The following is a 144,179-nucleotide window of genomic DNA, read 5'->3' on the forward strand; positions in this document are numbered from 1 at the left end:
AGCACCCCCATCAATTTATGATGTGTTTATTGGCATGTAATCCTGTTTTAAGATGAGGAAGACCTATATTTCAGTATCTTGATGATCACAGACACAATTAAATAGATGAATTCTTATTCAGTGAAAATGAGATGTTTTTTTCTTGATCGTAATAGGAATAAAAGGTCATTGTTGACAAAAAGAGTATCAAAAAATGTAACAACAAAATGAAAGTTTTCTGTAATCCAGACAATAATATCTTCATGTTTTTCTTTTCCGATATTTTTTATGCATATATGCAGAAAGTTTTCTACAGGTATCTGAAGCATTTCACCCTCCTTGTTATATAGCCTGCTTTCACTTGGCAGTAGATCATAGATATCTTTCCATATCACTCTATATATTTATATATCATATGGATGTGTTTATGTGTATATTAAATTTATATAACATTTCAAGTTAAAGTATAATTGCAGCTATATAAATATATCTTTCAGTTGTTTTATGGACATTTAGATTGGTTGAGAGTTTTTGCTATTATAAACAATGCTGTGATATATATCCTTATTTGTATCTGTTGGTTCAGCTAGATCCTGTAGATCTATTTCTGGAGGAAAAATGGCTGGATCACTATGAGTTTTGGTATATGATTCTGGAGTACTGCCTTATCTACACTCTATGATATCATCAAGTTTGTTCTCTTTTTCAATCTGAAAAAAATTTAAAAATTCAAGTTGGATTTGTATTTCATAAGTGACTTATGTGCTCTAAGAATTTGGGTTGAATTCTCCTTAAGTCTTCTTCCATTTACTGGGCCTCACTTGATCATTGACATAGAACTTAAGTTTAAGGGATTGACAGAATGTAAGGTTTTATTACCTATTCAAATGTTTAGTTGCCTGAAGAGAAGAGAGTGAGAGGAGCTACACTCTCAGGTCACCAAAACCAAAGAATTTTTATTTTTAATTTTTTTATGTTTATTTATTTTTTGAGAGGGTGAGAGAGAGAGAGAGAGAGAGAGAGACAAAGGTGAGTTGGGGAACAACCGAGAGAGAAGGAAACACAGAATTTGAAGTAGGCTCCAGGCTCTGAGCTGTCAACACAGAGCCTGACACGGGGCTCGATCTCACGAACCTTGAGATCATGACCCGAGCCCAAGTTGGACACTTAACCAACTGAGCCACCCAGGTGCCCCAAAGAATTTTTATTTCTAAAATTCATCTATCATGTACTATATCCATCACCTTTTGCAAGACTGTGTTTTATAGATTGTTCTGCTTCGTTGTGAACTTGCCACATTGATAAGAATTTTGAAGAGATTAAAAAGAATTCTCCAATGGCTTTGTCTTTGATGCATGGATGCATATTTTCTCGACATTTGTACCTCTTCACCTATAGGCCTCCATTTATGATATTTGGTCTAAGCAACTTGTGTGTACCTCACATCCAGGCTTTATACATCCATCATCTAGTGAACACTTTGCTATTAGCCAAATTCCAGTAAGAAAAGCATAACAAAAAGTGTCCCTCAGGGTACTTTTCTTTCTAGCTGCCTTTAACTATCTGAGGTCAATAGTCTCATAATTAACACATGGCAGGGAATGAGGCCTCAATTACGGCACACATCTTCAGTCCAAATTCCTGGAAACTAAGTGATAGTAATGGTTGTTACAAGATTCAAACTTAGTATTCTGATTATCATTTCATCTTATGTTTTTTGCTTCAGGAGTTTGTGTGAAAAGAATAAGATTTTATGTTAATTCTGTTGATTGAATAGACACTTTTATTTTTTTAATCTCATTTGACCAATTAATAAGATGTTGTTTTAGTAACTTTCTAAATATCAAAATATAATTCCACTGTAGAGATGAATTAAATATGTTGTGGTGTATTATTTTTTGATGTACTACTAATTTCTTTTTGTGAATTTATGTATTTATTTATTTTAAGGTATAATTGACATATAACATTATATTAGCTTCAGGTGTACAACATAATTTGATATTTGTATATATTGCAAAATGATCGCCACAAAAAGTCCAATTAACATTTCTCATCATAAATAGTTACACATATTTTATTGTGATAAGAACTTTGAAGGTCCATTTTCCTGGTTACTTTAAAATATGCAATACAGTTTTATTAACTATAGTCACCATGCTGTACATCATATCTCTATGACTTATTCATTTTATAACCTAAATCTGTGCCTTTTGACCTCCTGCACCCTTTTTCCCCACCCACCTCAGGCAACCACCAATCTGTATTCTATATCCCTCAGCAAAAATTTTGGTTTTGCTTTTTTGGTTTTTTTTTGTCTTTAGATTGCACATATAAGTGAGATCATGCAGTAGATATCTTTTTATGAGACACACACGTTAAAACAAATTTTGTTTTTCAGGGAAGGTGTCTTTTTCAAGAATAATTTTTAGTGTTGGATTCTACTCCTTTTATTAAAACAAACAATTTTAATTTTCTTCATTCTGTTTTCTTATTCTTTAATGTAGAGAGATCGTTTATGACCCAGTATTTGTCTAAGCAGCACATGGAAGGATACATTTTGGTGTCTTTAATTGTACACTTCATGTATTTTTCAGAATATTTTTCTAATTTTTAAACTAGAAAGGCAGTTAACATAAATTTAGTAATCCACCATTCTAAAAAGAATTGGAAGGATGCTAAGACATAGATAGGCCTAGTGGGATAAATTAATTTGTGCATAATTTCCTTTCTATAATTTATGAGGCTAGTATTCCAGGGACTAGCTTTCCCTGTCTCATTTTCCATTTACCCCAGTCTTAAATTTACAGTTATTATGCATCTTGTTGTCTCTCCTGTATTACCACCACCCAAATCATTGGGAAGAATCAGAGTGGATCAGAGAGAAAACCATCATCTGCTGGCTTCCTTCTTGAGTAGCTTATATTCTTATAAGTCTCCCAGTGCAGGTAATTCAGAATGCTGTTGATCAGAGCAAGTAAAGGGATCTTAGAGAGGTTCTCTCTGCTTATTTTATGCTGTGCCCTTGCTTTTATCCCTCTCTGATGGAAATTGTGAATGCCAGAATCTCATACATTTGTTTCCTATAATGTTACACTACACTCTCAGGATGAAGAAGCAATGAGTTCTTGATTTGTTTCCAGAAAATTAACTCAGTTTGAGCTCTATTGATTAGTCATGTTTCCTAATACTACACAGGCTTTTTACTGTTTTTCTATTTCTTCGGGGATTTTGTTATTAATTACTAGGTAGATGAGAATATTAGGTTGGCAAAGATGCTACGTTTACCAATACTTAGGCATTTAGTTATCTGGAATTAAGCACCAATATCTTCTCATTCACAAATTTAAATCCTCATCAAATTGTATTTGTTTGGAGTCCTTAATGGAGCTTTTATACACCTGACTTCAGGTGCATTGTGCTTTCATCTAAAAATAAATATAGATATTCATTAATGTTTTATCTTCAGTCCTTCTCTCTTTTTTCTGTATTTTCTATATACAGTTTCATCTAGTTTTGTGGCTTCTGTTATCTCTACTTTGTGGATCACCCTCAGATCCTACTACTTACATTTGTATTTTCCACGAACTCTGGTTTAACCGTCCAAATGAACTCCTGCTCCTGCCTTAGATGTTATGATGTCACTTTAAGTTTTTAAAGCGACATGTCCAAAACTGAGTTCATCATTTTCTACCTTCCCAAATCTATTTCTTTACTTGTTCATTCATCTGTTCATTTACAGATTTATTTATAGATTTATAGATTTATAGATTCATTCATTGTGTATTTACTGAATGCTTTCTTTGTGTCAGTTTCTGTTGCTGAATGTATATTGGTGAAAAGAGTAGACGAGGACTCTTCTCTACGGGAGTTTACACAGAATTAAGGGACATGCATGTGCACAGGTTAGAAGAAAAATATGAGGTGGCATGATAAGTGCCAAATTGTGATGAGCTTGTGGTAAGATGAAAGAACAAAGGGGGTACCCTATCCTGACTTGGTGTCAGAGAAAGCTTTTTAAAGGAAGTAACATCTAAGCTGAATGTTAAAACTTGAGTAGTAATTTAGCCATGTAAAGTGGAGAAGGAGAGAGTATTACAGGTAGAAAGAATTTTAAGTATGAAAGTAAGAAAGAACATGGCATACATCAAGCCTAGGAATAGAAAATAGTTTATTACAGCTAGACTACAGGTGGTATAAAGTATTGAGTTTTCAGACTGGAAAGGTAATCAATAGCCAAATTCTTTAGGGCTCTTTAAGTTGTGTGACAGAGTCTACTTTATTTCCTGAGAGACAGAGAAAGTATTGGAAATTCATAACGAAGGAAGTTACATGATCAAATTTGAATTTTAGAAAGATCATTTTGACTGTGGTGTGGAGGTTGCATTGAAAGGCCAAAGGCAGGGGAAAGATCAATTAGAATCAAATGAGAAGTGATGAAATTTTTGATTAAGGTAGTGACATTAGAGATGGAGAAAGCTAAGAGTTTTAAAATATACTTTGAGAGATTTAGTGACTTATTTGATTGGGGCCCTAGAAGAAAAAAGAGATAAAGATTTCCAGCTTGAGTAACGGGGTGAATAAAGATACCTTTGTGTGTGTGTTTTTTTTTAATTCTTGACACTAACCAATTCTGACACTAACAGGTGTCCTACAATTCAGTTAAATTCTGACAGTAACTACCCTGCAGGTAGCAACAGACTCCACAGTTTTAAGGGCTCAGTCTATAAGACTTCTCTCACTTCAGATGCCAGTTGCAGGTTTTGAGTCACAAGATTGTCTGCAGTTCTGTTCCACTAAGCTAGAAAGTTCCGCTAAGCTGGTAAGGGTTCCCACACCCCCTACCCCCTCCAGTTTTCAGGTTTGAGAATCTGTTACGGTGACTCACAAGGCTCAGGAGAATATTTTATGTACATTACTGCTTTATTATAATGGATATAACTCAGGAATAGCCAAATGGAAGAGAGACATAGGTTAAGGTACAGGGGAGAAACAGGGAGCTTCCATGCCCTCTTTGAGTGCACCTCCCTCCCAGCCTTGGTGTGTTCATCAACCCAGTATCTCCCTGACATTCTCGATTAGGGGTTTTTATGGGGGTTTCATCCAAGTCACCTCAAAGAACAAAAGATGCTCCTATAGCCCTTATCACAGAGAACATGTCAAGGTTTTTAGGAGCTGTGTGCTGGAGACTGGGAACAAATACCATGTATTTATCTTTTATTATACTGCCACCTTCCACTGAGAAAGGGAGCAGAAGAAGAGGAGCAGGTTAAAGAGGAAAACTTTGTTCCATCTTGGACAGGTTGCATTTGAGTTTTCTAAAGTATTTATAAGCATAAATAGTCAAAAAGAAGTCAATGTGTCTGCAGTTTAGTAGAAAAATCTGAACTAGAAAATTTGCTTTGGCGATTCTTAGGATACTAAGGATTATGAAAGCCAGAAGACTGGAGATTGCCGACAGTGAGTACATGACATGAGAAGAGAGAGGACCCAGAAAGAGAAGAGAAAGAGAAGAAAGAGAAGCCTACAAGGGAGACTGTGGGGTCATCAAGAAGGTAATAGGAATAATCACAGGACTAAGATAAAATATTTTGAGCATGTGTGTGCACTAACCATTGAGACCAGTAAGCACTTTGCATGAATTGCCTTATGTAAAACTGGAGAGTGTGGAGTCAAGAAAGTCAAGAAAAAGAAAATGTTCAAGACAGACGGAGCTGACTATAGAGCTGAACGCAGCCAATAAATTAAATACGGTATAGACTAAAATCTGTTGTTATATTTAAAGAAGAAAATCACTGGAGACCTTGAAAAAAGCAATTCCTGAGGAGTATTGGAAGCGGTAGCCATTGTACAACAGGTTCAGGAAGGAATGAAAGGTGAGGAAAGGCTTCTGTAGAGTCCTCTTTGATTCTATTCGCTCATTTGTCTTCCGATGTTAATTCTAATTGCACGATGACTCTTGCTTCTCTCTTGCTTCTCCTGGTCATTGCTTTTAGTAGGACCACTCTTTTTCAATCATGGGCTTATACTTCAGTTCCTGTTTTGGGAAAATCATACTATATGTATTATTTAAGGCCTAATCCAAATACTGCCTGTTTGATTGAATTTCCCTAATGATCTCATACTCAAGCAATCTGCTTGTCCTAAAGTCTTATAACACTTCATTGGTACTCTTTTGATAATATTTATGACTTTCTGCCTTGAGTAGGCATGTGTGTCTTACCACTCTTTCTAGACTGCTAATTTCATTAGGGAAGAAATTATATTTATTTTTACCTTATACATAGTTCCCAAAATGGAACATCTAAGTACTTATTTTGTACTGTAATTTTGAATTATTAGAACTTTACTAAGTTTTACCTAGGCCTTTTGAATATTTTCCCTTCCAAAAAGTGATGATAATATTATCTGTTCTGCCCAATTAACATTATAGAATAGTTTTCAGAATTAAAAAAAAAAAGGCATTTGAAAATGTAGCATATAGGGGCACCTGAGTGGCTCAGTTGGTTAAGCATTCAACTCTTGATTTCAGCTCAGGTCATGACCTCACGATTTATGAGTTCAAGCCCCACATTTGGCTCTGCACTGACAGTGTGGAGCTTGCTTGGTATTCTCTCTCTCCCTTTCTCTCTGCCCTACCTCTGCTTTCTCTCTCTCTCTCTCTCTCTCTCTCACTCTCTCAAAATAAATAAACTTAAAAAAAAAGATGTAGCATATAAATCACTGAAATATGGAACAAGTTATTCTTTGCCTTATTATTACCATTACAGGAGTAGTTAGTGTTGTTAGTAGTAATACTAAGAATATTTAGATATGCAGCAAATCAGCCAATTACTAGTTTAAAGCTAATCTCTTCAATTCAGAGCATATAACACCTATGGTGAAGTGTCTGCCAATTTATTTTGATGAATAATTCAAGAAGCATAGATTTTACTTAGAGACTGTTTCTTTCCCTAAGGGTTCATATTAGGAGATGTAGCAAGTGATTTAGATCAAGTGTCTCAAGGCCAATTGATCAATTTCTTTATTATTTTTTTAGTTTTTTTCAGTGCAAAATTAATGTGTGCTTATTATATAAATGCAAACCACTCATAAATATAAATATAGAAACCGAAACCCCAATTCCCAGAAATAATCAATTAAAAGTGTTTGGTATATTTATTTCTAAAAATTTGTTCTACATGAATACATATTTATCTTTTGTTGTTGTCCATATTGTCCTCCCTCTGTCTCTCTCTCTTTCCTCACCTCTGGAGAATGTATATAAATATATGCATAGATATGCACACTAAAGAATTTATATATGTACATGCATTCACACACATATATAATGCACATATAGATATAGTGGTAGGTAGACTAATGAGCCTACAAAATGTGGACTAAAGATGTTACATCCTATTCCCCAGAACCTGTGACTATGTTAGCTTACGCGACAAAAGTGCACATGAAATTAAGGTTAAGGATCTTGAGATGGGGAGATTATCCTGAGTTATTTACTTGGGCCAACTACGATCTCATGAGTCCTTAAAAGTGGGAAGGGAAAGCAGAAAAATGGGTCAGATGAATGTGACATGAGAAGGACTTGACGTGCCTTTGCTGGCTTTGACAATGGACGAAGAGTGTCATGAGCCATAAAATGCCATGGTGTCTAGAAGCTGGCACCTGACCTAAGTTTACAGCCAGCAGAAAAATGCTTACCTCAAGTCATTCAACAATGAGACACTTAATTCTGCCAACAATTGAATAAGGAAGAAAACTTAATCTCCCCTAAAGCCTCCAGTAAGGAAGGCAGTCCTGCTGACACCTTGACTTTACCCTAAGGAGACCCAAGTCTGACTTCCAACATACAGAACCATGCAATAATAAAATTGTGTTGTTTAAACCACTAAATTTGTGGTAATTTGATAAGATAGTGACAGAAAACTATACAGATATAAATGCATTTCTATAGTCATCTACATAGCCTGGCAGCTTCATTTTTCTTAAAAAAATATACATGGACGTCTTTTCATACCATTTGCTATGTGTATATCTCACACATTATGGGTGTAATTTTGTAGGAGAAACTTCTAAAAATAGAATGGCTTACACAAAGAATAAACTTTACCAGATGTACCCAAATTAGCCTTTGGGAATGTTCTCTCAACAAATATTTCCACCAATAATATATAGAGTGTCCATATTCTATGTCCTTGCCTGAACTGGATATTATCAATCATTTTAATGCCATGGCCTTTGACTTTTACAGGAATGAAAATTGCTTTTGTGATTATTGACTTCCATTATTTATTCTTTGTCTGAATCTCACATGGATTCCAAAGTGACACATTATGATTTTATAAGAATAGCCTATTGACCTAGTAGATTTTCTTAGTGTCTATGATGAATTGGCAGTATAAAATTAGTTATTAACTCAGAAAATATTTAGACAATTTTGAATAAAAGACCCATACTCCTGAGTCCCAAAGATTTGTGTTTGGACTTATCTGACTGGGTAGCTAACAATTCACATTCAATCAGGTACTTCATATATCTCAGTTGATGATGTTAGTAACACTTACCCAAATTCCAATGCCACTCTCCAGTCTCTTCCTACCACCACGAGTTCTCTTCCCACTCCAAGTTCTGAGAGTATTAGTTCCTAAGTAACTTAATTAAAAACATAGGAAGTGTCTTAGGATATTTTCTGAATGAATAACAGCTTATATGCAGCGAGTTAAGGTAAATCTTTGATCAATGGGGGACTCACAAGAAAATAGAATACCTCAGACAAAGAGTAGATACACTTTATCACAGAAGACTTTTGCGAAGACTTTATTTCAAATTACACTTGCTTAGGGAGGCAGGGAAGATGGCAAAGTCCTAAAATGGTCCTAAGTTCACCTTGTCCCATGGATACAACTAGATAACAGTCACATAACCTAGAAATATGACCTGAAGACTGGCAGAACAAACTACCCAACCAAAGGTAGAGAAGATGAGATATCAAAGAAGATAAGAAGTGTGAAGACACTGGGAGCGAAGAGTACCATGACCATCCATGGTGGGGAGGGAGCTGGTGGTGTGCAGAAGGGTAGAAAAAAAACTATCCCACCAGGGACCCCACATGGGGGAAACAAATCCCCCTAACATTTGGCTTTGAAAGCAAGGAGGCCAAATCTTCTGAATTCTTAACCACTAGCTGGACTTAAAACCTGGATATTTAAAGATTAGTAGGACTGGCTCTGAGAGAGCCTGGAGGGCATTAGGAAGTGCTTAAGATACAGCATAACAAAAGGTCTGCAGGGATAAAGCCTGGAAGCAGCAGTCTGGAAAATGCCAAGGGCAAATGGGAGGGAAGTTATTTACTCATCTCCAGCTTGGCCCAGAGAGGCAGAGATCATGAGGAGACCTTCCAGGAACAAAGGAGTTGTAGGTGCCCTTTCCCTCCCTTGTCTCCTAGCATAAACACATAGCCACCTGTGAGAACCAGTGCAGATTCCACACTACCACCCCCTCCAACCTTGCTTTGGCAGGTCCATCCTTCCCAGTCATGCCTACCTCAGTCCAGGCGGTGTGGGGCACATTCCCAGAAAACTGCTGAAATGTCACCAACACCTCATTTCTCAAACTGCATGCTTTGTGGGACCTCGGTTCCAGTAGTGGTGGCAGTGGCACGGCAGGTCTCATTTTGCAAGCAGACCAATGCACACCTTGTTAAAAAGCATCCCACCTGGCCAGGGACCAAACACTGCCACAACAGGCAAAGAGAGCCTCTGCAGGCACTGGACTGAAGAAAAAAATGGCCAGGACTCAACAGCATGGCACATGTAACATACAGAAGAGACACTGCTGGAAGCCACAGGTTCTGGTGAGCAGGGGACACTGCACTGCAGGGCACTATAGGACCTCTTCTTCATAAAATCATTATCTTCAAGAGCAGAAGATGTCAGCAGGCTGACTTTCCTACCACATATTAAAAAACACATAAAGTTACACAAAATGAGGAGACAGAGGACTATCTTGCAACTGAAAGAACAGGAACAAACCACAGCAAGAGATCTATGTGAAATGGAAATAAGTAATATGCCAGAGAATTTAAAGTAATTTTAGTATTTAAAGTAATTAAATCATTTGAAGTAATGATCATAAAGATACTCACTGGGCTTGAGAAAAGAGTGGAGGACATCCATGAGACCCTTAACCATGAGATAACTGGCCTCTGGGTGGCTCAGTCGGTTAAGTGCCTGACTTTGACTCAGTTCATGATCTCACAGTTTGTGAGTTTGAGCCCTACATCAGGCCCTGTGCTGACAGTTTGGAGCCTGGAGCCTACTTTGGATTCTGTGTGTCCCTCTCTCTGGCCCTCCCCCATTCTGCTCTGTCTCCCTCTCAAAATAAATATTAAAATTTTTTTTGGAAAAACCAATGAGATAAGAAAGAGCCATTAAGAGATTAAAAAAAAAACAATAAATGCAATTAAAAATACCTTTGATAAGGGGCACCTGGTTGGCTCAGTCAGTTAAGCATTCGACTCTTGACTTTAGCTCAGATCATGATCTCACAGGCGTGATGTCAAGCCCTGTGTGATGCTCTGCACTAGGTGTGGAGCTTGCTTGAGATCCCCTCTCTCTCTCTCCCTCTGCTCCTCTCCTCAACTCACACACACTCTCTCTCTCTCAAAAAAAAAAAAAAAAATTGGTAGAATAAATAGTATGCTTGAGGAAGCAGAAGAATGAATTAATGACCTGGAAGACAGAAATGGAAAGCAATCAAGCTGCATATATGAGAGAAAAAAGAATTATCCAAAATAAGAATAGACTTACAGAACTCGGTGACTCCATCAAGCATAATGACATAATGACATTTGCATTATAGGGATTCCAGAAGATGAAGAGAGAAAAAAGGGGGCAGAAAATTTATCTGAAGAAATAATAGCTGAAAAATTCCCTAATCTGGAAAAGGAAACATATATCAATTTCCAGGAGGCACAGAGATCAAACAACAAAATCAAATGAAGGATGTCCACAGAAACCATACCATAATTAAAAAGTCAAAAAAATGATAAAGAAAAAAAAACCTTAAAGGAGCAAGAGAAAAGAAAAGAAGACAGTTGTATACAAGGAAACCCAATAAGGCTATCAGTAGAATTTCAACAGAAATTTTTTAGGCCAAAAGGGAGTGACACGATATATTCAAACTGCTAAAAGGAAAAAATCTGCAGCCAAGAATACTCTATTCAGCAAGGCTATCACTTAGAATAAAAAGAGAACTAAAGAGTTTCTCAAACATAAAGTAAAGGAGTTCATGACCACTAATGGAGTCCTACAAGAAATGTTAAAGGGGACTCTGAGAGGAAAGGGAAGACCATAAGTGAGAGTATAAAAAAGTTGGAAGCACAAAACCAGTAAAAATAAGTATTTCTGTAAAAATCAGTAAAGGGATTCACAAAATAAAAGAATGTAAAATATGACACCATATGCCTAAAATATGGGGGTGGGGCTAGTAAAGCATGTGTTCAAACTTAAGTGATCATCAGCTTCATATAGACTATTATATGCAGAAGATGTTATATACAAACCTAAAGGTAACCACAAAGCAAAAACATATTTTTACATATGTAATACATATGCAAATAATAAGGAAAAAGAAATTAGAGTATACCAGTAAAGAAAGCCACCAAAGTATGAAAGAGAGAAAAGAGAGAAAGAATCTGAGAAAACTACAAAAACAACCACAAGTAGCAAAATAGCAATAAATACATGTCTATCAATAACTACTTTGAATGTAAATGGATCAAATGCTCAGATCAAAAGACATAGGGTGACAGAGTGGATAAAAAAATAAGACTCGCCTACACACTGCCAACAACAGATTCATTACAGACCTAAAACACCTGCAGGTTGAAAGTGAAGGTATGGAGAAACATTTATCATGCATATAGGATGTCAAAAGAAAGCTGGAGTAGCTATACTCACATTGGACAAAATAGACTTTAAAACAAAGACTGTAACAAGAGACAAAGGACGCTATATAACTATTCAGGGGACAATGCAACAAAAGGATATAACAATTGTAAATATTTATCCACCCAGCATGGGAACACCCAAATACATAAAATGGTTGATAACAAACAAAAAAGAAGTAATTTATAGTAATACAATAGTAGGAGGCTTTAACACCCAACTTACATCAATGATGAGACCTTCCAAACAGAAAATCAGCAAGGAAACAGTGGCTTTCAATGACATACTGGACCAGATGGATATATTCAGAACATTCCATCTTAAAACACCAGACTGCACATTCTTTTAGAGTACACATGGAACATTCTTCAGAATTGGCTATGTATTAGGCCACAAAACAAGTCTCAATAAATTCAAAAATATAGATGTCATATGATGCATCTTTTATGGCCACAATGCCATGTAACTAGAAATCAATGCCCAGAAAAAAATCTAAAAAGAGCACAAATACATGGAGGTTAAATAATGTTCTACTAAACAATGAATGGGCCAAACAAGAAATCAAAGAAGGAATAAAAAAAATACATGGAAACAAATAAAAAAGAAAATACAACAATCTAAAAATCTTTGGATGTAGCAAAAGCAGGTCTAAGAGGGAAGTTTACAGCAATATAGGACTACCTCAAGAAGCAAGAAAAATCTGAAATAAACAACCTAACCTTACAAATAAAGGAGCTACAAAAAGAACAAACAGAAGCCAAACCCAGCAAAAGGGAAGAAATAATAAAGATTAGAGCAGAAATAAATGACAAAGAAACTAAAACAGAACAAAACAAAACAAAACATGAACAGATCAATGAAACTAGGAACTGTTTCTTTGAAAATATCAACAAAATCGAAAAACCTCTAGTGAGACCTCTGAAAAGGAGAAAACTCAAACAAAATCACAAATGAAAGAGGAGAAATAACAACCAACACCACAGAAATAGAAACAATTATAAGATAAAATTATGAACAACTATATGCCAACAAATTAGACAACTTAGAAGAAATGGATAAATTCCTAGAAACATATAACTTACCAAAATGGAAGCAGGAAGAAATACAATATTTGAATAGACTGGTTACTAGCAATGAAATTGAATCAGTAATCAAAAAATTCCCAACAAATCAAAGTCCAGGACCAGATAGCTTCACAGGAAAATTCTACCAAACATTTAAAGAAGAGTAAATACTCATTCTTCTCAAACTATTCCAAAAAAATAGAAGAAAAACTTCCAAATTCATTCTATGAGGCCAGTATTACCCTGATACCAAAGCAGATAAAGACACCACAAAAAAAAAAAAAAAGAGAAATATAAGCCAATATTTCTGATGAATATAAATGCAAAAATCCTCAAAAAAATACTAGGAAACTGAATCCAATAATAAAAGAAACTCAATCACCATGATCAAGAGGGATTTATTCCTGTGATATAAGTGTGAGTAATATTCATAAGTCAATCAATGTAATATATCACATCACTAGGAAAAAGGATTAAAAACCTTATAATCATTTTGATAGATGCAGAAAAAGCATTTGACAAAGTACCTCTATTCATGATAAAAATCTTCAACAAAGTGAATTTAGAGGAAATATACCTTAGCATTACAAAGCCCATATATGAAAACCTCACAGCTAACATCATGTTTAGTGGTGAAAAACTAACAGCTTTTCCCCTTAGATTGGGAATAAGGTAAGGATGTCCACTTTCACCACCTTTATTTAATATAATCCTGGAAGTCCAAGGCATGGCGATCAAACAACAAAAAAATACAAAGGCATCCAAACTGATAAGAAGGTAGTAAAACTTTCACTATTTGCACATGACATGATACTCTATATACAAAACCCAAACACTCTACTACAATACTACTATGGCTCATAAATGAATTCAGTAATGTTGCAGAATATAAAAACAATGTACAGAAATCTGTTGAATTCCTGTACACTAATAATGAAGCAGCAGAAAGATAAATTAGGAAAGCAATCCCATGTACAATTCCACCAAAGATAATAAAATACTTAGGAATAAACTTAAGCAAAGAAGTGAAAGACCTATACTCTGAGATCTATAGAACGTTAATGAAACAAAATTGAAGACAACACAAAGAAATGGAAAGACATTCCATGTTCATGAGTTGGGAGAACAAATATTGTTAAAATGTCTATACTACCCAAAGCAATCTACAGATTTAATATAACCACTATCAAAATACCAAAAGCATTTTTCACAGAACTAGAAAAAACAATCCTAAAATTTGTATGGAACCACAAAAAAACCCTGAATAGCTAAAGCAATTTTGAAAAAGAAAAACAAAATTGGAAGTATCATAATTCCAGACTTCAACTTATATTACAAAGCTGTAGTAATCAAAACAGTATGGTAACTGGCACTAAAATAGACACATAGATCAATGTAATAGAATAGATAGCCCAGAAATAAATCACAAATACATGGCCAATTAATCTTTGATGAAAGAGGTGATAATATGCAATGGGAAAAAGACAGTGTCTTAAACAAATGGTGTTGGGAAAACTGGACAGCTACCTGCAAAAGAATGAAACTAAACCACTTTCTTAAGCCATGCAGAAAAATAAACTCAAAATGGATTAAAGACAAAAATGTGAGATCCTAAACCATAAAAACCCTAGAAGAAAGTACAGGCAACAATTTCTCTGACATCAGCCTTAACAACATCTTTCTAGATATGTCTCCTGAGGCAAAGGAAATAAAAGCAAAAATAAAGTATTGGGACTGCATCAAAATAAATAGCTTCTGTATAGCAAAGGAAACTATCAACAAAACTAAAAGACAACCTATGAATGGGAGAAGATATTTGCAAATGACATATTCCATAAAGAGTTAGTACTAAAAATATATAAAGAACTTATATAATTGAACACCCAAAAAACAAATAATCCAATTAAAACAAAGTGGACAGAAGACATGAACAGATGTTTCTCTTTTAAAAAAAAATTTTTTTTAACGTTTTATTTATTTTTGAGACAGAGAGAAACAGAGCATGAACGGGGGAGGGGCAGAGAGAGAGAGGGAGACACAGAATCGGAAGCAGGCTCCAGGCTCTGAGCCATCAGCCCAGAGCCTGATGGGGGGCTCGAACTCATGGACCGCGAGATCGTGACCTGAGCTGAACTCGGACGCTTAACCGACTGAGCCACCCAGGCGCCCCCAGATGTTTCTCTTAAGAAGACATATCAATGGTCAACAGACACATGAAAAGATGCTCAACATCACTCATCATCAAGGAAATACAAATCAAAACCACACACCTTATGTATCACTTCACACCTGTCATAATCCCTAAAATCAACAACACAAGAAACAAGTGTTGGTGAGGATGTGGAGAAATAGGAACCCTAGTGAACTGCTGGTGGGAATGCAAACTGGTGCAGCCGCTCTGGGAAACTGGATGGAGTTTCCTCAAAAAGTTAAAAATAGAACCACCCTATGATCCAGTAATTGCAATACTATTTAACCCCAAGATACAAAAACACTAATTCAAAGTGATTTATGCACCCCTATGTTTATTGCAACATTATTTACAATTGCAAATTATGGAAACAACCCAAATTTTCATCAATAAATGAAGGGATAAACAAAGTGTGGTGTACACATATATATATTTATATTTATATATGCACATATATATACACAATGGAATATTATTCAGCCATAAAAAATGAAGTCTTGCCATTTGTAACAACATGGATGGAGCTAGAGAGTATAATGTTAAGTGAAATAAGTCAATCAGAAAAAGACGAATAGCATGTGATCTCATTCATAATGTGGAATTTAAGAAACAAAACAGAGTGAAGGAGAAAAAAGAGAGAGAGGAACCAGCAAACAGACTCTGAAAACAGATACTTACCAGAGGGGAGGTGGGTGGGGGGATGGGTAAACTAGGTGAAGGGGATTAAGAGTATACTTATCATCCTAAACACCTAGTAATGTATAGAATTGTTGACTTACTATATTATACACTTGAAACTATTATAACACTGTTAACTCTACTGGAATTAGAATTAAAAACTTAAAAAATAAAAAGTAAATTAAATAAAACTACACTTGCTTACCAAGTGTCCCCAGATTCCTCTGAGGTTTTCCTTAGTTGTTTTCGTTTTCTTTTGAAGTGTTTCAAGTATATTTAACATTTTAAATGACTGTACAAACTCATTTTCATATAAAGCACAGTACGAAAAAAGTGCAAAATGTTTACCATAAGCATATGGTTTTGAAACTGAATACCCACAGTGGTTGCATCATCAATCCAAGTAGGCCCTTTTGCTCATTTTAAGAAACCACAGCTTTTTTCTGAAAATTTCTTGGACATTAACAGTTGCTACATCTTTGTTCACCTACTCTCTTCTGATCTGGTTCAGATTGCTTGGCACACATTCACACAGTGTCAAGAAAGTTGTAAAAATCAGCATGAGTGCAACAGTCCTATCCACAGACAATTTGAGGACTGGGAGGTGGCAGACTGTGGGTGCATGCATTTCATATTATTAAGTACAGTAAACATATATCCTTAATGTTTTATGTTATAAAATATTTCCATATGCTCAAAACTATGAAATGCATGTAACCACCATCCATTAAAAATTCAGTCATATTTGCCTGAGTCTTAAGTCTTTTTTCCTTGTTTCTTTGAACAGTTTTCAGTAGCTCTTCTAAAATAGTCTGTGCCTACTGGGTGGTTGCTGTTACTCATTATATTGTTGCCTTTGTTGTTTGGGTTCAAATTCTCTTTGTTTTTGACCCTTAAAAGTATTCTCTCTCTCTCTCTCTCTCTCTCTCTCTGCTCTGATATATATTAAAACCAAACAGTTCGGAATTCCATTTCTATGTTGTGTGGGAAGGGGACTATCTACATTGGTTAGTTCACCCAGCATTGTGTTCACCAGAAACTTGATATTTAAAGAAGGTGATGTGAAGAATTAGAGATTTTTTTCTTTCCTCTAGATACTGACAACTCAGGATAAATGAGAAAAGGATACTTTCCAAAAAAAAAGTATATTCTTTACTGGCAACTTAATTCTTTATTCTGCTACAAAGTCACAGAGGATTTTTAAAGGGGTCAAATGCTCCTGTCTAAAAATTTGGAAAGAAAATTAGAAACATATTCATTTATTTTTAGGGCTTTCTTCTAGAAGAGGGATTATAGTATTTTCTGCAGCTCCATAAAAAGAGCTAGGATTAGGGCATCTGGGTGCCTGACTCTTGATTTTCACTTAGGTCATGATCTCACAGTTCATGAGTTTGAGCCCTACATTGGGCTCTGCACTGGCAGTGTGGAGTTTGTTTGGGATTCTCTCTCTCTCTCTCTCTCTCTCTCTCTCTCTCTCTCCATCTCTCTCTTTCTTTCCCTCTCTCAAAATAAATAAACTTTAAAAAAAAAAAGGCCTAGGATCAATGTACAGAAGGGATAGACTTCGTTTAGACTTTGTTTGAGGGAAAATTTGCAGCAAGTTGTCCTGACTTTGTGGGAGTCTGTTGCCTTCCAAGCAAAGTATAGTTACCATGTGTTTGGAGTGTTGTAGAAGAGATTGTTTTACTAAAAACCTGCTGTCCAGCTGACTTCTGGTATCCTCTCACACTCTAAAATTCTATGAGTTGCCATAACTCCAACAAAGCACCAGGAGATGCAAGTCTGGTGTAATGAAAGGGAGAGCTAATGAGCCTAAGCCAGGTACCCCCAGTCAGAATGTTCAGAACTGCAGATTAGTTTAGGTGGGAAATATCACAGGGCTTCCCACAGCAAGAACTGGAGGGAATAGAAATCTCAGGCCTGGAGGCAAAAATACCACAGGGAGAACTAGGAAGATAAGAATCATCCAGGGAGTTTGAACACATAAGAGAAAATCAAAATCGAAAGGGAAATTTTGGAGAAAAATATTGGGGAAGCCAACGTATTATGTTCCTTGGTAAACCCAATTAAAAATTTCTTTATCTTGTTTTTTTAAATGCGCTAAATATCATTGGTACTCAGTTGAAAATAGTTTTTGAAGTCTGTACTTTCTAATTCGTTTGATATTTTCTTCTATACTTTTCGTGAACAAGTTGTACAAAATAGAAAAGTTAATGTTGCAAAATAAAGATATTTTATACTTTGAAATGAATTTTAAACATATAAAAGCAGTTAAAATATATGTGTAAAACTATGTTTCTAATCTTTCTGGGAGCATATTATATTTTTCTAATGAATCATGAAATATTAAGAGAGTGTTTAGAGAATACATGTTTATTTGTTTTATTTGCTGTGGGATCATAAATGGTAATTTGGTAAGTTCGGCCTTTGTTTTTGCACTTTTTTAATTCTAAAAGATGATTAAACATCATACTCAAATAACTTACTTCGAAAGAAGCAGGAACATAAAAATGTTACTACCAAGTTTTTATCATACACATGAATAAATAAATGTGTGTGCTGCGTGCACACACACACACACACACACACGCACACACAGTGCTTTGTTTTTTACTGAGTCAATAGAGAATGAATTTCTGGCCATTAATTTCTTTTCAATTAAAAAAACATGTTTTAAGACTTGCTATCTGAAAGGCATTGAGTTAGGTGCTATAAAAATAGACAGATGAATGAAGGAAAGCCCTCCTTATAGGAACACAAACTCTTGAAAGTATAGATATTGGGGTGCCTGGGTGGCTAATCAGTTAAGTGTCCGATTTCAGCTCAGGTCACGATGTCATGGTTCGTGGGTTCAAGCCCCATGTCCAGCTCTGCACTGACAGCTAGGAGCCTGGAGCCTGCTTCAGATTCTCTGTCTCCTTCTCTCTCTCTGCCCCTTCCCTTCTTGCACTTTCTCTCTCAAAAATAAATGAATAAGTGATTTAAAAAAAGAAAATATAGACATCTACAAATATAATTGAAGTAGCCCATAGAGTGGTAAGAGGATAATTAATATAAACCACATGCTATGTGTCTCTGTATCTTCTAGACAGAAAGTTCCTAGAAGGCAGATGTTTCTTCTGAACTGATGAATTCTGACAGTAGGCACCACCATCCCCAAAACTGTGAATAATTGCATATTCAAATAAAATCAATTATTATAAAACTAACATACTGAGGAATCTCAACAAAATAAAACAGCCAAAACAACCGGAATAAGATTCGATGAATAAAAACCCCAAGTTAGATCAGTGTGATTAACTTTAACTCTGTACATACATTTGACAGATAATTCTCTCACATCCAAAACAGCATTTTAACGTCCACAATAAAAAGAAGAGTAAACAGTACATCTACTGTTTTTCTTCTCACACACCATTTTTATACCAACCGGGGTATCTTATAATTAATATAATATTTACTGAATCCTCACTGTTCATTGTTTTATTTATTCAACACATTTACTGAGCACTGTATTAGTTTCCTTTGCTTGCTGGAACCATTTAGTACAAACTTGGTAGCTTAAAAAAAACATTCATTTTATTTTCTTGCAGTTCTGGAATTCAGAATCCTGAAGTCAGTTCCACTGAGCTGAAATCAAGGTGTTGGCTTGGTCACTTTCCCTTTGAAGGCTCAGGGAAGTATCTGTTTTTTTGTTTTTTGTTTTTGTGTTTTGTTTGCTTGCTTGTTTTTGTTTTGTTTGTTTTGTTTGTTTTTGCCTTTTCCAGCTTCTAGAGCTGCCTTCCTTTCCTTCCTTACCTTGCAGCTCCTTCCCCAATCTTTAAAGCTGCCAGCATGGCATTTTGCTCAGGAGCCACATTGCCTTCTCGGTCAAATTTTCCTTTCCCTGGCTCTGAAAAGGACACTTGTGGTGATAGTTAGGGCCCACACAGACAGTCTTCATCTAAAGCTACTTAATCACATCTGCAAAATCTCTTTTGCCATATAAAGTAACATTCATAGGTTCAGAGGATTTGGACCTAGATCTCTTTGGGGACCATTACTCATCCTACCACATGCACCTGCTACATGCTGGATATTGGAGACCCAGCAGTGAATTAGACATCTTTGCATCTGTGCTCAAGGAGCTTGACATTGTGGGAGGCAGAAAAGATGTACAAGGCACAGACCTGCTTTTTAATTGCGTTCTCTAATAGAGGAATATTTTATCAGAGAATAAATGCATGTTCTTTCTTTTACTCTTTTAGCAAGAGAAATTGCCAGCTACTTCTTAGAATAAGCAGGCACAGAAAATCACCTTGCAGCAGACACTGCTGAGAAAAATTACTTGTGTTCTCTCTTATATAAATAGAGGATGAGTGGGCTCATCTATCTTAAGAAATAACAAGCCTTTTTTTTCCCTTTAGTGACTTTGCAGACTGCTTTTTTTTTTTTTTTTTTTTTTTTTAAATCAGGAGATTGTGGTTTTCTGGCAGAAGAAAGGTTAGGTCGATGTGGTTTAGGAGTCTATGGTATCCTGGAAAGGTAAAGAAAAACCCAAACCCTAATGCCTTAGAAAAGAACTCTGAAAAATCTGGACTATAAGTAGTACGACATTTGGGGATTTGCTAGTTAGGGTATATAACTAATGCTCAATCACAACACATGAAACTCCTTCCCTTAAAACACTGAGGCTCTGTACCAAGCTATATGGAGTAGTTTCCCCACTCAGGAAGTGCTGTTACCCCTTTGTCGACCCAGCTTTCAACTAAAGACATGCGTCTATCTCAACTGCCATTTGGAATAGCGTCTTGCCAGCAGAGATGGCCCATACCCAGTCAGTATTGCATTCAATTCAGCAGCATCAATCGACCAGAAGTGAATGTTCTACTACCTCTGTATGGAAGGTAATGACACGGGAACTCTCCCATCTCCATCATTTGGAGTGCTATGACCTGGTCAAGTGCTGAAATCAGAAATGAAAAGAGCTTTTGTCAAAAGGACTTAGCCTATTTAATTGGTTTCTTAGTCTGTTTAGGGATGTTATAACAAAATATGATAACCTGATGATTTATAAACATCAAGCATTTATTTTTCACAGTTCTGGAGGCTGGAAGTTCAAGATTAGGGTGTATGGTCAGGTGAAAGCCCTCTTCTGGGTCATATACTTCTTATTTTATCCTCATATGGCAGAAAGGGGCAAGGGGTCTCTCTGGATCCTCTTTTATAAGGGCACTATAGCCATTCATTAGGGCTCTTCTTTCATGACCTAAGCACCTCCAAAGTCTTCACTTCCACAAGTCCTCACCTCCTGGTAGCATCACCTGAGGAATTTGGTTTCAACATATTTTGAAAGGATATAAGCATTGAGACCACAGCAGTTGAGTTTAATACTGGGGTGTGAATCAATCCTAGAAGAACCTCTACTAATGAGTAAAGAAGGCACCTTAGCCCCTGTGGCCGCTACAAGGCCAGGGAATTGACACAGCTCTGAGTTACAGACATGACCTTTCAAGGCCAGTTTCTTCTTTGACCTGTGTCACAATTCAGGAATTTATGTGAGATAGAGTTAGACTGGATTCTTTGTTGTGAAGACCGGTAGGTACTCAAGATCTCAGGATGCACTTGGTGAAATATTAGAGCACTAGGGTGATGGATAAGAGTTTAGATCTCTGAATTGCCTGCTGCCATCAGCTGGTGGAGGCTTTGGTCTTCTATTCAGGAGACTTCTTGGGAGTTATATCCTTTGCATCCCAAATAGTGTCAAGATCCTAGTTAAACCTTTATAAAGCAAAATGTGATGTAAATAATGGCATGACAATTTAATTAATAAATTATTGGTGTGTTTCATAGTACTGCCTATAAATGCAATAGAGATTAAAAATGTACCATTCAGTGTGACACAATAGTCATGGAGAAGGTAGACTTTACATGAACATTGAAGCATAGCATAATAAATAATTGAACTTTTTGTTTTGGGATTAATTGCATTTGTTTGTTTATTAGGATCCAAAAATCCTTCTGGTTTTGGAGGAATACTATAGTGTGTGTCTTGTGCCCCACTTCCCATTAAGGAAGTCAAAAGAACTGCCTTCCATTCAAGGAAGCTAAGAAGATACAGACATATAGCCTAGGCTTAGCTAATCAGATTTTTCCAAACAAAGACCTGAATCTTGAATAAATAAGGCAAATAATGCAGGCAGAATTGAGAAATTCTTCATGGTGGTGTCAATGATACTGAGAGGTCAGTGCGCACTTGAAAACATCAGTGCCTTAATCTGTACTGTTTTGTGAGGCTGTGCTCCCAATAGTCCAGTGCTTCTGGGTTCCCACCCATTGCCCAATTTCCTGTCTTTACCTTCCTGCTGTACTCTATTTGTGCTTTAGTTTGCCAGATTCAGTTTCTCTTGCTTGCAAAAAAGAAATCTAACATTGAGAAGAGAGGATGTGGACAAGAACTGAGAAGAGATGTCAGGTAAGTGGAGTGATGAACAAAGGGATAAAATGACATAATACATCTAGCAGATTCTAATGAAACTTCAAGGACTGGAGGGGAAAAAAGACATCAAGTATTCAGGTGACACACAGTAAAGACAGTTCTAGGACTAGAGCAAACAGTATATCTCAGAAAGTAGGATTAAATAATAATGAGTAAGTAACCTCTTAGTCTTTTATTCTTTTATCCCCCAAATAAATTATTTGTTGTATTCTTGTTATATGTCAATAACTATTGTGGCTCTGGACATATAAAAAGGGCAAAATCCATGCTGTCAAGGAGACAGTAGTCTTTTATAGTGCAGTAAGGGATTCAAATTCCCTTTTCCCAAATTTCAGGATACAAATTCCTTTCTTGTTTCAATTTAAACACTTAGATAACTCTCTCTCTCTCTCTCTTGCTAATTATTGCCACCAATTTATCAATTTTAAAAATTGATACAAGTAGAAATTCTAAAGCAATTTAGAATCCTAGTAAATCAAAGTAAGAGAGTGTCAGTCCTGAGGGCAGCATTCTCTGTTTTAAGGCCACATACCTATTTGCTAGTTATGGTTAATGATAAATTTATGAGTTTACCATGAAATACCATAGTACAGAAAAGAGGGGAGTGGAAAATCTACATATGAAAGCAGAAAGACCGGTGAGAAATTCTGCCCCACTAGTTACAACTTGACCCAGCTGCCGTTATGCACTTAATCAACTTGCACTCTCAGAAAGCCCTTCTTCCTGGAATATACAGATCTGGATTTAAATTCTATTACTACAATTCTGATAGTCCTCTTGTGACTGTAATAAAACAGAATATAGAGTTTAAAGCATGAAGTGGTGTGCATTCACTAGCCAAACATAAAAGAGACATGTCAAAACTTCTTTCTCATGGTCAAAAGGACATTGATGTCTCACCTTTTTCCATATCCCCCATTACTTCAACAGAAAAAAAACAACTAGAAAGACATGCACTAGGCTATAAGATAAAATTACAAGATGCAGAACTGAGTAATAATCCTAGTCTATGGAAGACTTATACAGCACTGATAAGGAGATTGTCCAAACTTAGTCCTCTCCCTTAATGGATGACTTCTCACGCTATCCACAAGCCACAGGAGCATGCATTGTGTCTTCTATCATCCCATCAGCATACTTGCTGGAGCCCCAGGTCCCTGAAGACTCCTAATGTGGTGATGTGTTGTGGTGAAGTGAATTTAATTAGCTAGGGAAGAGCTTCTCATTCAGGGAGCCAGTAATGTGTTACATGTATGCAGGATATTGACCTCCTTAACACCTTAGAAATTACCACATAGGGTCTTGGATAGTCAGAACCACAGTGCCCACAATGTACACTCCAAGCAGGCTATTTAGTTCAGTTTTATGAAATATTTTCTCTGTTTTACAAATGTGAACTGTTATTTTAGTATTCTGTTTTATGCAACTAAAGCGTGTCTTAACTGGTATACCTCCTCACACACTGTATATTTTGTGTATTTCTGAGGCTCACTGAAATTGAGACAGGGAAAAGGATGACTGTAGGTATACAAGTGTGCACAAGCCTGGGAAATAAGGAGAAGGATCTTTGCTGCTAATGCCAAAAGAGAAATGGATGCTGTTTCACTAGTAGCAAGATAAGATCAACCCCCAGGATCTTGTCAGGTAGAGACTATTATAATAATAATAGTAATTCAGAGAAGCCAAAAGCTACTATTAGTTTAATGTGTTAGAATAGTTCTCAACAAGAATTTGATAAGGAAAATTTGGATTATTTTCTCCCCATTTTTCCCGACCACCCTGATGCAATACATTTAAAATGTCTCTTTACTACACAAAATCAATTTACATGCAGCTCTCATGTTTTTCCTTCTGGGAATCCATCTTTAAATGAATGGCATATTTTCCAGTGCTACTTTTTTTAGTTAAAGTATATATGAAAAATAGACAATTGAACTTGGCAGGAATTATAGCCATCCTATATTTGAGAAATTCAAGATTTATCACGTAAAAATATATATGTGATCATTACGACAAAATATTGTTACCATACCTCCCAATAAGTAAGTAATCTACACAAAAATATTTTGAAAAAAAAAGTGATGTGAAAAAAAAGGATAACATTGTCTCTATAAGTGATATTTCAACATTTCTTGCCATTAGCAAGGGATAAGGGGCCAATAGAACAGTAAGACTTATAGGATGGGCATTAGCTGTGATCCCAATCCAATTTATAAATATTGTTATACATTGAAACTGATGGGTAGAAAAAGTGATGCAATGAGAATCTATTTACCCTAATTTATTTATGGTGGCAGGCATAATCAAACCATTTTTAAGTAGGTATGCATTGGATATATTTATAAAATAACCTTTCTTTTATTCAACATCAGAATATTTATTAATATAATAACTCCCATAAAAATATTAGAGGAGGGAATAATTATTTCAAAACATGAAGAAAAAATCAATAAAATAACCATTCTTGATTTAAAAAATTAGTAACTATAAATAGAAACCTTAATAAACCTGATAAAGTATCTACCAAAAGCCCATAGCAAGCATTATTTCATGATAAAATTTTAGAAACACTTCAGTAAAGTCAGGGACAAGATAAAGACGCTATCATTATTTCCACTAACGTTGTATGGGACATCTGGGTGGCTCAGTTGGTTAAGCATCTGACTCTTGATTTCGGCTCAGGTCATGATCTCACGGTTGGGTTCGTGAGTTTGAGACCCACATCAGGCTCTGTACTAACAATGAGGAGCCTGCTTGGGATAGTTTCTTTCTCTTCTTCTGTCTCTCCCCTAAAAAAAAAAAAAAAAAAGTTTAAAATATTGTACTGAAGGTCCTGTTAATACAAAAGAAAAGAAAAATGAATAAGTGGTTTAAGAAATGAAAAAGAAGGAAAAGAATTACCCTTATTTATACATGACATGGTTATTTACATAAAATATCCAGAGAGGTAACAAAGTAACAAAGCAAACACAAAAAATTCAGCAAAATTTTATGGATATGAGACCAATGTACAAAAATTGGTGCCCTTTTTATAAACTATTAATAGCCAATTAGAAAATGTAATTTAAAGAAGGATAGCTCCAATTTTAGGAAGAAAATCTAAGACCCTGTGTAATGAAAGTTGTTTAAAACTTTAATAAAATACAAAGCATTACAGGCTATAAAAGACCTGAATAAATGGATAATTGTCCCATGTTCACTGATAAGACATTTTTTGCTAAGTTACTCTATAAAGTCAATTCCATTCCAATCAAAATCCAAATAGGGTTTTTTATGGATCTTAATGGACTCATCCTAAAGTTTATATGAGAGAGCAAAGAGCCAAGAGTAGCTAAGGCAATTTTAAAGAAGAATCATAAGAAAGAGGGGCTTGAAAAAATTTTCATTATGTAGAGTGCATGGGTGTTCACTATGTTATTATCTGTATTTTTCTGTGTCTGAAAATATTTCATAATTGAACTTCAAAAATGTAGAAAACAAAAGAGTATATCTCATGGTCTAAGGTTGGGAAGCCTCTTGTAAACAAGAAAGCAAAAAGCATGAAATTATAATGTACAAATTTGTTATCAGCTAGCAGTACCTTAAAATATATAGCTTTTGTTCATCAAAAGAGACCACAGAAAGTTAAAATACAATCCACAAACTGAGAGAAGCTATTTGAAACACATATAACTAACAACAGAGAAGTATTTAAGCTTTAAAAATATATAAAGATTATCTACAAATTAATTTTTTTAACAAATTAATTTTCAAAAGCAACAAGCCTATAAAAAGTGAGTCAAAATTGAGAACAGGCATTCCACAGAAACCCAAATAGCCACTAAGCATTTATAAACTGCACAACTTCATTGGCAAGGGGTTAATGTAAACTGAAAGAGCAAATTAAAAGAGGATATTACCAGGCAAAAAGTTTTAAACTCTAAAAATAACAGGTGTTATGGATAATCATGTGCCAGTCTAGTCCATGTGAAATGTATCTGTGTATAGATGAATCTCAAAACCCAAATGTGTAGTGAAAAAAGAAGTTAGAGGGGGAAAATGCTGTATGATTCATTATAAAATCTACATCACCAGGATAACTATATTTTTAGGGAATTATACATATAAAACTATATTCAAAAATGCAAGGAAATAAGTAATACAATATTTAGCATAATGTTTATTTCTGTCTGGGAGGGAGATGGAAAGGGACTTCCGAGGTCTCAGAAATACTGGTATTCTGCATCTTCAGCTCTGTAGTGAGTAGCAGGGTATTCTTTTTATTATTCTTTAAAATGTGCACATACGGGATACATTCATATATGCATATTTCACAATGAACATTCCTTTTAAAAAATCTAGTCTGACTTTAAAGGCAGCCCTTACAAAATTGTTCACATCAGCAAGTTCTAGACTGTGAGTCAGGATTTCCTTGTTACCATGTCACCAAACAAAATACGGAATTCTCTTGGCTTCTGAGGCTGATGTAAGATGGAAACCTTCAGCTGTAACCAGTCTCCAAAGTACTTGTTCTTCACACCTGCCTCATTGTTTTCAATCATTTCTCTACTTCAGAACAAATGTGACTTTATACAATATATTTGCAAATTAAATGTCATCTTTGATTCTCTACTTAGGGCCTTAAAGAAAAGTTCTAGTTTTTTAAAAAAAGACAAAAAACGGTTCCTTAATTTAAAGAGCATGAAAACAACCGGTGTACGTCAGTTAATGCAACTTTGGAAGGCCACATCAAGACCAGCTGCCCTCGATCAGCGGATCAGTGAGACTTTCGCAGAGAAACCTCAGAAGACCTGTTTTTAAGAGAGGGGTGGGTCATCTCTAGTTGGAGGGGGGGGTTGGGAGTTCGGCTAGAACCCGCTCCACCCCTTTTCTCCACCCGCACCGAACGCCCAGAAAAGCTCTCCCCTCATTCGTCCACGCCCCTCAGGCCCTGACGGATAAGAGGAGCCCCTGTGGGGGAAGCCTGCACCCCGCTGGCTCGCGGAGCCCGGCGTCAAAGCCCCGCCCCCCGGGGTTGCAGGAACGCTCAGCGCGCGTCTTTGGGGAGGCGGGGCTGGTTGTGCGCGCTGACTGGAGGCCGCGGGCTCTCTGCACCCGCTCTCCCTCTTCTCTCTACCCTCACGGCTCTGGCTGGATCGTCTGCTGGTGGCCGGATTCCCTGGTGAGTAGCTGGAAGATTCAGGGCCCCGCAGATGCGGCTGCAGCGGGTACGGGACCTACACTGGGCGCCTGCGCGCTCTTCCGCCAGCCAATGTGCTCGCAGCTTCTGCGGGTGGCCTTTGACCCAGCGCCCCTCCGGCGAGCGAGAGGTGTCGCGCTGCGTGGTTCGGGACCCCCCCGGGGCAACTCACTCTTGTCACTCTTAGCCCTTCTTTGTGTCTTGGTTAGTTTTATTGCCTTTTTTTATTGCCTGCTGTTTCCCGATCCTGCCGGCCTTGTGTCCGCCACTTCTTCGGAGAGGATCCTCCCGTCGCCTCTGTTTTCCCTTCTCTCCCCCAGCAAGTTGGGAATTCCGGGAGTGACGGAAGCTGTTCTAGGCCCGGTCCTTTTGTATGCAAACTTCAGCTAAGCCTTGAGCCTGCGGGGAGAGTGGGGGGATCGAGGCCTACCGGGCTCCGGGTGTTGGCGGAAGGTCGCGGCCACCAACCTCCTGGAGCCTTTGGGCCACCGCAGCGGTGGTTTTTCCATTTGCTTGTTAAAACACTTTTGGCTCTGTCTTCGTAGACTGTTATCTTTTGTTAAGTTTCAGGATGCAGCTATGCCGGACTATGTCTTGTTACATTTTCTAAAGGAGCAAATTGAAATTCAGGCGTTTACGACAGTTTTAGTTGTATTATTGTTAGACCCTCTGAGTAAGTGTTAAGGGAAAACCTCGAAGTGTTTAAAGACCAATAAGGGAGGATAATAGGATATGATGTTAAAAAAGACGAATAGGACTGGAATGGGTTTATGTTCAAGTATTTTAGACAGTTTAGGAGAAAAAAATAAAGTAAAATCTAGGTATTGGTAATACTGCCACATTGCTTACTGGTCACTTTCACGACAATACGTTATTTCCTCCTTCTTGAGCTATATGTAAACTCCTAAAACCGGTGTAGTGTTGTGAATTTTGTGTATTTTCAGGCTCTATCTGTGCATAAAACATTACCAGAGATGCTGCTGTTAGTCACGTGGTGAACAGTAAGTGTATGATCAGAAAGTAAACGGTCTTCAGATTAAATTTGAGCTGCAATTTATGAATAGGTAGCAGATAATCTTGTTTTCTAAGACCATACTACTTATTTATTTATTTATTTATTTTTAAAGTTTATTAGAGAGTGAGTGAGCCAGGAAGGTGCAGAGAGGGGGGGGGGGGGGGGGGAGAATCCCAAGCAGGCTTTGCTATGACCACGGGACTCTGGCTGGAACCTTCAGAAACATGACCTCATGACCTGAGCTGAAACCAAGAGTGGGAGCTTAGCCCACTTAGCCACCCAGGCACCCCTAAGACCGTACTATTTAAATGAAAACTTGACCACATGTTGGCAGTTTTCATCTGTGTCACAAAAAATTTTTAAACTTAATTTGTCTAGTATGTTGTAGGATGGTGGAATAGAAGGCTAGAGCTTGAATTCTAGAGCTAAATTTGTCCTGTTTCTTGCTAGTTGCTTCACCTCGGACATGTTACTTAGCTTTTCACTAGCCCACAGACTGAAAAGTTACCAATTGGTTTGTACCTCTACTGTGTCATCTGTAAAATGGCGTTAAAAAAGTTTTACTTCCTAGGTCATTGTGAAGGTTAAAGTGGAGGGATGAAATTATGCTTAACTGAATTTCTGTTAACCAGCAGGTGTGTTTCATTAAAACTGGGGTAAGGAAGCGTTGGTATAGAAACTTGTTTTGAAAGTTCCAGGTGTGTTTTCTAGTATTATTTTTTATTTACAATAGCTTCTTAGAAAATGAAATTAGAAAACAATACTAAAAAGAAAAAAGCACTAGAAGTCTGTATAATTTAGTAATAGGGTAATTAAAAGGTGTTTCTAACTGGATTGACAGCACTTTTTGAAATAATAGTTGATATCACATTGTTCTGTGTCTATTAGGCCTCACTAGACCTCTAAGTCAAAACCTAGAATTTCCAGAAGATGAAAGGCATAAGACACAAAAGTACAAATGATAGAGTTTCTAAAAGATATTATTAGGTATAACTTCTGTGTATTATGTAATGTAAACTGTCCTTTTCAGTCTTCAATAGCCAATACCTTGAGTAGATTCCTGGTTTGGGTGTCCATACATCTTCAGTTGTGATTTTATTATTTTCTCAGGAGACTTGTGAAATTTCTTGCCTTTGTTGAAGCAATATAAGTAGTTCTCCACTCTTTCCTTGCTAGATAATTAGACCCTGGGCATCTCAAGGGTCATTGTGGTTTTGCTGTCTTGAACTTGGCAATTTATTAAAATGGATTTTTAAAATTATTGGATCTAGGTTTCTTCCTATGTAATATGTTCAGTATAGACTATAAAAAAGTCAAATATCTGTATAGTCAGTAGAATCTATTTATACACATACTGCCCAAATATATATCAATGTCAAAAACAGAAGGGCCTGACATTAAGTTGTTTAAGCTAAACACTTAATGGTCACTGGCTGTGTATAAGATATATGGGGCTCTACTGCAGTGTAAAGAGAAGGATTCCATTTTTGGAACTTAAAAGCAATCTAGTGGATACAATATATGTAAATAGCATAATACAACACATAAATGCCACTTTAAAAAGTAGGTAATGCTGTAACAATAGAATATTTGAGAAAATGAGTACTTTTCACTGTGGAATCATTAGGGAAGGTGTCAAGAAGAGGCAACATTTCAGTGTTGTCTTGAAGGAGGAGTAGCATTTTAAAAGTTAGTCCTGTAGAGAATGGACCTTTGAGAGAATTAACTATGTGTTAGTTATTGCTTGCTAGATGCCCGTCTTTGATCATCATCATCCTCATCACCATCACTCTAAACAGGAAATTATTCTAGAAGTTTTATAATACCAACTTATTTCATGCCTACAAATCTGTGAATGAGGTAATAACATTGTATAGATAAGAAAAGAAGCACAGAAAGATCAGGTCATTTGATGAGTGAAATAGCTGAAAAACAAAAACAAAAAACAAAACAGCTGGGGGATACTTGCTTTTAATCACAGTGATCTGCCTTTTGTTTGAGGTGACTTACTGTTAATTGTGATGTGGAGGTTGGGAAGAACCATCTATAATGATGTAATAAATGAACATTTAAATGAGTGAAATAAGTAATGTGAAAAGAGAGGGACCAACTTAAAATTACATTTACAGGCAAAGGTGGGGAATCAACCAGGCAACTTCCATAAATGGACGTTTTATGTTTTGTGTTCTTCTGTAGATCTGAGAAACGAATCTGAGAAATGAATCTAACGAATGTACAAAAGTTTCAGAGTTGTTCAGAACTGTGTTTTTTTTTTATATTCATTTTGTACTTATTTTTTTTTTTTAAATGTTTATTTTTGAGAGAGAGAGACAGCGTGAGTGGGGGATGGGCAGAGAGAGAGGGACACACAGAATCCCAAGCAGGCTCCAGGCTCTGAGCTGTCAGTACAGAGCCCCACATGGGACTCCAACTCATGAACTGTGGGATCATGACCTGAGCCGAAGTTGGACGCTTAACCGACTGAGCCACCCAGGCGCCCCAATTTTGCACTTATTCTTAAATCCAATTGGTAAAATATTACCCTCTTCCACTTCTTTTGCAAACATCATCTTGCATAAGACAGAACTACTTTGTCAGAAAACACACCTAATGTGTTCTTTCTTTAAAAAGAGATTAAATGATTTAGTGAGGGTCCCACAAGGGGATCAACCTAGCTGATTTGGACTTTGGTTTTAGATGGCAAGATCAGTTTCCTGTTACATATCCTGACTCTTCTACCTACTTCACCACTCAACTGGTCAGTCTCTGAAAAACCAATGTCTTACTAATTAATGCTGTAGTTATTGCTCCCATTCTCTGTGACTTAGCAATATTCATTACCATTATTTCCTAAAATTTTCTTTCTTAGGAAGTATTAAGTTCTAATTTTAGAAGGTAGAGTAAGAAAATATCACTATTATCTTATCACCCAGAGGTAATCATTATTTTCTCCTTGGTATATCTTTAGTATTGAGATACTATGTTCATAATTGTTTTTTCTACTTCATTGCTTGTCAGATTTCTCACTATCTTTAAGGGAAGGATTTTTTATTATCAGTTATCTTGATAATTTGTAAATTTCAGTACAACAAATCCCTATATACTTCTCCTGCATTTCACCAAATGGTAATATCTTAACTGTATTTGCTTTATCATTATACGCATGTACACACTTCTGTATTATGTTGTACATAATTATATACATTACGTGTAACATGTATGTGTGTACATAGGTGTATATATGTATGTAATGTATGTATGTATGGATATGTGTGTGTCTAATGTCTGATGTTTCCTCATGATTAGATCCAAATTAAATTTTGACAGGAATACCATAGCAGTGATTGTTTCCTTCTTAGGGCATCCTCTCAGGAAACTTATATCTACCTAACCAAAATTAACTGATGAAGTTCATTTTGATCACTCATTTAAGGTGGTGTCTGCTAGGTTTTGCACTGAGTTACTGTTGTTCCCTTTGTAGTTAATTAGGTATCTTTTGGAGAGATACTTTGCCAATATATGGATATCCTGTTTCTCATCAAACTTTTATTTCCTCATTTAAAATCTGTTGATGATTTTGCCTAATAATAGTTGTTATTATGGTGGTTGCCAAATAGTGGTATTCCATTATTCTATCTAAATTTATTAGTTGCGGGGGCGCCTGGGTGGCTCAGTCAGTTAAGTGTCCAACTTCTGCTCAGGTCATGATCTCACGGTTCATGAGTTGGAGCCCCGCGTGGGGCTCTGTACTGACACCTCGGAGCTTGGAACCTACTTTGGATTCTGTGTCTCCTTCTCTCTCTCTGCCCCTTCCCAACTTGTACTCTGTCTATGTCTCTCAAAAAAATAAATGTAAAACAAATTTTTTAATTTATTAGTTGGCATTCTAATATGAGTCTTCTCTAATCCTTTTATTTATTTTTGCATTTTAAACATCAGTATGAAAATAAAAAAAAACTAAAAATATCAGCATGGATTCATGAATTCTTATTTTAATACCTATCATTTATTATTCCTTATTTTGGTGCTGAAATTGTCCTGGATTTAGGCAGTGATTGCCCCTCAGTCTGGCTTTTGTGTCGAATGGACATATCCCCAACACTTCTTGAGTACTTTACTTTCTGGTAAGATGATCAAGGCTCATTTTGTACTTTCTCAGCCACAGTCTGGGAATCCACATTTCTCCAAGGTAACTACTGCTGCTTCTAAGTAGAGAAGGAATATTTAAAAACCAAAAATCTTAGCATCAGATGTGTTCATTGCCGCTGGGGTTTCTTTGGTCCTAGACTGCCAGTGGACAGAACTAGGAAATAATGTGGTTATGTTAATGTGTATATACACACTTCCCCCATTTACTGATAAAAAACACACATCCATACTAATACTGCTAATTACTGTCTGGTAACACAAGTTTCTTTCTAGCCTTCACTTTATACATAACTCAACTTTTTTGTCAGTGAAAAACCTGGGCCCCAGGTTCCAGCATATATTGTTTGTTGGCTTACGTGTAGAATACACATTAAGTGTTAAGAATTGCTAACCTGTACCAATGCAAAAACAGCTTACTAACTGGAGTTTAACATTTTATATTTGTTAGAGTATGGGAAATATAACATGGCTCAAAAAAAGAACTATACAAAAAGAGAAGTCACTTCCATCCTCCAATCCTTCTACCCATTCTCATCCCCCTTTATTCTGCCCTGTTTCTCCTTACCCCCATACATAATCCACATCATTATCTAATGTTTATTCTGTTTCTTTGCTCACTTGAAAAATGTATATTTCCTTATTTGCATTTTCCTTTTTTCACTTAAGAATATATCCAGAAAATCAGTTTATGTCATTTCCAAGATCTCTTCCTCATTCAGCTGAACACCCCAGCATTTTACAGTTACAAATGGTGCTGTATATGGATTTATGTACTGTTCATGTGGTTTTGTATTTTTTGTGTATGTTGTATATTTTTAAGGTAATTTCCATGAAGTAGGACTGAGTCCAAAGGTAAATGTATATGTATTTTTGTTAGTGCCAAATTCACAAAAAGGCTGTACCAATTTGCATTCACTAGCAGTGTTTGGAAGTGCTTGTTTTCCCACAGTTTTACCAACAGCATATATTTGTGTGTTTGTTTTGCCAGTCTCCTAGATAAGAAACGATTTTTTTTGTGTGTAGTTTTAATTTGCATTTTTTAAATTTTATTTTGAGAGAGCAAGATTGGGAGTGTGTAAGCGCACATGGGGCAGGGGCAGAGAGAGAAAGAGAGAGAATCCCAAGCAGGCTCTACACCATCAGCGCAGAGCCTGATGCAGGGCTTGATCTAACAACCATGAGAGTTCATGACTTGAGCGAAAATCGAGTCGGATGCTTAACCACTGAACCACCCAGGCGCCCTTAATTTGCATTTTTAAAAATTTTGAATGAGGTAGAATATCTTGGTATTTTCAGTTTGTCAGTTGTCCTTTGTTGACCGTATTTTCTGATATGCATATTTTAAAAGCTATAGTTAATGAAAAGACAAATTAACTATGACTTCTATTGAATCTGAATTTTGAGTCCCTTCTAAAGCGTTTCATTACGCTCAGGTTATAAGGAAATTCAGGTGGAATTACTTATTTCAATGGCTCTGAGCCCTACATCATGCATTATTCTTTGGGAGATTGTGGGGGAGATAGGAAGCGTTATTCAAAATCCCTCATTTGAAAGTAGCAGAGAAGCTAAACATAAGTAGAAAATAGAAAGTTGAAGGATCTTGATAAAACCCATGCCTTTAATTTCAGTACCCATATGTGTAAAGGAATAAGGATTAATTACAAATAGTCCAAATATTTACAAGGACTTAAACCCAGTTTTGAAGATTTTGCTCTTAGTAGATTCAGATAATCTTCCTCTTCACATTTCATACACAAGGGCTGGCATTCAATAATAAATTAACCCGCCTTACAGAAAGACTGTGACTGTCCAGGTACTAAGCAAGAACAAAACAAAACAACAAAAGACGGGCAATAGAAACAGAATCCCTAAGGTCCAATTCAGGTTATTAGAGGTGTACTTTAATAAATGGGATTAACATGTTCAAGGAATTAGAGAAGGAAAATTTTAGCAGAAAACTGATACCTTTGAAAAGAGTCAAATGGAAATTCTAAGAGTAAAATTATAACTGAAATTAAGAAATGACAGCTGAAGAGAAATAGGAAACTAGAAGATATTTCAGAAGTACAGAGACATGGAGAGATATGGAGGGAAAGTTTAAAAAAATGTTATAAACACATAGGATATAGAATTCTAACGTGTAATCTATTCCAAAATGAGCAAGAAGGCAATAATGGAGCAAAAGCAATATTTGAAGAGATTGTGGTCAAGAATTTTACAAGGCTAAGGAATGCTATTAACCCCAGATTGAAGAAGCACTTTGGACCAAAAGCAGGATAAGTATTAAGAAAACCATATTCCATGTGTATTATTCCATAGGGAAACTGCTGAAAACCAAAGAAAAAGAGAAAAGTATTAAAAGAAACCAGAGAAAAAAGAAAATACCTTTAAAAATCCTTAAAATCAAAGAGGAAAAAAAAATAGTGGTTGAGTTTTCAACAGAAACAAAAGCAGAAGATAATAGTTTGTGCTGAAAGAAAATAATTGCCAATATAGAAGTCTATGTATACATGTTAAGTTGAAGGTAACATACATTTTCAAACAAACTAATATGGAGTTTATGAGCAGCAGACTAATACTAAAAGCCCTGTTAAAGGGAATTGTTTTTTCACCATGAGGAAAATTAGTTTGAATGGAAGTAGGCGAATGCAAGAGGAACTAAAGAGGAAAGAAAAGGGTAAATGCAATAATGTTGACTGTATAAAATGATATCCTAGGGGTGCCTGGGTGGCTCAGTCAGTTAAGCCCTGGACTCTTGATTTCAACTCTGGTCACAATCTTGAAGTTTGTGAGATTGGGCCCCCCCAGCTGGCTCTGTGCTGACAGCATGGTGCCTATTTGGGATTCTCTCTCTCCCTCTGTCTCTACCCCTCCCCCCTCTCAAAATAAATATTAAAAAAAAATGATATCTGGTGGGGTTTAAGATATGTGTAAAAAAAATAATCTACACCAAAATAGGAGCTCAAATTTGGGGCAGGGATAAAGGAACTAAAGTCTTCTAAGTGTGCTTTTATTGTTTGAGAAATAGTAAAGTTCTAATTCATACCAGTTTTTGAGAAGAATGCATGCTCTTAATTGCGCCGAGAATGCATAACAGAGAAAAATGAAACCATTAAAAAGATAAGGGGGGGGGGGAAAGGAAGAGAGAAAATGGAGCTTGTAAGAAGGCCAAAAGGAAAAACAAGGGCAAGAATTAGATTTAAATATCCATATTTATAGAACTGTAAATGTAGTGTATACTACAACTATTAGACAAAGACTCTCAGGTTAAAAACAGCAATAATAATAAGTGTCTTATTTCAAAAATAACCATTTGAGGTGACAATAAAATGATGAAAATGATACTCTGTTCCAGTGTCAACCAAAAGAAATCTGTTGTAGCTATATTAATATTAGGTTTTGTCTTACACTGTACTCTATCAGAGAAGAAAAGGAACATTTCATATAAAATAAGATTTAATATTTCAGGAAAATCTAGCAGTCTCAAATTTGTCTCTACATAATACCATCAATTAAAATTATATAATATAAACATGTAGATATAAATATAGGGGATTTTTAATACTGATGATATGAACGATATAAACAAGATAGCATATTTGGTACATAGATCTTGTAACCACTAGCTGCAGAATATGCTTTCCTGATGTATATGGGACACTTAATGAGATTGATCATAGGCTGAGCCTTAAAGCAAGTCTCCACATATTTCACAGCACTGAAATCATGCAGGCGATGTTTTCATTGGATTCACACTATAAATCAATAACAACAACAACAACAACAACAAAAAACTAGGAAATCTCCCAAATATAATACATCTATAAATAAGTTCTCATGGGAGAAATAATGGAAATTTGAATATATTTTGAACTCAGTGGTCATAAAAGTACAGAATACAGAACTTCTAAGATACTGCTAAAGATGTAATTAGCAGTAGAGTTATGGTATTAACACATTTTAAGGAAAGTACAAAGAGTTGAGTGATGGCAACAGCTTTGGTATAATGTTTAAATTATCCTGAAATCATAAAAGCAGACCAGTAAATAGTAAAACCAAAACAAATAATCTGTAACAAAACTGAAAGACAAGTTATCCCCCATGGACTCACAGTATGAGTGGAAGGGGACAGCTCTCTAATAACTATAAGACTTGTTTTCTAACTCTGTGCAGGAGGAAACAGAGGAAAGCAGTAGTGCATCTGCTTGAACTGAAGACAGGAACATTTCTAACCATAGATATTAATTGAAAGAGTGACAGACCACTTTGAGAATAGTAGCTGCAACGGGGGAGGGAGACTTTGAAGCCTAACATCTGAAGGGGCTACAACATATTGGTTTTCAGGACAAAACCCCATATTGAAGAGTAACTTCTGGAAATAGCTTTCAAATTGAGCAGGGTAATAATAGCATACAAGCCAAGGAAATAAAAAATGCCAGATAAATGTGGGAATGGAGAAGAACCCAACTGATCTCAGAAAGACATTCAAAGCCATTGTAAGATTTCCCAAAAACAGCTTAAGTTCTATAGAGCATGAATCTGGAAAAACTATCATGATAAAGCATTCACTTCCAAAAATTGAGAGAAAATTATTTCATGTAATATTTGTCAATAGAAAAAGATCAGTCAGGTCCCATACAAAGTCCTTATAAGCAAAGAAGTGAACATACTTGTAGATACTGAAAGCATGCCAGAGAGACCTGTTCATAAAATATATGACAACCATAACCTAATATTTTAATAGAAATAATTAAAATAGCTATATGAGATTTGGATGAATAAGCAAATTATGACTATGAAAAGTGAAAAATGAGCAAATTTTATAAATGAAGACTACAAGACAAACACAATAGATAATGCCCTATGAAAGGTAAAGGGTACAGAAACTTAAAAATTGAAGAGATAATACAGTTGTAAAAGTTGAGCAAAATTCAATAAAAGTAATAGAGCTTTCTATAGAAGAAAATCCAAGGAGTGAAACAACAAATATTAAAATTGGAAACCTTTGCTGACAATAAAAACAAGTTGATATTAAAGTTAATTTCTTAATGGGAAGATAAGGGAGTTTGTGTAAAATTGTTTTTGTTTCCTCTATGAAGTACTGTTGACCCTTGAACACTGGAGGTTAGGGGTGCTGACTCCTATGCAGTTGGAAATCTTCCTGTAACTTTGGACTCTCAAAAACTACTAATTACCTACTGTTGACTGAAACCTTCCTGATAACACACACAGTTCATTAACATGTTATTTATATATGTCCTTTATATTATATTTGTATTCTTACAATAATGTAAGCTAGAGAAAAAAATGGTATTAAAATCACAAGAGAAAATGCATTTTTAGTACTGCACTATATTTATTGAAAAATGCACATATTAATGAACCTGCATAGTTCAAACCCGCATTGTTCAAGGGTCAGCTGGATAAGACATAGATATCTGAAGATAATAAAGGAAGTTGGTGATGTAGCCGTAGGTTTGATGAAAAACAAAAATGAATAAAGTAATTCTGAGGTTAGAAAAGTGAACATACTGGAGTTTAGTGACAGGATTGTTAAGCGTCTTGAGTATGAATTCATAGTGAAAAGTCAACATGCTGTGTGTTTTGTCCAGTATAATTCTGTGGTTCTGGATCAAGGTCAAGGCACACATCATTTATTTGGGGTTTTACCAGTATGTATTAAGAAAGGAGAGAAGTGAGGAATTATAATGTTGGACAATGGACTATAAACTGTCACTAGAGACAAAACATGAAGAAAAGGAAATATAGCAAAAAAGTAGTGGACTCAGTGGACTGGACATCTCAATAAGGTCAAGGAATTGCCAGAATGAGAATACTAAACTAGAGGGGCTCAAGGCACGGAAGGTTATGTTTGGAAATGGGGAAAAAAAAATAAAGATTTTGGAGTAATAAATGTTTGACAATGTCAGGATCAAGAGTAGGAGTATGACACCTGAGAAGTGGAGTGAAAGAAAGAACAGATCTTTAGAAGTGAGGCAAAGAGTTGGGGTGGCTAAACTACGGGACTGGATCATCCATATTGGTGGAGTCACTAAAAATAGTAATAGAAGTAGGAAAGGAGTAAGTTGTTAAAATGATCAGTGAATGGGAGATTATTAGATTCGGAAAATGGTGGAGTTTGATGCCTTGAACATTATTTTTTTATAAGGGCTCCATTCTTCTAATCTGAACTCTTATTATGCCAATACTTTGTTTACAAGCCTTTAGTGGTCCCTTGTTTACCAGAAAAGTTTTCTTTCTTTGGTGTAGCATGGTTCCAACATAGCACTATAGCTTTATTTTTCCTCCTTATCTTTTACTGGCTGCAGCCTACAGAGGCCTTTGTGTTTCACAATGTGTCTTTCATGTCAGGTATATCTTTGGGCACATCCTTTCTCTGACACTAGGGACATTCTTTTTTTTTTTTTTTTTTCCCTTCTCTTTTCCACCAGCCTATGCATATTGTACTCCTTCTTCTAAGATTTTACATTTTTTTATAAAGAGTTTTTTTTCAACTCCTTAATTTATATGGTATGCTTTATACATGCCTTTCACTTCTCTTTTAGCACTTTTCTTCTTTGAGTTATAGTTTATTTGCATATGTGTCTTCTGCCTTCCTTGGGGACTCCAAGCATCTTGAACATAAGAACTGTGTCTTACTAATCAGTCTATTTCATGTGGCACATAGCATACTATTTTTTACACAATTTAGTTGCTCAATTAAACTGAGTCTAGAATTTGTTTTGATATTCCAACCAAATGAAACATATTTTTGTTCCTTGAACAACAGTAAGGATTCACCTGTTTCTCATCTAAAAGTCAACTATTTCTACTTTCATAATGCTTGTTTTAGTTTATGTCTAGTGTTAATTGGTTACATGATCTACGTTAATGAGTCCAGCTTGTTGGTGTGGTCATAGTGTATCCATGTAATAATATTAAAATATTATAACTTGGGGGGGTGTCCCTAAATTAGTCTTAGGAACAATAGAGAAAGTGTTAACTTTTTACTTCCAAAAGTTTAAGAAGGAGAATATTTGACACGAAAGCATTTTCATGAAACCAGTGGATTATTATAGTTGTAAAACAAAATCTCCAGACCTATCTACCTATGCCTTTCCATTTTCATGACTTTTTTATGAGAGGAAGAACTGATGCAAATTAGAACATAGGGATGGAAAAGAGGTAGGATACCACGTAAAGTGTCAGAGAAGGTTTAATAAAGTTTCTCAATATTTTTGTGTAACTTCTGTACATCTAATTATATATGTAATTATACATATTTATAGTATATCTAAGTATATGGAAGGCATACACATATATTTGTGTAAGATTAATATGCATATTCTCTATTTGTGTATATGTACATATGGATATTACCATATCTACTTAAGTAAAATTTTGAAATGGGCAAAACAAAATGAATATTGGTTAGATACGTGTATGTTTTAGAAAACCTACAAAGAAAGGTGAGGGGATGGTAAATACAAAAGGCAAGTGGTTGTTGTTAAGGAGAAGGGGCAGGGCTGGTGATTGGCAAGGGGCACAAAAGGTAGAGATGAATTTTTAAGCTGGCAGCTTCCGTTTTGAATGTTTATATGTTTCAACCTAGATGTATGTCTTTTATATTAATCTTTAGGTGTGTTATATTTCACAATTAAACTTTACTTTGAGAAGACTGATTTTAGCCCTAAAAGAAATATGCTTGCTCATCTTAGTAATTCTTGCATATATGCATAATGGAAGTAACAGTTTATAGAAAGTATTTGTGTATGTGTGAGACAGAATTACTTGCTGATTATGTTTTACTTGTCTGTCTTTTCTATCAGGATTAGTTGTTATGAACTTAATTCTTTGGAATAACAACAGCATGATTTATCATAGAAAGTCGTATTTTAAAAATCAGTGTCAACTTTTCCCCAAGCCAGAAATTTGTACATAAAGATATTTTATTCATATATGTGTGTATATACCTATGTACATATACACACATACCTATACATATATGTATATACATACTTAAACATAAAAACATAAAATGTAATTGTGATATTTCCAAATAAATACTGCTATTTAATCTAGCCATATATAGATTATTTTGTAGATCTCAGTTTTTGATTATACAACTAATATGATGAACTTTTAAAATCTTTCAATGTAATGAACTTTACAGATTTTTGTTTTCATTTTGAATACATTGGGTAATATTGTCAATACTACTTACTAATACCACTTTTCAATAAATTACAGCTAAACACTTACCATTTTGGAGTTTAAAGTATGTCATCATGGCAAAATTTCGAAGAAGGACTTGCATCATTTTGTCACTTTTTATTCTGTTTATTTTCTCCCTGATGATGGGTTTAAAAATGCTGAGACCAAATAAAGCTACTTTTGGAGATCCTTTTGGACTTGAACTTCTTCCAGAACTTCATCAACAAACTCACTTAGGGAAAAACCTTGATTCCCAAAACAATGACAAAATCAACAGTGAAACAAATATCAAGAATTTAAAAAGTGTTGAAATCACTCTGAAACCTTCCAAAGCCTCTGAACCTTACCTGGAAGAGCTGCGACCTCTGAATTATTATTTGCATGTCTTTTATTACAGTTGGTATGGAAATCCGCAATTTGATGGTAAATATATACATTGGAACCATCCAGTCCTGAAGCATTGGGACCCTAGAATAACCAAGAATTATCCACAAGGGAAACATAATCCCCCGGATGACATTGGCTCCAGCTTTTACCCTGAGTTGGGAATTTACAGCTCTCGGGATCCTTCTGTCATTGAAACTCACATGAAACAAATGTACTCAGCTTCAATTGGTAATTACTTTATGTGTGTGTGTTTAGGCATGTGATTGTGTGTATGTATAAATAATTTTTTGTAGAATATTTAAGTTACTGATTAGTCTTCACATTGTTGTTAATTATAATTTTAAACATGGATTCTAAATTAAGCTGTGTATACATACATATGTTCTTAAACATCTGATAAACCACCTTTTAACACTACTCTAAACTGTGTTTAATTTCTAACTTTTGGAACATTTCTGGATATAGTTTTGATTCCTAACTTAACATTCTTAATTTTATTAAATTATGGTTAACATAAGATGGCAATGAATTCTCCCACTTTATGTATATAGCTCAGTGATATTTCTCCAAGGTATACACCTGTTTAAATATTACCCCAACATGAAGTAAAATATTCTATATCCCAGAAACTTTTGTCATGCTTCCCTTATGCACACCCACATTCCTCCCCAGGAAACTAAATCTAATTTCTATCACTGTAGAATAATTGTGAATGTTCTACGTATGACTCCATGAAATAGAATCAGCCAGTGCTCACATGTGCGTGTGTGTGTGTGTGTGTGAGTGTGTGAACTTTTGCCTAGCTAGCACATCATTTTGAAATTTACTCATGCTGTTAACTGTATCAGTAGTTGAGTCATTATTGCTGAGTAGTATTCCATTGTATGATTGTGGCAGTTTGTTTCTGCATTCATCTTGATGGACATTTGTACTGTTTCAAATTTTAGACGTGTAGTATACAATTTGGTCTTGTTTTTCTGTTTTTTAAAACTAGCCTAACAATCTCTTTTTAACTTTCTGTGTTTATTTCTATTTCATGTAATAGTGATATGGTTAATTATGCTTTCTTTGCTGTTTTTTATGTCTATTCCATCTGGTTTGTTCCTTTTTCCTCTTTTTCTGCCTTCTTTGGTATAAAATATGTTTATTCCATTTTATTTTCTCTTCTGACTTACTAGATGTCCCTTCATTTTATTTATTGTATGATTGCTTTAAAATTTACAATATACACTTTAACTTAACTGATAAGAAGTCTGTAGTTATTTGTATTGTTTTTTCCCTGCAGCTTTTTCTTCCCTCTAACTTCTGGCACTCCAGTTGCACACATTTACATAGAGTCAGATTATCTCACAAGTAATTCATAAGAAAAAATTAAAATGGGATGCCTGAGAATTCTTCAATTTGTTAATCTACCCTTAAAAAAAGACAAAAACAAAAAACAAAACTTCTCTGTTATGTTTCCTGTGTCTTCCCAGTCTCCATAGCACTGGGACCACAAGAACAGATTGAGTGTTTTCACATTTTTATAGCTGTACAAAAGGCACAAACTTATTATTGAGCTGAAACGTATATGGAGATGTGCAAGGCTTTTTCATGAGCAAAACAGTGTAGAATTCTGTGAATCTGCATCAACTGTGTGCAAGATGACTTTCTTCTGTAATTGATTTTTTTTCCAACTGGTTTTAAAAAAATCTAGCTTTCTGGCCAGCTCCAGTTTCTGTGTTCTAGGATATAAAATATGACATAAAATAGGATTGGTAAATTCAGACAGCATTGACTGCTGTCTCTATTTACAATTTACTTTTGTGGAGAGGATCTTGCAAATGACTTTTTAACTATTTTGTGCAAAGAATTTATATCACATTTGAGGCTTTTTTGTTATTACAACGTTGATTTGTTTATGACTATACTAGTAGTTCTTGACAAAAAATTGATATCCGTGGAAGTTTCAAGGTTTTTTTCATGCAAACTGAACAGTATGCAATGAGTGTTTTTCCCCCCCAGATACTTCTCATATAAAGAAATAATATATAAATGCCATACTTTGTATGTTATAATTTAATTGTGATTAGGAAGAAAACTTTCAGTTTATATTTAGTTTTATGCCTATCTTAAGTTTATGAAGACCTTTTTTCCCCGTATATTATTTTACTACTACGTAATATGTGTGAACATGAATTGTTTCAAAACAAAAGTCAATACAATTAATCTTAATTATAAATGTTCACAGTTTCACTATTGATGCAAATGCTTTTTTTCTTTGGTAGATTTTCTGGGAAAAAATCATTTGATAGTAATAAAAGTGGCATCATAATCCATCTGTAAATAAATTATTTTCTTATCAGTTAAATTATTTTCTTATCTTGAGTTATAGTCTTTGTTATTGAAATATTATTGACATTTAACATGCCGTAAGTTAAAGATACATAGCACATTGATTTGATATACATATTTTCATACAATTACCATTGAGGCATTAGCAAACCTTTCTATCACATCTCGTAATTATCATTTCTTCTAGTGGTGGAAAAAATTAAGATCTAGTCTGTTAGCAAGTTTAATGTCTTTAATACAGTTTTGCTGTCTGTAATCACTGTATGCGTATGGGATCCCCATGTCTTATTCATGTAATAGTTGCAAGCATGTACCCTGAACAACATCTCTTCCATTCGTCCACTCCTGAGCCCCTGGCAAGTACCATTTTACTGTTTCTTCATTTGTTTTGTTTTGTTTACCTTTCACATATAGGAGGTATCTGGCAGTATTTGTCTTATCTTAACATAATGTCCTCAAGATCCATCCATGTTGCTGCAAATGGCAGGATTTCCCTTTTTCTTGTGGCTGAAGAGTATTGTTTTATTTATATACACACACATATATGTATATATGTATAATTCTGTTTTATGTATATGAATGTGATATGAATGTAAATAAAATGTGATCTATCACACTTTATATATTTGTATGTGTGTGTCACCATGTCTTTGTCCGTTCACTTGTTGATGGACACAGTTTGGCTATTGTGTTAATGCTGCAGTATACAGTGTATATCTTTGATAATTTTAAATTCCTTTTGATTTATACACAGAATTGTGATTACTGGATCATACGGTAGTTCTATTCTTAACTTTTTTGGGGGAAACTATGCAGTTCTCCATCGTGGCTGAACCAATTTCATTCCCACCAACAGTGCCAACACTTGTTATCTCTTGTTTTCTTGATAATAGCTATTGTTACAAGTGTGAAATGATATCTTATTGTGGTTTTGACTTGTATTAGTGATGTTGAGCACCTTTTCATGTATCTATTGGCATGTCATCTTTGGAAAAGTACCTCTTCAGTTCCTTTGCCCATTTTCTAATTGGATTCTTTGTGGGTTTTTTGTTTGTTTGTTTGTTTGTTACTGAGTTCTAGGAATTCTATGTATATTTTGGATATTAACCCATTATCCATTTGCCTTTTATTTACCAATAATTAGTTTGCGTTTTCATTTTCTTAATTTCTTCATTTTCTTAATTTCTTAATTCTTGCTTCTGCAGTGTAGAAGCTTTTAAGTTTGATGTAGTCCCACTTTTGTTTTGTTTTGTTTTGTTTTGTTTTACATTTGTGCTTTGGATATCCTATCCAAATGTTTAAGTCTGATCCATTTCTAGGTGATTTTTGTGGGTGGTGTAAGTAGGGGTTCAATTTTCTTTGCACGTGTTGAGTTTTCCCAGCATCATTTATTGAAAAGCTATCCTTTCCCTATTGACTGTTCTTAGATCCCTTATCATTTATTAGTTGACAGTATATGTGGGAGTTTAATTCTGGGTACTGTATTTTGTTCTGTTGACCTAAGTACCTGTTTTTAGGCCAGGGTTGTATTATTTAATTAGTGTAGCTTCATAGTATACTTTGAAATCAGTAAGTATGATGGTTCCACTTTTGATTTTCTTTATCATCATTGCTTTGGCTATAAAGGGATCTTTTGTAGTTCCATACAAATTTGAGGATTGATTTTTCTATTGTGAGAAATGCTGGGGCACCTGGGTGGCTCAGTCAGTTAAGGGTCTGACTTCAGCTCAGGTCATAAACTCATGTTTCATGAGTTCCGTCCCTGTTTTGGGCTCTGTGCTGACAGCCCAGAGCATGGAGCCTGCTTTGGATTCTGTGTCTCCCTCTGTCCCTCCTCTACTCGCACTCTGTCTCTTAAAAAATAAAAAAAGATTAAAAAAATTTTTTTAATTAAAAATAAAAAACAAATTTAAAAAATGCCATAGGAATTTTGATAGTGATTATGTTGAATCTATAAATGGCTTTGGTAGCATGGACCTTTTAACAATATTAACTCTTCAAATCCTTGACATGGGATATCCTTCCAATTTTTTTATGTCATTTAGAAAAGCCTTGTAGTTTTCATAGATCTTTTACTTGATTAAATTTCTTCCTAGGTATTTTATTATTTGTGTTGCTAGTGTGAATGGGATAGTTTTTTTTTTTTATTTTTTTCAGATGCATTATGGTTAGTGTATGGAAAACAACTAATATCTGTGTTGTGATTTTATATCCTTTAATTTTATTGTATTCATTGATTAGACCCAACCATTTTTTAATTTCAGTATATAATGTCACATCATCTGCAAATAGCAACAATTTTAATTCTTCCTTTCCTATTTGGATGCTTTTTCTTTGTCCTGCCTGACTGTCCTAGGTAAGACTCACAGTATGTTGAATAAGAGTGGTGACAATGGGCACCTTTGTATTGTTCTTGATCTTACAGAAACAGCTTTCCATTTTTTCCATTGAGTATGCTGTTACCTGTGTGTTTGTTGTATATTACTTTTATTATATTGAGGTATGTTCTTTATGTACTCAATCTATTGAGGAATTTTATCATGAAAGAATGTTGTATTTTGTCAAATGTGTTTTTTTGTTACATCTTTTGAGATGATCATATGATTTTTATTTTTCATTCTATTAATCTGGCATATCACATTTATTGATTCATATATTGTTGGACCATCCTTGAATCCTAGGGATAAATCCCACATGGTCATGATACAATCCTTTCAATGAATTCTTGAATTTGGTTTGCTAATATTTTGTTTAGAATTGTTGCATCTGTGTCCATCAGGGACATTGGTCTGTAGTTTTTTATTCTTGTAGTATCCTTATCTGACTTTGTCATCAGAGTATTGTTTACCTCATTAAATAACTTTTTAAGTGTTTCCTTCTCTCCAACTTTATGGAAGAGTTTGAGAATAATTGGCTTTAATTCTTCTTTAAATGTTTGCAAAAATTTACCAGGGAAACCATCTGGTCTGGATATTTCTGTGTTGGGAGGTTTTTGATTACTGATTCATTCTCCTTACATGTTATCATTCTGTTCAGACTCTTTGTCTTCCTGGTTCAGTTTTGGAAGGTTATGGGATTGTAGGAATTTACTCATTTCTTCTGGGTTCTATAATTTGCTGGCATGTACATGTTTATAGTAGTCTCTTATGAGTCTATGTATTTCTGTAGTCAATTGCACTTTCTACTCATCCATTTCTGATTTTATTTATTCGAGTCTTTTCTGTCATAAGTACTCGCTAAAGGGTTGTTAGTTTTGTTTATTTTTCAAAGAAAATAGCTCTTTGTTTTGTTGATTTTTTTTTTTTTCTATTTTTCTGGTCTTTTCCACTTTGAACTTTATTATTTCCTTCCTTCTACTAACTGCGGTCTTGGTTTGTTCTGTTTATTCTACTTCTTTGAGGTATAAGGTTATGATGTTTATTTGCAATCTTTCTTAGTTCTTAATGTATGCATATGTTGCCATAAATTTCTGTCTCAACTGTTTTTGCAGCATCTCAGTGGTTTTGGTATGTTTTGTTTCTGTTTTCATTTGTTTCAAGATATTCTTTGATTCCCTTTTTGATTTATTCTTTCGCTTATTGGTTGTTCAGGAGTTTGTTTAGATTCTACATATTTCCAAATTTTCTAACTGTTTTGATACAAGTATGGCTATCCCTACTTCTGTTTGGTTTCCACTTGTATAGAATATCTTTTTATCGTTTTACTTGGAGTCTTCTGTGCATCCTTAAAGCTGAAGTGGATCTCTTATTGGCACCGCATAACTGGGTCTTATTTTTTATCCATCTAGCCACTTGCATGCCTTTTGATTGGTGAACTCCATTCATTTACATTTAGAGCAATTATTAATATGTAAGGACTTACTAGTGACATCTTGTTAATTGCTTTCTGGTTTTATTTTTCTGTTTCTGCCTACCTTTATAAATTATTTTCCATGGTGGTATGTTAGTTTCCACCTTTTTTTTCTCTTTTGCGAATCTGCTCTAGGTTTTTCTCTTGTGGTTACTCTTGGGCTTACATAAAACATCTTACAAACACATACATTTTAGGCTGAGAGTAACTTATCACTGATTGCCTGTAAATTTCTCTATCCTTTTTCTCCTACTTTTTATATTGGTATTACAGTTTATCTACTTTTTGTTGTGTATTTGTTAATTTATAGTAGCTATAGTTTTCCAGCTTTCTGTTAGCCTTGGTACTATAGTTGAGTATTAATACATCATTCTAATACAGAGTTAGAGTTTTCTACATCTGACTGTATAATTTTCAGCTTTACCAGCATTTTGTGTGCTTTCATATGTTTTTATGAGGCTGATTAGCCTGTTTTCATTTCAGCTTGAAGAACTCCTTTCAGTATTTCTTGCAAGACAGATCTAGTGATGGTGAGCTCCTTCCGATTTTGTTTGAGAAAACCTTTACTTGTCCATCATATCTAAGGGATAACTGTTGGAGATGTTCTTGGCTGGCCATTTTTATCTTTAAGCTCTTTGAATATGTCATTCCATTCTCCACTGCCATGTAGAGTTTCTGCAGACAAATCCACTAATAGCCTAATGGTGTTTCCATTTTAGGTTACATTTTTTCTCCGTGTCTTTCCTTGTGGCCCTTGATTTCTTTTAGCAATATTTTGTGTTTCTCATTGTACAAATCTGTCACCTCCTTAGTTAATTCCTAAATATTTTATTCTTTTTGATGCTATTGGAATTATTTTTGCAATATCCTTTTCAGATTTTTCATTGTTAGTATAGAAATGCAACCAATTTTTGTATGTTGACTTTATGTCCTGCTACTTTGCTGAAATTACTTATTCTTTTTTCTTTTTAGTACAACCTTGAAAGTTTTCTATATATAAGATCACTTCATTTGCAAACAGATAATTTTACTTCTTTCCAACTTGGATGTCTTTTCCTTTCCTTTCTTAATTGCTCTGTCTAGATCTTTCAATGCTATGTTAAATAGAAGTGGTATAAGGGCCATCCTGTCTTGATTTTCTAGGAAAATCTTTAAATCTCACTGTTGGCACTGTGGGGTGTGTGTGTGTGTGTGGGGTGTGTGTGTGTGTAGTTTTTGTTGTGTTGTGGTAATTTCCTTCTAAGTTTTTGAGTATTTTTATCATGAAGAGTCGAATTTTGTCAGATGCTTTTTCTATATCAACTGAGATCATTTTCCCCCCTTCATCTGTTAATGTGCATATGATTTCCACATATTATATCATCGTTGCATTCCAGGAGTAAACTCCACTTAATCATTGTGTGTAATCCTTTTACTGTGCTACTGTATTTGTTCGGTAATAACAGATCTTCCTCATCTTAGGACGGGTTTATTTCCTGATAAACCCATAGTAAGTTGAAAATATCATGAGCTGAAAATGCATTTAATACACCTCACCTACCAAACATTGTAGCTTATTCTAGCCTACCTTAAATGTGCTCAGGACACTTAAATTAGCCAACAGTTGGGCAAAATCATCTTATAGGAAGCCTATTTTATACTAAAGTGTTAGAAGTCTATGTAACTAACTGAATACTGTATTGCAAGTGTACATTGTATATTACATATACATTGTAAATGTATTGGTTTTTTACCTTTATGATTGCCTGTCTGACTAGGAGCTGCAGCTCACTACTGCTGCCCATCATCAAAAGAAAGTATGTTACCACGTATTGCTAGCCTGGGAAAATATCAAAATTCAAAGTATGGTTTCTACTGAATGCCTATCACTTTCACACCATCTTAAAGATGAAATATCTTAACTTGAACCATCCTATGTCTGGTACCATCTGTATTTTGTTGAGCATTTTTACATCAGTGTTCATTTGCAATAGTGCTCTAGTTTTTTTGTGTCTTTGTCTGGTTTGGTATTAAGGTAATGCTGACCTTACAATGAGTTAGAAAGTATTCCCTCTTCCTTAATTTTTTGGAATAGTTTGAGAAGAATTGGTTTAATTCTTTATGTATTTGATAGAATTCACTTACAAAGCCATTGGGTCTAGGGCTTTTCTTTTTTGGGAGGTTCTTGATTACTTATTCATTTTCCTTACTAGTTATAAGTCTATTCTGTTTATTTCTTCATAATTTAGTCTTGGTAGCATTTGGGCGTCTAGATTTTTTTTTTAATTTTTTTTAATATTTATTTTTGAGAGAGAGACACACAGTGTGCGTGGGAGAGAGGGATAAGGAGAGGGATACACAGAATCTGAAGCAGGGTCCTGGATCTGAGCTGTCAGCACAGACCCTGAGGCGGGGCTTGAACTCACAGGCTGCAAGATCATGATCTAATCTGAAGTCAGTCACTTTACTCACTGAGCCACTCCAGGTGCCCCTGGGCTTCTAGAATTTGTACACTTCCAACCTGGGTATCCAGTATTTTGCCATGTATTTGTTCATAGTACTCTCTGATAATCATTATTTTTGTAGAAATTATTAGTAATGTCCCCACTTTCATTTCTGATTTTAGTAATTTGTATCTTCTTTTTTCTTAGTCCATCTTGCTAAAGGTTTATTAGTTTTGTTCATTTCTTCAAAGGGCCAACCTTTATTTTCATTGATTTTTCTCTGTTGTTTTTTAATTGCCTATTTTATTTATCTCTGCTCTAATCTTTATTATTTCCTTCTTTCTGCAAGCCTTAGGATTAGTTTTTTTCTTCTTGTTCTAGTTCCTTAAGTTATAAAGTTAGGTTGATGAGATCATTCTTTTCTTTTTTTTAATGTAAAGCATTTATAGCTGTCAGTTTACTCCCTTAGCACTATTTTATCCATATGCCATAAATTTTGGTATGTCATGTTTTTGTTTTAGTCATTTCTAAATGTTTAGAAACATTTCCCTCATGATTTCTTCTTTTATCTATTGGTTGTTTAATCATTTAGTCTCTAATAGGGTGACTTATGTTGATTTATTTTCAGATACCGACTGTTATTTTTCATTACTGGAATAAACTCCATTTGTTGATGGCTTATTATTTTGTTCATATATTACTAAATTCTATTTGCTAATCTTTTAAGAAAGATTTTGTATCCATGTTCAGCTGGTATACTGATCTGTAGTTTTTCTTTTCTTGAGATGTCTTTTGTCTTTTTGTTATTAAAGTAGTGCTGGCCTCATAAAATGATTTAAGAAAACCTCCCTCTTTTTTTTTTTTTTTTTCTGGAAGAGATTGAGTAGAGTTGGCATTATTTCCTATTATGTATTTGATAGAATTTATCAGTAAAACTATCTTGCCTTGGTGGTTTCATTATTTAATTATAAATTCGGTTTCATTATTAGGACTTTTCAGGTCATCAGTTTTTTTTAGCAGAAAAAAAGCATACATATTTATTTAATATTTTCGATGCTTATATGAAAGTCCTCAGAAGAGAAATGGAGACCTGAAGAAGATGGTAGGCTTAAAAGTTTATGGACCTTTTTACACAGAGAACAATAAATTGTGGGGATGTGACCAGACAAAGGGGTTTGGGCTCAGGGCAGTAGACTGTGGGACAGTGAACAGGAAGTGTAGGAGGGAAACTAATAGAAGTTCAAGGGTTATTTTAGTAGGTTTGTTTTTGCAGGTCCATTGCAGGGTTGACTCCCAGTCTCAGGAGATAAGATACTCTCTTTCTGGTACAGGGACGGCAACTTTCTCATGGGAAATTTATGATCAACCTGCTTTTAGGTAGAAAGGGGAAAGTCAGAGAGCCCTTCTGCATCTGCAGTTTCTCAAGTACCTTCAGCTCAAAATAGTCAATATGCCAGAGCGGCATATTTTGGGATGGCATGTTCTGATCTTTACTACCTTTTTTCTTTCCCTTTTTTTTTTTTTTTTTTTGAAGCTGTGCTAGCAGAACATGGTTCAACCAGTTATGTTTGATTACAAATAAGTAAAACAATGGTCAATTCAGGGTTTCAGCAGAAGAATATTTTAAAAGCCAAGCAAATAAAGCTAGCCTGCTTAGCTTTGCCAGGTGTTCCCCCCCCCCCCCCGCCTTTTTTCTTCCAAGAACATTTTTATTTTTATTGATTGATTTCAGGAATAGAGCTGAGTGATTCAACACTTACATATAATACCCGATGCTCATTTCAACAAGTGCCTTCCTTAATGCCCATCACCCATTTTGCCCATCTCCCCACACATCCCCATTCAGCAACCTTCAGTTCTCTTTATTGAAGAGTCTTAATGGTTTGCCTCCCTCTCTTTTTATCTTATTTTCCTTCACTTCCCCTATGTTCATTTATTTCTTCTTGAGTGAGTTTTGGTCCTTATATTTTGTAAATAACTAGTCAATGTCATCATATTTGTCAGTTTTATGAGCAGAGTTGCTTGTGTTATCCCTTTATTATGATTTTAAAGTGTACGGAGTCTGTATGTTCTGTATGTTTTACCTCTTTCATCCATGCTTTTGCTAATATTTTTCTCCTTTTTTTCTTGGTCAATATATCTAATTAATATTTAATATTATTGATCCTTTCAGTAAATGAACAGTTGGTTTCATTATCTGAAAAAGGTTGTTGTGCTGCTGTTGGATTGTCTTATAAATGTCAGTTAAAGTTCTTGATAGTATTCAAGTCTTCTGTATCCTTGCCAATTATCTACCTGTTCTATCAATTATTGATAAAGCAGTGTTGATGTGTCTTCAGGTATAATTGTAGATTTATTTATTTCCCCTTTCAGGTCTGCCATTTTTTGCTTTCTATATTTTGAAGGTCTTTTGTTAGGTACACAAACATTTAGGACTATTATATCATTTAGACAGAGTCCTTTATTATTATGAAGTATCTCTCTTTAGTGCTGGTTAATATTCTTTGTTCTGAAATCAACTTTGATGTTAATATAAACAATTCCAGCTCTCTTTGATTAGTGTTTGTGTGGTGAATCTTTTTTCATTATTTTACTTTTAACCTATCTGTTGTGTGTGTGCAAGGAAATCATTCTTTTGTCAGGTCTTGATTTTTTTTTTTTAAATCCAATTTGAAAATTTTGTCCTTAAAATAGTGTGCTTAGACTGCACTCAGTGTGATTATTTTTATGATTATATTGATTGAAATCTGCTTTATTAGCCACTTCCTATTTACTCAGTTTCTTTGTTCTCCTGTTTTGTTTTGTTTTTTTCCGTATTCTTTTGGGTTAGTTGAACATTTTTTATGATTCCATGTACTCCACATTTGCTTATTGTTACTTCTCATCTCTTTAGTTGTTGACATAAGATTTACCAAATATACCTTTATATGATCCGGGTACTTGCAAATAATATATACTTCATATGTAGCAGAAGGACCTCTCCACATATATTCCTGGTTTTTTCCTCCCATATCTTTTGCTATTGTTGTCATTCTAGTATGTAAAATGGTGTACATTACTGTTCTTTTTCTTGTAGACCAGATATTAGTTAACATCTTCTGTAAAGGACCAGCAATATTTTTGGTTTTGTGGCCCATATTATCTCTTTACAACCACTCAACTCTGCCATTATCGTGTAAAAGTTGCCATTTGTAGACAAATGTATACAAGACTTACAGAGGGCAAGATTTGGCTCATGGACAATAGCTTGTTGATGACAATTTTAAGCAATCATTCCTCTTATAAAGTAATTAAGGAACCAATATTAATCTTTCAAGTATTGTTTATATCCTTTGTTTTGAATGTCTCCTTTGCTATAGAATTGTCAGCAGGAAGAGTTTTGTAGGTTTATGTTTTCTTTTGGAACTTTAAAAATGCTGCTCCATTGTCTTCTATCATGGTTTCTGATGAGAAGTATACTGTAAGTTTTACAAAACTTTTTCTATCTTTACGTCCTGTATGTTTCCTTTTTGCACTGATTTTAAAATGTTTTTTCTTTGTTTATGAATTTTAGTAGTTTAAACATGTGTGTATCTGTTGGTTTTGGTATTTATTCTGCTTGGTATTCTCTGAGCTTCTTGAATTTGTTGTTTTGTGTCTGTCATCAACTTTGCATAATTAGCAATTATTTTGACATATATATATACCTTCTACCTCTTCTGAGTTTTCAGTTACATGTGTGTTTTACCTTAGTCATATTATATTTTAATGTAATTTTATGTGACTGGAAATTGACCCTTTCCTCAGCTCTGTTCAGTCCTTTCATGAGTTTGTTGAAGATATTCCTCATCTTTTAACATGTTTTTCATTTCCAGTATTTCTATTTGATTCTTCTTTTTATTGAAGTGTAATTAACATCCAGTGGTGTATTAGTTTCATGTGTACAACATACTGGTTCAACAAATCTTATATATTACTCAGTGCTACTATAACTGTAGTCAACCATCTGTCATCTTACAATGTTATTACTATATTATTGATGATTTTCTCCATACTATACCCTTCATCTCTGTGACTTAGTTATTTCTTAACTGTAAATTTGTACTTAATCTCCTTTATCTATTTCACCCATTCCCCCCACATCCCTCCCTTCAGGCAACCACCAGTTCTCTATATTTTGGGGTTTGTTTCTTCTTTGTTCATTTATTTTTTAGGTTCCACATATAAGTGAAATTTTATGGTATTTGTCTGCCTGACTTATTTCACTTAATATAATACCCTCTAGGTCCATCCATGTTGTTGCAAATGGCAATACCTCATTCTTTGTATAGCTGAATAATATTACATTGTGTTTGTATACATATGTATACACCATATATTCTTTAGTGATTCATCTGTTGATGGACATTTGGTGTGCCTCCATATTTTGGCTATTGTAAATAATGCTGCAATAAACGTAGGGTGCATATGTCTTTTTGAATTAGAGTTTTCATTTTCTGTGGGTAAATACCCAGTAGTAGAATTACTGGATCATTAGGTATTTCTTTTTTTAATTTTTTAAGGAACTTCCATACTGTTTTCCACAGTGGCTGCATCAATTTACAGCCCCACCAACAGTGAACAAGAATTCTTTTGTTTCCACATCCATGCCAAGACTTGTACTTCCTGTCTTTGATTCTACCCGTTCTCACAATAGTAAAGTGATATCTCATGGTTTAAACTTGCAATTCCCTGATGATTAGTGGTGTTGAACATCTTTTCATATTTTGGCCATCTGTGTGTCTTCTTTGGAAAAGATATCTACTCAAGTCTTCTTCCCATTTTTTAACTAAATTATTTTTTTGTCAGGTTTTTTTGTTGTTGTTGTTGGTTCTGGTATTGAGATGTAAAAGTTATTTGTAGTTTGAATATTAAACCCTTATATGATGCATGATTTACACATGTCTTCTCCTATCAGTAGGTTGCCTTTTCATTTTGTTCATGGTTTCCTTCACTGTGCAAAAACTTGTTGTTGTTGTTTTGGTATACTCCCAATAGTTTATTTTTGCTTTTGTTTCCCTTGCCAAAGGAGACCTAACTAGAAAAATTTTGGTAAGGCCCATGTCAAAGAGATTATTACTATTTTCTTTTAGGGATTTTTGGCTATTATAAATAATGCTGCAATAAACATATTGTGAGATACAATTTCAGGTCTCACATGTAGGTTTTTAATCCATTTTGAGTTTCTTTTTTTTTGTATACTGTGAGAAAGTGGTACAGTTTCATTTCTTTGCATGTAGCTCTCTAGCTGTACCAGTGCAGTTTATTGAAGAGATTGTCTTTTACCCATTGTATATCCTAGCCTCCTTTGTTATAGACTAATTGACCATATAAGCATGGGTTTAGTTCTGGGTCCTCGATTCTTGTATGCATCTTATTTTTTGGCTAATACCATGCTGTTTTCATTATTACAGCTTTGTGTAGTATACTTTGAAATCTGGGATTGTGATACCTTCAACTTTGTTCTTTTTTAAGATTGCTTGGCTCATTGAGGTCTTGTGGTTCTGTATAAGTTTTAGGATTATATATTGTAGTTCTGTGACAAATTCTGTAGGTATTTTGATAAGAGATTGCATTGAGTCTGTAAATTGCTTTAGGACATTTCAACAATATTAATAGGACATTTCAACAATATTAATTCTTCCAAACCATGAGCATGGAACATTTTTCCATTTATTTATGTTCTTTTTAATTTTTTTCATGAATGTTTTAGAGTTTTCAGAGCGTAAGTCATTTACCTCCTTAGTTAAGTTTATAGATATTTTATTATTTTGGGTGTGATTGCAAATGAAATTGTTAATTTGTCTTTCTGCTACTTTGTAATTCATGCAACAGATTTCTGTATATTAATTTTATATCTTGCAACTTGATTGGATTCATTTATCAGTTCCTAGTAGTTTTTTGGTGTAGTCCTTATGGTTTTCTATATATAGTATCACATCATCTGCAAATAGTGACAGCTTCTTCCTTAACAATTTCAATACCTTTTATTTCTTTTATGATTACTGCAGCTAGGACTTCAGTACTATATTTAATAAAAGTGGTGAGAGTAGACATCTTGTTTTACTCCTGATAGAGGAAAAACTTTGTTTTGCACATATTGAAACATCCTTGCATCCCTAGAGCAAATCCTACTTGATAGTGGTGAATAATCTTTCTAATATATTGTTGAATTCTATTTGCTAGTATTTTGTTGAGGATTTTGCATCTATGTTCATCAGAGATACTAGCCTCCAGTTTTCTTTTTGTGAGATGTCTTTGTCTTATTTTGGTATCAGGGTAATGCTGGACTTATAGAATGAATTTTAGAAGTTTTCCTTCTTCTGTTTTTTTGGGAATAGTTTGAGAAGAATAAGTAATAACTGTTTAAATGTTTGATAGTATTCACCTGTAGATCTCATCTGAACATTTGATGGGTTTTTTTTTCATAACCAGTGCAATTTTATTACTAGTCATTGGCCTGTTCAAATCTTCTATTTTTTCCTGATTCAGTTTTGGCAGATTATATGTTTCTAGAAATTAATCCATTTCTTCTGGGTTATCCCAATTTGTTGATACATAATTTTTCATTCTGTTCTCTATAATGCTTTACTCTTTTTTGGTGTTGGTTGTTCTTTCTCCTTCATTTCTGATTTTTTTTTTTTTGAGGCCTCTTTTTTTTCTTGATGAGTCTAGCTAAAAGTTTATAAGTTTTGTTTATCTTTTCAAGGGACCAGTTTGTTTCTTTGATCTTTTTTTTTCCTGTTTTTTTTTTCTTTTTTATTTATTTCTGCTCTAAACTTTATTATTTCTTCTACTAGCTTTGGGCTTCATTTGTTCTTTTTCTAGCTCTTTTAGGTGTGGTTTTGGTTATTTGAGATTTTTGTTTCTTGAGATAGACCTGTATTGCCATAACCTTCTCTCTTAGAACTACTTTTGCTCTGTCCCAAAGATTTGAAATGGTATTTTCATTTGTCTCAATGTGTTTTTTGATTTCCTCTTTGATTTCAAGGTTGACTCCTTCCCTGTTTAGTAGCCTGTTGTTAGACCTCCATACATTTGTGTTCTTTCCAGATTTTTTTCTTATAACTGACTACTAGTTTCATACTATTATTGAGACTTGTTTGTGGCCTAATGTGTGATCTGTCTTGGAGAATGTTGCATGTACATTTGAAAAGAATGGATATTCTTACGTTTTTGGATAGAATATTCTGTATATATCTGTTAATTCACAACTGGTCTAATGTGTCAATTCAGAGCTACTTTTTCATTGTTGATTTCTGTTTGGATTTTCTATCCATTGATGTAAGTGGGGTGTTAAAGACCTCTACCATTGTAATACTGTCAATTTCTCCATTTCTGTCTGTTAATATTTGATTTATATATTTAGGTGCTTTGGTTGTATAGATATCTACAATTGTTATATCTTCTTGTTGGATTGGTCCCTTTATCATTATGTAATGCCCTTAATTGTCTCTGGCCACAGTCTTTGTTTTAAAGTGTTTTTTGTTTTTTGGTTTTGTTGTTCATGTTGTTTTGTTTTTATTTCATATTAGTATTGCTATCCCAGCTCTTTTTGTTTTGTTTTCTGGATGGTATATGTTTTTTTAGCTCTTCTTCACTTTCAGGGTGTATGTGTCTTTAGGTCTGAAGTGAAGCTCTTGTGGGCAGAATATAGGTGAGTCTTGTTCTAAAGTAATGATATGTATGTACCTATTGCCATTTTGTTAATTTTTTTGGTATAGTTTTTCTCTATCTTCATTTGGTTTGATCGCTTTCTTTAGTGGTAGGCTTGGATTGGATTCTTTGTGTATGTGTTTGTGTGGGGGGGCATTATAGGTTTTTGATTTGTGGTTTCCATTGGATCATATATAACATGTATGCAGTTGTGTTAATCGTTGCTTAAGTTTGAATACATTCTAAAGCACTAAATTATTATTCTCCCTTTGTTTTATATATATGGTGTCATATTTTATCTTTTTATTTTGTGTATGTTTTGAATGATTTTTGTAAATATAATTGATGTAAAATCAATTTTTGTGTCTTAACCACCGTATTGGCTTTATAAGTGATTCATCTCCTACCTTTATTATATATGTGCTTTTGCCTATGAAATTTTTTCTTTATTAATTTTCCTACTTGTTATGGCGTCTTCTTTCCATTTGAAGAATTCCCATTATCATGTAAGGCTGGTTTAGTGGTGATGAACTCCTTTAGTTTTTGTTTAGGAAAGAACTTCTTTTTCTATTCTGAATGATAACTTTGCTGAGTAGATTATTCTTGGTTGCAAGTTTTTTTCTGTTTTTGTTTTTTTGTTTTGTTTTTTTTCCCCTTTCATTCCTTTGAATAGATCATGCCACTTCCTTTTGGCCTGAACAGTTTCTGCTGAGAAATCACCTGTTGGGGTTATGGAGTTTCCTTTGTATGTAATTGTTTTGTTTTGCTTGCTGAATTAAAAATTCTCTATTGTTACTTTTTGCCATTTTACGTATGTGTCTTGGACTCATCTTGTTATGCACTGTGTGTGCTTTCTGAAACTGATGTCTATTTCCCCAGATTAGGGAAATTTTCAGCTTGATTTTTTTCAAGTAAATTTTCTCTTCCTTTCTCTCCTTTCTCTGTTATCTCTATAATGTGGATATTATGACGCTTGATGATGAGTTTCCTTAACCTAGTCTTACTGCTTTTTAGTAATCTTTTTTCTCTTTGCTGTTCAGCTTGGTTGCTTCCCATTACCCTGTCTTCCAGATCACTGATCTGTTTTTCTGTGTCTTTTTAATCTGCTGTTAATTATTTTTTATTTCAGCTATTGAGGTGTTTGTTTTTAATCTCTGACTGGTTCTTTTGATTTATACGTGTATTTTTGTAAAAGTTCTGAATTCATCCACTCTGTTTGTAAGTCCAGTGACTATCTTTAAATTTTTGTAAATATTTATTTATTTTTGAGAGAGAGCGAGAGAGCGAGCGAGCGCATAAGCAGGGGAGGGGCAGAGAGAGGGAGACATAGAATCCAAAGCAGACTCCAGGATCTGAGCTGTCAGCACAGAGCCCGACGTGGGACTTGAACTTATGAACTGTGAGAATCATGACCTGAGATGAGGTCAGACACTTAACTGACTGAGCCACCCAGTTGCCCTTCCAGTGACTATATTTATGACCATTACTTTGAATTTTTTTTATCAGGCATTTTTGCTTATCTCAGTTTCATTGAACACTTTTGCTGTGATTTTTGTCTTTTTCTTTCATTTGGGACATCTTTCTCTGTCATCTCATTTTGCTTGACTCTCTCTGTCCATATATTATGGAGGTCAGCTACATCTCCTGATCTTAAAAACAGTGGCCTTCTATAGAAGAGGTCCTGTGATACCCTGTAGCTCAGTCCCTCCTGGTCACCAGAAACAGGTGCTCCTGTGGTGTTTCTTTTGCAGGCTGTGTGCACCCTACTGTTGTGCCTGAACCTCATTTACCTTTGCCCCAATCAGCTGCAGTGACTGACTTTGCCTGCTGTGGGCACACTAGACAGGGTTTGGTCCCAGTCTGAGGCCTCTGCAGGCTTGTAGGTGGGCAGGGTCAGCAGTCAGGCTGTCTGCTCTTAGCCTGTCTGCCACAGCTATGGGATACCAAACAGCAAAACTTCTTTCTGCTCAGTGAAGAGGCTTTGCTGCTGGAATTGTGGGCATGCTGGTGTGTGAGATTACTTGGCCTCTCCCCAGGGCAGGAGTCACTTTGTAGTTGTGCGGATCCCTGCTGGGGCTGCTTTCAGGTTATGGTGGGGCAGGAACCACTTTGTTGTGATGCCTGCCAAGGCAGGAGGGTTGGATTGGCAGGTCTGCATGGGAATGTGGGGACAAAGCACACAGTGCTAGAAAGATAGGTAGAGCATTAGTACTGGCTCCTTCAAATGTCCAGCTATCTAGGATGGGGGAGGGGAAGAGAAATGGCACCCCCTAGTACTTTTGTTTTTGGAGAAGTCTTCTGATCATTCCCACTCCTTTAGAATGTGTTCCAAGATTAGTAAGTGATTCTCCTTCACGTATACCCCAGGCACTTTTCAAACTGCTACTATTGTGCTGTGTCTTTGGTTGACTCATTTATTATGCTGGCTTTTTAGTATATGTGCTGCTGAAGTGAGCACTATGCTGTCTTTTTAAAGGCGGAACTCAGTTTCCTATTGCTATCTGACTCTCTTGGAGTTAAGCCCAGTTGATTTGTAAAGTATGTGGAGTTAAATCTTGGTGATATGAAAAGCTTCTAAAGTTCAGCCCCATAGGTTTTCAAGGCCAGATGGGGTCTTATTTCCTAGTGCATATCCCAGTACTTCTGGTGCCTAGTGTGGGGTCTAATCCTCTCCTTCCTCTTTGCTTGTGGTGTAAGTCCTTTCTGTGGTTAATCTCACCTGGGTGGTTGGTTCCCAACCATGTGTCCACCTCTCCTGCCCTTTTTGACATAGCCTCCTGTCTATGATTGACTGTGAAAGGTCTTTCTGCCAGTCTTTAGGTCATTTTCAGAGTTAGTTACTTAGAGTTCGCTATAGTCTCAGAGCTGTGTCCATGGGAGGAGGTGAACCTGGGATCATCCTACTCTGCTGTCTCCCCTGTACTTCTATTTGATTCTTAGAATTTTCATTTCTGGCATATTTCCCAGCTGATTCACGTATGGTAGCTGTCTTTCCCATTAGATCTTTTAATGTTTTGATCATAGTAATTTTACATTGCTTATTTAATGATTTCAGTATCTGTTTCATATATAGTTTGGTTCTGTTGACTTCTTTGCCTCTTGACAGTTATTTTTTTTTTCTTTTTTGTATGCCCTATACTTTTTGTTGAACATGGGTCATCCTATATAGTGATAATAGTGTTTATGTCTGAAACTGGGCTTGCCTTTGTTTCTGCTAAATCTTTAGTTTGAAGGAGTGTTTAATATGTTTGAAAGAAACAGTAAGTTCTCTATATCGAAGAGAAGCTATCATAAGTTCTGTGGAGTTAAATGTATCCTAATTTACTTGCCATTGTCTTCTTATTATTGTTTTTATAATCACTTTTGGGGGTCTTATTCTTTGTAAGGCATTTTCTATTTTTAAAAACACTTTTAAGGAATGAACTGAGCTTATCCCCATTTTACAAGTATGGAAACTTAAGTAAAATTAATTAAAGATAAACACCTATCAAATAAGAGAATGAGAACTTGAATCTCCAGGTCTGTCCGATTTCATATCTTCTTAACTATTACCCTGTTTAGATTCATCATTTTACTTCATAAAATAAATGGTTGGGCACCATTTATATTGAAGACCCTGTAATAAGTGCTATGGAGGGACACCATGATCAATATGACATGATCTGCATTTAGTAAAATGCTAGTGTGCTAAGAATAGACCTCAAAGAATATCCCTTTTCACTATACAGTAGAAATACTCAGTAATCTTATTTATAAATGATACTTAGATTATGTGTGTTACAGAAAATTTTCTGGTTGCTGTGAAGGTTCATTACCATTGTCAGCGGCTCAACTCTCCTTGTGAGGAAGACCATGATTGGCTTATTTCCCAGACTATTACTTGTGTTCAGAGCTCATGAGGGATACAGTCCAAAAGATATGCTGCAAAGATAAATTAGACTGTGGAGCACAGTAAGGGTATAGAATTAGACATGTGGAAATGATAATTTGACAGAATAAAAAAGCTGAAGCAGAGTAACGAGGAGGAACAAAGAACATTCTTCTCAAGCCTTAGAGTAGAACTTGAGTGAGAATAGGGAGGAAGAAAACTCAGCAGACAAGAATGAGATGGTCAGGTATTGGGAGGATCAGAAATCTAGGAATGCTGTCCGGTAGAACTTTCTGTAAGAATGAAAATGTTCTTTATCTATGCTATTCAGTACAGTAGAAAATACTAGTCACTTTAAATTTAAAGCTAGAGGACTTCCCAAGCTTGTCAACCTGGTACTTAATCCACTGGTTTTGAGGGTTAGTTTACTTCTGCCAATTATGTTTTGAGCAGACCAAGTTCTTGCTCAGATACTTCTCTTCTTTGTGTTTTTGCCTCAGTTTGGACAGATAATTCCTTATTCTCCAGCTCTTTGGCTTTGAGAAGTTTTTTGTTTTTTTTTTTTTGTAATCCGTATTTTGTTTAATAATTGTTTGTCATTGGAAATGTTGGTCTATGTAACCTAATCTTTATTGCTAGGAACAGGAATCTTTTGATTTGAATTTCATGGGAGAATGCTGTGCTTAAAATTTTCCTAGGCTTCATGGATAATCTTTTATATATTCTTCCTTTATTATTTTGTCTCATGCTTGTTTTCTTATTTTTTGCAGGATTTTTTCATAGGTCCCGTGTTGAAACTTTTTTAATTGTGACTCTTCATTAGTGGTGTTTTTTTTTTTTTCTTTTTATAAACTAGGCTAGTAGGCAACTTAAATGTTTGATCAATTGTCTCCAGACCATTTTCTTACCATCATTTCCCTCTATATAATAGACTCCCTTTGTAACTAGCCATAAGCTTTCCTAAAGCCTATTATAGGTTCTTTTTTCTACCTCTTGTGTTCTATAGCTATTCTTGTTTTCAGAGTGGATAGAGGACATAGACGACGACTTCTTCTTTTTCTTCTTCTTCTTTTGGAAATGTTAATGAAAGTTCTGTTTTGTTTCCCTAGATGGGGCTGCTCTGTACATGGCATGTCTGCTATAAAGTTTAAATCTTATAATTTAGTTCTCTGCCGGTTTCTAACCTTGCAGTTTCTGCATTTCCACATGCTTCTCTTTTGGTACCATTGTATTTCTCTCCATGCCTTAAAGAGTATGTTGATTAATTTAGAAATTAGTAGCATTTTTCTAATGGCCTGTTACAGCTTTATATATTAATGTGGGTTTGAATTACTTGACTTCAAATATTCCATCAAAGTGAGTGATTTTTTTTTTTGCAGGCTTATGTTTCTAAAATTTATTTTGTAACTTATCATTTCAAAAGTAAGTACTACAGGAAGAAACTGTAATTTTTTTTCTTGAATGTTCGTAATTTCCCCAAATAAGCATCCATGGTATCCTCTAGTAGTTGAATGGATAAACTGGCACATTCATACAATGAGATAGTATGTGGCAATAAAAAAGAATGATTTAGGGGCGCCTGGGTGGCTCGGTCGGTTAAGCGTCCGACTTCGGCTCAGGTCATGATCTCGCGGTTTGTGAGTTCAAGCCCCGCGTCGGGCTCTGTGCTGACCGCTCAGAGCCTGGAGCCTGTTTCAGATTCTGTGTTTCCCTCTCTCTGTGACCCTCCCCCATTCATGCTCTGTCTCTCTGTCTCAAAAATAAATAAACGTTAAAAAAAATTTTTTTAAGAAAAAGAATGATTTATAAATCCACAAAAAGACATGAATGAATCTTAGTTATGTATGTATGACTAAATTTCAAAAGCCAGTCTGAAGAAGTTACTGTATGATTCTACCTATGTAACATCCTGGAAAAGACAGCAATAGAGATACTAAAAAGATCAGTTATTGTCCAGGGGATTGAGAGAGGAGGGATGAATAGAGGGATGTCAGAGGATTCTGAGGTCAGTAAAACTATTCTGTATGACACTAACAGTGGGCAAATATGCTTTTGTCAGAAGCCATAGAACTGTACAACACAAAAGGTAGACTTTGATTAATAATGATGTATCAATATTGGTTCATTATGTGTAACAAACATACCACAGTAATGCAAGGTATTAATAACAGGAACTATATGTGGGTTGGAGTGGGGGTGTGGAGGAGAATGTATGAAAACTGTACTTTCAGTGCAATTTTTCTGTAAACCTAAATTCTGTAAAGTAAAACTTATTAAATATATCCATACCTGATAGAGTTCATAAATATGACTATACAAAGTAATTAAATAGCCATAGGTAATATTTAAGTAACAAAATAATAACTTATATGGAAATATGTTTCTTTTTTATTGTTGACAATTTGGTCTTTGTTCTGCCTTTTAAGAAAAATCTGTTTGGAATACCTCCAATCAGTCCTGTTCCTGTATTTATTTTTCTTTTTGGTTTTTTCTATTAGGTGTACTAGCCCTATCTTGGTACCCACCTGGTACAAATGATGAAAATGGAGAAAATACTGATGATTTGGTACCAACTATTTTGGATAAAGCTCATAAATATAATCTGAAGGTATTTAATTTATTTGTTATTGAGATAAAATTGACATATTAATTTCAGGTGTTCAGCATATAATGATTTGATGTGTTTATTTTGTGAAGTGATCATCAAAATAAGTCTAGTTAACATTTATTACCACACAATTAGAAATTATTTTTTCTTGTGATAAGAATTTTTAAGATCTATTCTCTTAGCAGCTTTCAAATATGTAATACAACATTAATTATAGTCACCGTGCTGTACATTATATACCTAGGTCTTTTTTATTTTGTGACTAGAAGTTTGTACCTTTTAACCATCTTCACCCATTTTACCCCTCCTCACAGCCACCTCAGGCCAACCACACATTTGTTCTCTGTATCTATGAGGTTGTTTTGTTTTGTTTTTAAGATTCCACATTTAAGTGTGATCATAGGGTATTTGTCTTTCTCTGATAGACTTAATTCACATAGCATAATGTCCTCAAGGTCCATCCATGTTGTAGCAGATGGCAAGATTCCCTTCTTTTTGTGGCTATTCAGTTGGTTGAAAATATTCAAACCAACTTTTTGGTGCTGAATATCAGCACCATTTTCCAACAGTATTTGCTTACTTCATGTTCTTTGCCACATTTTGGTAATTCTTGCAATATTTCAAACTTTTGCATTATATTTATTAAGGTAATCTGTGATGAGTGGTTATGACTTGCTGGAAGATGAAATGATGGCTAGCACTTTTTAGCAGTAAAGTATTTTTTAATTAAGACACATTGTTTTTTTTAGACATAATGCTGTTCCAAATGTAACAGACTACACTGTATGTAGTGTAAGCATAACTTTTTTATGCACTGGGAAGCCAAAAAATTCATTTGAGTCACTTTTTTGCAATATTCACTTTATTGAACTAGTCTGGAACCAAACCTATAATGTCTCTGATATGCTTGTAATGATGAAATAAGCATAAGTATTTTTTCAAACTTGTTTTTGTTTCCTTTGGATAAATACCAGAAAGGAAATTGCTGGGTCATATGGTAGTTTTATGTTTAATTTTTTTAAAAAACTTCCATAGTGTTTTCCATAGCAGCTGAATCAATTTATATTCCCACCAACAGTGCACAAGGGTTCCCTTTTCTCCACATCCTCTACATTACTTGTTATTTCCTATCTTTTTGATAATAGCCATTCTAACAGGTATAAGATATACCTCTTTGTGGTTTCATTTGCATTTCCCCGTTAAGTGGTGGTGATGAGCACCTTTTCATGTACCTATTGGCTGTCTGGATATCTTAGAAAAAATGTTAAGAACTTTAATTGGATTGTGTGTTTTTAAAATTTATATTGGATATTAACTCCCTATCAGATATATGATATGCAAATATTTTCTCCCAGTTGCTAGGTTGCCTTTCACTTTGCTGTGCAGAACCTTTTTAGTTTGCTGTAGTCCCACTTGTTTGTTTTTGCTTTTGTTGCCTTTGCTTTTGGTGTCAAATCCAAAAAAAAAATCATCGCTAAGCTCTGTGTCAAGGACCTTGCCACCTATGTTATCTTCCAGTTTCTAAATTTATAAGATTTTAATCCATTTTTGGTTAATTTTTTGTATGTTTCAGTTTTTTTGCATGTAGCTGTCCAGTGTTTCCAGCACCATTTATTGAAGAGACTGGCCTTTCTCCATTGTGTGTTCTTGTCTCCTTTGTTGAAGATTAATTGGCCATATCTGTGTGGGTTTGGGGGGAGGAAGCTTTCTGTTCTGTTTGTTCCATTGATTTATATCTCTGGTTTTGATCTTGCCAGTACCAACCACATTGTTTTGATTACTATAGCTTTGTAATACAATTTGAAATTAGGGACCTTGATACTTCGAGGTTTCTTTTTCATTCTCTGTTTTGGTTCTCTTGTGGTTCCATACAAATTTTAGGACTATTTGTTCCATTTCTGTTGAAAATGCCATTGGAATATTCCTAGGGATGGGATTTAATCTATAAATTGCTTTGTATAGTATGCATGTTTTAACAATATTAGTTCTTTCAGTTTATAAACATGGAGTATCTCTCCATTTGTGTCTTCCTCCGTTTCTCTCAATGTCTTCTATTCAGTGTCCAGATCTTTTACCTTCTTGGTTAAATTTATTTTTAGGTATTTTATTATTTTTGATGCAGTTGTAAATGGGATTTTCTTAATTTCTCTTTGTGATAGTTCATTCTGAATTAACTTGTATCATTGAAAAAATCTAAAAGTTTATTGAGCATATCTTTACATAGCATCAGATTTCACCCATTACTTTGAGAAACAGCTGATTCTTATGATACTAAAATACAGTGGAGAGTTTACCCATTATCTATTGCTACATAACAAATTGCCGTAAAATTCTGCAGTTTAAAGGAACAAACATGTATTATCTCACACATTTTCTAAAAGTTGAGAATCTGGAAGTGGCTGAACCTGGTGGGTCTGGTTCAGGGTCTCCCAAGAGGTTGTAGTCAGTTTCTTTGCTGGTGCTGCAGTTATCTGAAGGCTGTAGGATCCACTTCCGAGCTTCTTATGTAAAGGTTGACAGGCCTCAGTTCCTTTCAGCTATTGGAATGGGAGTTTTGGTTCTTCATCATGTAAGCCTTCCCACAGAGTTACCTGAGTCCCCTTAACACATGGCAGCTAGTTTCCCCTTAGTGAATGATCTGAGACAGAGTCCAGTGTTTTCTTGACCTAATCTTAGAAGTGACTATCACTTTGACTTCTTCTATGGATTTATCTACTGGTAGACCAACTAAACAAGTACAGCTTGAGAAAGATTTATAGACTGATCTCGCTAATGAAAATATATGCAAAATTCCTAAAGCAAAAATGCAGATAAGAAGTGTTCATTAGCAAGAAGCTAAAGAATGGTTTCAAGAGTATGAAATCTGAATTCAAATCTCTGCATTCAATCCTGACTCAACCACATAAGAACTATGTAACACTTATGCCTGAGTTCTCTCATCTTTCAAATGGAAAAAGAAAATCTGCAGAGTGGTTGGAAAGATTACATGAAGTAATATATGAAAAGTGCTCAGTGTCTGGCACAGAGTAAGCGCTATATGAATGTTAAGTAAATAAAGTTTACTGGAGATAAAATATGTCATAACAGATACTGAAATTTTGACTACATAAAAACTCAGTAATAAATCTTCTAATGCAAGTTTTTTAATTTGATAAATGAGGTATTCTACTAACCTATATCAAACATTTAATGGAAAAACAATGGTAAAACATGTTCATTAAGCCAAGATCAATCAAGAATGCCTTCTATCGTCAGTATTATTTAATAGTGATTGAATTCTGAACAAATCATTTTAACTAAAAGTGTTCCAAATAAAATTACCATTCTTTACAAGTGGAAAATACCTATAAAACTCATGAAAACTATCTAAAAACTATTATGTGTAAAGAGTCCAATAAGGTGGCCAAACCCAAAGAATATACAAGTCAAGAGGATTCTTGTATTATAGGGAAAAGAATGGAAAAAATGTACATTGAAAATAGCATAGCAGTAAATATACAAAGAAATCTTTGGCATTTTATGAAAGGATATAAAAGACTTGAATAAATGGAGAAACATGAATTAATTTTTTTTTTTTTTTTTTTTTTAGTATTTCATGGGAGACAGAGAGACAGAGTGCAAGCAGGGAAGGGACAGAGAGAGAGGGAGACACAAAATCTGAAGCAGGCTCCAGGCTCTGAGCTATCAGCACAGAACCTGACGCAAGGCTTGAGCCCACGAAGTGTGGGATCATGACCCGGGCCGAAGTCAGACCCCTAACCGACTGAGCCACCCAGGCACCCCTGGAGAACATGAATTTATTGTGAAGAGTCAAAATTGCCAAGTGGCCATTCTTTCAAACATTTGTATTTTATATATTAATATAATTAATTTGTAAATTTAGTGCAATCCAAATGAAAAAATCTGATGAGATTTTATAGAACTTAACCACCTAATCCTAAAGTTTATAACTATGCTAGAAAAAAGTAAGACTTAAACAAATGTTTATTAACGAAGGGGAAAACTTGTTTTTCCAAATAACAAAAAGTACTATAAAATGACAGATACTAGAAGTATGGCATTAGCATTACTATACAGAAAGAGATCAATGAAATGAAACAGTCCAAAAACAAAGCACTTTATGTGGAATTCTAGTATATAACTGAAGAATCATTTAGAATGAAGTATAAAAGGAATGTTTTTAATAATCTTGTCTTCCTGGTACTGGTTATTTTTTTTGCATTATTCACTCCACTGTTGTCCTTAAGCAGTAATTTTCATGTCTAATAATTCTTCTCAGGTTGTTCATTTTTCTTCAGGTTTATTCTTGTTTTTCTAAGGCAGTGTGTTAGCAAATCTTGATGAAAATGTGAATCAGTATCTTTTCACTAGAGACTAGTTACTCTGAATTTTCAGGTTGTTACCACTCTTAAAAATCACTGAGGGTTTTTATTTGCTCTGAAACTTCTTCCAGTTTATATATCCTAATTAAATACAGCTGGTTTGTCTGGTACAGGTAAATTATTTCCAAATAAAAAGAGGAAACTTAGTTTTAATACTTCTTTCACAGCTTAAGGATTTAGTAGTTTATTGTGGAGTAGAACTGGAACTCTAGGGAAACAGGTGGGAGCAACTAGATAGGCAAATTCTTTTTTCTGTCTTTTTTTGTTTGTTTTTAATTCCTGTCCATAAAGCCTTCTCCTACTTTATAACCCTAAAGCTCTTAAGGCAGCATCTCCTAAATTAGGTGACTGGGAAGAGCTGTCATTTGCCATGTCCCCTGTACCATTCAGTTAGCTTTCATTGGCACTTGAAATCTGCGAATATACAGACCTTGCAAATTCTGGCACCAAGTCTGAAACTGGATAAGTGATATGATTTATCTTCTACAAAACAGGTCCAAGGGCCACTGTTCTTTCCCTATAACTATAGATATTATAATCCTGGGACATGAGAGGGAAGGGGCCTTCACAACCCAAGAAAGCTGGCTTTTTAGATTGTACTTTCAGAGTTTAAAGGTACACTGAGGGTGTTCTGATGAATGGGGATAGGTTTGGATTTCTCATGTTTAAAGCTTATTGTTTAGGTGAATGTGGCAAAGATGTCTAATTGCCAACATACTTAGTCTTTCTGCATCAGATTTTTTTAATTATTTTATAGTATTTTTTTAATTTAAATTTTAACATACTGTGCAATATTGGTTTCAGGAGTAGAATTCAGTGATTCATCACTTACACACAACACCCAGTGCTCATCACAACAGGTGCCCTTAGTACCTATCACCCATCTAGCCCAACTACCAACCTTTTCCCTCTGTCAAGCCATAGTTTGTTCTCTATCATTAAGAGTCTCTTGTGGTTTGTTTCCCTCCCTTCTCTTCCCCCCTTTCCCATATGCTCACCTGTTTCATTACTTAAATTCCACATATGAGTGAAATCATATGGTATTTGACTTTCTCTGATTGACATATTTCATTTGGCATAATACATTCTAGCTCGATCTACATTATTGAAAATGGCAAGATTTCATTCTTTTTGATGAATGAGTGATATTCCATTGTGTATGTATACCACATCTTTTTTATCCATTCATAAGTTGATGGACATTTGGGCTTTCTCTGTTGTTGGCTATTGTTGATAATGCTGCTATATAAACATTGGGGTGCATGTACCCCTTTGAATCTGTACTTTTGTATCTTTCGCATAAATACCTATTGTGCCATTGCTGGATTGTAGGGTAGTTCTATTTTTAGTTTCTTGAGGAACCTCCATGCTCTTCCTCAGAGTGGCCTCACCAGTGTGCATTCCTGCCGACAGTGCAAGAGGGTTCTCCTTTTTCTGCATCCTCACCAACACCAGTTGTTTCTTGTGTTGTTAATTTTAGCTATTCTGACATGTGCCAGATGGTATCTTATCATGGTTTTGATATGTGTTTCCCTGATGATAACTGATATTGAGTATCTTTTCATGTGTCTGTTAGCCATCTGGATGTCTTCTTTGGAAAAGTGTCTGTTCATGTCTTCTACGTTATTTTGAGTTTGATAAGTTCTTTATATATTTTGGATACTAACCCTTTATTAGATATGTCATTTGCAAATATCTTCTCCCATTTTTTAATGAATATAATTTATTGTCAAATTGGCTTACATACAGCACCCAGTGCTCATCCCAACAAGTGCCCTCCTCAGTGCCCATCACCCATTTTCCCTCTCCCCCATTCCGCATTCACCCGTAGTTTGTTCTCTGTATTTAATAGTCTCTTGTGGTTTGCCTCCCTCCCTCTCTGTTTGTATCTTTTTTTCCCCCTTCCCTTCCCCCATAGCCTTCTGTTCAGTTTCTCAAGACCCACATATGAGTGAAAATATATCTATCCTCTGACTGACTTATTTCACTCAGATAAAACCTTCCAGTTCCATCCACGTTGCTGCAAATGGCCAGATTTCATTCTTTCTCATTGCCAAATAGTATTCCATTGAATATATAAACCACATCTTCTTTATCCATTCATCAGTTGATGGACATTTAGGCTCTTTCCATAATTTGGCTGTTGTTCAAAGTGCTGCTGTAAACATTGGGGTACACAGGCCCTTATGCATCATCACTCCTGTATCCCTTGGGTAAATTCCTAGTATTGCTATTGCTGGGTTATAGGGTGGCTCTATTTTTAATCTTTTGAGGCACCTCCACACTATTTTCCAGAACGGCTGCACCAGTTTACATTCCCACCAACAGTGCAAGAGGGTTCCTGTTTTTGCACATCCTCGCCAGCATCTATAGTTACCTGATGTGTTCATTTTAGCCACTCTGACTGGTGTGAGGTGGTATATCAGTGTGGCTTTCATTTGTGTTTCCCGATGATGAGTGACATTGAGCATCTTTTCATGTGTCTTTTGGCCATCTGGATGTCTTTAGAATTCTGCCCATTTCTTTGCTGGATTATTTGTTTTTCAGGTGTGGAGTTTGGTTACGTTCTTTATAGATTTTGGATACTAGCCCTTTATCTGTCATTTGAAAATATCATTTCCCATTCTGTTTGTTGCCTTTTAGTTTTGTTGATGATTTCCTTTGCAGTGCAGAAACTTTGATGAGGTCCCAATAGTTCATTTTTTCATTTAATTCTCTTGCCTTTGGAGATATATCGAACAAGAAATTGCTGCGGCTGACATCAAAGAGGTAGCCTGCTTTCTCCTCTAGGGTTTTCATGGTTTCCTAACTCACATTTAGGTCTTTCATCCATTTTGAGTTTATTTTTGTGCATGGTGTAAGAAGGTGGGCTAGTTTCATTTTTCTGAATGTTGCTGTCTAGTTCTCCCAGCACCATTTGCTAAAGACACTGTCTTTTTTCCATTGGATGCTCTTTCCTGCTTTGTCAGAGATTAGTTGGCCGTACATTTGTGGGTCCAATTCTGGGTTCTGTTACATTGGTCTATATGTCTATTTTTGTGCCAATACCATACTGTGTTGATGATTACAGCTTTGTAGTAGAGGCTAAAGTCTGGGATTGTGATGCCTCCTACTTTGGTTTTCTTCTTCAATACTACTTTGGCTATTTGGGGTCTTTTGTGGTTCTATACAAATTTTAGGATTGTTCATTCTAGCTTTGAGAAGAATGCCTGTGCAATTTTGATTGGGATTGCATTGAATGTGTCGATTGCTTTGGGTAGTATTGACAGATATTAACAATATTAACACACATTAATATACAAATATAATAACAAATATTAATATACAAATATATTATTAACAAATACTTACAATATTTATTCTTCCAATCCAGGAGCATGGAATGTTTTTCCATTTCTTTGTGTCTTCTTCAGTTTCCTTCATGTTCATGAACTTCCTATAGTTTTCAGCATACAGGTCTTTTACATCTTTGGTTAGGTTTATTCCTAAGTATTTTATGGTTCTTGGCTCAGTTGTAAATGGGATTGTTTATTTCTCTTTCTGTTGCTTCATTATTGGTGTATAAAAATGCAACCGATTTCTGTACATTGATTTTGTACCCTGCAACTTTACTGAATTCATGTATCAGTTCTAGGAGTCTTTTGGTGGAGTCTTTGGGGTTTTCCATGTAGAGTATTGTGTTGTCTGCAAAAAGTGAAAATTTGACTTCTTTGCCAATTTTGATGCCTTTTATTTCCTTTTGTTGTCTGATTGCTGATGCTAGAACTTCCAACACTATGTTAAACAACAGTGGTGAGAGTGGACATCCCTGTTATGTTCCTGATCTCAGGGAGAAAGCTCTGTTTTTCCCCATTGAGGATGATATTAGCTGTGGGCTTTTCATACATGGCTTTTATGATGTTAAGTATGTTCCTTTCTTGATGGTTTTTATTAAGAAAGGATGTTGTATTTTGTCAAATGCTTTTTCTGCATCTATTGACAGCATCATATGGTTCTTATCCTTTCTTAATCTGATGTATCACATTGATTGATATGCAAATATTGAACCAGCCCTGCAGCTCAGGAAGGAATCCCACTTGGTCATGGTGAATAATTCTTTTTATATACTGTTGAATTTGATTTGCTAGTATCTTGTTGAGAATTTTTGTATCTATATTCATCAGGGATATTGGCCTGGAGTTCTCCTTTTTCGTGGTGTCTCTGTCTGGTTTAGGCATCAAGGTAATGCTGTTTTTCTTCCATTTTTATTTTGTGGAACAATTTGAGATGGATGGGTACTAACTCTGCTTTAAATGTCTGGTAGAATTTTCCAGGGAAGCCATCTGATCCAGGGCCCTTATTTGTTGGGAGATTTTTTTTTTTTTTTTTTTTTTTAATATATGAAATTTACTGTCAAATTGGTTTCCATACAACACCCAGTGCTCATCCCAAAAGGTACCCTCCTCAATACCCATCACCCACCCTGCCCTCCCTCCCACCCCCCATCAACCCTCAGTTTGTTCTCAGTTTTTAACAGTCTCTTATGCTTTGGCTCTCTCCCACTCTAACCTCTTTTTTTTTTTTTTTCCCTTCCCCTCCCCCATGGGTTTCTGTTACGTTTCTCAGGATCCACATAAGAGTGAAACCATATGGTATCTGTCTTTCTCTGTATGGCTTATTTCACTTAGCATCACACTCTCCAGTTCCATCCACGTTGCTACAAAAGGCCATATTTCATTTTTTCTCATTGCCACGTAGTATTCCATTGTGTATATAAACCATAATTTCTTTATCCATTCATCAGTTGATGGACATTTAGGCTCTTTCCATAATTTGGCTATTGTTGAGAGTGCTGCTATAAACATTGGGGTACAAGTGCCCCTATGCATCAGTACTCCTGTATCCCTTGGATAAATTCCTAGCAGTGCTATTGCTGGGTCATAGGGTAGGTCTATTTTTAATTTTCTGAGGAACCTCCACACTGCTTTCCAGAGCGGCTGCACCAATTTGCATTCCCACCAACAGTGCAAGAGGGTTCCTGTTTCTCCACATCGTCTCCAGCATCTATAGTCTCCTGATTTCTTCATTTTGGCCACTCTGACTGGCGTGAGGTGGTATCTGAGTGTGGTTTTGATTTGTATTTCCCTGATAAGGAGCGACGTTGAACATCTTTTCATGTGCCTGTTGGCCATCCGGATGTCTTCTTTAGAGAAGTGTCTATTCATGTTTTCTGCCCATTTCTTCACTGGGTTATTTGTTTTTCGGGTGTGGAGTTTGATGAGCTCTTTATAGGTTTTGGATACTAGCCCTTTGTCCGATGTGTCATTTGCAAATATCTTTTCCCATTCTGTTGGTTGCCTTTTAGTTTTGTTGGTTGTTTCCTTTGCTGTGCAGAAGCTTTTTATCTTCATAAGGTCCCAGTAATTCACTTTTGCTTTTAATTCCCTTGCCTTTGGGGATGTGCCGAGTAAGAGATTGCTACAGCTGAGGTCAGAGAGGTCTTTTCCTGCTTTCTCCTCTAAGGTTTTGATGGTTTCCTGTCTCACATTCAGGTCCTTTATCCATTTTGAGTTTATTTTTGTGAATGGTGTGAGAAAGTGGTCTAGTTTCAACCTTCTGCATGTTGCTGTCCAGTTCTCCCAGCACCATTTGTTAAAGAGACTGTCTTTTTTCCATTGGATGTTCTTTCCTGCTTTGTCAAAGATGAGTTGGCCATACGTTTGTGGGTCTAGTTCTGGGGTTTCTATTCTATTCCATTGGTCTATGTGTCTGTTTTTATGCCAATACCATGCTGTCTTGATGATGACAGCTTTGTAGTAGAGGCTAAAGTCTGGGATTGTGATGCCTCCTGCTTTGGTCTTCTTCTTCAAAATTACTTTGGCTATTCGGGGCCTTTTGTGGTTCCATATGAATTTTAGGATTGCTTGTTCTAGTTTCGAGAAGAATGCTGGTGCCATTTTGATTGGGATTGCATTGAATGTGTAGATAGCTTTGGGTAGTATTGACATTTTGACAATATTTATTCTTCCAATCCATGAGCAGGGAATGTCTTTCCATTTCTTTATATCTTCTTCAATTACCTGCATAAGCTTTCTATAGTTTTCAGCATACAGATCTTTTACATCTTTGGTTAGATTTATTCCTAGGTATTTTATGCTTCTTGGTGCCACTGTGAATGGGATCAGTTTCTTCATTTGTCTTTCTGTTGCTTCATTGTTAGTGTATAAGAATGCAACTGATTTCTGCACATTGATTTTGTATCCTGCAACTTTGCTGAATTCATGTATCAGTTCTAGCAGACTTTTGGTGGAGTCTATCGGATTTTCCATGTATAATATCATGTCATCTGCAAAAAGCGAAAGCTTGACTTCATCTTTGCCAATTTTGATGCCTTTGATTTCCTTTTGTTGTCTGATTGCTGATGCTAGAACTTCCAGCACTATATTAAACAACAGCGGTGAGAGTGGGCATCCCTGTCGTGTTCCTGATCTCAGGGAAAAAGCTCTCAGTTTTTCCCCATTGAGGATGATGTTAGCTGTGGGCTTTTCATAAATGGCCTTTATGATCTTTAAGTATGTTCCTTCTATCCCGACTTTCTCAAGGGTTTTTATTAAGAAAGGGTGCTGGATTTTGTCAAAGGCCTTTTCTGCATCGATTGACAGGATCATATGGTTCTTCTCTTTTTTTTTGTTAATGTGATGTATCACGTTGATCGATTTGCGAATGTTGAACCAGCCCTGCATCCCAGGAATGAATCCCACTTGATCATGGTGAATAATTCTTTTTATATGCTGTTGAATTCGATTTGCTAGTATCTTATTGAGAATTTTTGCATCCATATTCATCACAGATATTGGCCTGTAGTTCTCTTTTTTTACTGGGTCTCTGTCTGGTTTAGGAATCAAAGTAATACTGGCTTCATAGAATGAGTCTGGAAGTTTTCCTTCCCTTTCTATTTCTTGGAATAGCTTGAGAAGGATAGGTATTATCTCTGCTTTAAACGTCTGGTAGAACTCCCCTGGGAAGCCATCTGGTCCTGGACTCTTATTTGTTGGGAGATTTTTGATAACCGATTCAATTTCTTCGCTGGTTGTGGGTCTGTTCAAGCTTTCTATTTCCTCCTGATTGAGTTTTGGAAGAGTGTGGGTGTTTAGGAATTTGTCCATTTCTTCCAGGTTGTCCAATTTGTTGGCATATAATTTTTCATAGTATTCCCTGATAATTGTTTGTATCTCTGAGGGATTGGTTGTAATAATTCCATTTTCATTCATGATTTTATCTATTTGGGTCATCTCCCTTTTCTTTTTGAGAAGCCTGGCTAGAGGTTTGTCAATTTTGTTTATTTTTTCAAAAAACCAACTCTTGGTTTCGTTGATATGCTCTACAGTTTTTTTAGATTCTATATTGTTTATTTCTGCTCTGATCTTTATTATTTCTCTTCTTCTGCTGGGTTTAGGCTGCCTTTGCTGTTGTGCTTCTATTTCCTTTAGGTGTGCTGTTAGATTTTGTATTTGGGATTTTTCTTGTTTCTTGAGATAGGCCTGGATTGCAATGTATTTTCCTCTCAGGACTGCCTTCGCTGCGTCCCAAAGCATTTGGATTGTTGTATTTTCATTTTCATTTGTTTCCATATATTTTTTAATTTCTTCTCTAATTTCCTGGTTGACCCACTCATTCGTTAGTAGGGTGTTCTTTAACCTCCATGCTTTTGGAGGTTTTCCAGACTTTTTCCTGTGGTTGATTTCAAGCTTCATAGCATTGTGGTCTGAAAGTATGCATGGTATAATTTCAATTCTTGTAAACTTATGAAGGGCTGTTTTGTGACCCAGTATATGATCTATCTTGGAGAATGTTCCATGTGCACTCAAGAAGAAAGTATATTCTGTTGCTTTGGGATGCAGAGTTCTAAATATATCTGTCAAGTCCATCTGATCCAATGTATCATTCAGGGCCCTTGTTTCTTTATTGACTGTGTGTCTAGATGATCTATCCATTTCTGTAAGTGGGGTGTTAAAGTCCCCTGCAATGACCACATTCTTATCAATAAGGTTGCTTATGTTTATGAGTAATTGTTTTATATATCTGGGGGCTCCGGTATTTGGCGCATAGACATTTATAATAGTTAGCTCTTCCTGATGGATAGACCCTGTGATTATTATATAATGCCCTTCTTCATCTCTTGTTACAGCCTTTAATTTAAAGTCTAGTTTGTCTGATATAAGTATGGCTACTCCAGCCTTCTTTTGGCTTCCAGTAGCATGATAAATGGTTCTCCATCCCCTCACTCTCAATCTAAAGGTGTCCTCAGATCTAAAATGAGTCTCTTGTAGACAGCAAATAGATGGGTCTTGTTTTTTTATCCATTCTGATACCCTATGTCTTTTAGTTGGCGCATTTAATCCATTTACATTCAGTGTTATTATAGAAAGATACGGGTTTAGAGTCATTGTGATGTCTGTATGTTTTATGCTTGTAGTGATGTCTCTGGTACTTTGTCTCACAGGATCCCCCTTAGGATCTCTTGTAGGGCTGGTTTCATGGTGACAAATTCCTTCATTTTTTGTTTGTTTGGGAAGACCTTTATCTCTCCTTCTATTCTAAATGACAGACTTGCTGGATAAAGGATTCTCGGCTGCATATTTTTTCTGTTTAGCACACTGTAGATATCGTGCCAAGCCTTTCTGGCCTGCCAAGTTTCAAAGGAGAGATCAGTCACGAGTCTTATAGGTCTCCCTTTATATGTGAGGGCACGTTTATCCCTTGCTGCTTTCAGAATTTTCTCTTTATCCTTGTATTTTGCCAGTTTCACTATGATATGTCGTGCAGAAGATCGATTCAAGTTACGTCTGAAGGGAGTTCTCTGTGCCTCTTGGATTTCAATGCCTTTTTCCTTCCCCAGTTCAGGGAAGTTCTCAGCTATAATTTCTTCAAGTACCCCTTCAGCACCTTTCCCTCTCTCTTCCTCCTCTGGGATACCAATTATGCGTATATTATTTCTTTTTAGTGTATCACTTAGTTCTCTAATTTTCCCCTCATACTCCTGGATTTTTTTATCTCTCTTTCTTTCAGCTTCCTCTTTCTCCATAACTTTATCTTCTAGTTCACCTATTCTCTCCTCTGCCTCTTCAAGCCGAGCTGTCGTGGTTTCCATTTTGTTTTGCATTTCGTTTAAAGCGTTTTTCAGCTCCTCATGACTGGTCCTTAGTCCCTTGATCTCTGTGGCAAGAGATTCTCTGCTGTCCTGTATACTGTTTTCAAGCCCAGCAATTAACTTTATGACTATTATTCTAAATTCACTTTCTGTTATATTATTTAAATCCTTTTTGATCAGTTCATTAGCTGTTGTTATTTCCTGGAGATTCTTCTGAGGGGAATTCTTCTGTTTGGTCATTTTGGATAGTCCCTGGAGTGGTGAGGACCTGCAGGGCACTTCCCCTGTGCTGTGGTGTATAACTGGAGTTGGTGGGCGGGGCCGCAGTCCGACCTGATGTCTGCCCCCAGCCCACCGCTGGGGCCACAGTCAGACTGGTGTGTGCCTTCTCTTCCCCTCTCCTAGGGGCGGGATTCACTGTGGAGTGGCGTGGCCCGTCTGGGCTACTTGCACACTGCCAGGCTTGTGTTGCTGGGGATCTGGCGTATTAGCTGGGGTGGGTAGGCAAGGTGCACGGGGGCTGGAGGGGCAGGCTTAGCTCGCTTCTCCTTAGGTGATCCACTCCAGGAGGAGCCCTGTGGCAGTGGGAGGGAGTCAGATCCGCTGCCGGAGGTTTGGCTCCGCAGAAGCACAGAGTTGGGTGTTTGCGCGGAGCGAGCAAGTTCCCTGGCAGGAACTGGTTCCCTTTGGGATTTTGGCTGGGGGGTGGGCGGGGGAGATGGCGCTGGCGAGCGCCTTTGTTCCCCGCCAAGCTGAGCTCTGCCGTCCGGGGGCTCAGCAGCTCTCCCTCCCTTTGTCCTCCAGCCTTCCCGCTTTCCGAGCAGAGCTGTTAACTTATGACCTCCCAGACGCTAAGTCGCGCTTGCTGTGGGAACACAGTCCGTCCGGCCCCTCCGCTTTTGCCAGCCAGACTCAGGGGCTCTGCTTGGCCGGCGAGCCGCCCCTCCGCCCCGGCTCCCTCCCGCCAGTCCGTGGAGCGCGCACCACCTCGCCGCCCTTCCTACCCTCTTCCGTGGGCCTCTCGTCTGCGCTTGGCTCTGGAGACTCCGTTCTGTTGGGAGATTTTTGATAACTGATTCAATTTCTTCATTAGTTTGGGGTCTGTTCAAATTTTCTCTTTCTTCCTGTTTGAGTTTTGGTAGTGTGTGGGTGTCTTGGAATTTGTCCATTTCTTCCAGGTTGTCCTGTTTGTTGGCATATAATTTTTCAAAGTATTCTCTGATAATTTCTTGTATTTCTGAGGGATTGGCTGTGATAAATCCATTTTCATTTGTGATTTTATCTATTTGGGTCTTCTCTCTTTTTGAGAAGTCTGGCTAGGGGTTATCAATTTTGTTTATTTCTTCAAAAAACCAACTCTCAGCTTCATTGATCTGTTCTACTGTTTTATTTTTATTTTTGGATTCTATATTGTTTATTTCTGCTCTGATCTTTATTATTTCTCTTCTGCTGGGTTTGGGGTTTTTTTGTTGTCCTGCTTCTAGTTCCTTCTGGTGTGCTGTTAGATTTTGTATTTGGGATTTTTCTTGTTTCTTGAGGTAGGCCTGGATTGCAATGTATTTTCCTCTTAGGACTACTTTTGCTGCATCCCAAAGGGTTTGGATTGTTGTGTTTTCATTTTCATTTGTTTCCATATATTTTTTTAATTCCTTCTTTAATTGCCTGGTTGACCCATTCATTCTTTAGTAGGATGTCCTTTAACCTCCATGCGTTTGGAGGTTTTCCAAACTTTTTCCCATGGTTGATTTCAGGTTTCATAGCATTGTGATCTAAAAGTGCATGGTATGATCTCAGTTCTTTTGTATTTATTGAGGGCTGTTTTGTGAACCAGTATGTGATCTATCTTGGAGAATGTTCCATGTGCACTCAAGAAGAATGTTTATTCTGCTGCTTTTGGACGAAAAGTTCTAAATTTATCTGTCAAGTCCATCTGCTCCAGTGTATCATTCACGACCATTGTTTCTTATTGATTTTCTGTCTAGATGATCTGTCCATTGTTGTAAGTGGAGTATTAAAGTCCCCTGCAATTACCACATTCCCACATTCTTACCAATAAGATTGCTTAGGTTTGTGATTCATTGTTTTATATATTTGAGTGTTACTGAATTCGGTGCATAAACATTTCTAATTGTTAGCTCTTCTTGATGGATAGACTGTGCCTTTCTTCATCTCTTGTTACAGCCTTCAATTTAAAGTCCAGTTTGTCTGATATAAGTTTGGCTACTCCAGCTTTCTTGATAGTTCTACATCCCCTCACTTTCAATCTGAAGGTGCCCTCAGGTCTAAAATGAGTCTCTTATAGACAGAGAATAGAATGGGTCTTGTTTTTTTATGCATTCTGATACCCTATGTCTTTTGATTGGAACATTTAGTCCATTTACATTCAGTGTTATTAATGAAAAATATGCGTTTAGAGTCATCATGTTATCTGTAGGTTTCATGCTTGTAGTGGTGTCTCTGGTCCTTTGTGGTCTTTGCAGTACTCACAGAGTCCCCCTTAGGATCTCTTGTATGGCTGGTTTAGTCCTGATGAATTCCTTCAGTTTTTGTTTGTTTGGGAAAACCTTTATCTGTCCTTCTATTCTGAATGACAGGCTTGCTGGATAAAGGGTTCTTGGCTGCATATTTTTCTTATTCATCACTTTGAAAATTTCCTGCCACTCCTTTCTGTCAATTTTCAGTAGATAGATCTGCTACTGCCCTTATGTGTCTGTCTATCCTTACAGGTTAAGGCCCATTTATCCCCAGCTGCTTTCAGAGTTCTCTCTTTATCTTTGTATTTTGCCAGTTTCACTCTGATATGTCTTGCAAAAGATCAATTCAAATTACGTCTGAAGGGAGTTCTCTGTGCCTCCTGGATTTCAACGTCTGTTTGCTTCCCCAGATTGGGGAAGTTCTCAGCTATGATTTGTTCAAGCACATCTTAGGCCCCCTTCTCTCTCTTCTTCTTCTTCTTCTTCTTCTGGAACTCCTGCGATATGGATGTTGTTCTGTTTCATTGAGTCACTTAGTTCTCTAATTCTCCCCTTGTGATCCAGAATTTTTTTCATCTTTTTCTCAGCTTCATCTTTTTCCATAATTTTACTGTTCTCCCCTTTGCCTCTTCAATTCTGGGTTTTGCCGTCTCTAGTTTATTTTGCACCTCATTACAGATTTTTTTTTAATACATCATGACTATTTTTTTGATCTCTGCAGCAATAGATTCTCTGCTGTCTTCTATGTTTTTTTAAGTACCAGCAATTAATCTTATGACTATTATTCTAAATTCTTGTTCAGTCATATTGTTTATATCTGTTTTGAGCAATTCTTTAGCTGCCATTTCTTCCTGGAATTTCTTTTGAGGAGAATTCTTCCATTTTGTCATTTTGGCTAGTTTTCTGTCCCTTATGTGTTTTAACCTTTGTATGTGTCCTGTACCTGCAAGCACTGCTATATTAAAGGGGGGGTCATACATTGTCCAGGGCCTGGCCCTATAGGAGGTGTTTTTTTGGAGAGTGCTACTTGCTCTCTATTGTTGTGAGTTTGGCTACTTTGTCTCCCTGCTCTTAGTGATATTTTGAACCCTTCACTAGATGTGCTTTGATTTGTTCCTTGAAGTAGCCCTGGAAAGGAAAACAAACAAAAACAAACAGAAAACAAAAACACTTGAACACACAACCCAAAAACAAAAAACCAGAAACACCAGCTACTAGTAAACAGGGTGGAGGTGGTGCTGAGGGAAGAGGCCTTATCCCATACAAAGAGAGAAATGACAGGGGTAGGGAAAAAGAAAGAATAAGAATTGACCAGAGAAACTATATGGCTTAATCCAGAGAGAGAGAGAAAGGAAAATAAAGACGACACTTGGAAAAGGAAAAAGAAAATAGTTACCCAGACAGAGAAACTATAGGGTTTAATCCAGAGAGAGAGAAAGGAGAATAAAGAAGGAGGTATAGAACATGTATCAAGAGAATAGATTGGTTTTGGTCTGTTTAAAGACATATTTAGAGTAACCAGAGTAGAGGAGGGAAGAGATAAGAAGGAGAAAAGGAAGGAAGAATATATCTATATAATAAATGTCCGAGAATTAAATCAGGCAATGCAACAGCGCTGGTCTGGAGAAGAGGCCGTCTGGTTCATCAGTATCAATCCTGCTCCAGTAGATATGCAGTTAGCAGGTGCAGAGGGATGTGGTTTGGTGTAGGCGGGTCCCGCCTCCTCTGTGGGCCCCACTGGCCCTTTGCTGAAGTCCCCCCTTGTTAGTGATGGGGAGAAAAATAGTGACACCCCTGTCTCTCCTCCATGGACCCAGTGAGCCAAACCACTTTGTTCGAGCCGTCCTCACAGTGCCACAGGCAAAAACGAGTCAGTTTGTCCTGCTCCACTGACTCCCAAGCCCCAGTGCTTGGCTGGGATTCAAACTCCTGTCCGTGTGCCCTGTTACTGGGGAAGCACAGCTGTGCGCCACCCAATATGTGGTCCCCAGCTGCGGGTGCAGGACTCCAGGGAGTCCCACAGCACTCCAGGGAGAGGATTGCTTTCTCCTACTGAGGACTGCACCCCTGACCTAGCCACTGAGCCTGGGGCTGGCTCCCCTCTTCCCCAGGTGCACCATATGGGCAGCCAGCCCCAGTCCCCTGTCTGGAGAAAGCCTCTCAGTTAGAGATTGGCTCTTTCTCCTTCCTGGTCCATGTTTTTGTTTTGTTCTGTTTTGTTTTGTTTTTTTCTTGTCCAGATACAGCCCTAAGCTTCCTCAGCCACTCTTGCTCTTCCCTTTGTCTCTCCGCAGAAGGGGATCCCTCCCCTCCTTCGTTTTCTCTCTCCGGATTTGCAGTCATGCACCTATGGCCCATCAGATTGTCCCAGTGGGTGCCTGGAAGCACAACTGTCTCTTTTCCTCCCAGACTCTCAGAGTTCAAAGTCCTTTAGCTTCAGCACTGGTTTGTTTGTGAGATAAGGGAACTTCGGATCCCCCTGTTTCCCTACCATGTCGGCCCTTCCCCTCTTTTCTCCCATTTTGTAGCCTGCCTTTTAGTTTTGTTGATTGTTTCCCTCACTGTGCAGAAGCTTTTTATCTTGATGAAGTGTCCATAGTTCATGTTTGCTTTTGTTTCCCTTGCCTTCAGCAACGTGTCCAGTAAGAATTTGTTGCAGTGGAGGTCAAAGAGGTTCCTGTCTGGGTTTTCCTTGAGGATTTTGATTGTTTCCTGTCTCACATTTAAGTCTTTCATCCATTTGAATTTATTTTTGTGTATCGTGTAAGAAAGTAGTCCTGTTTCATTCTTGTGCATGTTAGTATCCAGCTTTCCCAGTACCATTTTTTTCCGTTGGATATAGTTGACCATATAGTTGTGGGTCCATTTTGGGGGTTCTGTTCTGTTCCATTGATCTGTGTGTCTGTTTTTGTGCCAGTACCATACTGTCTCAAGGACTACAGATTTGTAATACAGCTAGAAATCCAGAATGATGATGCCTCCAGTTTTATTTTTATTTTTCAGGATTGCTTTGGCTATTCAAGGTCTTTTGTGGTTCCATACAAATTTTAGGATTGTTTGTTCTAGCTCTGCAAAATATGCTGGTGGTATTTTGACAGGGATTGTATTAAATGTTTAGATTGCTTTGAGTAGTGTAGACATTTTAACAATGTTCTAATCCATGAGCGTAGAAAGTTTTTCCATTCCTTTGTGTCCTCTTTAATTTCTTTCATAAGTCTTCTATAGTTTTCAGAGTATAAATCTTTTACCTCTTTGGTTAGGTTTATTCCTAGTTATCTTATGTTTTTTTTTGTGCAATTGCAAATGGGAATGATTTCTTGATTTCTTTTTCTGCTGCTTCGTTGTTGGCATATAGAAATGCAAGAGATTTCTGTACATTGATTTTGTGTCTTGCAACTTTGCTGAGTTCATGTATTCTAGCAATTTTTTTGGTGGTCTTTCATGTTTTTTAATAGAATATCATGTTTGCAAATATGTGTCTCAAATTTTATATCTGATGATCAGAAAAATTTGGAACCAGAGAGTCTAATATTTTACAAACTTTTTAGGACAATTTTTTTGACTTGTATGTGGGGAGCAATTATGCAGTGCTTTAAAAAAGTAGACCAGGAACCATGAGACTGCGGTTCTTATTAGCTCTGGAGTTTTATGTTACTTACTTCATCTTCTTGGCTTATCTTCCTCATTTTAAAATGACATCATAAGATGTCATGAAATGACATGAAACCATAAGATGGTTTTATTTATTGGATTTTTGTGTGATTTCTGTAGTATTGTTGAAAGGATATTTTTGTAAATAGATAAAGTGTAATATATCCTGTTCTTATAAAGAATGGATACTTTGCTTTCTAGTTCAAACAAAAGTTAATGCTTAAATAATGACAGTAATTTACTAAAATTAAAATTTTAAGGCAATATGATACAAAGGAGGAGTAATTCTCTGAGTTCTGTGCTAATAAACTGGGGCCCACAATGCACATTTGTCACCACACCTGAAGCTTTAAGGGTAAAATAAATGGGTTTATTAGTAAAAACTTTTTTTGCTTGCTAATTTTCAGCCCCAGGAAGTAATCTCCCCTTTTCTCCAATTTGATTAGTATAGAGTTAGTATTAGTCCCTTACCCCTAAGAAAGCAGCTCTTCAATTTATCAATTTTATTTTTAAAATATTCAGTTTTTTTTAGTGTTTATTTAGAGAGAGAACACATAAGTGGGGGAGGAGTAGAAAGAGCGAGAGGGACAGAATCCCATCCAGGCTCTGCACTATCAGTGCAAAGTCCTATGTGGAGTTTAATCCTAAGAACCAGATCATGACCCAAGCTGAAATCAAGAGTTAGTCACTTAACTGACTGAGCCACCCAGGCATCCCTAAAATATTCCAGTAGTTTTAATGTATTAATTGTATTCAACCTTGATTGATATTTTTCTCATTCTTTGCTTGGGTTTATTTTACTCCTCTCTTGCTACCTTCTGAGCTGAAAATGTTTTTCCTTTATTCTCTCTTTTTTTTGGTTTAGGAAAGAGAGTTTGCTCAAAAATGAGTTTGTCTCATAGTTAAGCTTTTGTCATAGCTCATTAGTTTTCATTACATAATAGTATAACTAGTATTAGTCACTAAGTACTTAGTAATTGCAATTTTTATTAACTTCAACCAAGAGTCATTTTAGGTTAGTGCGTTTTAAGTCAAACAAGCAAGAATAATAAAAATGTTTGACACTGTAGTTACTTGTTTTGCATTATCTTTAGGAAATGTGGATTAATTTCTTCAAGGGGGGGCCAAAGTAAATGAGTAAAACTAAAATATAAATCATGAGTTTTCAAAGAGAGATATCTGCTCTCTCATATATTTGTCAGCGTATTCAGTGGAATAAGAGCTATATCACTTTTAACTGTCACTGAGTAGGTTGGTTTTGTAAAAACTGTAAAAATCAGGGGTGCCTGGGTGGCTCAGTCAGTTAAGCCTCTGACATCAGCTCAGGTCATGACCTCATGGTTCATGTTTGAACCCCATATCAAGCTCTGTGTTGACAGCTCAGAGCCTGAAGCCTGCTTTGGAGTCTGTCTTCCTCTCTCTCTCTCTGCCCCCCCTCCCCCGCTCATGCTCTGTCTCTCTTTCAAAAATAAACATTAAAAAAAATTTTTTAAAGGTATAGGAGGGCAAAGACAGGGTAGAAAAAAAATCCAGCTCAGATCTTTAGTTTCTTAAATTGTCTTTAATGTTTATTTATTTTAGAGAGAGAAGGAGGGAAGGTGAAAGGGGGAGGGGCAGAGAGAGAGGAAGACACAGAATCCAAAGCAGGCTCCAGGCTCTGAGCTGTCAGCACAGAGCCTGATGCAGGGTTAAAATTCATGAACCGTGAGGTCATGACCTGAGCTAAAGTCACTTAACTGACTGAGCCACCCAGGTGCCCCATGCCCTCCTATATCTTCATGAACATAGCAGTGAAACAGTACTTGAGTGAGACATGTTTTGGTAGATTTGTGTCATTGTTTGGCCAATATTCCTGTTTCCTTTCCCCTCCGTGGAAAAGAGTAAGGGTACCTCTTGCCCCACTGATGTTGGGCTTGGCCTCATGGCTTACTTTGGCTGATGAGATGTGAGAAACATAATGTATACCATGTCTGAGCATAAGCATTGTCCATGGTCGTGTTCCTTTCTCTTCAATGAGAACAGCATGTACCAGGTGCTCTTTGTGCCTAGGACCCTGAATGGTAAGGCACACAGAGCAGACCTGAACCTGATCCACAGTCTAGAGCATTGTTAGGTATGATCCTTCTATATCAGATTTGTTGAGGGTTTTATGATGAAAGGATGTTGTATTTTTTTAAATGCTTTTTCTGCATCTATTGAGATGATCATCGTATGATCTTTATCTTTCATTCTGTTAATGTGATGTATCTCATTGATTTAAGTATGTTGAATCATCTTGATTCCCAGTGATAATTTCTACTTGGTCATGGTATATAATTTTTTTAATGAGTTCTTGAATTCAGTTTGCTAATATTTGTTGAGAACTTGTGCCTGTCTTTTCAGAAGGTCTATAGTTTTCTACCCATGTAGTAGCATCATTATCTAGCTTTAGCATCAGGGTAATGCTGGCCTCATACAATCAGTTTAGAAGTGTTTCCTGCTCTTCTATTTTTTGGAAAAAAAAGTGAAAAGTATTAGCATTAACTCTTTAAATATTTGGTAGAATTCCCAGTTAAGTAAGACATCTGGTCATGGGGTTTCATGAATCAGGAAGCTTTTGATAACTGATTCAATCTCTTTATGTGTGCTTAGATTTTCTTTTTCTGTGTCTTTAGGAAATTATCCAGTTCTTGTAGGTTATCTAATTTGTTGACATGTAATTATTCATAGTAGTCTCTTATCCTATTTATTTTCATAGTGTCTGTTGTAATTTCTTTTTTGAGTCTTCTCTCTCATTCTCACTTAAGAGTTGTAAATTTTGTTAATCTTCGCAAAAAAACAGCCCTTAGTTTCGTTACTCTTTTCTGTTGCTTTTCTGGTTTCCATTTGATCTTTGATCTTTATTATTTGATCTTTATTATTTCCTTCCTTCTGCTAACTTTAAGCTTAATTTGTTCTTTTTCCAGTTTCTTGAGGTATAAAGTTAGGCTGTTTATATACGACCTTTCTCATTTTCATTTTTTAATATGTGCATCTATCATCTATAAACTTGTCTCTGAACTAGTTTTGAAGCATTCCGTTGGTTTGGGTGTGTTGTGTTTCCATTTTCATTTGTGTTGAGACATTCTTTGATTTCCTTTTGTTTTTTAAGGGGGTATAATTGACATGTAACATTATATTAGTTTCAGGTGTACAGTGTAAAGATTTTATATTTATATATATTGTGGAATAATCACCACACTAAGTCCAGTTAACATCTACCACCACACATGATTATAAAATTTTCTTGTGATAAAAATTTTAAGGTCTAATCTCTTAGTAAATTTCAAATATGCAGTGCAGTATTAGGAACTGTAGTCACTATGTTCTACATTACATCTCCATTTCTCTCACTCTCTTCTCCTTCTGGGACCCCTGTCATGCAAATGTTTACTTGATGTTATCCTATAAAAATCCCTTAATTTAGGTTCACTATTTTTCCATTCTTTTTAATTAATTTATTTACTTATTTACTTACTTATTTTTTGCTGTTCTGGTTGGTGAGTTCCTATGCCCTGTGTTCGAGTTCACTGAACCTTTCTTCTGTTTCATGCTATTTAATCCCTCTTGTGTATTTTTCAGTTCAGCTATTTAATTCTTTAGCACTGACTTTCATTTGGTACTTTCTAATATTATCCCTTTGTTGAAGTTTTCACTTTTTTATCCATTCTTCTGAGTTTTGTGACCATATTTAAGATTATTAATTTCAGCTCTTTATCAGGTAAGTTACTATCTCCATTTTATTTGACTCTCTGTTGGTTTCTATGCATTAGATGAAACAACCATCTCTCCCCGTCTTGAATGGTTGGCCTTATATAGGAGCCGAACCTTAAAACTCAACCCTGCCCCCCTAGCTTTTGGCTGTCTGTTAAGATGCTTGGACAAACACAAAAGATTATTTTTAATGTTTATTTTTTAGAGAGAGAGGGAGAGAGGGACAGATGATCTGAAGCAGGCTCTACACTGACAGCAGTGAGCCCAAGCCCAATGTGGGATTCAAACTTAACAAACCGTGAAATCATGACCTGAGCCAAAGTCGGATGCTCAACCAACTGAGCCACTCAGGCACCCTGTATTTTATTTTTAATAGATCCCTGTAGTTGGGGTATTCCAAATAGTTATACAAAGCAAGGGAGAGCCTCCATCAGCACCTAGATTCAGGCTGATAAACCAGAGCCTTAGTTAGGCAGTAGCTTTTAAAAAAAATTTTTTTTAAACGTTTATTTATTTTTGAGACAGAGACAGAGCATGAATGGGGGAGGGTCAGAGAGAGGGAGACACAGAATCTGAAACAGGCTCCAGGCTCTGAGTTGTCAGCACAGGGCCGATGCAAGGCCTGAACTCAGGGATGGCGAGATCATGACCTGAGCCGAAGTCAGCCACTTAACCGACTGAGCCACCCAGGCGCCCCAGGCAGTAGCTTTTTAAAGAATACAAATAAATACAGTCCAGTGGGACCACAGACGTGAGACCCACCAGAGCCAGGCAATCTGGATGTGTTGCCTGCATGGCAGTTGTGAAAATTGTAGCACCAGACAAGTTTATTAGCTCCTTTCTGGGAGACTCCACAAGCTGTGAAGCAGAGGGAGAACGCAAAGACCACATCCTCTGGCCTACATTCCCTGAAAGCACTTCTGTGTGCTCCAGATGTGTGCCAAACCTGAAATCTTTCCCTAAGGCCGAAGCTCCAGGACAAGCAAGTCCCTTTTTTTGACAGAATGGGGCTGTGTTTCAGTCTGCTGTGTGTGTGCTGTGCCACCAAGTACCTGTGCCACCAAGTCTCTGGTTAGTGCATTTCTGGGAGACTCCAGAACTCCAGCACTGCTGCTACCAGAGCCAGGCATTCAAGAGTAATTAAGAGTTATCCTCTTGGTTGCAGCTGCACCAGACACATGTAAGAGGCCCCCTCTAAGAGATGCTGATGCTCTGAAGTGCAGCAGAGGGAGAAGCAGAGATGGTGCCTGGCCCTCTGAGGGCCCAGGAAAGGTTTACAGTCAGCCCGTAAATGTGTTTAATTAGAAGCCTGCCTCTCAGATTGCAATGATGACAAACTGTTAGGCCCCTTTTACAAAAAGACTGAGCTCCTAGTTGTTACCTGTTGCTATGCCAAAGAGGTGATATCTGTTTAAGAATTATTTTTCTGTGGGTTGCAGTCCTGTGGGATTTGTGAGCATTAACTCCACTGGCCAGCAGAGCCAGGTGATGTAGAGGTGTCCCCTGGAAGCAGCTGTACAAATCAAGGCACCAGCCAAGAACTTAAGTTCCTTTCTTGAAGATAAGGGTAAGTTTAAGCAAGGCAGATGGAGAACATAAATACTGCATCCACTGAGCAATTCTCTGGATATCTATAAATGTGCCAAGTCAGAAGCCTTAGGTCAAGCCCTCTGGTCAGAGCTCCTGGACAAGCAAATAGGCCTCTGTCTCCATTTGGGACTGGGTTTTAGTCTGCTATCAATACTCTCCTAGGGGAGTGCCAGTCTGCCAAGAACTGCCTCTCTGATTGTTGTGTTCCTGGGTCCCTTAAGATGATAGGCTCCTTGTTCTTGAGAGCCAGGTGATCAAGGGGTGTTTCCTGAGTGGCAGACACAAAAACTGGGTCACCAGACATAAAAACCGAGTTGCCAGACATGGGTAAAAGCTCTCCTTTAGGAGATACTGGTGTTCTAGAGCACAACAGAGAGAGAGATCAGGAAGAATTCACCCACCGGCCTTCTTCCCCAGAGAGTATTCCCGTAGGCCCCTGCCTCTCAGATCAATGCTTTAACATTAGCAGATGAGTCTCTTTGACATAAAGTCTGGGCACCTTTCAAAGAACTGTTTCTGTGCTGGGCCCTGGGGCAGGTGAGTCGGCACATGAACCTTTTAAGTCAGTCTGGTGGGTATGAACCCTGTTGGTCTTCAAAGCCAGATGTTTTGGGTACTCCTCTGTCAGGTGGCAGTCTTAAAAGTGGGATACCCAATATGGGATCAAACACTTTGCTTCTCTGGGAGAAGCTCCAGCTTTTGAATCCCCTTCTGATTATGGATCGGGGGTGGGTTTATCGTAAGATTGTCTCAGTCTTTCCTATACACTTTGATATGGTTTTTCCCATGTTTGCCAGATGTGAAGAGCTCATGCTGCCAGGTTTTAGGGTTGTTTCCCCCCCCCCCCGAGGAAATTATTCCATAGATGTACCTATAGATATAGTGTGTCCATGTTAGGTGAGTGTAGGATCTTCTTCCTACGTCACTATCTTGAATTGGAACCGTTTTTTATTTTCTTTCCCTACTAGAGTTAACATTTATATCAAATAAATTATCAAGTAAAACTACAAGGAAACAAAAATATTTAACACTTACAGAGACACAATTTTGTAAGGAGGAAAGTTAACCATAATTAGCATAAGTACAATAAATTATATCTGTTGATATTTTAGGGGAAAGTATTACCAGAAGAAAGACAAAAATACTTTTAAAATACAGCATCATTGCCACAGCACATGGAAACATTGCCATAAAAAAATTAACGATTTTTGCTTAATTTTTCAGCCCTCTTTGAATTTATATTCTGCAATTTGATGTTCTACTGCAATTCCACTTGCATGGAGTATCTTTTCCATCTCTTCAAGTTTTACATGCATCCTTAAAGCTGAAGTGTATCCATTGTTGGTACCAAATACTTGGGTCTTAGTTTTTATCCAGCCAGCCAGAGTGCCTTTTGATTGGTGAATTCAAACCACTTATGTTTAGAGTGATTTTTTAGTAAGTCCTTAACCATTAATAGCTTTTATATTTCCACTATTTCTTTTTACCTCTCTTTCTGCCTACCTTTGTAAATTGGTTATTTTTCATGGTGGTATGTTCTGTTTCCTCCTTTGTCAATTTGCTGTGGGTTTTGTCTTATTGATGTTCCAATTGACCTCCTATTTTTTCTTTAACAATTTATTGTTGCTGTATTTATTTTTCCTGCTTTTCCTCTGACTTTTATACTGTAGTTGAAGAGTTGACACACCATCCTAATATAGAGTTACAGTTTTCTAAGGTATATTTTTACTTTTACCTAGTGTGTTGTGTACTTTGGAATGTTTTTATGTGGCTTATTAGCATGTCTTCGTTTTAGCTTGAAGAACTCTTTATCAGGTTGCTTGCAAGGCAGATTTAGTGGTGGTGAACTTTATTTCGTTGGTCTGGGAAAGCCTTTATTTCCTCTTCATATCTGAAGGGAAACTTTGCCAGATTAAATATTCTTGGCTGACAATTTTTTGTCTTTCAACACTTCAAATGTGTCGCATGCTCTCTCCTGGCCAGTAGATGTTCTGCAGAGAAATACACTGATAGCCTAATGGGAATTCCTACGTAAGTTACATTTTTTTTTTAAATTGGATGTCTTTAATATTCTTTATTATTTGTGAAAGTTATGTCTTATAGAAGGTCATTGGGTATTGAGATAAAAGGGTGATCTATTAGTTGGTAGACTTGGACATACATAACTTTCCTCAGGTTTGGGAAGTTCTCAGCTTTTTAAAAATTTATTTATAACCTCTGTCCCCTTCTCTATCTCTTCTTCTGAAATCCTGATTTATTCTGATATTTGCCTTCTTTATGGATAATCACCACTCACATAGGCTTTCTTCACTTTTTTTTAACTCTAATTTCTCTCTTTTGTGTTATTTCAAAATTCTTATTCTCCGTGTCAATTATTCTTTCTTCCATGTGATGGGCCTTGTTATATATGCTCTCTGTTTTATTGAATTATCAGCTCCAGAATTTGTTCTGTTTCTATAATTTCATTTTCTTTGGTAAAAAAAAAAAAAAAGAAAACTCATTTTGTTTGTATTTTTAATTCCTGACTTCAACGAATTGTCTTTCTGAATTTTCTTAGAACTTGTTGAGTTTCTTCATTATAGCTATCTTAAATTCTTTATCGGTTAGATCAGAATACCCTGTGCCTGCGAGCTTGATTGCTGAAGAATATAATTTTCTTTTAGTAATGCTCTATTTCCTTGCATTTTCATAATCTTTGTAGATATTTATTGGTGCTTTCACATTTGAAGTAGAAGATACCTCCTTAATTCTGCTTACTGTCTTCAGATGGGGTATTATGTTCTATAGTATTGTTACTGTATTTTTCCTCTCTGTTTTTGAAGAAACCTTCTCGTCATCTTGTTCCTCCTTTGGGGCAGTTTTCTAAAGCTTTTAGGTTTTCTCTGGTTCTTATAATTTACCAGACTACAAGCGTTTCTTTTGTTTTCTAGAAGGTGGCACTATAGCTCAAGTTTGTGCTCTCTGTCTACTAGAGACTACTCTCACGGTGGCACTTGAGAATACTGCACAAGGAACTAACAGACCTCGAGGGGAGGTGTGGGTTTAGCACTGGGTGCTCCCACAGACCCAGTAGGATGATCCCAGGAGTGGTACTTCTTATTAAGCACAGTCCTTCTCACACCATTTGAAATTCTTACCTGCTTCTTTTCCAGTATCCTCCCAACTTCCAGTTATAGAGCTCCCACCTTAGTACTCCATGTGCTGAGGCAGAAAATGGATTTCTCTAGTTGCCATAAGTAGGCAGTCATTGATTTCTTTTCCCTTGCAGGAGAGGTCACTGCCACCAGATAAATCAGCACCCTTCAGTGTTTTCTTAGCCTGGAAAGTTTCTCTTACTGCTTCTTCTGCAACCAAACTCCTGTATTTTTCCCTTTAGGGTAGTGTGCTAGAGTCTGCCTTAGGGAAGTCTAGACTCAGGAGCATGTTCTCTCTCTGATGTGTAAGTGCCTGTTCAGATCTGCACTCACCCGATTTTTGTCCCATAGTGGCAAGAGGGGTCTAGGCAGTTTAGCTACCTTCTCTGGTTCCCCCAGCTCTTGCAGAGGTTGGTTTGTCTCTTACTGGCTGCACTGGTGGGTGAGACTCCTGCCAGGTTCTTTGGAGTAAGGTGATAGGTCTGAAAACACCCACGAGGGTGCTTTGGTTTATGTATGAATGTCAAATCTTTTGATTAAAAAGGGGGATAAGTAGGAGAAACATTTTATGCCAGCATGTTGCTGACCTCACCAGGACTGTCAGATGTTCACTTTGGCTGCAGGGCGGAGAAGAGCTGGAGAGGTCAGAAGTAGAAGCCTGAAATGAAGAAACATTCATGATTCTTACTCCATAATCTAAAGCATTGCATTTGATTTTATTTATAGTGTTCTATCATTTATAAGGTTACTTTAGCATTGGTCTAATAGGATTTTCCCATTGAATGAGAAATAGTAACTAGGTTACATCATTAAACCTACAAAGTGATATTATAATTAAAAAGTTTGAAATATATGAGGGAAAATGAAAATATATATTTATCAATGGCTTTTTTAATTACTGTAAATATATTGAGCTATACTTTACAAAAGAAGGAAGGATGTCATTTGTATTTGACATAAGCTGTTTGCTTAATATGGTACCCTTTATTTACAAAATGAAAACTTAGAAAATACAACATTCCATCTAAAGGGAGAATTACCCAAGGTAACATTACATAAGAATACCTATATCCTTACCAATCTGCTTTCATTGAAGTTAAAAAGCAAATACCAGAGCTACTGAAAACTATGACTATCCTAGCAATACTTACAACACACAGAATCGAATTTGATCTTAATGATAAAACTTCCTATTAATAAAATGAAGTCTCGATAATATTATACAATGTAGGGAATATTTTCATTAAATGCTATCTGATTTTAAACTTCTGTGACAACTGTTAGCACTGATTTATGTAAAATTCATTTTACTTTAATTGGGTAATTGAAAACAAAGGCACTTTATATTGCAGTAGCATAGAAATTTATTTTTATTTTTACAGAGAGAGCAAGAAGCTCAAGCAGACCCCATGCTCACTCAGCATGGAGCCCAATGTGTGGCTTGACCCCATCACCCTGGGATCATAGCCTGAGCCAAAATCAAGAGTTGGAGTCTCAACTGGCCAACCCACCCAGATACCCCCTAGAAGTTTCTAATTACATGCATGCTTCATAGAGACCAAACCCTAAAGTTAAGATAAACATTTTGATGTTATTCGATTGTCATAAAGATGTTTAATGACTACTGATAAGTCAGTAAAATTAGTAATGAAAGTGAAAATTTTCACATTATTTGATACTCACATCTTAAGTACTAGTTGGAAGTAGCATTCAAAATGGTTTTGCTAGCCATAATTAGTTTTTTTAAATTTGTATATAAGTAGTGTTTTTCAGTTTACAAAATGATTGTTCTGTGCACAGTATTTAAAAAATACTTTTGGTTACTGCTTTCTACAATTATGGTTGAGATGTATCTATAAACCATTATCAACAAGCATTCATAGTACTAGCACATATTATTTTTTCAGTAATTTTGGAATAAATCCTTTGAGTAATAGTACACATATGTAGATTATTTTGTGAAATATTGTTTTAATGATAGAAGATTTTGTCATTTAAAGATACCTGCTATTAGGATGCTTGGGTGACTCAGTCGCTTAAGCATCTGACCCTTGATCTCTGCTCAAGTCATGATCTCATGGTTTATGAGTTTGACACCCTTGTGGGGCTCTGCACTGACGGCGTGGAGACTGCCTGGGATTCTCTCTCTCTCTCCCTCCCCCACTCTGTCTCTCAAAATAAATAAACTTTAAAAAAAAAAGATATTTGCTATTGACTCCATTTAAATGTAAACTTAGTTGGTCATACCTGGGAACAGAATCCATCCAGATTTTTCTGGACCATGTTCTTTTAAAGAAACCTATGTCTGGATGTAGAATATATCCCTATTCTTTATAAGAAATATAGGAAGACGTATTGGATGGTGGTCGAACATTTGGGTTCTGAATTCAGATTGCCCATTTTGACTCCAAGTGTCTGACTCACTTAGTAACTACTTTAGAGAGTCATGAGAATGGAGGTAAAAAATATAAACTGTTGAGCATATTATTTCACAGTAACAACATTGACTAAGAGCTTTCTCCCTTAGAATTCTCTGTTGACTACTTATTGAACATAAACGTTCTATATTCCACATTTTAATAACCTTTTTTACATTATAAATAATTTCTCTAATTTTTTGTTTTAGGTCACTTTTCACATCGAGCCATATAGCAATCGGGATGATCAAAACATGTACAAAAATGTCAAATATATTATAGACAAGTGAGTTTCTTCTGTGTTTATAATTATTTTTTATGAGCCAGTGATACAGTTATAAGAAGAGTAAATTTAAATGTATTTGAGAGATTTGAATGAGTTATGATCTGATACATTAAAACTAATCATTTTGAGGAATATTTATGAAATTCCTTATAATTCACTTTGTGTGTAAATAGATTGTTCACTTTACTGTTTGTGTTTATTAAGCTGTTTATGATTTCTCATATCATATAAATGATATAAAATATTTTAAATTGATGTTATTAAACCACAAATATTGAGTTTTGTCTAATTATGAAACATGAACTGCTTCTCTATCAGTGGACTCACATCTAATATTTATATTTAATCTGATTATAAGGAGACATTTATTAATTTTGTTCAAGGATTTTTACTGATGAGAACTGTGACAGATACTATATACTCTTAAAAAGAAACTTGTCAGCAACAGGGAGACATTGATTACTAGTAGGAAACAGTTGACATATTCATATAGAAAATGGGCTTTTTATGGTATTGGTCATTATTTGTAAACGTCAATATAAGATCATTAATTTGTTGTTAGGTAATGTCTTGATGTATCCAGTATCTCATTTTTCTAATCTGCAAAATTGAAAATACTTTTTTAATCATTACCCATAATACAACTGATCCCCCTCAAAGTGAACAATGTGCTTATTAAAATGCATGCATTACCTTCATTTTCAATATAGAAACAGTTATGGGCTATGGAAAATGAGTTGTAGATATTAATTTCATTTTTACATATTTTTGTATTTTAGGTATGGAAATCATCCAGCCTTTTATAGGTACAAGACTAAGACTGGCAATGCCCTTCCTATGTTTTATATCTATGATTCCTATATCACAAAGCCTGAAAAATGGGCCAATCTGTTAACCACCACAGGGTCTCAAAGCATTCGCAATTCTCCTTATGATGGACTGTTCATTGCACTTCTAGTAGAAAGCAAACATAGGTATGATATTCTACAAGGTGGTTTTGATGGAATTTACACATATTTTGCCACAAACGGCTTTACTTATGGCTCATCCTATGAAAACTGGGCAGGGCTAAAATTTTTTTGTGATCAGTTCAACCTACTGTTTATCCCAAGTGTGGGCCCAGGATACATAGACACCAGCATCCGTCCGTGGAACGCTCAAAATACTCGGAACCGAATCAGCGGGAAGTACTATGAAACTGCCCTGGGTGCCGCACTCCATGCCCACCCCAGTGTAATTTCCATCACCTCTTTTAATGAGTGGCACGAAGGAACTCAGATTGAAAAAGCTGTTCCCAAAAGAACCAGTAATACGGTATACCTAGATTACCGGCCTCATAAACCAAGTCTTTATCTAGAACTAACTCGCAAGTGGTCTGAAAAATACAGTAAGGAAAGAGCTGCTTATGCATTCGATCATGAGCTGCCTCTTTCTTAATGCATTTATAATTCTAGAAATCAAATATTTTTTGTTTTAGGAATAACTGTCAATCAGTATACACTGATACACTTAATAAAAAGAATTTGTTCTTTTTTAAAAATGGTAATGTCATCATTGCCACCCTTCACAATGCTGCACTGAAAAAATGAGAAAAGTGCACAATGTTCTGAATTTGCAGTTAAAATCCTACTTTGATACTTTCATTTCACAGTAAATGCTCATGTTACATAATTAGTGCACAGTTACATCAAACTTGTATTCTGGGCCCAAAGAAATAGATTGTGTGCATATTTGGTATGTCTACTGAGGAAAATAAGGCTTAAACGATAGTGTACATGTTTCATGTAGAATTTTTTCAGTGATTCCGTCATCCAGAGTTTGAACACTAAAATCTCCACTAAAAATACTTAAGGGAATGTAATCATAACATCAGTCTTACTGTGAATCCTATTGTGTGAGGAAGGCTTGCATCATCCTTTGAGGAACTTTGATAAACCATAGCACGCTTGGTGTTTTGTCCGTCTACTGTGTCTGCTTCACATCGATGAATTACAGATTTCAGAAGCTGTGGAAAGTTGTTTCATAAAAGTTAACAATTGCTTATCAGTTATTAAGAAAACATAGTTCACAATTGTTATTCATGTTTTTAAAATTCAATGTTAATCAGAGACCAACTGTTAGTATCAATTTTTTTTCTTTCTTACCTGTCATCGGATTTCCTTCTTGTTTTTAGCTATTTTTACCAAAATAGAGAAAATTTACTTAGCATTTTAAGGAAGTGAAAATATTTTTATATCTTAAATCCATTCCTACATTTTACTTGTACCAATTTAATGATTGAAATAATCTCATTTAAAATACTTTATTGTATGTAATAACATCCCCATGTGTAAAAACATCATACATTCATGGTACCTATCACGTTTAATGCTTGTGATCAGTTGTTTGTCATATTGTGACAAATTAATCTACCTGTATGCTAATGATGAATCTTTATTTTTTTTTAATGTTTATTTATTATTGAGAGAGCACGAGCAGGGGAGGGGCAGAGAGAGGAGGAGACTACAGAATCTGAAGCAGGCTCCAGGCTCTGAGCTATTGGCACAGAGCCTGACACAGGGCTCAAACTCACAAACCATGAGATCATGACCTGAGCCAAAGTCGAACACTTAACCGACTGAGCCACCCAGGCTCCCCAACAATGAATCTCTTTAATAATAGAGTATGTCATTCTCCAGTTCTTATAGTTAATATTTGTAATTAGAAATATAGTAAAAAAATATATGCTTACATGAATATTATTTATTAAAGAGAAGCAATTGGGCAGTGTAATCAAAAATACATATAAATCTTCAGGGTTTAGAGATACTCATACAGAAATAAATTAACAGTAGAATTAACAGTAGAATTAACAATAACAATTTATCATAAAATAGTCCATCAGGTGATGAAATTTATTTTCAGTCGGTGATTTTGAAGTAAAATTTCTTTGAAAAGAGGCAAGATTAGTGTTAAACTTATAACTTAATTTGCCATTTCTCAGAATGATCAGACGATGGCAAATTAGTACAATAATAGTAATCCACTTTCTCAAAAAATGACAAGAATAAATCACTATAATGATGTAAGCAAGCATCTTCATAGGACCACTCATACAGATAGAACCTGTGGATTTTTTTTTCTTCTATCCAGTTAGCCACTGTATGCTATCCTAGGGATGAATTCTAAATACATCATGCCTAATAATCACACTGTATTAAATTTTGAAGAATACTACAGAGGAGTTTTTGACATTGCTTGTACTATATATTTGAACCTACTGTGACAGAAAAGTTTTGTGAAATGGTTCTGATTAAGGGAAAGTGGATAAAAACAAGGTCAGCAAATCCTCAACACAAATACCATCACTTCCTATTTTGCTGTCATTGCAGACCTAGATAATCAACAGCATGCTTTACCTCTGAACTTGACCCCATCCAGCCAGTAACAATCAGACTTCAAAGTAAGATAAAACAGATTCTGTCTTCAGTGCAGAAAGTTATTCTCAAGGGAACAATGTTTGGAATCTGATATAATGGTTTAAGAATTTATATGAACATCGTGTGTCTTTTCACCTGTTAAAAAAAATTAGGAGGAATCATCTCCAATAATTCTCAAGAATGCTCTCAAAACCCTTCCTCAGGTATTCATTACAGCTGCCTTCATCATTTTACTTACAACACAGTTTATATCATTATAATCACAAGTAAATGAGAGCAAAGAACTGATTGCCTAAACTATATAGGTGTAAATTCAATAAACAGTGTAATATATGCAATGCATGAATCATAATTCTTTTATGGTTTAATCAGTCTGTTTTGACTGTATAGAAAATCTTTGTTTTATTGTCCCCTTAAGGACTAATATTGTCAAAAACTGCTGTTATTAGTGTTTAAGTTGTACGTTAACTTTTTTGTTTTGAAATTAAAAAGACTATTTTGTTATATTAACTTTCATTTAATAAAAGCGTACATGAAATAATATATATAAAAATGTTTCTACTTAATGAAATATTTAGTTTCTGATGATTAACAGATGAAAGTAGTAATCATTCAGCACTCTTTATTTTCTGTTTGAAATATGCAACACTCACAAAGTCTATCTTTAACTGCATATACATTTAAATGTAAATTTGCTAAACATGTTTTTTTTATTTGGGAGATGTTTTATTTTTTTTATTCTTTAGGCATACTCATGTTCTAACTCTTATGAAATTGGTCTTACCCTAACAAGCTACCAGAAAGTCTACCAAGTTTATAACCATGCACTTTTTCAAACTAATCAGTTACTCAGTTTAAACACGATGACATGTGTGAACTCTATAGTCCCTACAGAAACAGCTCTTAAAACTATCTAAATTTTGGATTAAGGTCAAACACCCTCATGTCCCATAGTGTAGAAGCAATACTTTATTTATTACCAGAAAAAGTCCAGTTACTTCCATAAATATCTACAAGTTCAAAATGAAAAATGGACCTAGCCACAGGCAGAAACGTTTTTTTGGCTCACGTGTTCTCTGTTTAAAAATAAACTCCAAATTGAATTTTATACTGACTTTGTTACATGTCCACGTAAAGTCTAAATGTTATTGTATGCTTACTGTAAAATTATCATTGAGAATTCAGGTACTACATTGGCTTAATTACAAATACTCACTTATCCTTAGTCTAAAGAACTTAGTAGTAGTGCTGTTACATTTCAATTATCCGTGGAGAGAGGAACATTTTTCAATGCAATTAGTTTTTGTTGGTTTTACATAATTTAGGATATCAAAAGAATTTAAAAACTAGTAAGCAAATGATCATACATCTAAAATTTACTGAAATTAAAAGAGTAGCACTTTTTATTCTTAGTGTTCTAGATCCCATTTAAAAGCATCTTATATATTAAATTGTAAAAAAATTTAACCATGAATTTAACCATAAAGAGACTTTCAGAAAATACCCATGAAATATCTCATGACATAAAACAATAGTGTACTATAATTCTATATACAATTCAACTTATGGTATATGATTGTATCCTCATGCTTTGTGTTTTTGACTTGAAAGAATTGGTTAAAAATCCAAGAAAAGATTGTAAACAACATAAAGTGACACTCTTTAGCTATTCAATCACATTTAAAATACATTACAATTATATTCATGCATAAAAGTATGTTTGAATCAGTTTTATAAAAGCCATTATGAAGACACTCACTCTTTTGATAATATCTAATGTAATGCAATCTTTACCCTGATTTTGAAAATACAAAAAAATTTAGAAGAAATTCAATTGTAATAAATGCAATAAAGTTTAGAAGTTTATATGTTTAAACAGTCATCTAAATGTAGTGTACCAGAACTTTTTTGTATGTAGTAAGTTTATTTTGAAGACTGCCATTCTATATATTGTTTTTTACTTAGATTCATTAGCCATGTGGCACACTATTAAGCCATTAATATTAAAGTAGAGCAATCTAATCTTTGGTTTCATGTAAAAAGTTAACTGTAAATCTGCTAAATTCTTGAAAATTGGTGTTATATTCATTTTAATTAAAGTACATGTGTCTTGAAAATACTTGACTTTTTAGCCATCTTGTAAAAAATGTTGAATGATAATCACTTTATGAATAAGTAGCTGAGCTCAAATTCTGTTTTATTTGTCATGAGTATTATGTATTTTCAGCTAAAGACTTAATCTCCAAATATTCTTTTAATGTATAGTATTTCACTATTTTCACTTGAGTCATTCTTATATAGGGTGTAGGTAATATTTCTTTTTAAAATATGTGTACTCTTTGAAAAACATAACATTTTTTTCTGCAAAAAGGGGGGGCCTGAGTGGCTCAGTCAGTTAAGTGTCCAACTTTGGCTCAGGTCATGATCTCACAGTTCATGAGTTCGAGCCCTGCATTGGGTTCTGTGCTGACAGCTCAGAGCCTGGAGCCTGCTTTGGATTCTCCCTTTCTCTCTGACCCTCCCCCACTTGCTCTCTCTCTCAAAAATAAACATTAACATTTTTTTAATCTGAACAATGAAACATGAGATTTTAAAAAGAATATACATATACAGTGCTAGCATACGTGGTTGACTACATATTTGGTATTGAGCTTGAGTAGTTAATATAAAATGTTACATGTTTCTTACTGCCAGAAAAGAAGCACCTCCTTTCCTCTCCAAGGTAAAGTTCACCTTGTCAACACAATTTAAAAGTTATAAGGAATATAGTCAATAGTACTATAATAGTGTTGCATGTGACAGGTAGTAACTACATTTATGGGGAGCACAGCATAATGCATAGAGTTGTTGAATCACTATGTTGTATACCTGAAACTAATGTATATCAACCATGCAAAAAATTTCAGAAAAATAAATTTCTCAAATGGCCATTATACCTCGTGTCAAAAGTGTAAAAACCTACAGGAACCTGTCAGATAATATAAATAAAATGCATCAGGTCTAAGACCCTGGAGAGAGAATCCTAGGAACTGTGGACCACTCCTAAAAGGAACAGCTGCTAATCAGCTCTGTCAGTGTTCATTTTGTAGTTTAGGCATCACTAAAATGAAGAATTAGGTACTATGTCCATGTGTGTTTAAGTTTTTCTAATTATAACGTTGGCAAATATCACAGATGATTTTAAAAATATTTGTTGGTTGGGGGTCACTAATATGTGACCTCTGATATAAAGAATGTAAAACTATTGAGAATATTTGTCATAATGTTTTATTACACTTAAGAGGATTTCATCTATCAAATTATTGTGATGATTATTGGATAAATTCCAGGTATACAACAAAACTCAGGGAAAGTGAATCCATGAGGGTTCTGATTATATGATAGCTTTTCCCAGATCTTATCTAGTGCAAGATCAGAAATAAAGCACCTCAAAATGAGTTAGATGTGTATCTCTTTGCCAGTCTTCTCTATTATTTAACCTAACTTGATTTTTGAATAGCTGATGTGAATTTTATTTACTGAGAAGGGTCCTGGAAGGCTTTATTCTATTGTTTGTTAGGTATGGATCTATGTTTGAAACTTCAAAAATAAATAGAAAAAAAAACCACTATAAGTAATTGCATTTAATTATAGCCCCCACTTCTGACTTTTTGATGCCTGCCATTCAACATTTCTTATTCTCAACTTCCTGTTCGTTTTAAGTTTTTATTTAAATTCTAGTTTACATATAATGTAATATTACTTTCAGGAGAATTTAGTGATTTATCACTTACATATAATACAGTGCTTCTCACAAGTGCCCTCCTTAACACCCATCACTGATTTAGTTCAACCCCCTCCTTTCTCCCCTCCAGCAACCCTGTTTGTTCTTTATACTTAAAGTCTTGTTTTATGGTTTGCCTCTCTTTCCAACCGCCCCCCCCCCATGTTCATCTGTTTTCTTAAATTGCACATGAGTGAAATCATATGGGATTTGCCTTTCTCAGACTTATTTTGCTTGGCATAAAATATTCTAGTTCCATCCATGTCATTGCAACTGGCAAGATTTCATTATTTTGATGGCTGAGTAATATTCCGTGTGTGTGTGTGTGCACATGTGTATTCAACTTCTTTATTCATCCATCAGTTAATGGACATTTAGGCTCCTTCCAAAATTTGACTATTGTTGATAATACTGCTGAAAACATCAAGGTGCATGTGTCCCTTCAAATTAGTATTTTTGTATCTTTTAGGTAAATATCTAATAGTACTATTGTTGGATCATAGGGTAGTTCTATTTTTTAACTTTTTGTGGAAGCTCCATACTTTTTTCGTGACTGTACCAGTTTGCATTCCCATCAACCACCCAACAGCGCAAGAGGGTTCTCCTTTTTCTTCATCCTCACCAACACCCGTTGTTTCTTGTGTTGTTAATTTTAACCATTCTTATAGGTGTGAGGTGACATCTTTTGAAGTTTTGATTTGTATCAGTGGGGCACCTGGGTGGCTCAGTCAGTTGAGCGTCAGACTTTGGCTCAGGTCACGATCTCGCAGTTCGTGAGTTTGAGCCCTGCGTCGGGCTCTGTGCTGACAGCAGATTCTGTGTCTCCCTCTCTGTCTGCTCCTCCCTTGCTCACACTCTCTCTCAAAAAAAAAATTTTTTTTTAAAAAATGAAAAAACTGATGAATGATGTTGAGCATTTTTTCACATGTCTTTTGGTCATCTGTCTACTTTGGAAAAATGTCTATTCAGGTTTTGTGCCCATTTCTTAAGTGGATTATTTGGTTTTTGGGTGTTGAGTTTAAGTTTTTTGTTTTTTTTTTTTTTTAAATAGATTTTGGATACTAACCCTTCATCATCATTTGTCATTTGCAAATATCTTCTCCCATTCCAAAGTTTGCCTTTTAGTTTCGTTATTTCCTGTTTTGTTTCAAAAAGGATACTAGTGATTTGTTAGAATATGTAACATGTGACAAAAAGTCTCCATTGAAATGGAGCAAGAATAGGAATATACATGAAGCTAGCATTGAAAGGAAAACAGTATTAATGTAAATACACTGCTATACTGGTGGTTACAAGTTTAACTTTAAGCTTTTGAGTAGCCAATATGGTAAAGCCTCTAATCATCCACATATTGGGTAATGTCCATAGCATAAAATACAAATAAATTTCTCAGGAAAAGTAGAGCTATCTTAAGGATGTCCAATCTCAGGGCGCCTGGCTGGCTTACTCAGTTAAGCCTCCAACTTCAGCTCAGGTCTTGATCTCATGGTTTGTGAGTTCAAGCCCCACGTCAGGCTGTGTGCTGACAGCTCAGAGCCTGGAGCCTGCTTTGGATTCTGTGTCTTCCTCTCTCTCTGCCCCTCCCCTGCTCACACTCTCTCTCTCAAAAAATAAATAAACAGGGGCCCCTGGGCGGCTCAGTCGGTTAAGCGTCTGACTTCGGCTCAGGTCATGATCTCACGGTTCATGAGTTTGAGCCCGTGTCGGGCTCTGTGCTGGCAGCTCAGAGCCTGAGCCTATTTAAGATTCTGTGTCTCCCTCTCTCTCTGACCCTCCCCATTCATGCTCTGTCTCTCTCTGTTTCGAAAATAAACATTAAATTTTTTTAATAAATAAATAAACATTAAAAAAAAAAGATGTCCACTCTCACCACATTTACTCAAATTAGTACTGTAAGTTCTAGCCACAACAATTAGACAACAAAAAAGAAATAAAAGGCATCTAAACTGGTAAGAAAGAAATAAAACTATTTGCAGATGACATGATATAGGACAAAACCATAGACTCCACCAAAAAACTATTAGAAATAAAAAGTGAATTCACTAAAGGTGCAGGATACAAACCTAATATATAGAAAATCTGTTGTCTTTATATATGCAAATGACAAAAGAAAGAGACATTCAGAAAACAATCCCATTTAAATTGCATCAGAAAAATACCTAGGAGTAAACTTAACCCAAGTGGTGAAAGATCTGTACTCTGAAAACTCTAAAACACCAATGAAACAATTGAAGATGACACAAACAAGTGGAAAGATATACCATGCTCATGGATTGGATTAATATTGCTAAAATGTTCTTACTATCCAAAGGAATCTATAGGTTTGCTGCAATCTCTATCAAAATACCTAGAGTATTTTTCATAGAACCAGAATGACACTAAGATATATATGGGACCACATAAAGCCCCAAGTAGCAAAATCAATCTTGGAAAAGAAGAACAAAACTTTCCCAGATTTCAAGATATACTACACAGAGCTGTAGTAATCAAAACACTATGGCACTGGCACAAAACTTGAAACATTGATAAATAGAATAGAGAGGTTAGAAATAAACCCATGCTTATATGGTCAATTATGACAAAGGAGGCAAGAATACAATGGGAAAAAAGACAGTCTCCTCAATAAAGGTGCTGGAAAAACTGGACAGCTACATGCAAAAGAATGAAACTGGATCACTATCTTACACAATACAAAAAATAAAATGGATTAAGGAAAGACCTAACTGTGAGACCTAAAACCATAAAACTCCTAGAAGAAAATATGAAGTAATCTCTTTGACCTCAACTCTAGCAATGTAATTGTAGGTATGTCTCCTTAGGAAAGGACTATTGCCTGAAAATTAAACTATTAAACTAAATTAACAAACTATTGGACTACACCAAAATACAAAGCTTCTGCACAACAAAGGAAACCATCAGCAAAATGAAAAGGCAGCCTACTGAGTGGCAGAAGCTATTTGCAAAAAAAATCCAATAAGGGGTTAACATCAAAAATATATAAAAAACCTCTATAACTCAACATCAGAAAAATCTGATAAAAACATGGGCAAAAGACCTGTATACATTCTCCCAAAGAAGATCTACAGATGACCAGTAGACCCATCAACATCACTAACCATTAGGAGATACAAATCAAAACCACAATGAGATATCATCTTACACCTAACCAAAGGACTAAAATTGAAAAAAACAGGAAGTGCTGGCAAGGATGCAGAGAAAAAGGAAAGCTCATGCACTGTTGGTGGCAATGTAAATGAGTGCGGCCACTGTGGAAGTTCCTTGAAAAATTACAAGTTGAAATACATATGTTCCAGTCATTTCCCTATTTACCCACAGAAAATGAAAATACTATTTTGAAAAGATATATGCACCGCTATGTTTATTCAGCAGTCACCACATAAGGAAGCAAAGTGTCCATCTATAGATGAATGAGTAAAGAAGATGTGGTAAATATATATAATGGAGTATTACCCATAAAGAGAATAAAATCTTACCATCTGCAACAACATGGCTGGACCTAGAGGGTATTATGCTAAGTGAAGTAAGTCAGACAAATACCTTAATTTCACTCAAATGTGGAATTTAAAAAACAAAAATGAATAAATAAAGCAGAAACAGATCCATAAATAGAACGAATTGATGGTTGCCAGAAGGGAGAGGAGTGGGGGAATGAGCAAAATGGCTAAATGAGAATGGGTTGGAGATATAGACTTCCAGTTATGGAATAGAGAAGGCACAGGGATGAAAGGTACAGCACAGGGAGTATATCAATGATATAATAGTGTTGTATAGTGAAAAGATGATAGTTACACTCATGGTAAATATAGCATAATGTATAGATTTGTCAAATCACTATGTTGTACACCTGAAACTAATATAAATTGTATGTCAACTATATTTCAATTGCATATATATAATTGTGTGTATGTGTATGTATATACATATATGTACACATATATGTGTGTGTGTATATATATAAAATATATATATATATATAGAGAGAGAGAGAGCTTAGTATTGAAAGAGGAATTTCTTTTGGAGGGTTCTTATAAAGAGGATACTGTAATATGAACAATATACTTTTTTAAAATTTTTTATGTTTGTTTACTTTTTGAGAGATACAGAGCACGAATGGTGGAGGGGCAGAGAGAGGGGGAGACACAGAATCGGAAGCAGACTCCAGGCTCTAAGCTGTCAGCACAGAGCCCAACACAGGGCTCAAACTCACAGACCAGGAGATCATGACCTGAGCCGAAGTCAGATGCTCAACCAACTGAGCCACCCAGGCACCCCTAATGAGCAATATTTTTATCAACACTCTCCTTATAATATGTCAAGACCAAATTTCGTAGGGCTTTTTCTTATAAATGTCTTTATATATGTGATTTCAGTATCATGCTAAAGCAGTCACTGAAAGCATTTAATACCTATCCATCCATTTAGCTCAAAAAGTGGATAGTCCATGTATCCTTCAAGCAATTCTTCCCATAATTTTTTGAGTTATTTGTTAATTAAAATTTCTTGAAGTTTTGCCAGAAACTGGTGAAGGGGATTATACATGAATAAAACAGTAGCTACCTGCTTTCAAGATACTTAAAGTTTTTAACAAAGCATTATGTTTTAGGTGATGCAGTTTATGTTTTTGATTCCTCATGCCTAATCAGCTATATTCATAACAGAAACTTTCTGATAAATAATCAAAATAAAAGGCTGAGTCAAATATATATTAGTTCCAGAAGGAAAAATGAAATTATATAGGATTTTATACAGAAAAAAATTGACATTTGCTGAATTGGTTGTACATTAGCCAAGATCACCATCCATTTACAAAAAAGGAGACCAAAATGGTTACTGATAACTCATCTGCCCGGTTTCTATATCTTTAAAATGGAGGCATTGGGCTGAAGAACAACTAAGACCGCTATCTGGAACTAAAATTATTTTTATGTTATCAATAGCATCAAAACCAAAAAAAAAAAAAAAAAAAAGAAGAAGAGAGAGAGAGAGAGAGAGAGAAACAAGGTCTGCATATCTATAATAAAGACATAAATGGTAGCTGGAAAAAAAAACGATTTGATAAAATCATACAAACCTTAAAATTAATATCTGTCATCCACTCTGGATTTTATTACTCTCATGTCTGCCTTTCAAATAATATTGTTGTAGATATTAAATGTGTTAATACAAATAAAGTGCTAAAATAGTACTGAAACATGGTAATATTCATAAATGCTGGACATTCCTGTAATTTTTATACTCAAGAACAATTCAAATGTCTGTCAGTGAGCGAAAGGATAAATGAACTCTGGTACATTCATTTTTACTAAGCATTAAAAAACAACAAAACACTGATACATGCAACCATGTGGATAAATCTCAAATGCATTATGCTAAGTGAAAGACGTCAGCTGCCACTTACAGGCTTTCCCCATTTACCTGAAAGCAAAACATTCCTATGAAATCTTTTATGAGCTAAAATCATGTAAAGCAAAGAAACGATTGCCGTTTCACAAAAGCGAAAATCCTCTTCGGATTTCTTTCGGTTAGCAAAAATAGATGCTATCGTAGCTCTTTCCTGAAACAAAAATGGCATAAAGCAAACTTTTGATAGCAAGAGAAGCATTTGTATACATTATGATTCTACTTATATGATATTCTTGAAAAGGCAAAATTCTACAGGCAGAATACGTTGGTGGTCACCATGGTTTAGGTGTTGGGGACAGGGGCTTGATTACAAAGGAGGAGCACAAAATAATTGTTGATTGCTCAACGCTATACATTTGTCAAAATTCACGGGGCTATACAACTGCTTTCCACTCAACAAACACATACAAAAGAAACAGGTTAATTTTCTGTATATCAGTATTTTGAAGCCTATGATGTGGTACTACTACACATTCATACAAATGACAAAAATTTAAGAAGACTTAGAATGCTAAAGCAATCATCCTTTTGTGGTGCCAGTGTAAAATACTTCACCAACTTTCAAAAACCATTTGGCAATTTCTTATATAGCTAGACATATCTTTACACTATGACCAACAATGTCACTTCCACTAGCAGAATTTCTCATCTTCAATCCTCAATTTCTTTTCCCAATCTCAAATCATGCCATTGTCATTCATGCCACACAACCAGAAATGTGGTCCTTCTGTGCCTTACCACACTCTCTCAGTGCCCTAAACCACATCAGCCATTAAATACTGCTACCTTTTTCCCCTAGATATTTCCTAAATATTTATGCTATTCTCCATCTGTATAATCTCTGATCATACCTAAGACATCATCATGTTTTCGCTTAGCCTATTAGATCTTCTCAACTAGTTTATATACTTGGAGCAGTATCTAATTCAAATCACTCTATAGACCCAGAGTCTAGGTCATTCTCTTGCTTCGAATCTTTTAAGTGACTGCCAATTTCCTACAGAATAAAGCACAAACTTCAGAAGGTATGTAAGATGTCTCATTACTCTTCAATGTTTATAGGAACAGTCTCATCTCCTGGGTCATTTTTTCCCTCAAACTTTTTGCTACAATATTTTACTTTTAGAGGGATTGTCAAACACAACTTGCTGTTTCATAATCCCATGAAGATGTGTGTGTGTGTGTGTGTGTGTGTGTATGATGTCTTTTTCATTGTTCCTCAATTATTTACTCCTACTTGAAAGAGGTTAAGAATGGAACAGGAGGGGCGCCTGGGTGGCTCAGTCGGTTGGGCGGCCGACTTCGCCTCAGGTCATGATCTCGCTGTCCGTGAGTTCGAGCCCCGCATCGCGCTCTGTGTTGACCGGGCAGAGCCTGGAGCCTGTTTCGGATGCTGTGTCTCCCTCTCTCTCTGCCCCTCCCCCATTCATGCTCTGTCTCTCTCTCTGTCTCAAAAATAAATAAACGTTAAAAAAAATATTAAAAAAAAAAAGAATGGAACAGGAAAGCATAGGTAGAAAGGAAATAGACATTTCTAACAAGTATCTAATGTGTGTCAAACACTGTATTAAAGTTTTGTACATTTTATTTCATGTGATAATCATCTAACATTCTGAGGTAGCTTTATTTTATAATTGATACTATATTACAAAATTTGTCAATGTCCTACAGCCACTTGAGTAGAGATGGGTCTGAACAAACTATGTCATTCTACTATAGGGCCAACTTACCTAGAACTATTTGCCAACACTTTCCCTACTCACATAGGTTAGATATTCCAACTACACTTCTATCCTAGCACTTACTACTTTGTATTGAGATAAGCTTCATGGGTGATATCTTTCTAAAATAAGCACATTGGGGGTGGGGAATATCTTTGGTTTCACTTTTTTTTAAGAATATAAATATGTCATGCACAGAAAAAGAACATAATAGATATTTAGTTTTTTTAAAAGACTGTCATGGACCCAGCACTAAATTTAATGACATGTAGCATTCCTCATAAATCGGAAACCTCAGGGAGTGTGTCTTTTCCATCTTTACACTCCCAGTGTGACACAGATTAGGTGCAAATTAAATACTTGTTGAACTGAAGACAGATTTATATGAAGCTTTGCATATACAAAACAATGTGTTACACAAAGGTTTCTTCTCATGAACATTCCTTATTATTATTCTTGTCCTCTTAGTTACTGGCAAGAAAATTGTAGATGTGTTCCATGAATTGATGGTTAAACCAAATAATATTGGTATATATAGTTTATTTTTATAATCACTAATTAAAACTTTAAAAATAAAATTGTAGTTGCGGGCTACCTGGCTGGCTTAGTCAGTTAAATGTCCGACTCTTGATTTTGGCTCATGTCATGATCTTATGGTTCATGGGACTGAGCCCCCACATCAGGCTCTGTGTCTGGTGTGGACCGTGCTTAGGATTCTCTCTCTCCCTCTCTCTCTCTCTCTTCCTCCACTGCTCATGCTCACACATTCTCTCTCTCAAGATAAATAAACATTTAATAAATAAATAAATAAAATTGTAGTTGTATCTCACAAATTTTATTTTGTTGTTTTTTCCGACCCTTTCATACAAAGTCAATTTCAGGAAAGCTCTGTAATGCAAACAAAAACAATAAACAAAAAACTCCATTGCTTACATAAAAGTAAAGCTATTTTGTTGATTAAACACATTAGTGGCAGAAATTCTATAAGTGTCCCAATTAAACAGATTTATAATCAGTCATTTACTCTAACAGTATAATGTTTGAGATAGTCATAGCTTCTGAGGTATTTGCATAATCCCTGTGCTCTTCCCACTAAATGTTTTGCTAAATTTAACACAGCTATTAAAACATAACATGCGCCAGAAATTTTTAAAAAGTAAATATTGACATGCTTTTCAATCAATATTAAGATTTAGAAAACCATGTGTTGAATATTAACCTCATCTATCCATTAATCATAATTCCTCATAGATCTTTCAATTTTAAGTAAGACAGTAGAGTGAATTCTTTCTTACTGTGACAAAGTCCCACAGATACCATACAGTATATTTAGCAATTGATAAAGTATGATGATTGGGTTGGATAAACAGTTATCCTAGGAAACCACATGCTGGAAAAATCTTGAGGAGGTTGTTTAGTCAAAAGGGACACATTCTTAGATATAGGTCAGCCCTTTTCCCACTTCCTGAAACCTCCACTACCTTCTCTGTCCAATTTGTGATCTTGCTTCCTACTTAACTAAGAAAGTAGAAGAAATTGAAGATGATGTCCAATGAGCCATTCCTTTATATAATCCCCTCCCCATAAGTGTGAGTAGGATCTATAATCTATACTCATTTATTTCCAACAGACTACATCAAAGTTAACGTGTTAGCATTTCTGCAATTATATGGCAAAGGTGAAATGATTTTGAAGATGTAATTGAGATAACTAATCAGTTGACCTTAAGTTAATCAAAAGGTATATATATAATTCTTGTTTGGCTGCCTAATCAGTTGAATGCTTTTTAAAAAAGGCCAGAGGTTAGAGACAATACATTAGAGACACTGTCTTACTGACAAGAAGCAAACCACCATGAATCTCCAGCTTCAAAGAAATGAAGTCCCCCAACAACTGCATGAGCTGAGAAGACGACTCAGCATTACATTTTCCTCAGCACCAGCTGACACCTTATTTACCACCCTGTAAGACCCTAAGCTGAGAATCCAGGTAAGCCGTGCCAGGTATCCTGACTCAAGGAAACTGTGAGATAATAAAATATTTGTTGTTTTAAACTGCTAAATTTTTAATAATTTGTTACATAGAAATAGAAAATAAATACACAGTCAAAAGAAAATGTGCATAAGCCACCACCACCACATGCATTCTCCTGCACACATCTGGGCTCATAAACTCTGTCAGCCTTTCTCTTAATTATGAATAAACCATCCTTATTTCATCTAAGTCCATTTTCTCCCTCTGCGTTCTAAACCTTACTTCCCCTTTGTGATCAAAGGCACAAAACTGACAGTGGTACTCTCTTACTCAGAAATCATTAAATCTCCCCCTTCTCTACTGACTCATTTCATCATCAAACAGGATCTAGTTTCTTCTGGCTTCTCAAAACATACCACCTCTGTGGTATCATCTCCAAGAAACAATAACCCCAGTCTAGTCATGAGAAAAAAAAATCAGACACACGCAAATTGAGGGACCTTCTGCAAAATACCTAACCAGAATTCCACAAAACTGTCAAGATCATGCAACAAGAAAAGGCTGACTGTCATAGGCCAGCAGAAACAAAGGCAACATGGCAACTAAATTCAGTGGTTTCTGGGACTGGACCCTGCAACAGTAAAAGGACATGAAGGGAACAACTGTTGAACTCTGAACAAAGTCTGAAGCAGTCTGTGTTAGTTTCTTAGGCTTGACAAGTATACCATGGTGGTCCCTCACCTTCTTTAGGTCTTTGCTGAAATATCAGTGAGGACTTTCCAGTGAGTCCTTCTTTGACGATTCTATTTTATTTTAGATTACACCTACTATTTTCATGTAACACAAGTTTATAGCATACTTACTTTTAGATAATAAGGAAATAAAATGAAGGTAATATCTCCATGCACAAGTAGTTCACAGGCTAGAAACAAAAGAATAATTTCTTCACAAGGTAATCATTGTTTCTGCTTGTCCAGTGTCCCTTAAGTTTTTATGATAAAAAGTCTGTATTTGAGGAACAACCTTTCCCTATTCTATGTGGTCCTGGTGGGATTATTAATCCCAGAACCTTTAGATTGGACATATGGTAGAAACTACCAAATGAATCTACTCCATTTGCAACAGTGATTGCTCCAGGGCTAGACATGTGAACCAAGCTCAGTTGATCTCTAATAATATAGGCTTGGAGCACTCCCTAGATACATTTTTTTTCCCCCCACATGGAAATCTGTCTGAGAAAAATTGAATATACAGGAGGAAGCAAAAAGCAAGAGGTGGAGAAAAAGAGTCTTGATAACATATCTGGACCCCTCAAATTCTACCCTAAACTACATCTGCCTTTTGGCTCCATTCCATTAGCCAGTAAACCTTTCTTTTGGATTAAGCTAATTTTAGTTAGATTTAATTCATGGAACTGAAAGAGTCATGATCGATACAATTGCATATAGTATTGTAAATCTCAATGTAGAGGTAGATATGGAAAAGACATTACAAAGAGTGAGTCCATCCTCTCTGAAAGGCTAAGGAAACATTCACAGAGGAGTCACTCTTAAATTTTAAAGTCTAAGAACCCAACATTTGGGCAAACCAAGAAAATATGTTAATGATTTTCTGAGTTCTTACTATGAGATAAGCATGGTCTTAAGCATATCACATATATTGTGAAATCGATTCTGTTATTGTCTCCAATTTTTTAATGAAGGGAGAAAGCAATTACTAATTTGGCCAAGTTTACACCTGGTAATTGAACCAGCAGCAGCCAAATTCCATTGTATGATCTTTTTGGGGAAATGGGTTTTATGATATATAATTTTTGAAATGTTTCCCATATGTTCTAAGAAATCACTAACGAATACATAAAAGCTTTATTTGCGATGGGGGCACCTGGATGGCTCAGTCAGTTGAGCGTCTGACTCTTGATTTTGGCGCAGGTCATGATCTCACTGTTTTGAGATCCAGCCCCACATTAGGCTCTGCGCTGACAGCATGGAGCCTGCTTGGAATTCTCTCTCTGTCTCTGCCCCTCCCACACTGTGCTAGCTTGCACACACATGTACATGCTCTCTCTCCAAAATAAATAAATACATAAATAAACCTTATTTGTTGTGGACTGGATTTTCTATAAAGGGTATAATTTGAGTCCTAAAATCATCTAACTTTGGTTTAATTAAGGTGAACAAGATACTAAGGACCAATGGGTAAAACAGACCAGTGGTTTATTACCTGTTAGCTACTAACCCCTGAGTGGAGCGGTTATTTCTAAGCATATACAATTATGAACAACTTCTTATGGGAATCAAGTATTTCCCCTAGTGTGGCTGAACCACTGAGTCAGGTAGAGCTGGAGACAACTGCTTGGATGAGTTAGTGGGTGTTCTCTCCAGGAGTGCAACTTAGTCAAGCAAACAAAAACAGTTGAGACATGTAAATGTGATACTTTTAAAATGCTTTAGCTCCGAGTGGTAGCAAAATATTTTTTACAAAAAACATGTTAATTTGTATGAGGGAGAGTGACAAATATTTTTGAGAATGCATAAATAGCCCTATAAAAACTGACAGTTTTGAGAGAACTTCAGATTTATTTTATTTGCTAACAAAATCTAATACCATCCAACACCAATTGATATAGAATTTTCTATATGCTGCAGCCTCTTGAACTTTTTCTTATGAATATTTCTCTTATAAAACCATTTTAAGCTTAATATGTAAATTATGCATGATATATTTATATAACCATTATATATTTTTACATAGAAGAAAAAACATATTATTTAAATTAAGTATGTTGATTTTGCTGCCTCAAGTAAGCATGTCTTGTTTAGTTTCAATAGGGACATTCTTTCTTAATACACTACATTTACAATATAACCCAATATTTTCTGCCTATATTAAAAGGGGACTGTATTGATGAATATTAAATTAATTTGCTAGTAAGGAGGACTGAATAACAAAACCATACCGCAGATAATTTGCTTAAGTTTGTGTTGTTTTATCATTAAAGTTTTCATTAACATGAAATTAGCTGTTTCTGTAAAGTTTCATTCCATAATTTATAAAATTGAGAACATTAAAAAATAAAATATATTTGTGCAGAGATGCCTAATAAATGAGAACACATTATTTTCTATTTTTTCTCAATGTCAGCTGCCACAGACTCATATTTGGAAATTTTCATGGTTATTACAGTATTTGAAAATTATATGAAATCACATTGAATGACTTATTTTCAGATATATTTACTAAATTTTCTTTATCTGTACTTATTACATTACCTAAGTGTTCATAAACTTAAAATTCCATACTGTTATGATTAAGACCTGGATTCACTTAAACATGGCTTTATTCTATTTTATTTCATTTTAATTTTACTTTTATTGACATATAGCTGATATACAATATGACATTAGTTTCAAGTGTTCTTACTTTGGTTTAATGGAGGTAATTTAAATACTTTAGAAAATGATGGAGCTTAGGTCTAGTTACCATCTGTTATCATATAAAATTATTATAATATTATTGACCATATTCTCTATGCTGTACTTTATATATTTATTTTATAACTGGAAGTTTGTACAATTTAATCCCTTTCAGCTATTCCACCCATTCTTCATCCTCTCCAAGCATCAGTTTATTTCCTATATCTATGTGGCCTGGTTTTGTTTTATTTCATTTGTTCATTTCGCTTTTTTAGATTCCACATGAAAGTGAAATCATATAGTATTTGTCTTTTTCTGACTTATTTCATTTAGCATAATACCCTCTAGGTTCATATCATAACAAATGGCAAGATGTCATTGTTTTTTATGGCTGAGTAATATTCGTGTGTGTGTGTGTGTGTGTGTGTGTGTGTGTGTGTGTGTGTATTACATTTTCTTTCTATCGTTATCTATATGGACTATAGATATATCCATATCTTGTCTATTGTAAATTATACTGCAATGAACATAGGGTACATATATCTTTCTGAATTAGTATTTTTGTTTTCTTCAAATCAATAACCAGAAGTGGAATTGCTGGATAGTATGGTAGTTCTATTTTCAATTTTTTGAGAAACCTCCATGCTATTTTGCATAGTTGCTGCAGCAATTTACATCCCTATCATCAATGCACAATGGTTTCCTTTTATCCACATTTTCAAATATTCACTTTATTCAAATAATATCTGACATTCTACAGATGTGATTGTAACACCATGCAGATTGATCTCAGTAATCTATCATTGGTGAAGCACACAAAACTTTTCTTTAAATAAGGTATCTTTCACTAACTGACAACTGTTCTTTTGTTGCTCAGCATTATGGCATCGTATATTATTAAGATAGCTGAGAAAATATTGATTTTCTTTAATGATGCCTTGCAACATTTCAGTCCTTTTGACTTTTTAACTTTTGTAGGCATTAATCCAAGGATCCTAAACTGAAATATATCTTCTTTACTGTGCACTGATTTCCAACAGCTCCAGAGAAATGTATTTTTATTCACCATTTATAAGCATCATTAAGCATCATGATTTCTTAATGGTAATTACTATGCTCTAAGAAATAAAATATTTCCAACTATGAATTTGAGAAACCTATTTTACCTAACTAGCTTCAAGTGAGCCAACAATTTATAGTGACACTTTCACGAAAAACTTGATAATCAACTTGGAAATAAGCTTAAATCTTTCATTTTCATATTTTTAAAAATTTCTCTAGGGTATCTTTTTCTTTTTCTTTCTTTTTTTTTTTTGTTTTTTCTTTTTATCTTCATTTCTTCCTTGCTTTCTATATTTCCCCCTTCCTTCCCCCTCCCTTCCTTCTTTATTTCCTTGCCAGTTTCTTTACTTCCTTTCTACAAAAAAGCTAACTGCTCCAAATAACATTTCTTCAGACCAGTTTTTTTAACAGGTAGAACTATTGGGATACAAAGTATATGATGATATACATTTTAAAATTCTCTCTTCACTTTTTAAATCTAAATTCCAAAGTGATTTTTACACGTTATAATCTGTCTTGAACTTTGTAGACTTCAAAAGTAAGTTTTAGTGGAGATGGTCATCACGTTTTTCATAAATTACAAACCCTCAATTATATAATAGTTGAACTTCCATCACTCCCTACATATATTTTGATTAGAGCACGTTGATTCATCATAGATGAGGATGATATTTATGACTAATAGTTTTTGAATATCTACTGACTAGGTTTTAGGTTGGTGGTTTCATTAACCTTCAAAACATCCTTGTAGGGCAAAGGAGCTAACTTTCGCTCCAGTTTTAGTTTCCTCATCTGTAAAATGCAAATAATAATAGCACACAACTCCTGGAGTTATGTGCCATTAGTTGAGGAAAATGTTGCACAGTAACCTACACAGGTTGCAGAGCTAACAGATTAGGACCAGGATTAAACCTTTCCTGTTCAACTCTATAGTTTATGTGCCTAATTGTGCTATAATGACATACTGAAGGCTAACTGCTCCTGGAAAGAACCCCTTCCACTAGCTCCTGCACTTCTCTCCATTGGATTGGGAAGTGGTGAGGGGAGGGGAAATGACAGAGTTGGGCTTTACTTTCAGTCTGACTGTGACTTCCCATCCTCCAATCATCTCAAACTTATCTTGAACCAGTTCCAAGATGGGTCTATAATTAGACTTAATCATTCATATCCCCATAAGATACCATCAATACAAATAGCTATTGTGTCCTATATTCTTGTTTATCTTAGTTCCCTGGCAAAAAGTCCAAACTTCATATCCTTTATCAATTTACCTTCACATGGCACTAAACATTATTTTAATCTGACTCAAGCTCCCATTCTTTCCTGTGGCCTACAGACTCTAAGACAACCTCAGTTATCCCACCTTTCTGGTGCTCAAGTTTTTGTGTAATTTCTTCCTTTTGTGCGTGGGTTGGGGGGGGGGGCTGGAACTTGCTTCTAACTAATAAAATATGCAAAAGTGACTAGATGTCACATCCGTGGTTATGATCTGAGATTGAAATTTCTGCTTTGCTAGAAGAATCTATCGCTTGCTGGTTTTGATGAAGCAAGTAGTTTTACTTGAAAGGTCTCATGACAAAGAACTGAGAGTAATCAGCTGACAGCAGCAAGAAACTAAGACCCTTAATCCATCAGTCTGCAAGTATCTGAATCCTGCCAACAACGACATGAGTTTGGAAGTGAATCCATCCCTAGTCAAGTGTTGAGAACATAGCTTTGGCTGACACCTTCACTGCAGCCTTTCAGAGGACCAGACAAACCATGCTTAGACTTTTGACTCACAGAAATTGGAAGATGATAAATCTGCAATGTTTTCAGCTGTTACATTTGTGATATTATTGTTACACAGAAATATGCAACTAACACACCCCTGAATCCCCCCAAACTCTTTATCTATGATCTCTAGAATTCACTGAGGAAATAGAGGCCATCAGAAGAGAATTTCTACATCCATCAAGTATTCCAATTTACCTACAGTTTGTTCTTCATTATTCAACTGTCTCTTCTATTATAATGTATAGACTTTCTGTGTTCCTAATGCCATCTTTTGAATTGTGCATTTAATCCAATTACCTCTCTTCACATCAAAGACTCTGTTTCTAGAATTATTTCCTCCCTCTTCATCAATTTTTATCTATTGGAGAGTTCTCATTTGTATAGAAGAATGTGTAATATCCCCATCATAAAACAACAACAAAATCTTCCCTTGACTTTATCTCCCACCAGTTACAGCTCTCTATTCCTTTATACAGCAAATATCTCTGGAGAGTTGTTTATACTCTCTACTTCTCCTGCTTTTCTCTTTCCAGTTAAATCTTTCTTTCCTATCACTCCACTAAAAGTGCTCTTATTAGGGTCTCTAATGACCTCCAAATTGCCAAATTTAGAAGGTAATTCTCAGTCTCCATCTTATTCAAACTCCCAGCAGTGAGTTCAGTTCATCATTTCATCCTCCTTGAAGAACTTTCTTCCCTTAGTTTGGTGACATCACCCACTTTAGGTTTTCCTTCTAACATTCACTGCTCTGTGTTTGTGTCTGTGCTGACAGCTCAGAGCCTGGAGCCCGCTTCGGATTCTATGTCTCCCTCTCTCTCTGCCCCTTGTCTGCTCACGCTCTGTCTCCCTCTCTCTTTCAAAAATAAACATTAAAAAAAATTAACATTCGAAGTTCTTTTTCAGTCAACATTGCTGCATGCTCCTGCCTTTCGTAACCACTGAAGGTTACAAGGCTCTGGGCTCTGTCCTTGCTTATCTTCTCTTTTTTATCGACATTGTCTTTCTAGGCAACTTTGTCTAGTGCCACGGATATGCAAGTAACTTCCAAAACTATATCTATAGGATATAACTTCCAAAAGTGTGTGTATAAGCCCTGACTTTTCATCCAAATGTCTAGGCTTATATAGCTAATCTGAACTTGGGTTTCTAAGAAGTAATTTAAATTTAACTTTTAAAAAACTGAATTTGATTTCCTATATCCCACCAACATTTGCTTTCCCAGCAAGTGGCATCAGCATACTTTCTGTTCCTCATACCAAAATGCTTAGAATCAATCTTTACTTCACATCCTACATCCATTCCTTTGTGGAGCATATGCCAGTTCTGCTTTTAAAATGTGTCCCAAATATGAAAGTTTCTCACTCCATTCACTAACTAGGACTAGTTTGGTTGTAGCCACCACCTTTTCTTCCCTGACTGTAACTTCTCATTGTGTTTCTATTTTTGGAAACATATAGTCTATCTCCTTCTTAGTAGCTAAGTGATTTTTTTTAAGTTTATTTTTGAGAGAGAAATAGGGGGGAGGGCGAGCGTATAAGTGGGAGAGGGACAGAGAAAGGGGGAGACAGAGAATCCTAAGCAGGCTCCCCATTGTCCTGAGCCGAAGTCAAGAGTTGGACACTTAACTGACTGAGCCACCCAGATGCCCATGAGTGATTCTTTTTAATATGTTAAATTATACATTATGATATTTCATAAAACTATCCAATGACTCTCCTCAACAGTAGGAATAAAATCCGAAGTATTTGCAGGAGGTGCCCAAGCCTGCATGATCTAGCCCCTGCTTCAGTCCTGATCATCTTTCCTTCGTTATTCTTTGCTCACTCCACCCCAGCCACAAAGACTTTTTTGCCTTCTCTACAGCACTCTATCCAGGTGTGTTCCTCAGGCTCCTCCTTTCTTTGTCCCTCTGTTTCCTCTTCAGAATGATCCTCCCCAAGATATTTGTAAGGCTCCCTGCAACCGTCATTTCATTTTTGCTTCTGTCCAAAAGTCTCAAATTTTTCCCTGACTATACTATTTAAAATAGCAGGCATATCACTCTCTATTCCCTTGTACTATGTCACTTTTCTTCAAGGATCTTTTACCAAAAGACAATATTATACAGCTGTTTTTACAGTCTGTGATCCTTTCTGGAATTCAGGCTCCATGTCCTGGTACGTCCTCTTTGTTTACTCACTGCTGTATTGCAGTGCACACAAGTTCCTGAGGCGAAGGTGAAGCGTGAACAGAGCAGCAAATCGTAAAAATTAAAGTATCAAAATATCACCATTTGTTAAATTATAGAAAAGTCTGTCTTTCATTAAAATTTTTATATCGTGATGAAGAATTTTCTGTCATGCCATAGATTCATTGCATAGTGCTACAATTTATTTGTAGCTATTTATGTGGTTTTGATGATCTTATCACATTTGTGATAGATTCATTTTTCTTCTTTCTGGGAAATAGGGGATCTTGTCTCCATTTTCCTTGTTCAACTCTCATAGCAGTCTTTATTGTCTAGGCTTTTAAGAAATTCTCATTAACTGAATCTTTTCTGCAAATTTCACTGAGAAAAAAAGAATTATTTAGGACATTTTATAACATTCATTACCTAATCAGTAATCCTCTAGTTAGCTTTGATCTTTCACAGATGGCAAAAACATTCAAAAGAGCGTTCAAAACTTTTGAAAGACATTTTGTTTTAGCTAGCAATGCCTCATATCTCCTTCCAACTTACTTTTTAAATGTGCCAACATACCTCTGTATGTTTTTGAGACCATCACAAGGCTTTTCCTTTTTCCCACCTTTTTCATTATAAGTATTATAAAAGAATCCTACTCCTTTCTTCTGAGTCTTTATTCAACATGCTTCTCACACACCTGCCCATCCTCATAATAAATTTTTAACACATAGCCAATTTGTCATTTAGTGCCTAAGAATGATGCTATATTTCCAGAGATGAGTCTGTGCCAAACTTTCATAGCCTCATCGTGCATGACTGCAAAAGTATTCGTCCATAGAGTTCTTCCGTTTAAACAGCTTTCTCAAATTCCCTCCAAAATTGAAGAGGAGAGTCTCATACTAAAAATGCTTCATTTCAATGCACTTGGACCTCTGACAAAAATAAACACGGATGCACTATTAGTAAACTATGTACATACAACAAATATGACTTTTGGATGAGGTTTTAAATTTGAAAACAATCAAACATACAAACAAAAACCCTGTCACTCTGTGCCTTCAAATTAGCATTTCTTCTATCACTCCATTCCTCTTCTCCATTTAGAATATGTGGTTCTGTGCTTCTTGCATTTGAGATTAAAATCTGGCTTTAAGAGTTTTTCTTAAAACTGCAAGTAGTTTCCATGGAAACACAGCATGACTTCTCAAATGTCAGCTTTCTCAAACTAGCACTTGCAGTTATGAAGGATCCTTCATTGAAGTGTGACAATGTCTTTCACCTCTGTGAAGTAGGTAGGGAATATTGTAACAAGAAGAGATACCATGGGCATACTATATAGTTAAATATTATTTCCACACCTAAAGATACAAAGTAAATACCTCTCAAATTAAAAATTGGTGTTTTCAGAATAATTATCTTCCTGCATTCTAATAAAGAAGGAGTAACAGAGAAACAAACACAGGAAGCATATTGGTTTCTTTCTCTACAAAATATGTTAGAAGAGCTGTGTTCTGCCTCTTGCACTGCTCTCAAATCTACTTCACACAGCATAGCCTCTTCTCTTAGCTGGGAGCTCCTGGGCCTGGCCAAGCACTGGCTTAAAACATGGAAACTGGACACAGACAAAGTTGAGAGAAAAGTAGGCAATTCAGCTTGTGAATTGCACATACCAAGTGGGCTCCTATGATGGATTAAGCACAGAAAGTGCTGAGCTGAGCTGGGGCTCCTGGTTTTCCTTGGATAATGCCACAGGAAAGAAGATCAAACATATGGATCAATGTACATGTGGATTTCCTTTCATGAGCACAGCCATGAGCTCTCCACAGGGGTCCCAGACCACTGAGAGTTCCTCCTTTCTACCTGGTGACTGTTTCAGATAGATCTGCCTCAATCCCTTCCACTTCATACTCTAACACAGACCTCTACTGCAATGTGCTGAGAATGACAGGAGCAAATCAGTGGTTCCCCCAGTGTACGTGTGGCTCTAGCCTCTGGGATTGCCCTTGTAGGTCCCCCAGAGGACCTCTAGAGATGTGAAAGGGTTGTTAGGGACTTCCCTCTGCATCAGTTCTAAAACAAGCAAGAAGAAAACATTCAGCATGTTTCTGTCACTACAGTCAGAATTCAGCTAGGAAAACTGAGTAGAAAATTGAGGCAATGAATGCAAACAAACACGACTAAAAGAGACTTTTAGATAAGAGGTCATTGTTAAGTTCTCATTTTAGGAGTTTCTTTGAATAAAGCCTGAATTTGCCTCTTGATTTCTTCATATTAAAGAAAGAAGTTAATTGGTGAATAACTTACAAAGTTTTCTTTCTGGGTCAAAATTGGTTGGTTGAAATTTGGCTCAGTTTACTGCATCAGTTATCCACAGAGTGGCTCTTCCTTCTTCTCCTCCTACTCTTCATCCCTCCATCCCTACACTTCCTCCTCATCTTTCCAAATCTTTTTGGTAATTCTTTGTCACCTTGCTTTAAAAAAAATGGCTCCCCCTGCCTGGGTGGTTCAGTGGGTTAAGCGTCTGACCTCAGCTCAGGTCATGATCTCACGGTTTGTGAGTTTGAGCCCCACAGAGGGCTCTGTGCTGACAGCTCAGAGCCTGGAGTCTGCTTCTGATTCTGTGTTTCCCTTGCTCTCTGCCCCTCCCCTACTCAAGTTCTCTCCCTCCCTCTCTCTCTCTCTCTCTCTCAAAAATAAAGAAAACATTTAAAAAAAAAACACTTAAAAAATGGTTCTCCCACGTTACCCTCCTATACTGTTTTTTTGCACCTTTGGCCTTGTCTTTCATATTAAATGCATGTCTAAAATGCACAATTACCTTTGGCTGTCCATTTACATTTTAGTGTAGACAATAAAACAGTGATAGGAACATCTAGGTAAAGTTGTATTGAGTGTAGTTTTAATGTGGGTTGTTCATCTGGACTATTTATTTATTGAAGCATTTTCTGTCAATGTCATTGGGTCTTTCCTCTTGACTGATTGATTCAGAATACTTGGAGATTTTTTTTTCTGTCTCCTGACCTGGCTGCTGGCATTCTATGGGATAAGTGAAGGAGAAGGTTTGAAGACTTATGTAGTATGTACACTTCAATTTACTCCTTCTTTTCTGTATGGACTCTTTCAATTTGGTCTGCTCTCTCCTAGTTCAAGAATCCTCAGGTTGACTTAATCCAGAAAGAGTGCCAATAAGAGCCATTGCTCAGTTGCAAAACTGAGATGGATATGTGGAGGTCTACCAATACCTTAAAGGGATCTTCAGTCAGCCTTGTATAACCCTACTTTCTGCCCCGTTTCCAGAAGTAACTAGTAAAGTGAATTCTGGAGCCTTTTGAAGAGTTGTTGTTCTGCTTTCCCTACCATTGGCTCCTGTTTTCTTGGGTGCACCAAGTCTGTTCCTCTTTTTGCTTCAACTTTCCAGCTCCCAAATTTGGTTGCTATTGGGTCTCCTCCCATTCTCACTGTACTTGTCATTTTCTTATAAAATTTTCTCTCCCAATCTTCAAATCTCCAAAACTTATAAACATTCTTTTGGTGTCATTTAATGGGATTTTAGCAAGAAGTAGAACATAATACATACATTCAACATGCCCTTATTTGTGGTTTCATTCTTTATTTTGCTGCACTAGTAATCTGTGATCCTTAAGGTTATACTTGAAAAGGCCTACAGATATCAGATACTTTCTTTGTCTTGTTTCATAGATGAGAAGCCTAACTCTAGGGAGATTAACTGAACAATAAAGTTTATCACAGTAGATTTGAGATTTGAACATAAGCCTTCTATAATTTTCAGTTCTCAGAATCTCGGAATTTTAAAGCATGTAGAGCCTAGAAATTATCTCAACAAAACCCTCATATTTTGAACCAAATACCAGAGAAGTTAAGAGACATGTCCCTGGTCAAACTTCCAGATAAAGCTTTGACTGCCTGACAACCAATCCATATTGTCACACGTTCTTTTCAGAGTATTTCTTCACAGTTAACTTAAAGATGGATTTAGAGGAGGAAATAGATGTGGCTCCATGTTTTGGAATGTAGATGAAAAGTAAATGATATCTGTACTTTGAGGTTTTCCTCGAGTGTCTAAACTTAATAAGACCAGCTGACTCAATAGTGGTGTTAGCACTTAGCAAAGTTCTGGTAGAATCTATTTCCATTACAAGAAGACACTCGTATACTTAGATTATTCAGAACCCCCACGAATCATAAGATGGTAGGATTGATTTAATACAAAATGTTTTGATATAGGAAATGTTGCATCATATATATGCAACCCAAACTAATGTAGCAATGATAAAACAACTATTAATGGAAATGTTCAATCATGAAACTCGAATAAACTTTAACTTCAGGCTAAGAAATGAAAATAAAACAAAAATGCAAAACTTTCCAAGCTTTTACCATTCCCACACTTGGGAAAACACACACACATACACACTCACATACACACACACATATCTCAATACATAAAAAGGAGCTGCAAATAAGTGGGTAGGTTAATATTAGCTTCAGGAAATATTTACTGTCATGCTATAAAACTTAGAAAATAGGATTTTATAATGAAGTGCTAACTTTAATTATAGCAAAGAGATTAGCAGCACAACAATTAACATGTAAAGCATATGCAAATAGGCTATTATTATGTAAAAGTCAAGCTGAGGTTCAGTGCTAAAAATCTGAATGTTTAGTGAAAACAAATAAAAAGTAGTGATTAAGTCACTTTAGCCACAGAGTAGCTTCAGAGAATATCCTAGAGGATCATAGAAATGGAAAGAAAATAAATATGCTTGATGATTTTAGGAACAGGAGTAATTCTAGCTTCTGAATACAACATGTAAAACTGACCCAAGTACAGCTTAAGAAATAAAAAATGACTTCTCAAATTGATTAAGTCTTTATATTGGGATCAATCTTCTAATTACATCATTATTTCTTGCTAATGGCAAGTTTCCTATTTATTAATTTTTTTTATTCCAAGTGACTTGGAAACCATTTGTACTGAAAAGAAAAGGAAAATATTAGGGGGTCACCCAGACTGGGCCCTGCAGGGAGTCCTGCTTTAGCACCACCTGAGGCTCTGGAGAGACCAGTACCCAAGTCCAGACTGATACGAGAGCAATGTGTTGCCCATCTTGCTGTTTACTGAACAATGTTCAATTGGCACTTGCCAATACATATGTGGGTCCCCACGCAGGACTGACTCTGTTTTCCCTGGATCTGAGATCAAGGTGCTGCTATTTAGAGTGAAGTACGAGTTAGTCCAAGAAAGCATTTAGGGCAATTCTGATTCCTTTCATCCCTTGGATCACTCTCTTTTTGTTCTCTATTGTTGGTTTGGTTGCTATTTGAAGTGGTCAGGACAGTTTCTTTCTTTCTTTCTTTTTTTTAACTCTCTCGTCAGCCATTCTTATTTATAATCTTTTCCAAACTTTTCCAAACACATCAGGAAAACTTTCTGGGTCATTTCTGTGTGTGTGTGTGTATTAAAAATCTAAAGCCCCCAAATGATGGTATTAGGAAGTGGGGACACTGGGAGTTGCTTAGGTCATGTGGGTGGAACCTTCCTGAATGGGATAGTGTTCTTATAAAAGAGTCCTCAGAGAGCTCCTTTGCCCCTTCCACCAAGTGATGACACAACAAAAAGTCTGTGCTCTGGAAGAGGGCCCCCACCTGACACTAAATTTCTATTGTTTATAAGCTACTCAATCTGTGGCATTTTGTTATAGCAGCCTGAACTAAGACAGTCATCATTATAGTGTTGATTATGATTAGATAATAACAAGTCTGTTATTAGTCCCTTACTAGTATCAGGCATGAGGCTTTGGGTGTTCTATGTATGGTGGAATTATATCCTGAAGTATTAATTAATATAGCTATCTTCCCGACTTCTCTAACCTCTTCTCTGGCATTTGTAACCCAGGGGCTATTTTCCTTCTGTGTATCTTATACTAAAGGGAAAAGAAAGATTGAAAGAAATTGCCAATATATAGGGAAAACATGTTTTCTTTCCAGAAAAAGACTTTTTCGTAGACGAAATAGCCTGTGGAAATGAGAGGAAAAAATGATGTTACATGTAAAATGTAAAGGAGAGACTGGATGGTTTGGAGACACTTCTAAGATGAAACTGTGATGGGTCATGAATTTCCCCTACCCTCACCAATCTATCAAGGGCAAAGAACCTGATTTTCCACAGTTTGGATGCTTGTAAGCTCCTTCTTGAAAAAATGGTAGGAAATTTGAAGATTCTAATGGAAATAGGGCTGAGGAAAGAACTTCATCCCTGACCAAAACAGCACTAAATTAAACCAGAATATATCCCTGCGAGTATAGAGTCACTATCATTATGTACTGCATACATTAGGAAACTGAGATTAAGAAACTTGTGCAAGATCAACTATTCAGTCATTAAAATTTTTTTAATGTTTATTTATTTTTGAGAGCATGCGTGTGACAGAATGTGAATGGGGGAGAGATGAGAGAGAAATGGAAACACAGAATCTGAAACAGACACCAGGCTCTGAGCTGTCAGCACAGAGCCCAGTCCTATGGGGGCTTGAACTCAGGAGCCATGAGATCATGACCTGAGCCAAAGTTGGAGGATTAAGTGACTGAGCTGCCCAGACTCCCCTATTCAATCATTTTTGGAGCTGGGATACAAGACCATGTAGTCTGGTATCAGAGCTTTCATTTATCTTAATGTTCTACTGCTTCTAAATATCTACTGCAAAATAATTCAGAATAAGGATTTATCAATATAGTGACATTCCCTTCCTCTAAAAAGTATCCATCTTCTCAGAGGATAATGCTGGGCTTCATTTTTTTTCTCTACCATATACTTATTTTCCTCATAGAGAGATCTGGAAAAAGGGCATTTCTGACAATGAAAAATAACCGCCCCATCCTTATGCAGTCGGGGCTTTAGAATGTCAATATCACTTGCAGGTGTTCACATTTTAGATTTGTGGGAAACCTAACACAATTTAGATAAATGGATTTTTAATTAACAAAAACTGAATTCCAACCCAAGGGAGAGTACTTCAACCTTAGAATTAGCTGTATAATAAATCTAGTTCTTAAAATGTCAGCCATGCCCACCCGCCTGCATTTCTGATAACCGTGCTATGGTTTCCAAAGAGCTATCAATCTGACCTCCCGGTATCAGTTACTGAAATAAGACTTGCACAAGAACAAAGTAATTTTAGTTTATATAATCAAGTCGGGTTACTGTGTCTTTTCTTTAGCATAAAACACATTACAGGATCCAACATCAAACATGGCAACTAAGGATATAAGAGGATGCCAGGTACAACCCACCACTACCTTCTGCCCTTCTTCTCCATAATACGTTCTCAAAAATTCAACCTAAGATTTCAGGAGCCTTCAAGTTCACCCAAAAGCCAGAGCTATCTACACCTGGAAGCATGGAAAGTGAGGAACACACTAGAACACTACATACCATAGCACCAAGGTAGAGCTTGATCTTGGTAGCCACTAGAGCTATGGCATGTGGGGGAGTGGTTACCAAAGTGTTGACCTATCTAACTGAGGCCAGGCCACTTCAGGAGACAACTTTTCTTTAATCCAGCTCAGGCCAGTGGGTGAACACTTGGCAAAAATATCTTGGAATAGAAGATTCATCTTGACAAAAATAATAACAAAAACAAAAAGAGTTCTTCACTGATGTATGTCTTACATATAAAATGCATATACCAAATGTAAAATGAAACAATTTAAAACTGACAGAATATATGAGAAAACCTAGGTGACCTTAAATTTGGTGATCAGTTTTTGATGTAACACTTAAAGCGTGATCTATAAAAGACAAAAACGTGGTAAGTTAGTCTTTAATGCAATTAAAAACTTTTGCAAAGCATACTATTAAGAGAATGAAAGACAAGTTACAGACTAGGAGAAAATATATGCAAAACATATATAGGATAAAGAACCTACCAAAAATATATGAAGAACTCTTCAAGCACAAAAATAAATTAAATCAGTAAATAATGAGCACAAGAACTGAATAAATACCTCATCAAAGAAGATATAATGATAACAAATAAGCACCTGAAAAGATACTCAATATCACAGGTCATTAGGGACATACAAATTAAAACCATAAGGAGATACTGCTATACACATATTAGAATGGCTAAAATCCAAACAACTGACATTTCCAAATGTTGGTGAGGATATAAAGCAACAGAAACTCATTCATTTCTGGAAGGAATGCAAAGTGGTACATCTACTTTGGAAGACACTTTGGCAGTTTCTTTCAAAGCCGAACTTAATCTTCACTTGGGATTCGGCAATACAGCTCTTAGATATTTGCCCAAATAATTTAAAAACATACATCCACGCAAAACCCACACACAATTTTTTTATAGCAGCTTCATTCATAATCACCAAAGGCTGGAAGCAACCAAGATGTCCTCCAACAGGTAAGTTGATAAACGAGCTCATTTACATCCATACAAAAGAATACTACTCAATAAAAAGAAACAAAGTATCAAGCCACACAAACACAGGGATGGATCTAAAATGCATATTACTAAAGAAAAGAAGCCAGTCTGAAAGGCTACAGACATATACTTTCAATTATATAACATTCTAGAAAGGGCAAAACCGTCAGGACAACTAGTAGATCAGTGGCTTCCAGGAGTTCAGTGGTTGTGGGGGAAGGATGGCTTAGAGGGAATGGGAATGTTAGGAGCAGGCAAAACTGTTCAGTATGATACTGTAATGATGGTTATATGCAACTATGTATTTGTCAGAACCCATAGAACTTTCCAGCACAAAGAATGAACCTTTAGGTATGTAAACTTTTAAAAAGTCAATTCAAACATTTAAAAAGATACCACAGGACAGAATACAAGAGTAAACGAATGTGAAACAACTTCACTAAAGGGGAGGGAGTGAAAGGTGCTGACTGAAGTAATTTGGGAGATGTGTGGAGTCTGTAAGACTAAGGGCAGAAGAAACTGCTTGTAAGTACTATACCCTGGTTGATAAAACTGTTTTGCACAGCATAACTGGTTGACAATTTTGCTAATGTTTTACATGTCTACTGCAACTGAACAATTAAATTAATGGGTTGCATACCAGGTTTCTTGTTGTTGGAGTGGGGGGCTACAGAGAAGAAGAACTAGAAGGATTCATGGGGTGATGGAGTAGAGTTTGTGTAAATTTATATTCAGCTTAATATAGAAGCAGGTGATGACATATAGAGATATGTATAGATATTTAAACATACATGAGCTAGTATACACACACATATTTTCTTGATCTGTCAGCTGAGAGGGCATAGAATCAACAACATTCTAGTGGCAGTGATCACACTCAGTACTCAGATCTTGGTTTTATCATTCTCCAATAAAAAGAGCCAGTTGCTCCTTGAAGAAATGGCTGATTCTAGGCCTGAAGTAGGAAATGTGTAGGAGGAGCCTGGAGCATTTTGTAGTGCCTGAAAGGAAGGGAATGTTTGCCAAAACGAACAAATACAACAAAAACAAAACAAAAAGGCACTGTGTGTGCATACATCAAAAGGACTCAGGAACTCAGGAATTAAAATGGTTCCCAGTGACCAAGGCTGGTAAAATTTGAATAATGAAGCAGTATTAGTTCAATCCAAAGTAAAATATAAATATTTATTAGATCATATTAATATAACTACGAGAATAAACAAATAAAGAGGAGGAAACAGAAAAATTCTCCTGTGTTGAAGAATTCCAAATAATTTATGTAGGTATCCTAACCTCAAGTAGGTAGAGCATAACTTCCTACACATTGAGTGTGGGCTGCATAAGTGATTTCCATCCATAGAGCAAAGTGCAGAAAGGAAGAAGAAAAAACAGTAACTTTACAGTGAAGAGATCTGACAATAACTACCTTAGGTGATGAACGTTAACATCAATGGTGTTAAGTCATGTTGATAGTATGTACTCCAGATATGATGTGATAAGAATGCCACTTCCTCTCACAAACCCATAACTCCAGTCTAATAATGAGAAAAATATCAGACAAATCCTAATTGAGGGATAGTCTGCAAAATACCTGACCATATTCTCAAAACTGTCAGGGTCATCAAAAATTGATGATACACCATCACAGCTAGGGAGACATGATGTCTAAATGCAGTGTGGAATCTTGGATTAGAATCCTGGAACAGAAAATCTGAATAAACTGTGGCAAATGTAAGATGTTAATAATAAGGGAAACTGAGTGTGAGGTATATGGAAATTCTCAGGACTATCTTTACAATGTTTCTGTAAATCTAAAAGTATTCTAAAACAACAACAAAACCATTTAATTTTTTTAACTTAATTTTTTTTTACAAAAAATTATTTCAAAAGGTACATGTCCTATGTATATAGCTCACTGTTGTTTAAACTCTTGTATATCTACCTCCCAGATCATGAAATAGAATATCACCAGCACCATCAAAACCTTCTCATTTTCCCCCAGTCCTCTATCCCCAGTCCCTACCACTCCTCTTCCCCCAATGGCAACTACAATCATGACCTTTCACAGCATGGATTAGTTTTGCCTGTCACTGAATGTAATACATAGATGGAACCACACAGTGGGAAGAAAATTCTTTTTTAAATGACATATTGGCTCAAGCCACTTGAGACTCCAATGGGAATGCATTTGCCCTTGATTATCAGCATTTAAGGGTATAAAATTAAGGGTACTTGTCAGCAGTTGGCACACCTTGTATTTGACTTCAGGTATAATTTAAGCTATTTGGAAATGAAATAATTAGGAAGAGTAGAAGAATATATGAAATTTTGTCTTCATTTCTGTGTAAGACTTTTTTTCCCCTAACCTTTTTAATTATACAGAGTTTGCATTCCCTAAAGTATTTTATATTTTATATATATTATATATATATATATAGCGCTATATATATATGTATATATATATACATTAAATTATATATATATAATTTAAGCTATTTGGAAATGAAATAATTAGGAAGAGTAGAAGAATATATGAAATTTTGTCTTCATTTCTGTGTAAGACTTTTTTCCCCAACCTTTTTAATTATACAGAGTTTGCATTCCCTAAAGTATTTTATATTTTATATATATTATATATATATATATAGCGCTATATATATATGTATATATATACAGGCAGATTAATCCTAATGTGTATATATATATATATATATATATAGCGCTAAATATATATATATATATATAGCACCAAACTTTATTTAAGTTTATTCCTCATGCAGACTGCCACATGACTGGTCATCTAAGAGTTTTTTAAATGCATATCTCCAGGCCTGCCCAACCCTACTGAATCAGACTCTTTGGAGTTAAAGACTGAATATCTGTAATATATAACATCATCATGCCAATTCTTTTGCACACTCAAGTTCAAGGACTTTTTCCCTGGCGTCAGACATGGCATAATTGATGAATTTTTTTTCATAGTATGTTTTAAAATATTATTCAAAACCATTTTAAATGAGTGTGTATGTGTGTGTCTGGAATTTCAAAAGGTATACACTATAAGTCAAATTCACAGAATTTGTAATTTTATTTCCTATTACTGATTTCATCTTACTATCTAACCCTAGTTTCAAAAGACTGGAATAAAGAACAAAAAATAAACCTTAAGTTTAGCTTATCCATTTCTCCTAGTTCAAAATAGTGTTTTTCATCTGTATAAAGCCTCTTTTGGAAAATTATTCAGTCTTTTCATAAGTTAATCATAGGAAATTCTAGCATTTACCCACTTTGCCCGTTCTGAGAATCTTTCATGTCATTATGTGTAGTACTCTATGAAAAACAATCACTGCCCCCTAGACAATTTTCCTAGCTGTGGCTAAGTCACCCCATGCTTGTGGCCTGTTTTTTCAGGGATATGCTAATGGAAAAGTTTTAAATTTTCCCTTTCTACATGAAGGGAACAAAGTCCACTACCAGTCTCCTTTCCCCTAAATATTAGGGTTCCTAATTTTGAAAATGAGTGGTGGACATACAGGCAGTTTCCTTCTCTTTAAATAAGACCATGTTGCTTCCCACCCTGATAAAGCTAATGTCAATATTGAGTATGTTTTATGCTTAACTGTGTTCTAGGCATTTAATCTCCACAATAATGTAGAGATTGGCTTTTCATCATTTCTATTTTACTGAGGCAAAATGAGATCAACTAAATTGCTCATGGTATATAGCTAGTGGGCAGTGGGGCTGATATCCAAAACCAGTCAATCTGACTCTAAGGCCCTATGCTCTTCCCACCATGCTATATAATGTTCTCACTCATTTATTGAATAGAGATCTATTGAATACCACCTGCTATGGACAGATCACTAGAGATATAATAATGCATGCAAAAGACAAGGTCCCTGTTTTCATGGACCTAATGGGGGAAGAGCGAGATAAGAAAAAAATAATAATAATAAACAAGCAAACATATAATTTAATGTTGAATTATAAAAGGTGCTATGAAAGAAATGTTCACATATGGTTTCATTAGATAGGATTATTAGGGGAGAATTATCTTAAGAAGGTAACATTGAACTGATACTGAAGGGTAATAAGGACTCACATTAAAAAAAAACAAAAACATTTCAGATAGAGGGAAGTAGGGTGAAGACCTCAACATGAAAAAAAAAATTTGAATGTTGAGTGTTGGACTGTGTACTGAGCACTGTAATCAAGAGTGAAAGTGGTAAGAAAAGTTGGAGAAGCGGGTAAGAGTCATAAGATACAGGGCTATGTAATTCAGGGTAAGAAGGCAGATTAATCCTAACATCTCATATTTTAAGCAGGGTGATGACATGATCTGATAGGGATTTTCAAAAATATTTTGGCTGTTGTGTGTGGGAAATTAATTTTAAGAAAGTCAAGTAGGAATGGGGACAACAGTTATACTTTGTAACTCTTTAAAATGAAATATGTTGACTTTGTGAAGATTTGGGAAACTTACCAACCAAATGGATAAGAAGGATGTTTTGCTAGTCTCCCTCAATGCTGCAGAACATTATGAAATAAAGGCAAAGGGAAATGTTAGGGCTGTTTTTTATGTTAATGTAATGCTTTTTGTCTTATATTAATCTGACTATTCTGTAAGTTATTTTCTTTTTCCTGATATCATACAACATAGCCTCAGATGATCCTCCCAAGATGCTTGGGCTTTATTCAGTCCTTAAAATTGATGAAAGTTCCCCATAAATCTATAGCTATAATTTGCTAAAAGAGATGCCTCACAAAATCCAAATTGGCAGAGTTTGCATCTGTTTTGAAAATTTAAACCAGTTGAAATTGATTTGTCTCATTGACCAAATGTTATAGTCCACATTTCACAGAGATGTTACTTATCTGGTTTTGCAGACAACATGCATATGTAATCACTATGTCATCTACTTTTTAGGAGCTTAAAAGTTATGTTTGTATTCAAGAAATGATTGAAAGGGGCATCTGGGTGGCTCAATAGGTTAATCATCCGACCTCAACTCAGGTCATGATACTGAGGTTCGTGAGCTCGAGCCCTGCATCAGGCTCTGTGCTGACACAGCCTGGAGCCTGCTTCAGATTCTATGTCTATGTCTCTCTCTCTCTCTCTCTCTCTCTCTCTCTCTGCCCCTCCCCCACTTACTCTGTCTCTCTCTCCTTCAAAAATAAATAAACATTAAAAAAAAAGAAATGATTGAAAACCCATGATGTGAAAAACTCTGGGGTAGGCATCATGGCCAAGAAGATAAATAGCACAGTTTTCACTTTAAAAAATTGTACAGCCAAGTACAAGGAGGCATAATAAAGACAACATAGAAGACCTACTGTGATAAACAAGAAAGAAGTGATTGCTTTTAATCATGATCAGGGAGAATGTCTTCCTCAAGCTATTGACCTGGAATCAGAGACAGAGAATATTGCTAGTAGGCAGGTAGATTATTTTTAGAAATAGCTGCAGGGAAAAGGAGTGGCAGATGAGGCTGAGGGATATAGGGGAGGAGAAAAAAACCAACTCCAGGGTATATTCTTGAATAGGTCACTACTAACAGCATCTTGGCTTGATTCTCCCTGGACCTTCTATGGAACCATGGAGGTGTGTTCCAGAACTGCCTAAGGACAAAAGAGGTCAGAACTTAATAACAGCAATTCTCTTTCTACTCTATAAATAGTCGCCCACTGGGACATTAACTCTCCCACACTCCCAGGTTGCATATAAGTGGCCATATTGGTTCCCACAAGTGTCCTGTTACAGAGAAGCTCAGGACAGAAAGCAAAAAGATCACTGGTACAGCTAATGGGAGGTGCTGTCTGGTCACATCTGTACAAAGCTGCTTGCCTCAGCAATGATTAAATCAAAAGATGAACTGAAAGAATGTAAGAGGATGGGAAGGGGAGCAAGATATTCTTAATAAGGAAAACTTTAGCACGAGGTAGCATTTGAGCTAGAATTCAGAGATATATTACGATTTTTATATGCAAAGACTAAGAACATATAGTAAGATGAGGAAATTATGTAGAAATGTATTTCAGGAATCTGGTGGACAAATATACAGATCTGGAGAGCAGAGAGTATGTTGGTGAGGGGATTATGATAGGTAAGTGTATCTATAGCTTTTGGGTTGGAGAGTAAAAGATAATAGACTCTGTACCATAATTGTCCAGTGGATGGAAGTTATTGGCCTGATCTGGTTACAGACCTCTGGGTCCAGGAAAGTCAGATGTATTATTATGGTAGAAAAGAAGTTCTCTGTAGGAGGATGTTGTGATTTTAAAATACATCCACGATTTATCTTACAGTCCTTTCAAGAGGTAAAGCTTAATTCCCCCCATATTAAAAGTGGGCTGGATTTAATAACTTGCTTCTGACAAGTAGAATATGGTGAAAGTGAAAATCACAGCCAGTCTCACAGTTCCAAGACCAGATCATAAAAGGTATGCAGCTATCTCCATGTCAGGAGAACACTAAAGCTTTCCTATGGCCCATATGGTGAGGAATGGAGGCCTCTAACAGCCAGCAAGAAACTAATGCTTCTTACAGTAACCAGGTAGACATCAATAAGCAGACATTAATAGAATCCTACCACACATCGAAAAATGGAGTATTATAATTTTGTTTTTTCATCAGATACTGGATCATCTCAGAGTTATGGGTTCTCAAGGATAACTCATGTTTACATAAGGGAATCCATTTCTGATTTGGCCTGAGGAATGTGTGGATAATAGGGAAATAATAAAATATAAGCCCTGCTCTCTTGGTTCTCTCATTTCAAAGGAAGTTAGTGGAAAGCCTGGAGGAAACTGGTAGATAATAGATTCCAAATTCAAATAAATTCTAGCATTATTCTACAGTTTCCTTTTTAAATATAAGGAATATGATATTTTGAAATATATTAAGGCACCTTTTTTTTATTTAATGGGTTTGTGATGGTCTCACTAGTCCGTCAGAAGTAAGGCATCCTTTTCAGTGTGTATGTGGAGAGTGATAGTTGATGGAGCAGGAATGAAAAGGGAGCTTAAGAGTTAATGCTGTACTCTGTTTATAATGCTAGAAATAGTATTTTCATGAAATACAATTACCTAGATATCTAAGCTTTTCCAGAGATAGGATTTTCTAAATCTTTTTAGTATATGAAGAGATAAGCCTAACAGACTCTAGTCATATATTTTCTTTCATATTGCAGAGAAGACACTCCCATCTGTTTATGATGATTAGGTCATAAGTCTTGCTCTCCTAAGGTAAATAAGGTAGTTTCAATGTCAAAACTCCTTTCTTCTTTATCACTGAGTACCAAAACTTTAAGGTGAGGGTTTTGAGAAACATCCATATTTGTAGGTTAGAATTTGGAAATGTAGTGGCAAGTGGCATAATTCTATGGAAATTGTGATGGCATTTGCAAATCCCTATTAAAATGCTCTGGATCCAATGTGCCAATGGTGATGTCCAGAGGCATGTGGATAGGCTTGAAGATGTGCATGCAAATGTTCCTCTAAGCCTTTATTTGTTGTGCTATGGCTCTGGGCCTACAGATACACCCTGAGAGGAAAAGTAGATGTGCAAAGTGGGACAGTAGGCATCCTGTCAAACTTGCAGTTTCATGACAGAGCTATTAATAGATTGGAAATTTGAGACATAGGACAAGTATCTGTAGCCATAGTCCAGAAGTGGCTGCCAGAACAACACAAATAGAGTAACATATGATTAGTCATACTTAACCAGAACAGAGAGCTGACCAGTTCAAGACTCCCCACAGCCAAGATCATAGAAGATGCATGGAGCATTCTTAGAAGGTGGAGGAGGGACAGTAAAGTATCCTCCAGACTGCAAAGTCACTTTGGGACCAAAAAATGAATCAAGCCACACCATGCCATTTACAGAGTTTTGTTCAGAGTAACTTACTAATGGGGGAGTTGGGTGGACAATAATCCAGGCAAAACACAACTATGCAACACAACGTTTGTACCTTAATACCCAAAGGTGGAATTTAGGAATTTATGGGAAGGGAAAAAAAAGAAAGAAGCAAGCCATAAGAGGCTCTTATTGATAGAGAACAAACTGAGGGTTGATGGAGAAGGGGGTGGGCTAAATTGGTGATGGGTATTAAGGAGGGCACTTGTTATGATGAGCACTGGGTATTATATACAAGTGATGAATCATTAAATTCTACTCCTGAAACTGATATTACAATATATATTAACTAACTTTAAATAAAAATCTGGAAGAAGAAAAAAATGCCCAGATTTTATAGAGCAAGGGGCATTATGATAAGGTCAAAGGGTAGTTATCTAACGTGGTATCATCTGTGTGCCAAAGAGAAAGAATCTGTTATCTCTACTAGTTATCTAAACTTTAGGGAAAATCAGAACAAGCCTACCTGCATTCTGGTCAGGCATACATTAACCTCCAAGGGGTCTGGAACACTTAGCCCAAAAGGAGGTCATTGCTGGGGTATAAACAAGATGGAGTCAGTATTGTCAGCACTCCTACATACAACATGTGGGTTTACAACCTGAGTCTCTTCTGCTGACATGAGAATTCATAAATGGTCACCTTCTCTCAAAAGGTAAGAGATAGACATCTGAAAGAAAACCTTTTATTCCAAAGAAATGGAATTAAAGAGTCATTTGTGGGCCACCTGAGTGGCTCAGTCAATTGAGCATCTGACTTTGGCTCAGGTCATGATCTCGCAGTTCTGGAGTTTGAGCCCCACATTGGGCTTGCTGCTGTCAACCTGTCAATGCAGAGCCTGCCTCATATCCTATGTTCCCCTCTCTCTGCCCCTCCCCAGCTTTTACTCTCCCCCCTTCCCTCCCCCCCCCTAAAAAAAAGGATCGTTTGACATTATCGACTCAAACTAAGATTACTGGATTAGGTAAATTTAGTTTTCCTTCCTTCAGTAGTCCACTGGGGTTGGAGGCTTTTCAGGAAGAGCAGATCAAATAGAAAGAATAAGAGGTCAATGCACTCTTTTATTCCTTTGAACTGCAATGGAAGTGAATATGTTACCCTGCCAAATTTATCTCCTTGTGAGTGTGATTATGTACCAACTTTTTCTGAATCCTATGAAACCATAGATAAAAAATCCGCTTATCTATTTTAGTTACATTATCTTGTAGTGGAATGAGAACAGGCAACATGGGCACAATATAATTTTTGAACCTGGATCCTACTACTATCATTATGTAGACATGACCTCATGAGTTTTCAGACTTGCTGACTGTGCTGTGATTTTATACCATTTAGTGTGTCTATATTACAAGAACATAAGAGGCTATCTTTCTTAATGGGAGATGTCTGTAATTTTTTCCAGTTTAAAATGTGTTCTTATGAGTGAACAGCATTATTTACCACTTTCTGAATGCATATCCACTGAGATAATTTATTTTTATGACAACAATTTCCATGCATTGAGGCATGTTGTATTTTCAGTTAGCTTGCATTTTCTGAGACATAGATAAATCAACTTTAATCCTTTTTTTAAGGTCTATTTTTTTCTTAGTTTTTGTAATAGCTATTAAAGAATTCCTTCGAAACAAATTAGCTTTCCTAAGGCTGTGTATATTCAGCCTATTAAAATTTGCAACAAAAGTTTATAATGAAAACCACTCAGATAATTCAAAGATGAGGCATTGTTACAGAATTAAAATAACCCCTTAGCTCTTAATGTGGTTTATTATGTGAGCAGGGCCACTAAGAGTGACAGGGGAAAAAAAAAGATTACTTTTGTTAATGTCAGCTGCCTGATATTAGCTCATCTCCCACCCATTCTTCAGTGAAATTAAACTACTTTTCTTTATTTGACAAATCCTTGAAACCTAGTGTTAGCATTGTTTCTTCTTGAAGCACAAGAACGTTCCATTCCTATTATCTCTCCAGCATTCCACCAAACACATCTTTAAATACAATTACCTATCTTCAACCTCTCATTTGTTGCTTCCTCTTAAACCTACTCAATGCCACTATTACATTAACTTCTTTTTTCTCCATCATTTCCTATGTGTTTGCATTACTAGTAAGCTGGAGCTGCACCACTTTTATTTTTTCTATTGTGGTGAGAGCACTTAACATGAAATCCCCCCTCTTAAATTTTTAAATGTACAATACAGTATTGTAACTATAGGAACAATGTTGGACAGCAGATCTCTAGAATATAATCATCTCATATAATGGCAACTCTTTACCATTTGAATAGAAACTTCCCATTTCCTACTCCCCTAACCCCTCATGACCAGTATTCTACTCTCTGCTTCCTTGTGTTTGACCATTTTAGATACATCACACAAGTTGCTAAGTAAAATCAGTCAGTCAGAGAAGGACAAACACTTTCCATTTTTTCAAGATGGCCTAGCTACCTACTTTAATGAAGGTTGAAACCAATGGGCATATTCAACTTCTCTCTCCATGACTTAAAAAAAATCTTGCAAATTAAATCCCCCTAACACCTTTTCCTTCTAATCTATTTCCTTCCAACGTCCTTCACAATTTTTTTTCCATCAACCATATCTATTACATCATGTATCATCAACTTTTTCCATTCAACTGAAAGTGCACAGATCTTTGCACTTGAAAAAATGGTCCTTCCATTCTTGTTGTACCCTCAAATTGCAATATCTGTCTTCAATGCCCATTCAAACACTCAATCCTAATCCTTTACATTCTGTCTTCTATCCCTTTCATACTATTTTGTTTATGAATTCCACAGCTTATGTTTTGTAATCTCTCCTCACTCTATAGTTTATTGTAGATATCTTTCAGTAGATAGTTTAGTTTTAGTTTTAGACAGTTTCTAGTTTATTGTAGATATCTTGAAATCCTTTTCTTTCTCTCTCATTGTTATGGGCTAATTGTATTCCCTCAAAGTTTATATGTTGAGTCCTAGCCCCCAGCACCTCAGAATGTAGCTATCTTTGAAGATAGGTCCTTTAAAGAGGTAATTAAGTAAAAATGAGGCTGTTAGGGTTGACCCTAATCCAATCTGACTGGTGATCTTATAATAGAGGGCTCTTATGACCTACAGAGACACATTGGGGATCTTTCTTTACAGAGAAAAAAACCCTGCATGGCACAGTTAATGGCAGCTACCTGCAAACCAAGGAGAGCAGTCTCAGAAGAATTCGAACTTGTTGACATCCTGATCTTGGACAATTAGCCTCCGGAATGGTAAGAAAATATATTTCTTTTGTTTAAGCTGCACAGTCTATGGTATTTTGTTATGGCAGCAAAAGGGTTCTACACTCAGTTATTGTGTGTGTGCACGTGTGTGTGTGTGTGTGTGTGTTGATTCCCCACACCACCAATAATTTTCTGACAACAGCTGGGTGCCCTATTCAACTCAATTCTGACAACTATCTACCTAAAGCTAGCATCATATTCCACAGGGTAAGGGCTCAGTTCTGCAAGACTGCCCTCCTCCCCCATGCTCCTCTCAGATGCCAATTGTAAGCCCATGTTATCATCTGGGTTTCTGACTACAGATTAGAGATTTCCAAGACCCTCTCCTCAGGTTAATTTGCTAGGCAAGCTCACAGAACTTAGAGAAAGACTTTACTTACTAGATCACCAGATTATTATAAAGCAATAGATCTCAGGAACAGACAGATGGAAGAGATGCATAGAGCAAGGCTTGGGAAAAGGATGTGGAGCTACCATGCTTTGCCACTCTCCTCTGATCTCCTCGTGTTCACCCACCTGAAAGCCTTCCAAATCCCACCCTTTTAGGTTCTTATGGAGGTTTTATTATATAGGCATGCTTGATTAAATCATCAGCTGTTAGTGACTGGACTCAATCTCCAGCCCCTCTCTTCCCAGTATGTTTGTTTAAGGGTGGAATGGAACTGAAAGTTTCAACAGTCTATAATCACAGGTTGGCTCTCCTGGAAACCAGCCCTCATCCTTAGGTTTGTTGCAAAAGTCACTTCATTGACAACAGAAACATGTTTATTGTTTCCATTACTTAGGAAATCCTAATGGTTTTAGGAGCTCTGTGCTAGAAGGATGTCAAAAAGTAAACATATATTTCTTCCTATAATCGCAATATCACACAGCCCTAGCAAGCTAATTTACCCATTGAACACTGGTAATCTCACTTCTCACTTCATCTGTGTTCTCACCCTTCATCTATGTTGGCTGGCTCATCTTCCATTTATTTCACATTTTATCTAAACTTATTTTATTTCCCTTAATGTCAACTTCTTCCTTAATTATTTTCTAAAAGTCTATAGTCACCTCCAAACAGATCACTTTGAAATCTATATATTTATTTCCAACAGCTCATATAAAATATGTCTCCTTGTTCTGTTATCAGCTGCACAGCTTCACCTCAGTGATACACCAGCCCAATTCTGTATACACAAAATTAGACTTGTCTCCATATGTTCAAGGCATTGCGTACTTCTTGTATCCTTGTCTATTATATACATGGCCATATCCTATTTATGGTGCCACCGTTTTCTCTCATTTTAATCACTGAAACTCCTGTATTTATCCCTCTGCAACATCTCTCAATTTATTTCCTTTTCCATGTTGCTATCATTGGAGTTCAGGTCATGATACTAATGGAAAACTTCAGCCTCTCTAGCTGAATTGAAGCCCTCTGTATTCTACCCCCAAGAAAAAGCAGCGCTGATGGAGGTCATGGTGAAGAATATTATTAGGTCATGGCGTTGAGAGGTAAGAGTTTTTGTCATGAGTATTAAAGTGATTCAGAACTCTTATTTTTATGACATTTGTCCCTTTTCCTTTGGATTCATGTGTATGTGTCTCATGTTTATTTTTTTTATCTCTCTCTTATTCCTTTTTCCTTTTGTAAGAAGAGGGTCACATCTCCACCTCTCTTTTAGTAAAATTTACCCTCATCCTCACCTCAAAGTTTAGAAAATGAAACGGGAACAAGAAGGACTCAATGAAGATAACCAATACAGACTAAATTGCTTAAAGGTTTTTTTTTTTTTTTTAACTGTATAGATTCTCTACTGAATGTTCTGTAAGATACTCTGCTCTGGCTGGTCAGACCTCGAATATATTCAGCTCCTTTAAAAATTTCATTTGGTGATCTTTCAGCAAATAGCTCCCAGAAGTTGTCCTGTTCCAGTAATTATTCTGTGATGGACTCATGGAGTCTGATCACATGTGACAGTTCCATAGTTAAAGACCAACGGAACCCCTCTGTAAATTTTAGTGCCTTTTCTTGTGTTGCTTCCTCCCCTTACAGTTCCACCCTAAAACTTCCAGCTGCTTAGGCTTCACTGATTTCTGCTTGCTAACTCCTCAACTGAGCAAAAATGCTACCCTTATATAAATTCTCTCTCCCTGCTCCACAGTCTGGAATACACATCCAGGCAGAAAGCTGAAACAATTGTAGGTCTTAGCATGTTTTTTCCTCTCTTTAAGGGCAGTCGGCTCTGGGTATAGCCTAATGTCTGGAAACAGACATACAGGTTATTTGTACATATTTATCTGGTTATTTACACAGAAGAAAAGTCTAGTACCATTTACTCCATTATGACCCGAAGTGGAATTACTCAGATACATTTTTTTTAATTGAAGGTCAGATACAATTTGTATTCCCACTTTACAGAGAAGGAAACTGAGGCACAGATAATTAAGGTAATTTGGCTCAGATAACATAGATGTTGCATATTGAGCCACAATTCAGATATGGATCTCTGTGACAAGGCCTATTATCAACTGATGGCAGTTCACCTCCTCTCATGGACGAATAGGATCTTTGAGATTCTTTCAGCCTTTGTAAAATCCAACTATTAACTATAGTCGTAGTAGTAGCAGCAGTAATGGCACCAATAATAATAGTAATGGGGCAAAGAATGGCCGTATTTATATGTAAATAGTAATTTATACTTTGCAAAGTAACTTCGCGTTTATTTCTCATTGATCTTTACAAGGCTTCCAAATTTCCTCACTTTCATTGCTTCACCTGTGCTGGGAAGAAAAGCTGTAACTTTTGCTATGTTCCTAAGAGAAGGTATGCATGCTCTCACTAATGTGACAGGTGACCAACAGGTGAGATGGGAAGGGGATAATCAATCTGTGAAAAAGGAGTTTTTACATTTTTTTTAAACTACTTAATGGCATGAATTAAAAATAAAATCTTATTTATTCATTTTTTTAAAGAGGCACCTGGCTGGTTCAGTCAGTAGAGCATGCAACTCTTGATCTTGGGGTTGTGAGTTTGAGCTCTACGTTGGATGCACAGATTACTTAAAAATAAAATCTCTTTAAAAATATTTTAAAAACTGCTCATTGGCAGAAAAGTTGCCTCTTTATTTCTCTGAGGATAAAAATAGTCTAGATCAAAATGACCTGATTTAAGCTTATTTGATAGCTTCTAAATTTGGTCAGTGGCATGGTGATTTTTACAGATTCATAGAATTTTAGGTTTTGAAAGTTTGCTCACTGTGCTTTTTTCTTAATTGTTTCAATAATTACATTATTGAAATCAAACAAAGGCTAAAAATAAAATGAAATGGAAAAGTACCTAAGGCTTTGGACACCTGAGATTATGCCCACAGAATCAAACATGTCGAGCCATAAATTTAGATTAGAATTATACTAGCATGAGGGTGTAACTAATATGAAAATAACTGTGGCCTTAAGTGTCTTAAATTATAGTATTTAAAATTTTCTCAATCATGTACATTGTATTATCTAAATGCATCAGTGTTTAAATCATTCTTTTGAGATGACAGTTTCTAAAGGAGAAATGGGGGGGGGGAGAATATTAAAATGTCAGTAATACAAGTAGAAAAGCAAAATATCATTCTGGCTAAACTGATGATTACTTTCAAATGCAGATCTTTGAAGGGAGGAGGTATATTAAATAATCTCTGTTCTAATCACAAAAGAGCACAATGATTGCTCTTGTTCTGTTGTTGCTGTCCTTAAGTTTGTTTAGTTACTTAAATCAACCTATCATCCTCTTCTGTTTTGAATACAACACAATGTTTTAAAATTATTATTTCCATAAGTCAGTCAGAGAAAGGCAAATACCATATCATTTCACTTATATGTGGAATTTAAGAAACAAAACAGATGAATGAACATAGGGGAAGGGAAAAAGAAAAAGAGAGAGGGAAGCAAACCATAAGAGAGCAAACCTCCCAACTATAGAGAACAAACTGAGGGTTGATAGAGGGGAGGTAAGCAGGGCATGGGTTAATGAGTGATGAGTTAGTTCTAAGGACAGCACTTGTTGTGTTGAGCACTGGATGTTGTATGTAAATGATGAATCACTGAATCTACTCCTGAAACCAATATCACGGTATATGTTAACTAACTAGAATTTAAATAAAAACTTGAAAAATATATAATACAATTATTACTTCTTGGCCTCCAGAAAGGAAGAGAAATAAAGCCTCCATTTTGATTCCTCATGAGAAAGTCTCATTTTGAATCAAGTATTCATCCCAAAAAATGTGGGGAACTTTCAATCCCCTACATCTGTATGGCATATTCTCATGAGTATAAGGGACATGAATTATTCTAGAAAAAGCCATTTTATTGCTCACTTTAAAGGTCCATGTTCTAAAAAAAACAGGTTAATGGGAAAGGTTAAAGGTTAATGGGTTAAAAGTTCTAATGGGAGTAACAGCAAAGGTCCAAGTTTGGGAGTCCTTATTTATTAAAAATTACATTAAAATCTAGGGCATAGGGTTGTAGAAGAGTGAACATAATAACTGTTAACACAAATCAGTTTCATCCCTCATGCTTCTGTAATTAGGGCCATAGTTTACCCAACAGATATACTTGCATTTTAGACCATAAGTTGACACATCAGCTGAGTGGAGCTCACTATGGGGAAAATGCACGTGTTACAGAGGGATCATCTTCAGTATATAGACATGGAATAGGAAAAGCATTATGGTTACAGCATGGTCAGTTGCTTATTTTTTTCCAACATGGCTCTTGTCATAATCATAAGCCTTTGGAGGGTTTATAAAACAAGATCACTTCCCAGGATGCACTGTGGGAGAGAAATTCCCTCACCATGGTAGGGAAGCATGGCCACATCCTACCTGTCCTCATGGCAACTAGTTTCACTTGTGTGTGGGAAAAATGGAACTGTTATCTCATTCATTGTACACCCTCACTTGTCCCTAAATTAATATTTCTGCCAAACATTTTACTAATTTAAAATTAAAACTGTA

General features: G+C 35.9%; 1 protein-coding gene and 1 long non-coding RNA gene across 3 annotated transcripts in view; both read left to right on the top strand.

Moving 5' to 3' along the window:
• Positions 1-27,281: 27,281 nt before the first annotated feature.
• MANEA (mannosidase endo-alpha) lies at positions 27,282-98,679 on the top strand. The gene is made up of 5 exons (XM_049654014.1): positions 27,282-27,499; positions 40,932-41,510; positions 63,929-64,038; positions 94,758-94,834; positions 95,614-98,679. The coding sequence occupies exons 2-5, from the start codon at positions 40,970-40,972 to the stop codon at positions 96,269-96,271; spliced, it is 1,386 nt and encodes a 461-aa protein (XP_049509971.1). The 5' UTR covers positions 27,282-27,499; positions 40,932-40,969; the 3' UTR covers positions 96,272-98,679.
• Positions 98,680-133,669: 34,990 nt separating this feature from the next.
• The window catches only part of LOC125938708 (uncharacterized), a 16,036-nt gene continuing 5,526 nt past the window's right edge, over positions 133,670-144,179 (top strand). The window contains exons 1-4 of one of the 2 annotated variants that reach the window (XR_007462778.1): positions 133,670-133,892; positions 139,061-139,176; positions 140,559-140,685; positions 141,918-142,035. This is a non-coding gene — a long non-coding RNA (uncharacterized LOC125938708). The remainder of the gene's footprint in view (positions 133,893-139,060; positions 139,177-140,558; positions 140,686-141,917; positions 142,036-144,179) is intronic. The other variant, XR_007462777.1, reaches the window with a different exon arrangement.

Source organism: Panthera uncia (genome assembly GCF_023721935.1).
Source record: "Panthera uncia isolate 11264 chromosome B2 unlocalized genomic scaffold, Puncia_PCG_1.0 HiC_scaffold_24, whole genome shotgun sequence".
In the NCBI taxonomy this organism is placed as follows: Eukaryota; Metazoa; Chordata; class Mammalia; order Carnivora; family Felidae; genus Panthera; species Panthera uncia.

What these genes read in the sequence shown, in the direction of transcription:
- MANEA (XM_049654014.1), top strand. Translation starts at nt 40,970, where the DNA reads ATGGCAAAATTTCGAAGAAGGACTTGCATCATTTTGTCACTTTTTATT. An exon ending in AATGTACTCAGCTTCAATTG is followed by an intron (nt 41,511 to 63,928) that starts GTAATTACTTTA and finishes TTTTTCTATTAG; the next exon opens with GTGTACTAGCCCTATCTTGG. An exon ending in CTCATAAATATAATCTGAAG is followed by an intron (nt 64,039 to 94,757) that starts GTATTTAATTTA and finishes TTTTTGTTTTAG; the next exon opens with GTCACTTTTCACATCGAGCC.